This window comes from Vanacampus margaritifer, chromosome 5 (assembly GCF_051991255.1).
Source record: "Vanacampus margaritifer isolate UIUO_Vmar chromosome 5, RoL_Vmar_1.0, whole genome shotgun sequence".
Lineage (NCBI taxonomy): Eukaryota > Metazoa > Chordata > Actinopteri > Syngnathiformes > Syngnathidae > Vanacampus > Vanacampus margaritifer.
The window spans coordinates 13,546,735-13,690,913 of record NC_135436.1 but is presented as its reverse complement, the minus strand read 5'-3'; the positions used below and the strand labels follow the sequence as shown (position 1 = coordinate 13,690,913).

At 39.6% G+C, this 144,179-nt stretch overlaps 6 protein-coding genes across 14 annotated transcripts; 1 reads left to right on the top strand and 5 right to left on the bottom strand.

Moving 5' to 3' along the window:
* Positions 1-14,901: 14,901 nt before the first annotated feature.
* fzd9b (frizzled class receptor 9b) lies at positions 14,902-18,332 on the bottom strand. Its single transcript, XM_077566740.1, has one exon. It carries the CDS (start codon positions 18,062-18,064, stop codon positions 16,277-16,279), a length of 1,788 nt encoding a protein of 595 aa, XP_077422866.1. The 5' UTR covers positions 18,065-18,332; the 3' UTR covers positions 14,902-16,276.
* A 35,108-nt stretch (positions 18,333-53,440) lies between these two features.
* On the bottom strand, positions 53,441-59,173 carry grk7b (G protein-coupled receptor kinase 7b). 2 transcript variants are annotated; one of them, XM_077566492.1, is made up of 4 exons: positions 58,442-59,173; positions 57,359-57,796; positions 55,814-56,085; positions 53,441-55,426 (listed from the first exon to the last, which is right to left on the bottom strand). In XM_077566492.1, exons 1-4 carry the CDS (start codon positions 59,036-59,038, stop codon positions 55,096-55,098), a joined length of 1,638 nt encoding a protein of 545 aa, XP_077422618.1. In that variant the 5' UTR covers positions 59,039-59,173; the 3' UTR covers positions 53,441-55,095. The 2 variants fall into 2 exon arrangements, with proteins under 2 accessions (XP_077422618.1, XP_077422619.1); XM_077566493.1 differs by having other exon boundaries at positions 53,441-55,365.
* Positions 59,174-60,512: 1,339 nt separating this feature from the next.
* rnf7 (ring finger protein 7) lies at positions 60,513-61,957 on the bottom strand. Of its 2 annotated transcripts, none has more exons than XM_077566495.1 (3): positions 61,606-61,957; positions 61,457-61,504; positions 60,513-61,013 (listed from the first exon to the last, which is right to left on the bottom strand). In XM_077566495.1, exons 1-3 carry the CDS (start codon positions 61,762-61,764, stop codon positions 60,957-60,959), a joined length of 264 nt encoding a protein of 87 aa, XP_077422621.1. In that variant the 5' UTR covers positions 61,765-61,957; the 3' UTR covers positions 60,513-60,956. The 2 variants fall into 2 exon arrangements, with proteins under 2 accessions (XP_077422621.1, XP_077422620.1); XM_077566494.1 differs by having other exon boundaries at positions 61,599-61,856.
* Positions 61,958-64,574: 2,617 nt separating this feature from the next.
* rasa2 (RAS p21 protein activator 2) lies at positions 64,575-91,090 on the bottom strand. Its single transcript, XM_077566227.1, has 24 exons — positions 90,920-91,090; positions 87,742-87,865; positions 85,355-85,464; positions 85,185-85,279; positions 83,738-83,814; positions 79,673-79,756; positions 78,903-78,975; positions 78,721-78,797; positions 78,189-78,290; positions 75,801-75,954; positions 75,513-75,661; positions 73,664-73,778; positions 73,436-73,510; positions 72,663-72,786; positions 72,250-72,356; positions 72,071-72,154; positions 71,762-71,839; positions 71,600-71,673; positions 71,362-71,468; positions 69,716-69,798; positions 69,390-69,598; positions 69,038-69,141; positions 66,826-67,006; positions 64,575-66,750 (listed from the first exon to the last, which is right to left on the bottom strand). Exons 1-24 carry the CDS (start codon positions 90,975-90,977, stop codon positions 66,720-66,722), a joined length of 2,475 nt encoding a protein of 824 aa, XP_077422353.1. The 5' UTR covers positions 90,978-91,090; the 3' UTR covers positions 64,575-66,719.
* Positions 91,091-92,615: 1,525 nt separating this feature from the next.
* zbtb38 (zinc finger and BTB domain containing 38) lies at positions 92,616-105,583 on the bottom strand. Of its 4 annotated transcripts, XM_077566665.1 has the most exons (5): positions 105,429-105,476; positions 104,434-104,648; positions 103,745-103,903; positions 103,636-103,679; positions 92,616-98,209 (listed from the first exon to the last, which is right to left on the bottom strand). In XM_077566665.1, exon 5 carries the CDS (start codon positions 98,174-98,176, stop codon positions 94,583-94,585), a length of 3,594 nt encoding a protein of 1,197 aa, XP_077422791.1. In that variant the 5' UTR covers positions 98,177-98,209; positions 103,636-103,679; positions 103,745-103,903; positions 104,434-104,648; positions 105,429-105,476; the 3' UTR covers positions 92,616-94,582. The 4 variants fall into 4 exon arrangements, with proteins under 4 accessions (XP_077422791.1, XP_077422790.1, XP_077422789.1 ...); XM_077566664.1 differs by having other exon boundaries at positions 103,636-103,903; positions 104,434-104,525; positions 105,429-105,583; XM_077566663.1 differs by having other exon boundaries at positions 103,636-103,903.
* trip12 (thyroid hormone receptor interactor 12) lies at positions 105,468-142,312 on the top strand. Of its 4 annotated transcripts, none has more exons than XM_077566662.1 (42): positions 105,468-105,619; positions 108,049-108,195; positions 109,564-109,689; positions 109,836-110,614; positions 114,056-114,161; positions 117,002-117,138; positions 117,246-117,329; positions 117,432-117,527; positions 117,618-117,769; positions 117,886-117,921; positions 117,998-118,093; positions 119,163-119,255; positions 119,336-119,497; positions 120,429-120,497; positions 120,599-120,764; positions 122,945-123,062; positions 123,595-123,751; positions 124,009-124,081; positions 126,303-126,531; positions 126,672-126,790; positions 128,949-129,156; positions 130,975-131,075; positions 131,284-131,458; positions 131,560-131,701; positions 131,777-131,968; positions 132,096-132,247; positions 132,342-132,499; positions 132,625-132,698; positions 132,942-133,141; positions 133,422-133,549; positions 133,717-133,868; positions 136,047-136,189; positions 136,272-136,428; positions 136,582-136,680; positions 137,129-137,243; positions 137,381-137,535; positions 138,755-138,919; positions 139,146-139,310; positions 140,279-140,392; positions 140,501-140,595; positions 140,664-140,767; positions 140,878-142,312. In XM_077566662.1, exons 2-42 carry the CDS (start codon positions 108,098-108,100, stop codon positions 141,072-141,074), a joined length of 6,087 nt encoding a protein of 2,028 aa, XP_077422788.1. In that variant the 5' UTR covers positions 105,468-105,619; positions 108,049-108,097; the 3' UTR covers positions 141,075-142,312. The 4 variants fall into 4 exon arrangements, with proteins under 4 accessions (XP_077422788.1, XP_077422785.1, XP_077422787.1 ...); XM_077566659.1 differs by having other exon boundaries at positions 123,928-124,081; XM_077566661.1 differs by lacking the exon at positions 105,468-105,619 and adding an exon at positions 106,137-106,155 and having other exon boundaries at positions 123,928-124,081.
* Positions 142,313-144,179: the final 1,867 nt, after the last annotated feature.

The following is a 144,179-nucleotide window of genomic DNA, read 5'->3' as shown; positions in this document are numbered from 1 at the left end:
CACTTTTTATCTTGGTGTGTCAAAGAACTTGATACAAAATATCTTCTGTTTTTGATTAAAGACAGGGAAGAATGGCAAGAAAAGTGTTTCATCTATGGGGTGTGAACTGTCAACACATTACAATTTTCTTGAATTTATTTGTTACATTTTGTCAAAATCATATTATTATTGCTTTGCAAAAATATAATTTGGCATATTCTGATCACCGCAATCTTAAAGGGGAAGACAACTACAAAAATGTCACGATGATAATATGCTCTATGTGCCCCCACTAGTATAAAATTGACATTAATATTGTGCTTGTGGACTGTCAACTGAAAATGACATCACAATTTTGTTCAGGGCTCAGGTAACGACCAATCACAGCTCACCTCGCAAACATCACATGACCAAACTCAGAAAACGAATGAAGCACACGGGTCGTTACTTGAACGCTGAGCAACTATGATGTCATTTTCAGTTGACAGCAAGTGGCAAAATGGCCGCCCCCTGAGATGGATAAAAACGGGTGGATTTTGCTGCTTAATTTATGTTATGCAAATTAATTATCAGAATGCCATGTTAAGACTAGTGGGGGTGCATGCAACACAATGTCAAGAAACTTTCTGGGTCGTTGTCCACTTAAATTATAGTCAATCTATACATCAACAAAATGGCTGAGACGGCAAAAATATTTTCTTTTCTTTTTTGTTGTTGTTGTTACCAAAACGGTTGTTCCTTCAATGGTTGTTTGCTGTTGGGGTCAGTTCAGTGCGTTTGTGTTGATAACACTTCTCCAGCAAAGTGCACTTTGTATTTACTTGTGACCAGCTGAGACACATTTTTCCAGATTTCAAATTATGTAAGACCCAAGAGGACAAGCAGTTTGTACAAGAGCGTGACGAGTGGCTGGCATGCATGTTTTTGTTTGAAGAGGGATCATTTCGACAACATCATCTGTATGTTAATTTGATATCCAAAAGCGTGAAGGGAAAACCTTTTATCCGCTTGACAAATGTCGTGTAACCGACACGATGTAGAAAGGAAGCATACTGAGCACCTAAAGGTACTTCCCGTATCTTATCTTCTGAATTCCTTTACTGTTTTTTATTTTATATTTTTTCTTATCTGACTCATTTTTCTCTCATAACACTTTCGTTCTGCAGTCCATGCTCAGACGGAGCTCAGAGGAGAGACGAATCTGGAGGAGGTTGCCTGGCGGGCATCACTTTTCCCCTTTTAATTAAAACCGCACACCCAAATAAATGTAACACAGTCTCACGCCCACTCAAATTCATCCTATGAAAAGAGCCCGCCAGGGTCTGAAGTTTGCCTTAGCGAGGATAAATATCTAAGTGGCAGCTTTCACTGTAAGCGAATCTACTCCTCTGTCGTTTTGTCGGATTAGCCGGGGTAAGGAAAACATGAGGATCGCGTTCCGTGCGTTTCCCACTCGCTGGCTGTTCAGCATAAACACCCAAAGCTCTTGGCTGTCCTCACATCCGCCTCCTCTGCTCCAGCGCCACTCTCCTCCGGGCTCGGGGTTCCAGCGTGGGGTTTGTTTTAGTAGCGCAGCCCCACAAGAGTGTTTGGTTGTGTTGCGTGTCACGCCGTGTGAGTGTTTGATTATGTTGAGTGTTACATGGCACATGCGTGCGTGTTAGCAGGGCGGTGAAGGTCGCTAAATCCTTCCTTGCTATGTCCTCTGCTGCACTGTTTTGCTTTTTGCTTAAAGAACACTACAGTATAGAATTTTGTTGCTACACTGGCCCCTTTTTCACTGCCGCCTCATTACAAAAACATTCTGTTGCGTGAATGTGAATTGTTGTTTGTCTATGTGTCCTGCTACTAGCTAGCAACCAGTTCAGGGTACACCCCACCTCTCACCCAAAGTCAGCTGGGAGGTGCTCGGGCACCCTAATGATGACAAGCGCAGTAGAAAATGGAAGGACTTGCGTCATTATAACTTTTGAGGATACACAGCTAGGAAGGACAAAAATAAACACACATATTAATGTCAACATACGCTGTTGCTGTACTGTAGTCCAAAGTCTCCAATTTGCTACAGCGGTTTGTTTTTGTGCTCTCCAATACACATCTACGTACATTTAAAATTTGCTTAGTTTAATACATGATGCCATATTTGTACATAATTGCCAAATTTGTTTTGGACATAGACTGTTTTACACTCTAAAAAGAGAATTGTTGAACCAACTCAAGTTTAAAAAGAGAATTGTTAACCAACTAAAAAAAAAATCACTAGAATTGGTAACACACGATTGAATTAAGTTAATCCAAAGTGAATATATTAAGATTAATGGATATTAAACTTAATATACTCACTTTGGATTAACATTAAACTTAATATATTCACTATGGATTATTTCAATTCAATAGTGTGTTAGTGTTACCAATTAAAGCAATTTCATTAAGTTGGTCAGCAATTCTCTTTTTAAACTTACGTTGGTTCAACAATTCACTTTTTGTATAATAGAATAGAATCGAACTTTGTCTGGTTCAAGATAAACATAAATTCATCTTTAAACATAGCTTTCAGATCAACATCCAATACTCTCTCACTCACATACCACAATTAGAAAGCTGAATAAATAAATAAATAATAATAATAATATTTGATGCTTAATAGTAGCTTAGTCAGGAGATACTCCTCGCAGGTCCTAGTCAGAAAATGCCTTCAGTGGAAATGACATGCTCATGTTGTGTCTCGTGTTTTCGCAGGTTAATAATAATTATTTACAAAAAGGCTTCGTGTAAATGTATTTTTGTACTTTGTAGTCGTCCCTTCTCTAATGTGTGTGGTTATGTTGTGTCTCATGTGTTTTTGCAGTGCATAAAGACAACAAAATTTCACTCGCTCAAGTGTCTTCATCCAGCCTAAGTGCTACATAAAGAGAAGTAACTAACCTTTTTTTCCTCCTCTATTGTTTTTGTATTTTAGTGCATCTAGTTTTAGCTGATTTGTTGCGAGTTTCACAGGGAAGCAACGTCATATAATGTACCCTACTACCCAAAACTTATTACGTAGGGTAAATTCTCGCTCTAAGGAAAAAGTTTCCTCATAATAAGGATGAATGGACTCCAATTGCTAAGTCATATTTGCAATGTGAAGCATGAGCCATCAATTCTATTGGGTTTGACTTCATCTTCAATAAACCACCTGTAAATATTCAGTGGGGAACCATATTTAGTAACCTGTGGCTAAATATAGCCCCCAACAAATGTATTATTCACTGCTTTGTAACAAAAAACTGCTATGTCCTGCTGTTTCAGGAAATAATTTAAATTTTAAAACAGAAACTATACAGTTGGGACTGTCACAGTCTGTCAGTAATGTTCAGCCTGTTCTGCTTGGTTTGGAAATATGACATAAAGAGGAGTGAGCGCTATAGTAAAGTATCCAGGAGACTTGTATTGGTTTTGGTTCATTCATAAGGTTTATTGAATATATTAAAAAGGAGCACAGGGCTTGAAAGAAAAAAACAACTTCATATTCATTGTATGGGCCTGATTGAGCGTGTTTTGAAAACCAGTTGTAGCATTACAGCACCCGGCCCAGTTGGGTTCTGGTTTGTAGCTGCAAGCCAGTGCAGGCTTGGAGCCCCCAACATCCGCCTAGGCGCACTTAATGAGCCTGTACCCTGGCTAGTAAACAAGGCCAGATGCAAACCCTTAACACAACCACAGGAAGTGTCCCGTGCCGTAATGACACAAGGCTGCTCCGGCGTGATGGGGTGCGAACAGGAAGGCGGATCCCTGCAGGTCGGCTCCCTCCGCTTGACTAGCGCTTCTTATCCTGAGGGAAAGGGCCGCATGTGGTGCTGCCGTTCCAGGTCCTGCGTTGCGTGCCAATTCTTTCCTGGCCGCCAAGATCATCACAGACTGCTGCCTGTGCTCCTTTTCCACAGCCTACGGTTACACAATGTACACAAACCACATTTTATTCAGCACTGTGTTGGACTTGGTGTGTCAGCTTTGACACACCACAATAGGAACAATATCTGCCTCCGCACCGAGTATCTCTCGTGCAACAAGGTTTATATTTGACTTGCGAGGGGGCTGACTTTTTGACAAAAGGTCCAGTGTTTGAGTGTGAGTGGCCCCAGCTGGTTCCTTTTACCACACTGACTGGCTAATGTACAGTGATCAGCCTGAGTCAACAGTCCTGGCCGGGAAAAGAACTTAATTGATGATGGGAAATTTATGCGCCAAATGTGTTTGAACTGCCCCAAAGTGTCCTATTGAATTTTCTGTCTCATTTGCTCCACAAAAGACAAACAACACTGGACAACCTCACTGGTTGATCACAAAATGTCCAGAAGTAAGCTCATTAACATTTTCATTTGCAGCAACCAAGTTGCCCCCGGCTGTACAATGAAGACCCCCGTTCTTAACCACCGCCACCGCCGCCTAATTAGCTCTCAACATCCTTCATGAGAAAGCTGGTGCTCATTCACAAAGGACTTTTATATGGCTCAGACGGTGTGTTTGACTCAAATGTATCAATTGTATAAAATGTCTGACTATTTGAACTTGCAAAGGCAAATGTTTTGCTCACTGGCAAAAGATAACATTAGATTTGCTAGCTGACTGGACTGTTAGCACTGCAATCTCTAGATTAGAACATGAAATGGGTTAATTTGTTCTCCAATATAGCCTATATTATTATTATTATTAATAATTTATTTTTTAGGACAAAATGATGTGATTTTTTTTCATATATATTTTTTAATATAATAATTATGGGCTTTATGTGAGAATAAAAATGGTGACAAGCACAACATGGCATCTAAAAAATATATCTTATACTGTAAAATATTCACTGCAATGGATTTTTCTGTCTAATGTTATTTTCATGTTCATCACCTTTAAATGTAAGCTTGCGCACCATCCCCCTTTGGGAATGCATTTATTTGAACTTTTAATCATACCCAATCAAAGTGCATGTTGTCTTTTTTCATCTGAATTTATATGCGCAATAAATCAGCATCTATCAAAGAGTGAAATCACCAAAGCCTGCCGCACACAGCTATCATTTTAACAAAAAGTCATTTGAGACATTTGCTCAGTAGAATACTTGCTGTATGCATCTCAAGATGGTTGACATTTTTTAATCTCACTGTGAAAATCTTGTGATTTCAAGATTGCAAGCCCACAGCGAAATTGTGAGCAACTACATCCTAAAGAGGAAGCCAAAAATCGTCTTTTCAATATGTGTCCCCACTACATTCTGATTAATATTGAGTTTTTGAAATATGAATTAATCAATAAAATTCACCAATTTTTTACCCCCATCTTGGGGGCGGCCAATTTGTCACTTGCTGTCGACTGAAAATGACATCACTGTTGCCGAGAGATCAGATAACAACCAAGCCAGGAATTGATTGGCAGCAGCCATGTCTTCAGATTTGGATGTTCTTAGCTCGCCATTGATGCATGGGTACAAAAGGAAATATAGAGCACTGGCAATAAAGTGGACGTGCATTTCTTATGTGAATTACGTTCTACGTCCTCCCAAATAAAAGACAAGAATCATCTGAAACTCAAGACGCAAAATATGAAACTATTCCTTATTAAAAGCTCCGTTTACTGTCAGTGTTAACAAGACAAAAGTTGATGATTAAAAGAAGTCAAGTGATTTCAAGCGACATGGCAGCCAACAGTGCGGCAGCACCAAGTTGGAGCGTCGTCTCCAAACTTCAGGAAGAAAGCCACTCAAAATGAAACGCAACCAAGTCAAAAAGTGGGAGAAAAGGCAGACAAGAAGAAAAAGTTGAAAACTCCAAATCAAAGACTATGCAAGGGAGAATATCAGATCTATGCAGTGTGCAGGATTGTGTCTCTTCCGTCAGAACACAGAGCCCACGGGTGAGCCTTTGATGACAGCGTGTGACAAGAGCACATTTTCAGGATGGGTCTACTATGCCAGCAGACACATTTCACAGACAAGCCAAATCGGAGTTCTTCTGATCCATTTTATTTCCTGCTTACCAACCACTTAAACTGTCATTCTTCATGGGAATCATTTCCATGTATTGTATGCACAAAAGTCGTAGGGGCTGTCTTTGCTGTCAACAAATGTTTAAAGCTAATGTGGCAGTTAATTTAGTGTGACCACCTCTTATATTACACTTTTATTTGTCAAATTCTTAGACATATCAATGAATTTGAATATCGTGGAGAGCTCAATTTATTTCAAGTGTTCATTTCAAAATGTAAAACTCATTTGCACATTTAGATGGCTATACTGTAGCTAAGTCATGAAAACACACAATTTGCAATGTGAAGAAATTAGAACTAAAAAGCAATCAAAACGTTTTTTTAATAGGGATGGGCGAGTACCGATACCAGGTATCGGTATCGGGTCGATACCCGGCCTTATTTCAAGGTATCAGTACTCACGATAATGGTCACTAGTGGTATCTTCACTAGTGGTAGCGTCATTCAATTTATTTATTTGTTAAAAGTCATTTAATTGTGTGTTCTATACAAACGATGTATTTTATGAACAAATAGAAAAAAGGATAATGGAAAATTACCATTAATTTCATACAATTTTACGTGAAAATACTAGATTGGGATATAGGTCTTTCTTCTTATTAAATTTTTTATTTAATGTATCAAAAGTACTTGTGGTATCAGTACTTGGCATCGACTTGACCACTCAAGAGTTGAGTACTCGTACCGATATAGGTCTGAGTAAAAGTGGTATCGAATATCCCATAGAAATTTGGTTGGAATTATTAAAAATATTTTTCAAAGTGTTTAAAGCTGCACTTTGCAACAATTTCCCCAAAATATCTTTACAATAGACTTTTTATTAGACTGTCTTAAAGAACGGGGGAAAAAAGGGCAGTTTCATTTTTCGGCCACTGGTGGAAATTCAATTTTCTGCGTACAGTTGCTTTAATGAATCTGAAAAGTTTTTTAATTGAACTACTAAACTTTTCATTGATATTCGAATTTATTGAGTCACCTGCAGTACTATAGGATGGTCGGAAAAATTATAAGAAATGTCAAAATTCAGGCATACACCTCTCCAAAACTGAAATGAAATGGGACTTTAATTCATGTCATCATTGATGCCTGTATCGGTCCCAACATTAAAAACGAAATAAGTGGCGTGACCTTAAACTTTTGCACAGCACCGTATTATGTATCAGAATGTTTTTCTTTTATTAAGGAAGGGGATACTTTTTTTTTAAATGATGACCGTTGTGGCGATGCTATTAGTTGTTTAGTCAGTCGATGGCACTGAGAAAACAAAAAGTGTTTTAATGCGGCCCATGGAACTCCCACATCCTGTCCTCTTTTGAGAGTCCCTAAAAGCGGTCCTTGCATTTGGGTTTGTGTTCTTTGTTGATGCTGTTTTCACATTTTTTCGTCCTTTTTAACTCCCGCTCCATCGTCTTTTTTTCTCTGGGGAGACACTCTTTGGAACAAGAGATTAGAGCTGGTGCTGCCTAGCAACTGAATAAAAATGGCAGTAACAAAAGGGGCGCTCTCACTCTCAAATGTCTGACCTACATAATCCCAAAGCTCTGATCATACAACACAACAACATGATGAAAGGGCTGCTGTGATTTAACCCTCAAACAAACACTCGCCATCGCTGACCTCCCCCCCCTTCCCACCTCGACTGCTTCTCCACACCAAAGCGTGACTTGTGAAATCTTGACGGTGCCTCATTAGAAAGGAAGAAGAGGCGGAGAAGACTTTTTGGAAATGAGATGAATGCATTTGGGGAGATGGCAGCAGAGTGGCAAAGGAGATTAACAGTGATCACAGTAATGCTGTGGGCTTCACAGAGCAGGCTCTTGCGCTTCAGCCACAGGCAAACAGCACAGGGGCGAGAAGAGAGGGATGTTCTCTGTTTTCTGCTTACAGATCAAAGGGCATGAAAGAAAAGAAACGCACACAAAAAAAACTATACAGTGAATCGCTAAAAACACGTTTTATCTCATAACTTTTCTTTAGAACACATTGAGTAACTTTTCAAAAACAAAATGTCAAATGAAATTACCCAAATACATTTACTACCATTTATTTGGGGTCGGGTCATATTCTATATTCTCCCCACCACGTCCCAAATCGAAGTCAGCAGCACTTTATCTCCACTATGTGTATAATACTGTCTGTCACATTGATGAGCTCTTCTTGAGGTGTTGCGTAAATTAGTGGCCCTGTTGAAGTTAATTGCCTCCAATTAACTGGCTTGTCTCGTTCTCACGCAGGTGAACGACCCTGGGATTACACCGCATGCGTGTGCGTAATCCCGGGGTGAGACACATGCATTGGTTTTACTAACTGTGGTCTGTTCTAAAAATAGCTGACCAGTGACTTGACACTAACTTGCTAAAATGATTTAAAAGAAAAATGTCAGTTTTTAAAGGGACAGTAACGTGTAAAAAACAACAACTTTTTGGAGCTTTTAGCCATGTTAAAATGCTAATTCCTGACCAAAAACGACACCAAAGTGGTGTTTTCTTCCATTCGCCCCGAGAAATTCTAGTTCATTCTGCCCCTCCCAATCCGAGAAAACGAACTCTGTGACGTCATCAGGTGCGGACCCACCCCCGCACGCCCACTTTTTCTGCAACCTCCATGTTTGCAGAATAGTGATAAAAGTAGCCTTTATCAGTAAACATTCTGTCTAAATGTTACACATTTCTTAATTGACCAAATATTCTATATTTTGTTTAAAAATGTAATTAGATTATTTTGAATGAAAGAAAGACCTGTTTTTATTTACTTAAATATTACAAAAAAAAGGGACAAAAATAACTAAATCCGTGACAGAGTGAATCCGCAATAAGTGAACGGCAAAGTAGTGAAAAACTCATTATCATACTTATTTCACAAATTTACACCTTTAACAAAAAAAAGTCACTTAATAGGGTAACCAAAATATTAGAAAAGCCTCTATATGTTATAGTGGAGTTTTTTTTTTCTATTACTGCAACCGCAAAAATAAACATTATACTTGTGTGTTTGTGTAAATCATTAATATCTTGCAGTATTTTTAAGATCGCCGTTGTATTGGATTCTATAAGATTTAGTTTGTAAGTTGAACTTGCGAGATGTTTCATGTGTTTAATATTCAGCAAGAAGTGGATTCCACATTCAACTAACTCTCTTGCAGTCGTCATCACGACTTCTTCAGATCAAGATGAAAGGATTGAGTCCGATGCGCAAAAACTTCAAATCAGCTCAAGTGCAGTTACATAAATCTGAATATTTGCACAGAAAAAATGTTTGGAGTATGTTTATTCTTTCAAAACAAATAATGATAGTGAATAATGATAGTGATGGGGTCGTTGTTTGCACGTTTGATCCAAAGCTGGCAACACCGCTTCAAACCTTACGAGGTTTTTAGACAGCATATAAAATGAGAAGAGTTCAACCAACAACACGGTTTTATGCATCAACCTCAACTGATAGAAATGCCACTGCCAATTACGACATAAGCTTTTCAACAGATTAAAAGCCTTTCATCTAATTCCATGATACTCAACAAACTTTCCATGTTTGTGTGTACACGGATGTGACAAGCTCTCAAACACACAATTTGATCTTCTCTTGATATTTTATCCTTATTTCAGAAAATCAATGTCAAGCCAAATTCTTGTCAGGATACTTTCACCCTGGATTCACCTCTAAGATGACTGCGTCAGGGTTTGCGTGTGCTACATCATGAGAGTCAGACTGCGTGACAGTGTGTGTGTGTGTGAGCGTGTGTTTGGGGCGGCTGTTATGTCTGGATGTAGCAGCAATGGCCGACCGGGTGTCTAATTAGAGTCCAGTTGCGTGGAGTGGCGAGCTGTGTGAACTCGGGTGTTCTCCGACTGGCACATTTTCATGGTAAGCATCTCTTTGGGGGCCTGCAGGTTTTCAATGCGCTCATTTGCACATCAAAACAGGCCAGGAAAGGGATAGTGCTCAAGGGTGGGGGTGGGGGCTGCAGAGGGAGGGAGGGCAGCCCAATGAAGGATGCTTTATTTTCTCGTCCCCCCCCCCCCCCCCCCCCTCGGGGGGCAAGGGGATGAAGTCTACGAGAGGGGGCACATTGATGCCATAATGATCGACTTTAATCGGACCCATGACCAGATGGACGGATTTCTCCTGTCCAGACAATAACATGGCGTCAGCAGATAAACTGCTGAGGTGTTTTAAGGCTTTTCATAAAAACAAATGTTCCTAATCTTATGCAAATACTCTCATTCTGCATTTCTACCATATCAATAAATACACTTTTAAGACCCTTGTAGACAGAATGTAACATTCCCTGACAGACCTACAGTATGAGTGAGAGTGCCCCCGTTTTTGTGGGAGCAGTTCAACTTTTGGCCCAGACAAATGAGCTGCCCGGTGCGACTGCCGCTGACACTATTAAGCCTCCTGCGTGAGCCAGCGGAGGAAAAGAAAAACAGCGCGGGGCCTCAGCCAAAATAAATTTTCGATCGAGACTGGGCTTACTTACTCCTGACTGAAAGTGGACATTGCTGGAGAATGGGGTGGGGTCTTCTCTACAATGGGCTGAGTGATGATTGGATGGCTGCATTCCCAAACTGCAGACCTCAGGTGTGTGTGCACGTGCGTGTGTGTGAGTTGTGAAGGTGTTCCCGGCAGACACGTCTCCGGCGCCAAAGTAGCCACAGCTCAAACAAACTCTGTTTTTGGACTGAACCTTCCCTTTTTGCTTCCATCTGAAATGCTGTGCTGTGTGTGATTTCTCTTCCTTCGGTAAAATAATAAGCCAAATTTAGCTGCTAATGAGCTGGAACTGCAGTATGTGCTGTTAGAGAACATATTTGTAGAAAAAGAAACAATAACATCCTGCTCATTTAATGTTGTTACGGAAATTAACTCATTCACTGCCATTGACGGCTATAGACGTCAAAAATTCATTTGATCTATTTCTATTAGTTTAACATTTTTTCCCACTTTTGTTAACAAGAACCTAGAATTTTCTTTATTGTACATTTAGAACAGATATAAAATTTGTGATTAATCGTGAGTTAACTAATGAAGTCATGCAATTAATTACGATTAAAAATTTTAATCACCCGACGCCCCTAATTTTTAATACTATTTTTTTTTATCGTGTCAGGCGGTTAATTTTTTAAAATTGTAATTAATCGCATGACTTCAATAGTTAACTCCCGATTAATCAGAAATGTTATATCTGTTTAAAACGCACAATAAAAAAAATCTAGGTTTTCATACTCTTATTAACAAAAGCGTGAAAAAAAAAGTAAACTACTAGAAATAGTTTAAATTAACTTTTGACGTCTATAGCCGTCAATGGCAGTGAATGAGTTAAAGAAAGGGGATGAAGTATATGGACCAGTTTTGGGATAGATATGTGCTTTTGCTAATGAACGGATAGGTTATGCACAAATGTAAGTCTGTTTGGCCAAATAAGCTTGCAGTTTTGAAAATGTAATTTCAGTTTCAAGAAATGTGCCAAACCTATGGAGAAAAACTCTAAATAGACAAGTGTATCAATCCTCGATTTACCAATTCATTGTGCGTTTCCAGGGACATTATCCGCTGTTCATGCCTAATAACTTGGATATTGTCCAACTTGGTTTCCAGATGTTCAGTTGATGCTCTGAATTCTGCTGAGAACGATGTTCTGTGCTCTCCTAGCGTAGCATTTAGCATAGCCAAATAGGCTCGTTAGCAGCGTCAATTTCCAATTTCCTTTTCCTGATTCTTCATAGTTCAGCTGGTCATTTTGATAGGTCTATTAAAGTTCAAGCAAAGATTGGACAATTTCTAACCCCACGATGGTTATAGATAGTTAGTAAATAGCAAAGTAGAAGTTATAAAGTCAGGAGTGCCAAGAAGAGCGACAAGTGCTGTCAGACAGAAAGTACCTTAGTAATTTTGACTAACTTTCAAAGAAAGTACCACAAAACGGTACAACAATGCCAAAACAACAAATTACAAATGACAATAATTTGAATAGGCCTATTTTTCTGGACACAATCAAAATAATTATTTTTGGGTTTAGCAAAAGCTAGTTGCAAAACAGCACATATCAACATGTCAAACAGTCACAATCAGCCCTCCTGATAGCGAATGTGTTGACCTGGCCTACTTCTAGAAGATGGCGTTCTGGACCAATAATATTAATTCTTCTATCTATTGTTTTGCCCGAAAAGAAAACAAACAAAATACAAAATACAAATAATACCAATTTAACATATGTATGTGTGTGGATGTATGTGCATAGTAATCAACATTGGGGGAGAACGGTCAACAATTCAGACAAGAGCAACAGTAACCATTTGAACAATGTGAATTACTATCCTATACCAATAATAACAATTGTTATTGATCTGGCTCAGTTAGCTTAGACTGTTGAAATGCCACGATAATTTGTGATATGTTCTTTTATTTTCTCTTTTTCTTTCCTTTCTTTTTTGTCAACATATCGCTGCTAGCCAGAAGCTGATATAAACTGTGATTGTTTACAGATTGAACATGTAGCTAGAGCACAAGGCATGTATATTTTATTATCACTCACTAGCTAATGTCTATGTGGCAGCCCTATCATAGCCACTTCATGTTACATAGATTTGGTTATTAGCATTTTTATGGCTGCTTTTCAGAAATTGTAGCAAGTTTTTGCAAGGCAGGTAAAATTATGTGTAGAGCCAGATGTGGGCAATGGGCCTCAAGTTTGACACCTCTTATGTACACACACTGCTGTGTTTGACGACTGTATTTTTATATAAAAATGACACTTGTTATAATACTAAGGATGTTTACCAATAAGAGGTTTAAAAGGTTAAAGTGGAAGTCAACCTTAAACATTACAATAATATGTTAAGTGAACTCACTCGTCTAAACAGGACATTCTGATTAATACTATATTTGTGGAATAAGAGTTAAGCAGCAAAATCCAGCAGATTTTATCCATTTCAGGGGGCGGCCATTTTGCCACTTGCTGTCGACTGAAGATGACATCACAGTTGCTCAGGGCTCAGGCAATGGCCAATCACAGCTCACCTGTTTTCTGAAGCTAAGCTGTGATTGGTTGTTACCTGAAACCTGAGCAACAAGTGGTAAAATGGCCGCCCACCTGAGATGAATACAAACGGCTGGACTTTGCTGCTTAAATTATATTCCACTAACGCAATATTAACCAAAATGACATATTTAGACCAGTGGGGCTGCATAGAACATATTATTCTCGAAAAAATTCGGGGCGGGGGGGGGGGGGGGGTGACTGAATAGTGAAAGCAAAAAAGTAATGTTAAGAAGGTAAAATAAGTTCATGTGGGACATTTGTAATTTGTGTCTTCAGCTGTGAAAAAAACTGAGGAAGTGAATACAAACCAACACGTGTTAAGCGACTGCAGTCTTATCTGAAGTGCTGGTTGCAGGTGGAACAAGCTGCTTTGTGTCTCACACAGCAAGTGCTTGGCCTCTCCGGGTCATGTCAGTGGAGTGTAATCTTGGGACGAAGCACGCGCCCCCGTTCAGGCATCCATGAAGTGGAACATGCGGCTTAAACACCACCAGTCGAGTCTCTGGCTGTGAACTCCCTCCAAGCAAAACACCTCTTTTTTATAGTTAAATGTGATCTGCACAGTACCAGAGTCCAAACCGTGGACCGCCGTCTGCAATGGCCCGGTAATAAAAACACAATGGGGTGGGTGATAGTCCCCCCCCCCAACCCCCTCCCATCTTGTTCTGGAGAAAGTAATTGAGGCTAACTCAGGCATGGCACACATCCACAAAACACTGCACCTAGTCGACATGTTTGATTTATAACTAAGAACTTAGAATTCATTAACACATGAACTCAAATGTGCACGGAACAATCCGTCATACAAGACTGATATTTTAACTTTGGAATGAAAATGCTCCACTCCCGCTTCCAACTTGGAGGCTGTGTTCTTAGAATGGCGCTGCACATCAAAATAATGTCCTGGTTATCATGTTTTTCCATGCTATCACTCTAATGCGCTTCACACACATTAAACAATCAGGCCCACTGCCGTCAACGACGGTTAGTCTCCGCAGTTTTACAATGACTTCCAGTGTGTGGCTGCAATTCACATTGGTTGTTAAATTGTTCAAATCCCGTGATGTAAAAGCAATTTACTTTCTCTATTTTACGGCGTGTGTGCGAACACGGAGGTGCTCATGTGTAATAAAATTGGCTTCATTACCCAGATGTAATTTCTACGACCCAAATTGGGCTATTTATGTAATGAAAACAACGCTATGCGTGGCTTTTCTTAGATTCAGCCGTTGATTATTTCAATGTGAGAATAAAAGGTGCTTTGTTTTGTTTAGTTTGGTCAAATAAAGATAATACCTTCCAGTTTATGTGGCAATTCAGTCGCTGCTCAGTAGCTTCAGCACAATCAACATGACCGATTGACCACAAACCACATATAAATGTGAATCTTACATCTGCTTGCTGAAATCACACAAATATGAGAGCTGGTGCCAAATTGTGCCAGGCAACGAGGGTGAAATGTGCCTGTGATGCGTCCTGCTAGATCAAAGTGCTTTGACGGGCTCAAGCAGAGCAGCAAAGAGCAACAGCAGTGATTAAACCGGCTATTAATTAAACATATTCTTACGTGCGCTGCTGCAGCATTTTAAAGACGCGTGATGCAAACGTTCATTCTTGCCACAGTCTGTCCCTCTTTTCATCAGCGAGTCTCTTTGAGGATTATCTTTGGAGACGCCTCTGGGACGCATTTGGAGAGGAGACCCGCTGCAGAGACATTCCCAGAGAGAGAAATCAGGAAAACAAGACATGAGCAGCCGCTTGTGACATATTAATTCTTTCATTCAACTCTTTAAAGGCTAAAATATTCATCACAGGAGGCGGTGAAATTGTTTCCAAAATGACAACAAGCCAAGCGCTCCGAGTTGAACTTAAGTTCTACAAATTTATTGTCATCCAAAAATAAAAAGTCAAGAGCCAGTGTTCTTACAAAAGGCACTTCATCTCTTTTGAATAAATGCATCCAAAACACAACATCTGGTGAGAGCAAAGATGAACTTAAATTAAATATATTTACAATAAATAAACATTTATACAGATTTTATACATCAAATTGTGCTGCTTTGTAGAAGAAAAATCCCACAATTGCTTCCAACATCAGTCCACTGCACAGAACAATATGGCTAATAACAATACTGAACATTACTGAACATTACGTGGAACTAAACATTCTTCACTGGCAAATACGTTAAAATATATATTTATGTTTATATTTATATAAGTATGTATGAACGTATTTAATTACAAATTTTCCAGTACGTTCAAACGTACTTGTATGCTAAATGGTAAAAACTTTAAAAACAAGAAAAAAAAAACGTAAAAAAAAGAAAGAAAAAACATTTGGCCTACATTATTCCAATACATTCAAATTCGAATTTAACCCCCCCAAAAATACGGTATTCTGCTTAACATTGTGTTAGTGGAATATGAGTTAAGCAGAAAAAAAATCCAGCAATTTTTATCAATATCAGAAGGCGGCCATTTTGCCACTTGCTGTTGAGTGAAAAATGGCATCACAGTTGCTCAAGTCTCAGGTAACAACCAATCAGAGCTCAACTTCATAAAACAGGTGAGCTGTGATTGGTCATTGCCTGAGCCCTGAGCAACTGTGATGTCATCTTCAGTCGACAGCAAGTGGCAAAATGGCTGCCCCCAGAAATGGATATAAATGGCTGGATTTTGCTGCATAACTCGTATTTTACAAATGTACGATCAATCAAAATGTCATGTTTACACTAGTGAGGTCACATATAACATATTATTGCCAAGAAATGTTTAAGGTTGACTTGATCTTTAAGTAATAAACATTGTTCATTAACAATTTTTCTTATTATGTCTGCAGTGCATTTTTGTTCAGCATTCCATTGAGAAAAAAATAAAAATTACAGAAAAACAATGTTTACTTAATTTTCAAACATATTGATATAATGTAGATCTTTTTTACTTGCACGTCAATACCCTGTGGCATTATGTGGAAAAAGTTTTTAGCATTTTAGCCAACAAGTACTTTCAACCATATTTGTAAATCCATTCGAACGTACTTGCAAATATGTCTCAACATACTCATGAATAAGTTTGAACGTATTTGCCAGTCAAAAATGTTTACTCCACATTGGCAGTTCCACGCTTTTGGAGAACATGTCCCTTTTTGCGCTGAATCCCGTTATTGGGCCATCTTGACCTTGAACCCCCCTAGGGTGTCTTTTTAGCAGCTCCTTTTGTGACACATGTATGTTTGCGTCAAACATGAGTGGGACTATCTGCGTGCAGGTCCGTCTTGGCCATGTGCAGAACCACGGCGGGAGATTTGTAATGGCAGTGGGTGCTGCTGCAGCTGACGCCGCTGCACGGCTTCCTGCCGCTAGTCCGCTCCGTCAACTTCCTGCTGCACAAGCCCTGCCACGTCTGCAAGGTCTTGGAGCTCCACACCCACACGCCGCTGGTGATGCCCACCACCAGAGACATGAAGATCTTCAGCATGAAGACGGCCACGGTGGGCACGGAGGCCTGCAGGGAGCAGTCGCCGCCGTTGCCGTTGAAGGAGCCGCACGTGGCCTGCAGGCCTCTCAGCTTCCAGTAGTCCATGTTGAGCCTCTCGTAGAAGTAGCAGACGATGACGCACGTGGCGGGCACCGTGTAGAGGATGGAGTAGATGCCGATTTTCACCATGAGCTTCTCCAACTTCTCCGTGTTGGTGCCCTCGGTTTTCATCACCTTGCGGATGTGGAAGAGCGCCACGAAGCCGGTGAGGATGAAGGACGTGCCGATGACCAGGTAACAAGAGAGGGGGATGAGGACGAACCCGGTGAGCGCCCCCGAGTCCATGCTGCCGACGTAGCACAGGCCCGTCAGCTCGTCTCCGGCCACCTTCCTCATGGTGAGGATGACGATGGTCTTCAGCGCCGGGATGCCCCATGCTGCCATGTGAAAGTAGTTGCTGTGCGCCTCGATGGCCTCGTGACCCCATTTCTTCCCCGCCGCCAGAAACCAGGTGAGGGTGAGGATGACCCACCAGATGGAGGAGGCCATGCCGAAGTAGTAGAGGATGAGGAAGACGATGGTGCAGCCTGTGGATTCCAACCCTTCTTGGATGATGTACAGCTCGCCGTGCTCTCGGTCACAGGCGATATTCTCGGCGCCCGCCACCGAGCGGATGATGAACGCCACCGAGTAGACGTTGTAGCACATGGAGAGGAAGATGATGGGCCTTTCCGGGTACTGGAAGCGGTGCGGCTCCAGGAGGAAGGTGAGCACGGTGAAAGCGGTGGACACAAAGCACAGGATGGACCACACTGTCATCCAAATGAAGGCAAAGTCTTTGTCTCGCCTGGACCAGAACACGTCCACGGCGGGGGAGCAGCGCGGCGCACACGACTGACTCTTCTCCACGAACTGGAACTTATCAGGGTTCTCGCATGAGCCGCTGCCCCCCGAGGAGCGCCCGCCGCTGGCGCCAGCCTGCCGGGGGCGAGGGGGCACGGGGAGCATGCCCTCACCTTTCTTGCCCTCCGTTCTGGTCTCGTTCTCGGGGGCTTCCATGCAAAGGGCGTTGGGGTCGTTCCTGGTGGGCAGCTTGGAGCAGTCGAGCGAGTCGGGCCAAGTGTAGCTGAACTTCTTCATGATGGGGGCGCATCTCTCCCGCGCCTGCTCGCACATGGGTCTGCAGGCAGGGATGGAGGTGGACACTTTGTCAGTGCACATGGGTGCGTAAAGGGAGCACAGGAAGAAGCGGAGGTGCACGTCGCAGCCGTAAGCCACCAGAGGGGCGAACTCATTCAGCTTGATGGCAGCCTCTTTCTGGTCGTCGTGGTCCATGAAGTTGGGCATGCGCGTCAGGTTGTAGCCGATGCCCTCGCACATGGGGATGGTGATGGGCTCGCACTTGGCCGGTCTTCCTCGCTCCAGCTCGTACGAGCCGATCTCGAAGCTGGAGCCAGAAATCACCAGCAAGCACCACAGGAAAATCACCACCTTCAGCGGACAACCATCCATGCTCATCGCGGAGGTCAAAAATAGAGTTCGGGTCATTTATACATGAAGATACGAATGTGGCTGGATCCCCGTTATTCCAACTCCCCCATGCCGGAAGCTGGTGTCAGTCCGTTCAAGAAACACTTTAAATCACACAAACTCTTTCAAACGTAAAGTCCCTTTAAAACAAAACCAGGCAAAACAATTCAAAATAAGTGATCAAAAAGCGGAAGGGGAGTCCTTCACATCACCGTCAGCTCCGCAGCGCGAGGGGACAAGAAATTAGAAGCGGTCCGGGCTTCGGTAGCTTGTGCTGCCGCTTCCAGGCTCCCGCACACTGAAAGCCGGAGAGCCGCGGTGGAGTGCTTGTGTCTGGGGGAGGGTGGGGAAGGAGAGGAGGGGAGGGGGCGTGAGTCGCTGCGTGCCTCTCACGTTTCAGCCGAGGCACCCCACGCGGGGGAAGACTGCACAGATGGCGGAGGGCGCTCAAATACTTCTGCTGTGACAATAGTGTACCATTCTCTATCAATCTATCAATCTATCTATCAATCTATCTATCTATCTGTCTATCTATCTATCTATCTATCTATCTATCTATCTATCTATCTATCTATCTATCTATCGATCTAAAGTTATGTTTTTTTTTAACCAGATGATAATGATGTCTTAAAAAAACAGTAGGAAACCACATATGTAATAAAAAAAAAATCTCTCCACAAAATACACTTGAAAGCCAAGAGAAACGAGATGGTGAAGAGCAGAGGGCCATTGTTTCCATCTAGTGGTTGAATATGCAGAGCATGCATATGTCACAGCTGTTCCAAGGAGCATTTGATCTTTCCTCAAACAGAGCAGGAACTCAAGGATTTTGGCCTCTTGCCCCGGAACACTGAATTGACTGTCAAGTTCAGACTGTCTCTATTAGAACTCGGACTGTTTGCGGCAGTTTGACATGATGACACTGACTTATTGGTAGCCTTTCATCAGCTGTGTTTTATAATAACTTTGAGGCTTAAAGGCCCCTCTTTACTGTAAGTGCAAGACCTCCCTTCACAAATCTTTCTAACTTGTTGAGTTTATAGTTTAGGGGACAACAACAAATTCCTCTTGTAAGAATGTCCTTAACATACACCATTTGACTCCCAGAAATCAATAAAGTATTCTGATTAATATGAGTAATAAATGACTGTGAAAAAGAGCAAACATTAAATCTACATTAATTTGTGTATGTTTAACTTAAAATGGAGCAATAAAAAACAAACAAAAAAACACGTATTTACAATAGACAGTAATATATTCTAGTCTAAACACCACAGTCTGCTTAATATTGAATTTGTGAATTATCCATCTCAGGGGGCGGCCATTTTGCCACAGTTGCTCAAGGCTCAGGTTAAAAAACAATCACGGCTCAGCTTGTGAATGCCACATGACCAAACCCAGGAAAATGGTCAGCTTTTAGACTTGTGAAGAAGCATAGAACATAATATTGTAAAGCATATTTTTGGGTTGACTTAACTAACTAACCTCACACTCATCTCAACTCAACTTATATATATATATATATATATATATGTATATCTATATATATATATATATATATATATATATATATATATATATATATATATATATAATACCTTTCTAAATGCTAATGTTTCATTAGTTGCATGATGACTAGAATATATTTAAGATGCTGAGAGAGTGAATCAGTGAGTCTTATGAAGTGCAAACCGTTCTCGAGTTTTCTAGATAACAATTTGAGGGTGCTAATCAGCTATGGCATCAGGAAAAGGGGGAAATGTTTTTGATTCAAGTCTGATGCAGTCAAATCCGAAGTGTGTTCCCAACTTTGAGATGATATCTTTTTGTATGCTGGTGCAGAGACATTTTGAAAATCAATTGAAACGGCTTTGGCTGAATTTCCACAACAGCTCTGCAACTTTTTAAGAGTGCCTGTCACAGATAAGAAGACATTGGTGAGTGCCAGGAGACACCTGAGAGTATCCTTAAAAGGTCTCAGATCGTTATCAGGGCGTAATCACACGCATGCTGTGCGACACATATCATGATTCACTAACATCCTAGCATTATTTGACTTCTTAATCAGTGTCTTGTTTGACTGCTGGAGCTGTTTTCGTTACTGAACTTTAGTTACAATCAGTCAAGAATGGACTGAGACAGGTTGAAATGTCTGCAAAAGTTAGAGCCCTATTTTTTGTGCCCAGCGCAAAACTACTGCAATAATCTAACTTTGCACATGGGTGGAGTTTTCTTTCTTTTGAGATTTTATACTGTTTGACTTTGATTGGTCACAAAGTAACATGTTTCATCCTTGAAGATTAGCAATAAATCAAATTAAAACGGCAGCCAGTATTAACGCATTACGGGCATCACTGCTACAACAGTTTTGTCCTTTTTTTTCAGTCATCGGTGTAAACAGCTCAAAAGTCAGCTGGGATGGGCTCCAACCCCACGTTACCCTGCTCAGGAATGTAAAAAAAAAAAACTGCTATAAGAAATGGATTGATGCATGGATGTGCTGGACCATTTTTGCGCATGCATCAAATTCCAACAGTCCTGTCATCAGTATGATGTCGTCCAGCTGAGCGAACCTCTACAAATTCCACTTTCTGTTTCCCTTTGTTTCCAGGCTTGTAACTGCAGTGCCAAACTAAGCTAACCGTTGTAAGGTCATCCGACCACAAAAGTGAGAGTGGCATTCATTTTGTGCGTTTGAGCACGTTTCCCCAAACAAAAATAATCTTTGAATATGTAGTGATGGCCAAATGAACAACCGAGTTATTCTCTGTGTTCCAGAGGTAACAACCATAAAAAAATCACTGACACCAAGCGGCTGATTAGTTAGAGAGACACGAGGTCTGACCGCACGACATTCGGATCTTGGAGGTCCATTGTGATTTTTTCCCCACTTAATTGTATTATTTCTTATTGACCTTAACAGTAAATGGGTAAAAGGAAATGAATAGCAACTAAATGTTTTGAATTAGGCCTTCTTTCTGGCTCTATTTTCTTTTTTTCAAGGTCAATTCTATTTATCTTGCTCTCCAGCAGAGGTAATAGTATAGTATGATGGCTGAATTTGCACTACTTAGTTTTCCACCGACTCTTTCACTCTATTATAATACGGCTGCATGTAAAGTCTTTGTATGTTTTGTAATAACCACCTTCCACACAGAATAGATCGTCTTTAATTTCACACATTCATCAAACGAGCCGATGAAGCGTGGGCCTTGTAATTACTACCTCTTACTTATTGCTTATCATATATCAAGGAACAAAGCTATAAACATCCAATGGAAAACAATGCATGAGAATCTGATCTGTGTCTGAGACTGTTTTGGATGTAATGAGAGAGCAATTCATCACAACCGGCGCAGTGCATGCGGTGAACTGCCGAGGCTTGGATCACACATTTGGGTCTTTGCTCATGTTGTGTTGTGATAATCTGTAAATTATGCGGTGCCACGGGAGCGTGTAAATCAGCAGCTGTTTATTCAAATTATGACTGGGCCCGTAGAGTTTAGTCAAGTCATTCGACTTTATTTGAATTTGCAAGCAGCAAACAAAGGTTCTTGTCTGAATTTCGTTCATATCATTTTGTTGCACTATTAGGAAAATGGCAGCAATTCATTCCCTTCGCCCATCTGTGTTTGTCTTCCAGGAAATAACACAATTTAGAGCTTGTGTTGGGTCATTTAAACATGACGAAGTTAGTGAAATAATGTCCACATTGATACTTGACTCAAAATGACACTGGTGCCAGAAATGTTAGAGCCTGTTAAACTGGGGGGAAAAAAATTAAATATGAGTAATTGTGATGGCTTCAACATCTGGAAAAGCGGAATAAAATCAAAACGGCATTGTAATACAAATTGACAAGTGACTACTGGGTGAGTGTGACAATATAAAATAAGCATGAAATTGTGAACACTGTAATTTAAAAAAAAAAAAACACTACGCTGCAAGCTCATTGAGTAGCATCATATTTAAACAACCAACATATTTTTAAAGCCACAGTTACTCCCACATGGGAAGTGTGAAATTCATAAACATTGTACAACAAATTGCTGAAAATAGATATTAAAATATGGACATTAAAATAGACAAATGTTGACCTTTCCTAAAGTTCTATCCATTTGTTATACAGCGCACACATAGAACTACACCGCACCGCACTGCTGCTTGCTAGAGCTAATATTTAGAATCTCTATGTAGCTAAATGAGGAAACTAAAATATTAGAAACAGTTGGCAGGGCATGGCAAGTTTATTTGTATAGCACATCATCGCAACACACAACTCAAAGTGCTTAGAATACAATGTCAAAGGGAAGAAGAAACATAATCAAAACATTTTTAAGGGAATTAAAGAAAAGAAAGTAGTAGAACCAACAGGAGCTATAATTTAAGGAATAAAAGTAGTAAAAGTGAAAGTGCAGAGTTGGAGTGAAAATTGTGTTCTAGTCAAAGGCAGCAGTGAACCGGTGCGTCTTCATCATTGATTTAAAAGTGCTTAGACTCTCAGTTAGTTCATGGTTCAAAGTATTTTGGGCTTAACCCTTCTGGGCATTTATAAACTACCTGAAGTATCTCAATTGTCTGAGAGACAAGGAGCCACTGCAAAGGGAACTGGATGGATGTGGTCCGCTTTTTTGAACTTAGTGAGGACTCGACCAGTAGAATTCTAAAGCAGCTACTTACTTAGTTGTTTGACTGACTTTATAGAAAGAGCAGTAAAAATACTGTTTCAGTAGTCAGCTTAACTGAGGGGAAATTCAAGTCTTGGTGCACTATTAGTCCTTAAATCCTAGAAATCTTCAGAAGATGAAAATGAGGTGGCTTTATTATTCTTTTAATGTGTTTTTTAAAATTCAGGTCTGAATCCAACTCCCAGATCTCTGTCCTGATTTGAGGTTATCACATTTAATGACCGGAGCTGCATGCTTTGTTTTAGATTCCTCAGTTGGGTCCAAAAACAACTACTGCAACTCTTTTTCAAAGACAATTAAGGCACATCCACTCAGTAATTTGTTCTTAACATTCACCCACTGCTTGTGTGGGGGTTCTTGGTCAGTCACTTGGGTTTCAATTGAAATGTGTCTTTTGTAGAGTAATTCATTTGGTTATCTGAGCATGTGGATGTTAAAGAGAAAAGGGGCCCAGGATAGAGCCTTGAGGTATTCCTCATATAATTTTGACCTGCTCAGACTTAAAGCTACCTATTTTCAGTACAGTGCAATTACTGCAAACGAGAACCAAAATAATTAACATGCTATTTAATCAATTCATCTGACCGTTTCACTCACAATTAAGCATTATCATTTTGTAGTGTAACTTGGGATGCTGCCTCTGTAATGCATTGAACATGTTTCTGTAATGTATACAACTCTATAATTTTGATGAAACTCAGTGATAGTTCGTTCAAAGTTGTTATAAATTCATACATTGGCCTCATTCCAGTGAAATAGCAGTTTACCTTTTCGCCAACCTGATAGTCAAAGTTATCCGGCAAACAAAATGTTTGGCTTCTTTATGCCCCCCCGTACTTCTAACAGACCGTATTTAATTCAACTGTAGCCAGAGCGGTGCCATGTTTCAACTGCAGGATGTTTATTCATACTTGGGAATATGAAAACTGAATGTCAACACTTTCTCTAGTTCAGCTGAACCTCACAAGTATTCACAGTAAATTAGTCCTGGAGGTTCGGTGCCGATGAGAGCAACACATTCCTCTGACTTTGCCCCAAAATAAATGAACTCTGCTCCTGCATTTCCTACAATTTTCTTTATAGGATGTGTTTGGTCAAAGGTCACAAGGCTAATTCAATCAAGACATGATACTATATACTGTATATGATGTAAAAATTTTCTCGTGTGTGTCTGCAGCAGTTATCGTCTCTCCTTTGTTTTTAAATGTCTCTGAGGAAAATGTAGTCGTCTCTCGCGTGTCCTTTGGGAGCAATACTGTTGAAAGCAATACGGCTGCATGGTCATGTATCCATACTGGAGAGGGGCGGGGCTGTTTTGAATGGCTGAAGATTTTTGCTGAGGGGAAAAAAGGTCAGATAATGTGGAAAGATTTAAAGAGTTTTATTGAAAGAGAGCCGAGGTGATGAGAGCTTAAATTGTTGCATGACAGAAAAAAAAGTTTCGTATAACGTAGAACTAAGAAAATGTTCTTTTCCGCTCTTTCAGAATGTAAATCCTCTGCAGGTGTCGTGTAAACTTAAATTATGGGAATGGTTGTATTTCACTGTATGTTGGAGCAAAGCTAGTGAATGATTCTGAGCCAGGGCGGGAATGACGACAGTTGGAATGAGGTAGGACGTTGCGAGCGACGCTGACATGTTTAAAGGATTGGACACAGCAGTTGTTGTTGTCATTGTGCCTTTCCAAGACATTTCAATCAGTTCATGCGGGCTGCACTATGTCAAAACATTGTAACTGGAGTTCCACCCAAATTTTGAAATGTTTCAATGGTGAGCTATTCCCCCCAAATCTAAATTGTGCTCCAAATCAGACGGGATTAGGCACCAAAACCCTTGCAAGCCGGTCTCAACAGGATTAGCGGTATAAAAAAAATGATTTATTTGTTTTGTGTTGATTTCAGTCGTATGAAAGTATAACTCCTAAAAACTCCATTCAGTTAATATTCAAAACGAGTTTCATCTTGAATCAGTATAACATTTTCTGTATCTCTAACTACCCAGTAAATACCTAAACTGTATGATTTGGAACTTTTATAAATACATTTGGGAAATGTTCTGCCACATGAGGGGATTGATATCACTCGTATACCTCAATGGTGACTTTCTGTGAAGTTGGAGCCAACATGTATGAGGTTTATCACTGAGTGACAGTTGATGTGTGCGGCCTCTTTGCCAGCTGGCACTTTTGCACCCTGTCATCCTTCATTTGAGAGGGAATATGTTCATGGATATAGATTTTACACAACCAGGATTTGGGGGGCTATCGTCCATCAGCAAGTTTAAAAACACTCATCACTGATCACCGATCCAATCATAAAATGAAGCAATATGTCTATTTGCTACATATGCTTGTGCACTGTTTAGTATCAAGTATTCAAAAGATTTTTTGCCTATGTTTAACAATCATTGGCATGCTCCAAGGAAGGAAAGGGGGACAAAAAACAAGCATTGTGGTTTGAATATGAAACATTTAATACAACACAAAACAACAAAACAGCACTCGAGAGACTTGTGACGAGATATTAGCTACACCTGCTGGAGTGCCGCGGGGGGATTGATAACGTTTGATAGAGGTTGCAAATCCAAGTCTAGAAGGTAAAAGCCCTTCCACAGTTTGGCTTTAGCCCCAAGTGCTAGCTAGCTAGGCCTGCTATAATTATTGCACAATCATACATATAAATATTGCATAATTGCAATTTTACATGATTGCAATTCCTTTTGTTTCAAGCAGGACAATTTCTTGTTATTTGAGGGACGCTGAATCCAATGAACTTGAGACTCCTTAAAAATCTATGAAATACTCTTTTCTTTAAAATCTTTTCTTTCGAGCAAACGTATTTCTGAATGTTTGAAGGACACTGAATCCATTAAACTTGGTCCTCTGTATCTACGACACTTCTAAGTTGTGATCTTTCCGAGAGAGACATAATTTTTAATGGCTCTCTGTCTGTCTGTTTGTCTGTCTCTCTCTCTCTCTCTCTCTCTCTCTATACATATATATATATAACATGTATTTTATTATTATTTATTATTATTTATTATTATTTATATTTTATATTTTTATTTTATTTATATAGTTTTTTTTAAGACACTTTTTCCCCCAAAATTAGGTTTGCCTTGAACATGCTGGTGTTCATCCTGTTGTATGAAACTTAACTTCTTAGCCATTTCCAGGGCTCTAACTAAAAAATGATACACCGTTAAGCAAAGTTCTCACTCTTTAGACTAACCCTAATTCATACGTCATATGCTTAATAACTCAAAACATGTGGGGAGTTAAGGACACATAATACATTTTATATAAGTAGGCTATTCAATTAAATTTTTCCTAAAAACCCAAACCAAGGGTTTGACCCAATCTGTCATATGCCACCTAGTATCACCTGTTAATAATTTGAGAATTGTATATTTAAAGTTAAGTTAATGATTTCTTTTTGAGAACAGATCTTTAGTATTATCCCAAAGGAGGACACATATTGGTGATCATTTTGATGTGCACAAATCTTTATTTGTAATTAAGTTGTTTCTTTTTTTTTTAAAGTTATATATTTTGTTTTTCAAATAGTTCCAGAGAGACCACAGTATAAATACAATTTCAAAGTTTAATAAATCAGACGATGGCCCTCTGTGTTTTAAATCTTTTTTTTTTCTAACCCAAAATTATTTGCACTGATTAGTGGGTACTTGGCTGGAAAAAAAAATTCACATGGGGTACATCACCAAAAAAAGTGGAGAACCACTGGTCTAATATTCCTAGAAATCCAAATTTCAGTAATAACAGTTTTTCTCATATACACACAACAGACTTTTGTTTTCTAAAAGTGCAAAACACACACCCAAAAGCAACATTTGCATGTGGATGGAAAAATGCGCGTTTAGGAAAATATCTACATTTGTGTGGATATAGTCTTTGCGTATAAAATATACTATGGGAACAGCTTGCTTGCTGATGCTCCACAAGCCAGGCAAGACAGCTGTGCAATCTTGAGTCCATATCTGAGGAGCCGCCTTGAAAGAGGTCAGCTCTTTCAATCTCACACTGGCTGCTAAATCAATCACATGTCATGCCCATGAATAGCAGGCCAATAAGATCAATTAACACTGAAATAGTCCAAATCTGTGCCCTTCTACTGCTCGTCACCACCTCCTGGGACGTGCCCCTCACTTGTGTGAGACATGAGACGACACCGTCAGCCACATAGAACCCCTATCAATCTATAGCTGCATAACTTCAGCCTGCACTCGCGCACACAAACAGCTTAGTGCCTATTTATACATCACATCCTGGCAACGCACATGAGAAAACAAGCCCCCTGCACTATCAGCGTATCCAGTGTTGTCTGGCCCTCACCGCTCTGTCCCTGTCTGATGTCGGAGAGGGCAGGAACATAAGATAGCTGCTTAGGATAGCTGAAAGATGGCTGCTTTAGATAGCTGGAGATACCAAAACAACTTGATTATGCGTTTGGCGGCAGGGAGCAGTTGTTCATATTCCAGACGTTGCGTTCCCTGAAGACATTCCACTGCGTGCAATTCTGCCTGTTAGTGTCTTGTTATCAAATCATTATCTATACAAGATAAGGACAATGGAGTCGAATGACAGTTTGTTTCCACTGCCTTGAATGGTTGATGCTTCATTGTAAAATAAAAAAAACATTTTTTTGGGGGTGGGAGGTACTGTGATTCTCACTGTGTCACCCACTAAATAACAGTTTTTCCATATGAAAGGCAATTATTCAAAATATGACATTTTAATAAGTGTAATATTTAATAATAAAAAACATAGTAGAGTTTTTTTCAAATGAGTACACTAGTCAAGTTTATTTATTTATTTTTAATTACTCAAGTGATGCAGAATGAACTCATAACCTTCAGCTTTGGAGACAGCCACTCTACTACCTGAGCCATGCCATCCTTGCTGTTTGCCACTATACTGAATTGCTGGTGTGTTCAAAGTGAGATCAAAAAATTTGACTTGAGGTACAAGGATTCCACCTGATACCATCAATATACTAACACACAGCAGGAGCCGAATAGCTCAGGTGGTAGAGTGGCTGTCACCCAACCTTGATGTTGTGGGTTCATTCTTTTGATTTGTGTGCTTTTGATTATTATTTTTAAATAAAATGCTGAAATGTACTCAAAACTATCCTTGAAGAATTTACTTAGAATTTATGAGTGAAAAACTTTACTAGTTTTTTTTCAAGTTAATATATATATATATATATATTTTTTTTTTTACAGTACTACAATGAAGGTTAATCTAATTTTCCCATTCAAAATTTCCGCGGGAATTTTTCTAGTTTTAAATCTAATACATTTTAAAAAGTGCTTTTGAAAAAAAGAACAAACTAATAGCTAAACATGAGAGTGGTGTTCATGTGTGTGATCTCGCTGTACAGTTTGGTTTAGCTAACTCTATCATAGCACTGTTGGAATGATGATAATAATAATAATGATTTAAAAAATCACATTTGTATAGCGCTTTCAACACCTAGACACTTGACATTGGTGCCCAAAAACAAAGAGACGAGTAATAGTGGGGGCAGCGAGCCGAAGAAGTCGGAGGTGAAGCTGCTAGCTAGCAGTCGCTAGCCCACTGGTGTTTACAGCACAGAGAGAGGTGAGTTTCAACTTCGGCCAGGGTACGAGAGCTTGCTGGTGATAGTGTTAGTGAGGCTTTGTGGTCTAATATTTCCCCTGTAAACACCCATGATCCCTTCCTTGCATTTATTTTACCTTGCTGTCTTTCACCATGCGTGACTACACATCCTTGTTGACATTCACTTTGGATATAACATCATCAAAGCATGCAATACTATTTGTGAAATGCTAAGACGATTCACAGCTATTTGCCAGCCAAGTTTTATTAAGTTTTATGTCTTAATAGCCTAAAGTGTGTTTTCACTTACAGTATTGTACTGAATTAAATCACACATCAAAACAAAAACAAAGTAAAGATAACTTTGATCTGGAACAGAATAATTGCATTTCCATTCCAATGTTTGTGAACCTTGTCATGAATGAATTAAATTTATGAACCGATGTTCCACTGTAGTACCAAAGCCAAGCAAGTCCTTGATTGAGCCAGTACCATCATGTGCTCAGAGGCTAACATTTTAATAAAAGAAAATAAATCATATCTAAAAAGGAAACAAAAAGGAGTCAAATGACAAAATCATTAGGACAAAGAAAAGACTGACTCTGTTTTAAAGCATTGCCTCAACAAGTTGGCACCGCCAATTTTAGCCCCCTTGGTTCAAGGAGGGAGCCCCCACCAACATGGGGTCATGTTACAACAAGACATCTGTGAAGTTCACTCGCTCTCGCCTGTCTTGTTAGCACTGTTACTTGTTGCTTTATACTTGTGCGTAGCACTGTACTGCGCCATCATATTTAGAATATTTTGGTTACCTAGATTATATGAGAGTCAAAATTATTATGAGTAGATCTCAGTATGATGCAATAAAAGACAGCCACTGTCAAACGAATGCCCCGGAGAGTGTCAAAACGGAACAATTATCTTTGTTCAGGCAGAATGTTTGATAGAGCTAACATACAGTATGAAAAAAACATACATAAATTCTAATCTGGTGTGGATGAGGAGTCGAGAACCCAATAGCAGTGAATGAAACAGGGAGAAATGCAGTCAAAAATAAAAAGTAATTTAATGTAACAAAAATAAAAAAGCAAACAAGGTACTTGAGTAATCTCAAAAAACACAAAAACAACAAGGTCCAACACAACATTCAAAGTAACAATTAAGTACTCAAGACAGCAATACGACATGGAATGGACAAAGAATTGTCAAGGATTAAATGAAAGCAGAGAACCAAATACTAAATACACACAAGATGAAGAGACAACAAGAGACACCGAGACAAGACACGCGAGCTGATTAGATGACACATGGGACTGGGATGACCAGCACGGGTTGACATGATAAAAGTTGACGAGACGGACAATGACAACAGAGACACAAGAAACACGTGACTAATGCTGCATTCGAGGAAAGTGGGAACTTTTTCTACTTCATACCAGGAAGTGAGCACGTAACGCCCCTTTGAACTCGTACATGCAAGTTGCAAAGTCGGGAAAAAAAAGGACCCCGACTTCACTGACCGTCTTAAATTTGACGCCCACGGAGAGACAGACCGTGAATGGCAAAACAGAATTTACAACACTTTAAACAGATATTTATGTGTTGTTACTTTAATGAGTTATTTGAAATAGGCTAGCGTAACACATCGTGATTTGGAATAACTGCATTAACCAGAACAACAAACAATTTATCACATTCAGCCATCTTTGTTGTTTACATTTGCCTTGACGCTTTGAGGTCGGAACTGGGAGAATCCAAATGCGATATATCCGACTTTCCACTTTCCTTGAATGCAGCATATAAGATAACCAAAACCAAAAGCAACGAACAGGGACCATAACACAACACATCATCACCGCCATCAACATAAAATACAGATGTTCACTATTTTTGGAAAGCAAAGACTTTTAGCATTTTTGCTTAGATGTTTTGTTTCTTGTTTGACATTTTTATTGTTTATTGATATTATTGGTTATTATTTTGGCTATTAATTTCCAAATGCAATACTCATGACATTGAACTGGGTTGAATTAGCAGAGGTTTTTAAAGCACCATCTGTTAGTTTGTTATGTGGACTGGTCATTGGTATGGATAGAGAAGAGTATATATGGGACAATTTATCATTGACAAAAAAATATTTGCCAAATTTATCAAAACATGCAGGAGAACTTAAAACCTTGAAACCATCTCTGAAGGTATTTTAAGTCAACTCAACACACAAAATTTTGGATGTGTTTACAATACTGTAAATTTAACAAGGCTTCTTTCTAATTCTAATCTGTACAACACGATATGGAAGCGGTCTCATGTTGTCACAGTTGACACTGTTGAGTGTTGATCAGTTGCAGATCCTTGCCCGGCATGTTACCTTCCTCCTTATCTTGATTCCTGTGTTATCTCTTGTTTTATTAAGACCGCCGGCCTCCAGCATGGCAACAGGAAGTTGTAGCCTGCAGGCGTGTTTAGACCAGAGAGCTATCTTACACACACACGCACACACACTGAGCCAAAAATGACAGTGTTCAACTCTTGTTGGGCTTCAAATCAATTTGTTGCTCTCTTCTCACTTAAGCGTCTGCATTTTATCTAATGATTGTCCTTTAATCCCGCTAATCTGCATATCCACTTTCTCTGGGACTCTGTTGGGAAATGGAACATGTGCAGGCCAAGCAGTCATTATTCTCTTTTTTTTTTTTACACGTTGACTCATTTTGCAAGCCAGCCAAGTATGTAGATCTTTCCAGGAGGAGTGCGAGTCTATCGCAGTCAGCCTGATGATGAAGCGCAAATATCTCCAAGCATTTGCCACGTGTCTGATTACAGACTGGCAGCCCAACTCCATCGCAACCCCCCCGTCCATTTGTCATGTTTTCATGTGTTTTACAATTTCGATTACATACTGCCAGCTGTAGAGAAGTTGAGATAGGGAGTGTGTGAGCGAATGGCGCAGAGAGTGACACATGTTACGCAGGGTTGAGTGAAGGAGAACACATGCTGTTGTCCTTAGAGAGATCTTGCAATGAAGTGCATGTGAAACAAAGCTGGGAAGGCCCAAGCACACAATGAGAGGAGATATATTCAGAGTGGGTAGTTAGAGGACAAGTGGAGGAATATCAACTATCTTTGACCCTGCATTGCCCTCTGACAAACACAACCCCCCCCGATCTGCCCTCCCCGTAAGCACCCACACTGTAAGTCCGACAAGTCCTATTTATAAGCTGTGGATGGATGAGCAAATCAGGTGGAAAGAGTCCCCATTGGAAGGGTGAGCGCATGTGTTAATGTGTGTTTACTTCATACTTTGTGGAGACCGTTTTGACTTGTCAGTCCCACAAAAAGCCAGCTCATTGTGGTTGTAAATATCCATCCATACAAATGGCCAGTCCGGATAGCAAAGCAACAGATGGTGCTATAATATCCAAAGTCCGAAACTCTAAAGTGAGAAAATAAACCTATTTTTTAAATTATAAAGGGACTTCTGACGAGAGCGCTAAAACTATGTTAAACTTGTTTTAGTACGTATTGTTTTATTTTGAAAATACTCAACAGGAAGTGTGAGTGTCCCTGTGATTTATTTTTTTACAAAAGTCAGACATTACTTAATGCAACTGAAAATGGTGTAACACATTTCACACTTCCCTCATTTTTAACATTATTCAGTGTCACACAAGTTGCGTTAATAGCTAGATTTAAAGACACAAGTCTACCAGTGTGGTTAATGGAAACAAAACAGAGGAAAATTGTGCCGTTTTAATTATTCATTTCTACTGACAATCTTCATCTTCTTTTCCTTTCAGCTTTTCCCTTCTGCGAATCAGTTGCCTCCAGCTAACCCTGTCCTCTGCATTCTCTGCTTTCACAACAACTACTTTCAAGTCCTTTTTAACTACATCCATAAACCTCCTCTTTAGGCTTCCTCTCGACCTCCTGCCTGGCATTTGGAAACTCAGCATCCTTCTGCCAATATACTCACTATCTCTCCTCTCGACATGGCCAAACCATCTCAGTCTGGCATTTCGATTCACAGCTATTTGCCAGCCAAGTTTCATGAAGTTTTATGTCTTAATAGCCTAACGTTTTAAAACTAATGAAAATACCAAAACTAAAATTCAAAAAACAATTTCATTAACGAAATAAAATAAAATGCTTTTTAAAAAACAAAAACTAACTGAAACTACATTTCGTGTTTACAAAACAAACTATAATTATCTTTGGTAATCAATTTAATGCATGAGCCTTTGGAGATGAGTTATTTTTATATTAACCAGAATAAGGACATTTGATTGTGTGTCACACAAAAGTGACGTCATCTAGCAGCAGCCAATAGAAAAGCACCTTCAGATGACATTGCTCCCATGGTGTTTTTTAAATATTGCGCACAAGTAATACACAAATATTGCTATTAAGTAAAACACTTTTTTAAAACTAAAACTAATACTGAAAATAACCAAAACTAAACTAAAATTAAGCATCTATGAAATAACTAAAACTACAGAACCACCCTGAAAACTAATTTAAACTAACTTAATTTAAATAACAAAACGAAATAGAAACTAAGTAAAATGAAAAATTCCAAAACTATAATAATCCTGGTCCCAATTCAGTTTTTTTTTCCTTTTGGGGGTGGTGGTGCGGGGGTGATACATAGGTCTGATCCTGTACATAAATTGACACTGGTAGAGGCAGTTAGTGCATTTTGAATGTAAAAAAATATATATATTCTCAAGGTTAGTGCAGTGAAAACGACCAAGCCAAACCCATCAATGGTTGCTCTCTCATGTCAGAGAGGGTGGGGAGGATGTTTGTACTAGTGTGTGTACCCCCAAGAATGTTCCCCAAGAATGACTGCCCCTCTGTGTAAATGTTTTTGCTACCACATACTCGGCTTGCAAACGTCACACTTCATCTTCCTACGCCATACAGTATATTGGAAGCATTGTGTCGGATTAACATGCAGGATGCGACCCCTAAAACTTCAGTCTTGAATAGAAAATGTGATTTTTGTGTCTGAGTTTGTATTCATGTATAACTTGCTGACTACAGATTTTTTTGGTAAGTAGGTAAAAGTTATACTTCCAAGGACATTCCTCATAATTGTTTGAGGAATCAACACACACTCATGATGATGTAAGACCAGACTTGGGAGGGTTACGTTTAAAATGTATTTCGATACAGTTACTAGTTTGCAAAAAAAAAATCATCTTGTCTTCAAATCTATATCGTCGTGTTTTTTCTTTCTCTGGAGATCATCGAGCGACGGAGGGCGTAGTCGGCGTGGAGCGTCACATGACAGCTCCACCACGCCGGCTACCCCCAACATCAGCTGATGAGGAAGGCGGCAGTCGTCGCCGAAACTAGTCAAGGTAAAGCACAACCTTTTTTTGTCTTAAAAAAGAAAAACCACAGGACGATATAGTTACCTGTCAAAAATAGTACCATAATTTTAACGTAAAATAACTTGATTACTTTTAAATACTTTTGCATTACTCCAATACCAAATATGCTAATGAAGACAAAATAAATATTGATAAAATATACAGTATATTGTAGATAGATAGATAGATAGATAGATAGATAGATAGATAGATAGATAGATAGATAGATAGATAGATAGATAGATAGATAGATAGATAGATAGATAGATAGATAGATAGATGGATGGATGGATGGATGGATGGATGTTTTATTCATCCCGCCACGGAAAACACAAGACAACAAAGCTAAACTAAGCTAAGCTAACATTAGACAGCTAACAGGTTTATCCATCATGACACAGAATTGTCTTTCGGCCCAGGCAAACTCACACTTTCAGGCTTTTCTCTCTTTATTATTCTAAGTGAGCAAGCGAGCCCTTCATAAGTTATCCAGTGTCTCGTTTCGGAATAAAAAAAAGACCACAAACAAAGCAAAAAGAGCACGAAGGTCATTGTGGTTTGTAAACCTCACGCCTTGCGAAGAGGCCCGAATGTGCAACCAAGGCCAACGGGTCATGACGAGGCCCATTTCAGTCCTGGCTCGCTTTTTGACACTGCAAAAACAGAGATCCGCCAGAGGGCCCATTTACAAATGCCTGCATTCCTACACTTTGTTCCTCTTTTAGTCATTTTCTGGCTTACATTTGCAGAATATTTTGCTGTAATGGCTATGAAATCCTATAACACCATAAACTTCTGGATGCTTTGGGGTGGGGGTGGGGGAGATGTCAGACTGGGTAGGCTTTTAGTGGGCCTGATTTACGAAGGTCCTAAATAGTGGGTACTAAATTTTCGCACTCACATATTACTACTACATACCTGTACATACATACTGTAAATATATAGTTTCTGATAAGACTTATTGCTCAGTTAATTTTCGGGATGCCAGCAACCACACAAAAGCCATTATTTTCTTGATTTAATGCATGGTACTGGTAACAAGGGTTACTGATCTTTTCCCTCTGGCTGTCCTCACCATTATTTGAAATATTTGCCAGCCTGTGTCTCCATCACATTTTCTATAATTATGCAACATCCGGAAAATTGCTCCGGAAGCCATCACTCATGTCACTGTGCACCTAAATGAGGAAAATGCAGGAGTTGAAAGTCGTTGTGTCGTATGTGGCCTATGGCATGACTCCTGATTGCTTCCAAGTCTGCCAAAATATCGATCAGAAGCACCAAAATTGCATTGGTGAAGAGACGATATGACGAGACAATCGTAAAATGTGCATGCTGAATTCATCTCTTTGCATAAAGCCCTCCCACAATGCACAAAAGAAAGGCTGACACAATGGTGGATGTTCCCAGTTAGTCGATCAGCTTCCTGATTTGAGGTCATGCTTGAACTCTGAAGTTCTGTGGGACGTTGATCTTCCCCAAATTCCGAAACAAAGTTTAAGACTTCAGTGGTTTTAAAATTGTGCCATTGTAATATTATTGCTGTTTTTCTCTCAGACTCACAGTCAACTTTATGATAAAAGACATATTTGTCCTGGTCCTAAAGGAACCCAGAAGTCTGTGTGTTTTCCTAAAAATATAAAAATCATAAAAAGCCAGGTTCATAAATTGGTGTGGCTCAAAGACTCTTTCTTTTTCTCTCCTGCTCTCCGTTCACCTCTCGTCCCGCCAGCCTCACAGTCTCCAACCTTTTCCTGCCCGGGCCAGCAGCAATGGGGGCTTTCTCTTGTTTCCTGGTGCTGGTACTGCTGGATAAACACACAAGCTGCCCCTCATATAAAGGCTCAATTCTTCTCCATCATGTTTAAATATGGATACAAAGAGAAACTTGTATGATAATTTCTGGCATATGGTGGCAGGGGTTGCCTTTTGAGGGGGGAAGCAGTGTGTGCATAAGGGGTTGGGGGCACTGGACAGACAGACGTGGGCCTTGTTCTGATTCTTTTCTGAGATTTGGAGGTTTTGTTTTATAAAAGCAGCGGCCAATTTCATCTGACAGCGTGACTGAGTGAAAATGTGAGATGTGACAAACGATTGGCTGCCCGAAGTTGCGTGCTGGCATTTGAAGCGTTGGCATTGGCAAGGCCTGTTGCAGCATAAAGTGCCGCTGTCATGGAACTTGGTGGCATGTGGAAACACACTGAGCAGCCTGGGATTAAAGCAAAAATACTGACTTGAAGGAGATCACTTGTCTGCAACCGAGGGCATGCCATTAACGTTCACCTTTGATTTGAAGAGGCAGTCCTGGAAAAGGAGACGGAATCTGGACTCTGGCTCGGAACATGCCAGCGGTGTCACGGATAGCCCGGATGATACCGATGGCCTGCAGATAGCACGAAGATCACCTTACTGTCCTGCTGCCATCCGCAATACAAGTGCACACAGTACATGATGTCACCCTCCGTGGAGACTTCAAAGGCCGCAACGGGCTCCAGTAACAAAGGGTGTTGAAAAACACTTTGAAGTTCCTGGTAGATTCAGATTACGATGTACTATAAGTGCATTGGGTTAATTATAATGTATTCATTAGAACTACACAGTAAATTATGTAGTACATTTTACTATAAACAGAGTCAATTTGGTCCTACTCTAAACAGAATAACATTTACACTTGGAAGAGAGTAACATACGCTTGGGGAGTAACGGAATACATGTAGGCCGTTACGTAATCAGATTACAATTTTTTTTTTAACTGTATTCTGTTACAGATACAGGAAAAAAACATGTAATCAGATTACAGGTACATTTATTAAAAATGGGGATTACTTTGAGGGATTACAATTTGAGAGAGTGCGAAAGAGAGAGAGAGAGAGACAGAGCGACAGAGCGCGCATGCACGCCCGCGCGAGTGGGACCCTTGCTACATGTCGGGGAGGTGGGGACGAACGAACCGACTATTCGGGTCCTCCACACGCGGGCAGTTTGGAAAAGCTTCACGGACGGAAGGAGGAAATGGCAACCGGTATTCACTGGAATTTACTCGGAGCGAAAGTTTGAGCTAAGAGTCCAGCGGCATGCTACGCGCTGTAGCTTCTTGCTAGCTAGCCCGCTAGCCTACAACCATAATATGAGTTACACCTTCCAAACAAATCTTCCTCCCACCAATTCACTATTTAAACATCATACACAACATATACACGACTAAACTTGTGACTGGGATAAAAGTTAATTTTGCAGTTGATGTCACGCATCGTCATCCTCATTGGATGACTCTATCCATCTATCTATCTATCTATCTATCTATCTATCTATCTATCTATCTATCTATCTATCTATCTATCTATCTATCTATCTTGAGCATACTCAATATTGGAGTAATCCAAAAGTAGTCCAGTTACATTACTTTAATATTATGGTACTTGGATTACATTACTAACTACATTTTTAGCAGGTAACTCTGGTAACTCCCAACCCTGCATATTACTCTAGTTAATTTATTGTAGTAAATTTTACTCAAAGTATTTTTAGTGTGTGCCTAGCAATGAAAAACCTATCAAAGATTTTTCACTCAGAAATTCTAATTTTGTAAGGAGAGATTTTGACTAAATTTTACCAGTTTATGTATTAATCTTTTTTTTATATATATTTTTTTAGTTACACAAGGGTTGAGGAGCGAACTCACAACCTTCATCTTGGGAGACTGCCACTCTACCTCCTGAACTATTCCACTCCTACTGTTTGATGTTTTTGGTCTCTTGGAGGTACGGAGATTCCAGCTAACACAAGCAATATACTAACACAGTAGGAGTGACATAGCTCAGGTGGTCTCCCAAGCTCAAGGTTGTGAGTTTTTTCCTCAAACCTTATGAACCTTTAAAAAATAAATAAATACAAACAAACTAGTAAAAAAATTGTCTAAATCTTTACTTGCAAAATTTACTGAGAATTTCTGAGTGACAAATATTCAATAGTTTTTTCATGGGAATGGCAAATTTTCTTGTACACACTAAAAATAACTTAGTAAAATTCACTCAGAATATTTTACTCTCTCCCAAGTGTAAATTTTACTCTGTTCAGAGTGGGACCAAATAAACTCTGTTTAGAGTAAATTTACTCTACAGAACTGACTGTTTAGGGACATTTTAATTGACTGTTGACCGTAGTGCGTAAGTGGTTAGTAACATCGGCCTCACAGTTGAGAGGTTTTGGGTTCTTGGCTCAGGGCCCATCTGTGTTTGCCAAATGTTATTGACAAATTTCACGTTAATGTGCATGTAAACGTACGTCAACAGAAGGAAAAAAGAGTTACAAAGAAGACCCGAAGTTATTAGCAAGAGAAGAATGTATTCATTCACTTCTATGTTTGGATCAGAAAAATATCTGATGTCAGTTTAAATTCCCAGGTGAGGTGAAAAATGTCAACTTTAGATGTAAACTTTACACGCTAACTAAACTTTCTGTGCATTGTAGTCAAACCAAGACTGGTCCTATCGGGCCAACAATGAATTTCTATTCACTAGGAACGATATAAAACCTAATACATTAGTCTGCTCCTTTTTGCCTAAGGGATAGCTGTGATGACTGGCAGCCCACAGCAGAAGCAATAAAGCAGCTCATTCTTCTGTCTGACAGCGCATAGAGCGCACATTCACCGGCCGCCAGCAGACACAGCCTGCTTCACTTTTCTGGGGTGAAGACGTATAACATGATGTTTCTTTTGTACTTTACACAGCTTACCTTACCTTCAAGGATGTGGAAAAACAGCACATTACATTGAAATCAGGCACTGTTTTCTACTTTGACTCACGCCAGTGGAAATGCATTCATTTTTGTGGAAGGACTCTAGCGTTCACTAGCCTATGTATCTTTTTACCTATGCAAACCCTAAAAGGAGCTAATGCCAACTTGAATGTTTGGTGTCTTCTTTATCAGATCAGAAAACTGGTGAATGGCACAAAAGGGGCGTGGCCATTTTCCATTGGCAGTGAGCGAATGAGACTTACTGTCTGTGGTGACCTTGAATCGCTCATTCGTGCACGTGAAACCAATACGCTCTTGAAAAACACTCGCCTTGCAAGGCAAACAAACAAACTGAACATGCTCTGACATGGAGTGGTTACATTAACTATCGAGCTGGCGGTAAAGTTCAACACCACAATTATGCCCTTTGTTATGTGGGTGTGGGTGCATGTGTCTTCATCTCGCATGGAATGGGAGATTAGAAGCCTGTAGGGATGTTGATGTGAGATAGCGAACCCCTACGCCAAAGTGAACCAAGAAACTGATTTGAAAGATAATAAAGATGCAAATCTGATGTTGATGTTTCCGGCCTGTAATTGTGCCTCCTAACAACCTCCTCAGTACAACCTTGAATGAATTCCACACACGAGCCAGTCAGCATATCCTCGTATATTTTTTTTTTTTAGTGCGGTGATGCTGTGTCAACATTGTTTGGAAAAGTTCAAGTCTACATTTGCCAACCAACACGTTTCTCTCTGAAAAATAAAGAAAAATGTAAATCTGGCATTTCCAAGTTACACAATCAGTATCATTTGTCATACTGTGATCATTTTGGACAGTTAGGGTTTTGAATCAGGAAAGCAGTGCGTGTTGAGAAATAATAAGAACTAAATTATGGGCCACTCACTGAAATACTTGTACTATAATACAATCCTTTTTTTTTTTTAATGAAATCTTAGAATTATGTTTATGCCTTGACATGTCTTGATAAAGTAAGGTGTGGAATGTACAGATATCTATTTTCTCATGTAGGGAATACAAGTAAAAAGTTGAAGTAGCTACCTGAAAAATCTATTGAAGTATAGTAACTAAGTACTAACTAACTCACTACTTCACAGTTCACTTATTGCAGATTTACTCTATTGTGGATTTTTATTTGGGTCTATTTATTTAGCTATTTTTGTCCTTTTTTGTAATATTTAAGTAAATAAAAGCAGCCCTTTCTTTCATTTAACACAATCTAATTACATCTTTAAACAAAATACTGTATAGAATATTTGGTAAATTAAGAAACGTGTACTTTTTTTCTTTTTTTTTTACATTTCACTTCTTTTCTTTTCAGCAAGTCAGTGTCCCATCACTGGTGAGCTATTTTTTGAACAGACCACAGTTACTTTTTCATCTACTGGCCCCGTCCACACGAAAGCCAGTTTCAATGTATCCTCACAAGTTTCTTACCATTTAAGCCGTTCGTGCACACGATGGCGCGCGGTTTTGGAGCTTGAAATGTGGACAATGGCGGCTAGCCGTGTCGTAGTGGTTTTGCGCAGCCTCCTTAGCTTGCTTATGCTTTTGAATCAAAATATTTTGCTTCTTTATTCCCACATTCAACAAGCGGTGTCGTACTTGAATCACCCGCCATTGTCACTTTTCCTGTCTTTTTCATGTTGTTTTGACACATGCAAAGCCATGTTTGTTCTGTAGATTGCAATAAAGTAAAAAAAAAAAAAGTGTCCGTCTTCTTCACTAATTCTTCTTCTACGCTTTCCGTTCAACTCCATGTTGCTGCGCTACAGCGCCACTCCAGACTTGGCATATACAATACAGCCGTTAAACGTCCTCAGCGTCTTCTTTTGGACACACGCAAGTCTTGAAATGCTTCTGCGTGTACCAGATGTGTTTGAGGAACGAAGCCGGCTTTGCTTCCGTCTGGACGGGCCTTAAGTGTCTCAGTTAATTGAAGGCAATTAACTTCAATGACACCATCCACTTGTTTACGCTGCAAGAAGTGCTCATTAAGGTGACAGATAGTATAAGGGAGAAAACAAACATCTTTTTTTAATGACCTCTACTTTACTGAAATTCAACTATCCCGGGGGTGAAACATATCACCCGTGAAAAGTGAGAGAACACTGTATTGTACTTCATTACTCCCCACTACTGGAGGGTGACGTCACTCTTTTATCGAGACAGTCCCGCTTTTGAGCCTTGTGTCCTAAGTCCTGGCAGATTTTGCCATCCCCATCGTTTTGTCCCAGGTTTATGCAGGTCCTGTCCCGTTACGAACAAACATTTTACAATTTATGTGACGCACCAAAATCAGACCAGCATATTTATTCAAGTTGCAGGGCAGCGGATACACATTTTTGGGACTAACTATGTCCCCACAACAACCAGTACCGAGTATAAAATGTTGGATAATGTTGAATGCATTGCCTTGTTTAGCGCTGTTGAACTGCCATTTAAAATAGCATTTAGCATGATCAAAATAACACAACCAGTCACCAGTGAATACATTTGTCATAATTACTTACTGGTGGGAATTTATTTATTTATTTATTTTTCAGCAAAATTGGAGTGTTGCCGTTTTAATTTTGAAAATCTGGTCAGCCTACATTACTGCCGTTTTGACTTCCTATTGCATGCAAGGATGCTTCCTCTTTGAACTAATTTTGCACAAGGTTGAATATGTTTCAGCCTGAATGGAAAACAATAGTATGGAGCGTAGCTAGTCATGCAGAAAAATAACTCTATTCATAGAAGGTCATTTCACTTGGCAGTTTGACTTATACTCGCTGAACACTCACTCTTTTTAAGATCTATGTGTGCAGATGCACTTCAAGTAGACGTGAATTATGATAAGATGTCATTGTTCTGGCCGCTGGATTTACACGATTTACATTTGTGAACTGTTTTCGCCTGCCACAAGAGAGTCCGACTGAGGCGCTCTTGGGCCAATCGGGGCCAGCCTGCTCCAAGTTTGCGATTCACAGAGGCCCGTAACTCAGTGTGTGTCACGTCACATCATTGAAGACTTAAAGTAACATGATGGCTGCTGCAAACATACACCCACATTTTTTAAATGATCATATATTTGGAAACTTAAGATTTATTGTTTTGGACAGTAGGACGATTTACTTTTCATTTTGGAAGGGAAAAAACATCAGGCATTCTCTCTGTCATGAGTCAACTCACCAGACACTTCATTAGGTACACATGCACAATTGAATATAATAAGTCCCTGCCTTTATGATAGCAATACCACGTTTTCTTAACTCATTCGCTGCCATTGACGGCTATAGACGTCAAACATTTATTTGCACTATTACTAGTAGTTTAATATTTCTTTCCACTTTTGTTAACAAGAGTATGAAAACCTAGAAAAAATGTATTGTAAATTTAGAACAGATATAAAAAATTGTGATTAATCTTGAGTTAACTAGTGAAGTCATGTGATTAATTACAATTTTAAAAAAAATAATCGCCTGATGCCCCTAATAAAAAGAAAAGGAAAGGAAAGATTATTAAAAATTAGGGGCGTCAGACAATTAAATTTTTTAATTGTAATTAATCGCATGACTTCAATAGTTAACTCGCGATTAATCACAAATGTTATATCCATTCTAAATGTACAATAAAACAAATTCTAGGTTATCACACATGGCAACAAAAGTGGAAAAAATGTGAAACTAATAGAAATAGTTTTAAAAAAAAATTGACGTCAATAGCTGTCAATGGCAGTGAATGAGTTAACACTGTCAGGTGCAGTTAGTATACTAAGAAAGTGTGAGTTTTTATGATTAGTAATTGGTTGTAGAATGTAAACAGAAATGTTAAGTAAACTCTACCCAATATATTTAATTTTTTCATAATTACTGATTTTATGTGATATTTAATCACACTGTATAATGTATAGTTTTTTTCCCCCGACAGACAATGTTTGTGAGCTTCTATCATTTCTTCCGTCCAAATGTAAACGCCAATGTGTATTCAGGTGAGGCTCTAGTTGAAGCTTAGACAGATAGGACCCCTGCTGTCCTTACACATTTTGGAAAGTTGGACGAATTTAACGTTCCCAGAGCCTCAAAGCCATGAGCCATGCTTCATTAATAGGAACTGGAACACTTGGCTGATGTAGTTTCATGTATTTAGTCATCGCAAAGTCACATCCCAATCCACTACAGCGTTTTTCAATGCCAGCTGTGTCATCCGCAAATGTGCTGTGACAGAAGCGGACAGTGGAATCACGGAGGGTGTCTGAGGCTGTCACTACAGTTGCCTGCGCAGCCAGCTGAAAAAGACGTTTTGCCAGCTTCACTGACATCCGCAGAACACGCTTCACACTGCATTTTATGATGTCAGTCCATACGTGTAACTGTGAAGGGGATCGCAGCAGGAGCTGACAGGTAACTGTTTGTGCTCCAGCTCCTCTCCGTCGCCAATTCAATCCACGTCACTGAACTACAGTCACACAGCTGCCAAAGGAAACAAGAAGACAGTTAGTAGAGGGAGGATTCCAATCCACTAAAGCTGGATTTCTATATCTGATCTTTCAGAAGCATATTTTGAAATGATTCATAAACGTTTTTGTGTTTCATGTAAGAACTCATGGGACCATCCATCCAACCATCCAACCATCCATCCATCCATCCACCCATCCATCCAACCATCCATCCATCCTTTCATGAGCTGAAGCCAATCCCAACTGAATATGGTGAAAATTTGAGTTTTTTCAATTTTGTGGTTATTCCAGATTTTACCCATGTCTTTATGGCACTAAAAAAAAGGTACAAGTAGTTTCTATCTGGTAGACTTGGAGGGGAAAAATAAGAGTAGTGCTTGGTACAGTACTAACCAACAATTTTTACTATACAGCAATAATCCAACACTGTAAAGTGTCTGTAGAATCAACAGTGAATTTCTATAAAATTATGACAAAAAAAACTTTCAATAGAAAAACAATGAAACTTTGTGTAATTTACATTAATATGTTGTAAAACTCTGAACAAAACACAACTGTTGATTTGATAGTAAAAAAGAAAACTTCACAAATTACTGTAATTTAAACACAGATAAACTGTAAAACAAAACAAAAATACTGGGATACAGTTAAAATTACACTTTAAATAAAATAACACTTTTTGTCAGTAGGCTCTTTGGTACACTGTAAAAAAATTGTATTAAAACAAATCTGGCAGGAATAATTCTGCAAAGAAAATACAATAAAAATGTAAAGTTTACAGGCAAAACTGTAAGTTCAATACACTTTAAAAAAAAATATGTTTTTACAACATCACTGTTAAAAATGATTTTTTTGCCCTTGTAAATTTTAACTTAGGTTCTTAATTATATTTACTTATTTTTTCAGTTATTCACATTTACTTAAAAATATTAGGTATATTTCAATGTGCAATGTGTTTTTTCATGTAATATTTTTTTTACAGCAAATGTTGAGTTAATAGTAATAATTAAGATTTACTCAGTTCATGTGCTTAATTCTATTTTTCATTTCAATTTGTTATGTCATTTTTTATGCACTTTGGTTAATTTATTATAAATTAATCCTTAATTCGGGGTAAATTATATTTTATTTTGTAATTTGAGTCTATTGCAGAGTGACTGTTTTGCTTTACAGAACTAAACAAAAGTGCTTTCTTTAAAATTATCTGTCATTGGCTTATTAGAGGTGGCATGGTGGGTTGATTGGTTGTCACGTCCACCTCCCAGTGTCGGTTTCCTCGAACATTCCGAAAAACATGCATGGTAGGTTAATTGAAGTGTCTAAATTGTCCTTAGGTGAGATTTTGAGTGTGTATGGCTGTTCGTATTCATTCCAACAAATTTAGTAACAGTACTAAGATGTATAAGGTTAAGAGTTAATGTTGTAATTGTAATGAAGTAAAGTCAAATAGTAGAAGTTAATACAATTGCTATTTGTTTCATATTGGCATGTTATAAAAATTTACTAAACACTAAACTCAGAAAAAAAAACTAAATAGGCAATGGCTATGACCTAATTACAATAACTAAATCTTACTACATTACCGTAAGAAACTTTATAATTACATTTAGTCAGAGTTACTCAATATTTTCCTACATGTAATCTTTAGGTGCATCGTGTAAATGTTACTTAATTCTGGTGAGTGTGATTTACTTGATATTGAGTAGTAGAATTTACTTAATTAGAGTGAGTGCAAATACTTGCGAGAATTTAAAGTAAATCTTACAAGTTGTTTTTTACAGTGCAGAATAATTCGGTAAAAAAAAAAAGAGGCATATAAACAACTTTACAGAACAACTTGTCCTTCACTGATAATTTAGCAATAGTAGGGTCGGGTGGCTCAGTGGTGGAATGGTTGACTTAGAACCATGAGGTTGTTGGTTTGATTCCAGCGCAGTGTGACTGTGTTGAAGATCCATGCACAAGAAAGTGAAAATGCGTGTAATCAGTAGAAGAGTAAGTTTTTTTTTAACTTACATTATAGTATCCATGTCACTTAAGAAGGGAAATTATGCAGATAGAGTGATCTTACACAATGAGCATATAAAATCTACCCATCAATTTTCTAGCCTGTTGAGGGTCGTGGGCAGCTGGAACCTTTTCCAATGACAACTTTTACAACTCACTTTGACCGAAAATTTTTGACGCTCAAAGGTTTCCATTCTTCTTGCTCATACTTGGCAAAATCCAAATAAGTCTGACTCGATTCATGAAGCAACAGAATAAAGCTGTATTGAGTCATCGACGCTGATGACGTCATCGGTTCCCCTGGAAATGGAAAGCTGCCCACTTCTCCGCTGCATGCGCTGTGAGGGCAGGTTGCAAATTGCAAATATAAAAATATGTTTATGCTAAACAGGGTGACTCTTCTTGACACAATCTTGACACAAACCTTACGATTTAAACTTTCATTGATGAGAGCGCCAGGAGCGACACCACAAAACACATTGTGATAATATGCTCAACTGTTTTCCACATGCTGCTGTCATCGCCACAAAGGCGCAAAAAAGGCAAGAAAGCCCAGCAAGGGAATGTGCCAGATGGACACAAATAGAGACGTAGCGAGACACGGAGGAAGCGAAATACAGAAAGCGGTGGCAGAAGTGACAGACTGAAAGATGTCGGAGAGTTGGAGCGAAGCAAGGAGGGCAACAAAGAACATATTGTCGGGACTGGGCGCTAATCGTCTCCTCTTAGGCTGCCAGAGACAACAGGTGAGAGCAGTTTGGCTCCCTTCCAGGCTCCATGAAGTACTGTACATGTGTGTGCGCGTGTGCCAGCAGAGCCAGGGGACCATAGGAGAAATCTGCCAATGCCAACTCAAACGGCAAATGAGGAGTGAGGGCTGCTCCGCCATAGAGTTCTTTGCAGAGATGCCAAGGTCCGGTCATGTGAATGTGTGCGCGTGTGCTCAGTGTAGGAGATAATATTTGCGGATCTTCAGAGAAATGTTCCATCTCCTCACACCAAGCAGCAGTAATGGTGAATGCACTGAACGCAAAAAAAAAAAAAAGATACACTTTGATGTTAACAAGCGTGTGTGCTTATTATGTGTTAACAATCTGATAAAGCATGTGACCCACAGCAGCTGCGAGAACTCTCACCTATTGGAGTGACCGAGAGATAAAGGTAAAAATGTGCCAAGAGCATGTTCAAAAAAATACTGTGGGTTTCAATCCGTTCAGTGAGTTGTTTGGTTTTTCTCATTTCAAAACAAATGTTTCCCATAGGTAGTAATAAAGTGAGTTTTTTTTTTTTCAAGCTCAAAGTGATACGCTCATAAAATCTGCATGAACTGTATGGCAATGTTTGAAACAACATTGCTCAATCTTGCACAAGAAGCCATCACTAGTCTTAAGTCTAAACATTGAATTCTGACTGATATTATCATAGCGTTTGTGAAATTTAAGTTAAGCAGCAAATTCCACCCAAATTTATCCCTCTCACGCCAATCACCAATCACAACTCTGCTTCAGAAAAGAGGTGAGCCGTGATTGCATGTTACCTGAGCAACTGTGATGTGATTTTCAGTCGACCGCAAGTGGCAAAATGGCCGCTTCCTGAGATTGACAACAACTGATGGATTTCGCTGCTTAACTCAATCGCTGCCATTGACGGCTATAGACGTCAAAAATTCATTTGAACTATTTCTATTTAACATTTTTACCACTTTTGTTAACAAAAGTATGCAAACCTAAAATGCAAACCTATAATTTTTTTATTGTACATTTAGAACAGATGTAAAATTTGCAATTAATCGTGAGTTAACTATTGAAGCCATGCGATTAATTATAATTAAAAACATTTAATCGCCTGACACGATAAAAAAAAAGATTATAAAAAATTAGGGGCGTCAGGCGATTACATTTTCTTTTCGTAATTAATTGCATGACTTCACTAGTTAACTCACGATTAATCGCAAATTTTATATGTTCTAAATGAACAATAAAAAAAAATTCTAGGTTTTCATACACTTGTTAACAAAAGTGGGGGGGGGGGTGTTAAACTAATAGAAATAGTTCAAATGAATTTTTGACGTCTATAGCCATCAATGGCAGTAAATTAGTTAATTCCTATTCCACAAATGCAACATTATTCAGTGTTTAGACTAGTGAGGCTGCATAGAACATATTATTGTCAAGAACATTGGGGTTAACTTACACTTAAGTAAAACTACACACACTTTGAAGATGCCTGACAGAAATAAAATACAGTCCTGTCACCAAGGAGAATTATGTAGGTAAGGCAGGAATTAATAAATGTTTCACTATACAGTGCTTAACAAAATTATTAGACCACCTGTCAGAAAAATGAGAAGAGAGCAAATATCCCTCGACTCCCGCTCCCCCCCACACTTACCCCAAACATTTAAGTTATAATTGCAACACGGCATAACCATGAAACCGCATCATTTTTGCTCAAGGTTACCATACCGCCAAAATCCGTTACACGCTCATGCCTAATCAAGACTAAGAAGACATTAACACCATAGATGGACTATGAATGCTATTACTGAAAACAATGCTAACAACAAAGCTAGGTGTTGTATATTACTGTTGAGACCAGATAGAATTTTTTTTCTTCCTTGCGGCATCATTTGCGGACATCCACTCTCCTCTCCCCACTCTTTCATTAGACAAAAGTGTTGTTATCGGAATTAGAGCACCGATAAATGATTTGTGCTGCCTGAGTGCCGAAATAGACAAGTGTGTTTAAAAGCATAATTTTCCATGAAGAGCAAAGACTCACAAGACTGTCAACGATGGAGCTATGTGTGCCGTGGTATCCCCGGCAATCACTTATAACGTTTGTAAGTAACCTTTCTAAATATAGGTCAGGTGACCCAACAGATGATCATCAGTCGGAAGATCATACGAGCAAATTTAGCAAGATTAACTGCCTCTTTTTTGGAAGTGGGACTGTAACCCAACACCCCCATACTGCCATAAATAACCCCCAGAGCAAGAGTGTACAACTACTGTCAATTGGATACACACAAAGAGACATTTTATGTTCATCAAAGAACATTTGTATTCCGTTTGTGGGCTTCTAAGATGGTTCCCAAGAAATTAAACAAAAAAGTTGAAAAGTTGAAAATGTGAGGGTGTTGAAGGGCAAAAAGGTCAACAACAGAGCATAACAAACGATGGCAGAGTCACACAAGGCAATGCTGAGAAACATCTGGGGACTGTGTGTGTGTGTGTGTGTGCGTGGGTGTGTGCGTGTGTGTGTGTGTGTGTGTGTGTGTGTGTGTGTGTGTGTGTATTTATCCTGGCATTCAAGTGAGCGGGAACTCATGGGCCTCATCCTCATGATGGTCACAAGATAGAGCTTAGCCCTTTAATCCTCCGTATTTATATTTAGCTATCATATTTATTTAGTCACATCAGACCAAAACAAAGACTATAAGGTTACAGAGTTTTTAGATTTAAGGTGTGTTCCTCGTGAAAACATTCTACAGTATGTGATACGGCATCTGCTACTCAACCAGAAACTTCAGCAATGTTGGATTTGAATTGCTGAGCGATGTGAGCCCGTTTGGACTCCCTGAATTAGCTTGTTTGTCAAGACATGATGAAGTACTTCTGAGGACACTCCATCAAACAAACACTCGGGTTTGCCAACTCACTCATTTTTCTATCTCTCATAAACACATCATATGTTTGGCTATGGACAAAAATATATTTAGTGTGACCTGATACAGTCACACAGCAAAGCTATTGACAGCTGCTTTACTGTAAACTTCAGGTGACCAGATTTTCAAAATGTAAAACCAGGATGCTACAGTTCCGCTGAATACGCAAAGAATTCTCACCAGGAACTATTTGTAATAAATGCACTAGTTGGGTAAAAAATAACCCGAATTGAATCAAAAAGGGGCCGACCCAAATTTTGGGGTTGCTCAATTAACCCAAAATTGTGTAAAATAAATAACCCACAAACAACCTATAAAAACTGGGTCACTTTGTGAGTTCTTAATATAATTTGACCCAATTTTTAGGGTTCTCAAAAACTTGGGTCGGCTCATTTTTTAAGCACCCCAAAAAATTGGGTCAAATTAATGACCCAACTTTTTATTATTATTATTATAAAATTAATAAGTCATTTACAACTCATTCCACCCAACCTTTTTGGTTAAGAACTCAAAACCTTGAGTCGGTCCATTCTTGACCCAATTTGGGCTATTTTTGACCCAACTGTTTTTAGAATGTGTCCCTAGTCGATCTGGTGACCAGTGGTTGTGCTATTGCTTCAGCTAATGCTAAATGCTATCTTGGTTAACAGTTCAACAGGGCTAAACAAGTCAATGAACACACCATTTTCCAACCTTTTTTGCTCGGTGTTGGGAGTTATTGGAAGCTGGCTGTGCCGTTTATCTCGCACCAGTCCCTGATTGTAACCTTAGAAATATGCCGCCAGAAAAGCTCGGCTGGCTTTGAGTCTGACTGGCTTCCGCAGCATTGCACTTGTAGGACTAAATTTCCTATAATTTTTAAACAAGGAAGCATGAAATAGTTCTAGTCTGGTATGGTGAAAACGCACCTGTTAGCATTGTCCCGTTTAAAGCGTGACTTCTGGTCACCGTATAGCTATTAACTGTAAGCTTTGGACTTTAGCTTAGCTTAGCTTCAGCTTAATGTTTTTCTTTTGATTATTTTATATTTATGTTCTGGAAGTGTTTTTCAAACAAACATTGACTGTAATGATGGTGTTAAGACTGCAATAGCGTAAGTCATGTTCACCCATGTACAAATATGGGTAACATCACCATCGTAGGAACAGAACTCGTAAAAAATTTGTTCATGGTTTCTCAAGCGGGGCCTTTTGCAGATTTTGAGATTCATATCTACAGTTTTAGCAGACACCAGTCAGATAAAGTGTTAAAAGCGATGACCTCCTGAGCATTACTTAAACTCAATAATGCACCTGCAAATTGATGGCTCCCACAATATTTAGAAAACCTCCCCTCCCCTCGCTGCTTGCATGACATCACCTGACTGCTGCCAGCTGTCAAAAAGTGGACACGTTGCAGACCTGCTGCGCTATCTGATTGTCTCCATAGTGAATGAGGACTCGGAGGGATGACCAAGGTTGGCATGAAGAGTACGTGAGGAGAAATTCCGCATCATTAGATCACAGTGGGAGAGAGGAATCTCGCTTGTTTAGTGCTGAATGCTGCTGTCGGTATGGCACATGCATATTGGCCTGTACTTTAATCTGCCGGTATCTCAATATGCACTGCCTCTCGCTCAAAGCCAGCTGGGAAAGCCTCCAGTTCACCTCTGACCCTAATGAGGACTAGTGTTAGAGAAAAAGATGGAGATAAGTGAATAAAATGTCATATTGACAGATTGGAAGTGGCTAACTAACAGGGCAACTCCAGATTGTCAATCGCATTACATCACTAACAAAGAATGCGATAAGTACCAGCTAATTAAATCAAAGTTGATACAGTCTAAGAAACTAATACCAGCCTGCAGCTTAAATTTCAGTTTTTGCCTCACTGTCATCCAGTGAATCAAATGCTTTTAGAGCACTTCTCCGCTGACACACACACACACACACATTTGTACTGTAATCAAAGTAGATGAACATATGCACCACCGCCGTTTTTTTTTTTTTTTTTTTAAAGGAAGAGGAGTTGTAAAGTGCTTGCCTGCTGCATTAGTCCGTATCCCTATACCCTCCACTCCCCTCGTTTGAAGTGCCGATCTCCAATCAGCCTCCAGCAGAGGGGGGAAAGGAACATCAGGCAGCTTTAAACGACTCAAGCTGACTCAGGTTTCAGGATACTGTGACTTCTTGAACTTGGAGCTGTTTCCTTGGGGTTTTGCTATTTGTAGGGGGAACATTTTATTTCGCGTGACAGGTGAGCAGAAAGCAGAGTTTAGAGGGAACTGTGCGATTTTCTTTTTAATGAATATGTATTATCATTTTTTATTATATCAACTATATACATATGGAGGGGGAAAATGACTTTTTCCTGGAAGTTGCACATTCCTAATTCTAAAAGCACAATGTCCTTTACGAGATTTATGAGTAACAAGAGGGAGTACTTTACACCACAAGCAGCATTTTCCTTCAATAATATAGCTGCAAATGACATAGACAGATTTCTGCAGTGAAGCAATTGAGCTTGGTGGAGAGATGAGCCATGGCTTTTGGACTGTTTACAAGCTGTGTCCTCGTTTGGCCAAAAGCTAACGTTGCTCTGAGTAAGCGGTACGGAAAGTCTCCCGGAAATGACGGCAAGTCTGAGAAATAGCCCCAAAGTGATACAAGTGTGTGAAAGAGAGGACCTTATGTGTCGATATCCATTCTCAAGCTGTGAGGCCACCATGGAAAGAATCACACACAGATTCTGTTGGATTGCACGGCAGGAATTCACTTATTTGTAGAAACGTGAGGAATTCAAGCAATGAAGCGCAGCAAATTGAACGTTAACCAAAAAATAAACACTTCCTGTGCAGAGGTGGGAGTGACCCTGCTACCACAACAATACTCATATGACTTCCTCCAAAGTCTTAATTTGAGTCTTCATTCTTGTAGGTTAACCTTGACCTCCGCTGGCGAGCCGCCCTACTGTCTCCATTGTTGTTAAAATAGAAACATTCCCCTCAAGTGCCCCGACCTGAACGTCCCTCCTGCATGACTGGCTCTCACTTTCCCTGCACAGTCAATAACCTCTCTGTTTTTGACCGATAGATGTTTTCTCACCTCCTTTTCTCACAGACCTGCCGTCATACACGGGATAATAGGCCACTTTCCATATTTACTTTTTTTGAACATACACAAGCTGCGATGATATGTTATTGTACCAGCTCAAGTCTAGTAGAACATACAATATTTATATCCTAATCCTGCTTTAACTTCTCCACAACTTTATACCAAAACTACCTGGTGTGTTCCTTGGACTTCATGATGCTGTTTTCTCCTCAATATTATTTTAACAGACTTCTGCGACCATCACAGAGCAGGTGCATTTATACTGAGATTATATTACTCACAGGCGGACTCTGTTCATCATCATCATCAGTCATTTAGATCAACGTTGGATCATTCAGAAATCATCAGGGAACTTTGGAGTCAGTTGGCTGCACTGACAGAAAAGGGGGCGAATAATTTCGCATGCCCTGCTTTTCTACGTTATTTGTTTTTAACTCATTTGCTCCCAAAAACCTATAAATGCGTTATATTTTAAATATTACCAAAGACGTATTTATATGTTTTATTTTTTAATGCATACAGAAGGCTTTGATGCATCCTCTGAACTGAAGAGAACTGTTGAAGCAATGGTAGTTATTACAAAAACGGCCAGTAGGTGGCAGCAGAGTATAACAGATCAAAGCAAATTGCTGCAAAATGGAAACAGATAGAAATATACTTTTTTTTTCCTGATAAAAGAAGAGACTCTAATCTTTCTTTTGGTAGGTTCCATGTTATCTGGTCTTTTATTCTGTGGGCCTTGCAAAATCAGTCAAAATCAAGTAAAACAGACGGGAGCGAAGGGGGTTGCTTCAGTGAAAATGGCTGGGAGTGAATGAGTTAATTTAAAAGACTAAAATAAAATATTGTATAAATGTTGTTCCTTTTTACAATTGTGTCACATTTGGTGTTGATTTTTCACAATTTTTAAAATATCTTTGTTTGAAGCCTGAAATGTGGAAAAATGGCAAAATGTTCAAGGGGGGCTAATACTTTTGCAAATCACTGTACATCTTTGTAAAACATCCTCCAGCGCACCGAGCAGCAATTTAAGAGAAGGGCTTAAAGATGCAAGTCTCCACTTACATCCACGGACATGAAGGAATGAAAGTCAATATTTGTTGTGGTTCTGTTCGCTATATGCTAAAATCAGCATGTAGTTATGTTAGTATGAGTATTTCTAGTTATTTAAGCAGAACGTATCTCGAATTAGGTCATATGTGTAGTCTTTCACATTGTTGTGAAAATATTTTGTCCCACTCTTCCTGACTGAAATGCTTTAGCTAAGCCCAATCAAATGTTGAACTTCTATGTTCTTTTTGATCAGTTGTGATTTTGCACTGGAACTCTGCTTGTGATTTTTGCCCAGTCTCTTCCTCATTGTTGAGTCAAGAACACTGACCTTAACTGAGGTGAGGGAGGCCTGTAATTCTTTAGATGTGGTCCTGAGTTCCTTTGTGACCTCAGAGGTGAGTTGTAGCTGTGCTCTTCTTGGGTATTATTAGTTTTTTTGTTTTTTTTTGTATTTTGGCTGTACACCACTGTTCCATGCTTTGTCCATTTGTGGATTATGGTTCTCATCGTCGTTTGCCAGAGTCCTAGTAGCACTTTTGCAACACTTTCCTCAGAGATGTCAATTAATTACAGTAGTTTATTTTACTTTACTTTGTGTTCTTGATTTGTTTTTGTTTTTTTAATAATATGATCTTACACCTACGATGAAAAATATTTCACTGCACTGTATATATTACATATCAGAAAGTACAGAAGGAGGAAATGACACCCTGGTAACATGAACATTTAATTACATTAAATAGGCAAACATTATTTAAGACATGTTTTCATACCAGAGGACTGCCTCAAAAAAAAAAAGCAATGTATGTTTTTTGACCATACATACCGGTACATTACTACATACATAGTATTTATATTAAAAAAAAACAAGGCACTGACATGGTATTAAACAAATGGAAAGGAACACAAATTGGGGATTTAAAGCAGCAACGCAATGCTGACTTTGTTGTTGTTCTCATCTGAGTGCAGTTGGATAACAAAAACGATATTGAAACCTTTGGCATGCCTCCGTCAGTCAGGTGTGGAAATGCTTCACGGGTATGTGGCGACATCTGGTGGTCTAATTTGTGTTACTACAGTGGGTCTGTGGTGGAGTGGTCGTCTCCCAACTCTGAGCTGCGTCTTCAGTCAGGTGAATGAGTAGTTCAAATGTAAACTGCTTGGAAAAACATTATTAGCTTTTTTGAGTCAATGAACAAAAAATTGTCAACTTTGGTTAACTTGTATGTTTTATTGGGAAAATTCTGTAACCATAAATGTATTTTTTTTTTTTATTATTGAAACCTTTATTCAAATTGTTTCAGATTGAAATGGAAAAATACTTTAAGTCTCTTAAATTTGTAACAAATAAGAAATGTCATTTGAAAATTAATATTCATGCAGAATTATTTAAAAATGCCTCTTGGTGATACTTAAAGGTTTTTCTTTTTGTTTTTTAAAATTTTAATTTTATTATTATTTTTAATGTGATTCATGTACATTGGATTGACTGATGTTTGTATTCTTTTTGCATCTTCAATAAATGGTTAAAAAAATGTAAAGTGCTCGGCCTTGTAAGGTGGAAAAGCGCTATCTATATACAGTAAATGAAGAACCATTTATCATAAAGAAATCTTTCACCAATATTAGACTGCCAAAGGAAGCCATTATGTAGCTTGTCAAGCAACACACTAAGCCAAATTAATAAAAGTGATGTTTTGGGAAATTATATAGAATCCTCGGTTTATGGCGATGTGGACATAACGGTATTTTGAGGTTATGAAAGCTGTGTGCAATAATAAATACATTTCGCAATACCTTCTCATGCTGCACAAGAAGGCACACTCAGTTACTGTTTTTCATTTGATTGTTTCTTATTTAAGGCTTATGAGTGGGTTTATATACAAATCCATCCATCCAGTTTCTTAACAGCTTGTCCTCACAAAGGTCGCGGGGGATGCTGGCTCCAAGCCAATCGCAAGTTTTCATACAAATATGTATCATAACTGAGACTTTTATACTGCATTAGCAAAGATTGGTGCTGCAGAAGATTACACAAAGCACATATCCAACAAAGTTTTCATCTGAAAACAAACAAACAAACACATTTACCAGTAGTGATAATTATAATATTAACCTTCTGGCACAATAATAACTTAAGAGAAAAACAACATTGACGTTGTTATCAAACTGTCAATCAAATGAGAATGGATTGTAATCTTTGTTATTAAAGGTAGACAGACTTATTGTATAAGTGTTCGATTGAAAACCAGCACCATCATTTCAAGTATTGCAGACTTATCTGTGGGGATTTTTGGGGGGCCCCAAGCATTTTAGGGCCCCCTGATTTTCATCCCTACTGAAGATTAGATGGGATCCATCGCTTACAAAATGATACACGTCTTTGATTTCCACGCCATTGCTCGATGATGGCCATTCCTTTCTGGCCTGTTGAGCTCCTCAAACAAGCCACTGTCAATCATCTCCTTCTGCCAAGAGACTGCTACTGCACCTGTGCTGAATTCCTTGTAGAAATTCTCATCCTTGACATCCAGTTCAATGTCTCCGACTTCCGATGTGTCGTTGAAGCAGACAGTGTCTTTGGCGTACACCACGTTGGAATTGGGCACCCAGGGGGGATCCAAACGCCGCGCCTCCAGAAAGTGGAAATTAATGCTCTTGAAAAATGCGTGTTTACGTGGGTCATCACCTCCGCTATGAAAAATAAGAGGTATGAGAGCAGGCGAGCAACAGTAAGTCAGCATGCACAATACGTTTTGTCTAGAGATTGTTCTCAATCACACCCGTCCCCTGCCATCATCGACGATGACGCTTACTGGACGCTTTATTAGGAGATTCGAGCGCTGAGGCAGACGTGCTAACCGCTACTAGCATACTATGCTGCCACCTAATCTTACGCTGCACTACAAAATAATGTTAACATCACTGTTACACCAAACTGGGCAATCCTAAACAGGTTGGAGTACTAAGTTTTTAACATTTCAGCAACCTTGAGAACATCAACATTGTTTTTTGTACTTCAACGCTAGATTCATGTCAAAACCACAACTATGTTGATAAAAACTCATGTGTTGTACTTACTGGCACCCGAGTCGATGCGCTACTTTTTTCTTAAGGAGGCAACAGATGACATCTTTGGTAGCGGGGTCAAATCCCTTGTGATGAAACTTGCACAGGTCTTCAAGCGTGCGGCGGGTCACCTCGCTCTTCTGCACCTTTTCGCGGAAGTCTCGAAAAGGCAAGCGAGCGGCCACCATTTCGTAGATGCTGCAGCCCAGCGCCCACCAGTCCACGGATGTGCCGTAGTACTGCTGCGTCAGGATCTCGGGCGCCATGTAACCAGTTGTACCGGCCTGAACAAACAAACACACAAAGAAGATTTCAGGAGGAAATTATGATGTGGAGATACTGTATATATCGCAAGCAAAGCTAAGATTTCACTAAGCTAACAACCATTATACTGTATCTATTTCTGGTAACTTTAAGTAGCTTTTCAGTAAGGTGGTATCCTGATAGGTGTTTCTTTTGAACCCTTAACATCCAATTATTAGCACTACAACAAATGAACGCCTTGAGGTAAATTGGGAATGAAACGCAATATACATGTGATATTCAACAACTTTGCTGAAGAGTTCAAAACAAGAACAGTAGGTGACTATAAGTCAGGGGTCTGCAACCTGCGGATCTGGAGCCACATGTGGCTCTTTAGTCCCTCTTCTGTGGCTCCCTGTGGAGCGCTAAAAAAAAATTGTAGAAATGAATATTGTTTGTTTAAAAATATATCTATATTTTACATTTTTAGATAACATATTATTTAAATGAATTGATTAGTTATATTAAAATAATAATATTTTTTCCAAATTTGTAAGTTTCAGAAAAAAAGAGATGAAAGGTAGATGAAAAAGTTTGTTTGTTTTTTCAAAAAATACTTAAACATATCTCAAAAGAAAACTTTTAAAAGTATCTATAAATTGGCCAAAACCAAAAGAAGAAATCCTCAAAATTACCATAAAATGCCCACAAAATTGCCAAAAATGTCAGGAAATTGACTGCAAAAAGGTAGAAAGAAATCTAAAAAAAAAATTGCCGTCAAGTGTCCAAAAAAAGGGAGAGGCAGAAAACTACCATAAAATGCCCACAAAATTTCCAAAAATGTCAGAAATTTGACAGAAAGGCAGAACCGTCTTAAAATGTATGAAAAACAAAGTCTGAAAAGTGACCAAAATAAATACATAAATAAATAATAAAAATCTAAAAAAAAGAAGACAAAAGGTAGAAGAAAATGAATCTTTACGTATTGGACACTGCACTCATATTTCCTTATCCGCATCTAGTTGCTAGTAGTAGTGCATGGCCTCGCTATTGAACTGTCAACCATGATAGCATTTAGCATTAGCTAAAGCAGTAACACAACCACCGGTCACCAGATTGACTAGCGATTAAATTTGTTATAAATAGTTCCTGATGAAATTGTAGTGTCCTGGTTTTTAATTTGGAAAATCTGGTCACCGTAACAAAACCAACACTAACAATTTCACCGAAATTAGATTGTACTCTTTCGGCTTTGGTGATTGTAGTGCAAAGAGTTTCAAAGTACAGGTCAAGCAAGTAGGCCACCGGACTGACCATTTGGCAGATGGTTTTCCCATTTGTCAGCTCGACAGCCAATCCGAGGTCCGAGAGTCTGCAATGGCCGTAAGCGTCCAGCAGCACGTTCTCTGGCTTCAGATCACGATAAACGATGTTCATGGAGTGCAGGTGAAGGAGACCCATGGTCATCTGGGCCGCGTAGAAAACCACACGGTCCATGCGAATTCCGCGCTCTCCGAGTTCGTAAATGTGGAACCTGAGGTCTCCTCCGTTCATCAGGTCCATGACCAGGCACAAGTGGGTGTTGTTATCGTAGGCGTAAGCCAAGTTCACAATGAAAAGACTGTTCACCTTCTCCAGGATCTTCTTCTCCTGAAGGGCCAACCTCTGGCCTCTTTTCTTCTTCAAGCGTCTCTTATCCAGCTTCTTGCAGGCGTACATCTGGCCTGTCGTCTTCACCTGCACTGCACACACCTGCAATCAAGCACACACTCAATGAAACCACAATCTGATGTTCTTCTTTTTTCTTTTTTTTCTCGGTGATAGCTAGGTTAAACAGTACAATGTTGCTATATACTGTGTGTGTATATATATATATATACACACACACACATCTCTCTCTCTGGTGGTGTGTGATGTCGTTTTTTTTTTTTAAATCAAACATTCGTAGGTCAGATATTGATAGTGTCAGTTGTGAAATTATACTTGATCTTTCAGACGAAATACAGTTTGATAGAGTTTGCTATAGGCCCTAATACTGATTTATTTATTTGTTTTAAACACAGCAGTAATAAGGAATCTTACTGTGGAATGTCATGGGTATGTCAGGTTCATCAGTATCATCAGTTTTTGTGACTAAAATGTTGGACTCTAACCTTGTTTATAGGCCATATTTTTACTGGTCTACCCCTTAATTTGATTTCAACCTGCGCTCTCATTCTTCTTTCATTTTATTGCCTTGATTTCTTTTATTGAGTTAGTGTGCAATTCCAAACTTGGTGTGTATCCCTGAACTGTACAATAAAAGTCATGTTATTTCCTGGAATCTTACTTTTTTTTTCAATCTGATGTTCTATCGCTAGTGTGTATCAGGCAACCACGTTGCTTTTTGAAACCTACCTCACCAAAACCGCCTTTCCCCAATGTCCGAAACTCATGAAAGTATTTATCACTAATCTTCTGTCTCTCATACTCCTTCCACTGCAGAAACCTGAAAAAGAACGGACTCCTCAGGTACTCCGAGAACGCTTTGCCTCGCAGGAAGTCTCTTGTGTCTTCTCTCACCCGGCTCACTGTGGACTCGTCAAAAGTGTTGTTTGTTACGTGTTTGCGCGTCTCCGCAGCGTCTCCTTTGAGAAAGGACAAAAAACTCCTGGACTCGGGGTTACAGAACTTAGTGAGGAGGTTCCGCCTGGCCGTCGCTTGGGCGTCCTCTTTGACAAAGCTCCATCCTGCCAGCTCCTCCAGGAACTCAATAGCAGCGGCATACTGGGGGTCGCAGCTGAGGAGAAACTGCCGGAATAACTCCCTGCCGATGGGCTGCTGCTCACAAAGTGACTCGTACCCTTTCCCTTCTGCTTCCTGTAGAGTTGAGGAGCTTTTTGGAAGGGGTAGAGTCAGGGAGAGTCTCTCCTTTTGCTGCTGGCTGCGGTCCAGCTGCTGAGCCCTGAGGTAGGCTGTGTTGGCCACCAGTTCCTTCACCAGCAGGTCACTCATATCGGTGGCCCCACCTGTAAACTGTGGGGCCCTACTACAGTCCTCTACATGGTCCGAGCAGCCAGAGAGCAGCCACTAGCACCTGTAAGCATCCCTCCAGTCCTGCAACACCTCCTGGCATTAAAAGTGCCACTATCCTCGGGGATTTGATGGCCCTCGGCGAAAGCAACTTATGTAGTTTGAACTTAAGAGGCTTTAGTGGGGCCTATTTTTAGGAGCCGCAAAGTGCTTGTGTGCAGTAAGTGGGCTGCCACCTCACGTCACAGGTGGCTGATCTCAACCGCAAGATAAAATTGATAAGTCCTTTGATACATTTCAAGGAGTTAAGTCTAGGGCAGTGGTCAGCAAGCTTTCCTGTCAAAAGAGCCATTTTAGGCCAAATAGATTTTAAAAAAACAACTGTCTGGAGCTGCAAAATATTTAAAGATTGTGATGAAGGAAACTGTGTTAATTAGAGCTGCATGTGCATGTGCACCATAATACAAATTATGTAACATACAATACTTTGGCATTCATTTTCTTCTCTTCTTTTTTTGGTAATTCTTCATACATTTTCATATTTTTCTGTCAAATTTCTGCCATTTTTGGACATATCACTTTCTGCCTCTCCTTCCTTTTTTCGCTAGCAATTTTCTGACATGGTGGGTGGGGGGTCGAACCCAAGCCACCACCATGTCTGTTTTGTGAGTGCAGAGCGCTACCAGTGAGCTAAAATTCTGGGCCGCCTACACAACTTTGGACCTAATTTAAATGCTCTGGTAGTGAGGTATGTAAAAAGCTGCCCTATTTTTTTCTTGGAACCTCCCAACTTTTTTATTACAATATTAACACACACACACAAAACCAACTTTTTTTCTCCCCTACACCCCTTACAACTTGGGAACGTGTTCTACCAGTCGCGGTAACACGGTGCAAACTGCGTCCAATTTGTTCCGCAATTAAATCCAGACATTTTCATGATTTTAAAAAAAAAAAACGAACACCTAGACATGATGTAATAAAATGGACATGTTCGGGCAAAAGACCATATGTATACCGATCGGCCACATATGACCACTTGTTTTATTAAATAAGTTTTTTTTCTGCAAGTGGAAAAAGGTTGGCCATCGATGCTCGGGTGCTTTTGCAATGAAAACGCAGCACATGACTTGAAAAGCACTCTTCATAAAGTAAGGAAGGATGACCCTGACCAACTAAGTGGATGTTGCGTGTAGGCCAATTAAGTCAATGCAGTGAGAGTGTATCTGGGGCAGGAAAAAAAACGCAATTATATTGGAAGATAGAATACCAACATTGCAGCGTGCTTTTTTTTCTAAATTGTACATTTTCTGTCATTATTCCAGTTGTCAGTTTTTACTTAGTGGTGTATTTATAAATAAAAATACTGTACTACAACATGATAAAAAATGTCTAATAATACAACTTGAACATTTTCACAATGGCTCTAAAATGCATGAAAATGAAGCAAACTTCATCAATTCACAAGCATACGCTAACTTTTATTCCTGAATAATTACAGTCACATATTTTGACGTGGCAAACACCCCCATAAAGAAAAACTGAAAAACGCTAACAAGTGACCACACACACTGCAAAGTGTCATCCTCTTTCTCCTCGTGACTCTCCGTCCTTTGCGCATCAATCGTGAGCCACGAGTCAGATTGTGTGTGACATCCACCTGCTTGGTTCATTGCCCACCTCTGGCGCTGGGAGTACTGGAACATGCAATCAAATGGCCGAGGTGAGTTGTAGACAGCAGCTCTGCACGGGGCGTCGCAATGATCACGGCCAGATCTGTGTCCACCCTCAGGTGCGTACAGGTGAAGTCTGTGAATCACGTCGCCAAGGTGCTGGCCTTATTTGCCGATTCTCTGAACCACCCAGTCCTGCTGGCAGAGGGGGCACCGATTGTTCTGCTTCACCCAAAGGGACATGCAGCAGTTATGGAAGGAATGGTTACACTCTCCCCAAACAACTGCAAAACAGGGGGAAAAGGTAGAAGAGTGAGCTAAACAGGAAAGTAAGAGACATACCCAACACTTCCTGCACCAAAATAAAAGCATGGTTTTCAAAATGAGAGGCGGAACAAATGTACCAAAGATCAGTTGTTGTTTTAAATGTAGCCTATGATGCCTAGTACATATTCATTAACATATGTCTCTCATTCACAACCACTGACAAATGAACAAAAGATTCACAGCACTGACGTCATCTGCTAACCCATTCATAGCTCAGGTGTGAGACATCCAGATAGTCAAGTGAGGTGAAGTCAAACCCCCACCGTTGTTCGTTAACCAAAGAATGTCGTATGTCATGTTCGTAAATGGAGGACCACCTCTACCTCACCCACTGGGCTTAGCGTTAGCTGCGAAGCAGCTAAACATTAGCGTGTGTGTTTTACGGCTGACATCATCTTACCAACGCAGTCCTCTTGCTTGTTTTCCGCCTGACATCGGAGACAAGCATCTGTAATCGGAGAAACGTTGTTACATTAGCAGTAAACGACCGGCATTTTGCTGAAGAGCAGATGTGCTAAGCTAGCTAGCGCCGACACACTCACCCATTACTTGCACCCGGCAAATGGCGCAAGTATCACATTCAACATCCCAACTCCACATAGCAACGGCATTCCATTTTTTTAGTGAAAACATCTTGTCCCCGCCCGACTTGGAGCCAGAGGAGGTGTTGTGGGAGAGAACTATTCCGAGCTCGTCGCCGTCATCCATGTCCACAGTAGTTAGCTTAGCATTAGCTTACCAAAATGGACGGAAAAGGCGAAGGTCCAACTGCCTGTGAACGTTGACACCGTTAGGGGGCGCCACGGTGTAAGACTAGTGGGTCAGCGCGTCCGCTATATTTGATGTGTCAGACCTGCCAATATACTAATCAATAGCGTGAAACTTAATAAAGTCGCTTTGACTACAAAATACACAAAATTAATGCTTCTCATTCACCCATTCAGACACATAATAGTATTTTGGGAAACAAAGTAGCGTTTTTTTCCCTTCGGGATTTAACTTCTCTGTTATATGTATATAGATAAGAAATTTACACATTCCACACAGATACTGATGAATTCACATGGAAAGGTTCCCAACATTTTCCCCAAATGTAAGTCAAAATGATAGGGCTCATTTTGTTTGTTCCAGTCCAGCACTGTAAATATTGTGCAAATTGTCATAATATTGAGGCTGGTCATTGTACATACTGTGTACGTCGTATAAGCAGGTGTCGTGCTGGAATATGAAGGAGTCTTGCAACATGACAGTACGAAGTGGGACCTGCTACTGCTGCGACCTGTACGACTGCGCTAAGTAATGCCATCACTGTACTGTTATTGTGTTATCACAAATTCCAAAACTGATTTTGTCTGTTCTCAACCTCACCGCATTCACGGTCAGCTCCTCATCTTGTTTTGCAGTGGCGATTACCTCAATAACTACTACGAGTTTGTTGGCGTAAGCAGCTGTGACCAAGTTGTCACTGTGTACGTTTTCATCTGGATTCTCACAGGAATTAATTTTGTGGCCCTTTTCACGGGAATACTGACCACAGCTGTACTAGGCAGCATCAAAGACTTGGTAAGATGCACTTAAAAATAAATAAATAAATAAATAAAAATAGGTCGACCACAATTTCAATTTGTCCAACTCTGCTGAGACACCTTCCACTAGCTAACATGCTAAAATACCTGTAATACATAATTGCTTGATTGGTTTAGTGTGTTTAATGAAGTTGAACAATGTCAAAATGACCTGAGCATCTTTCACTTTTCTGGCAGCCCTAGAACGAAAAAATTTGGACACCCCAAGACTACAGCCCACAACCTCAATGAGGACAAGCAGTAGAGAAAATAGCGAGATGGATTATTTTTTATATTATTATTTCTTTAAGTGGTGTAATCACATAATAACATTGTTTTGGTTTCTTTTAGCACACATTTTAAGAAGCACTTTTTCTTATTACATGATGCAGATGTAAAACAAAACGGTAATATAGCTCTAGGGCTACAGTGCATGTTTTCCTCTGTAATGATAACCATATCAAATGATCCGTGATCCTACTTTTTAGGTTTGAATTAAAACAGAGGAGAGTTAGAGACACATGGTGAGAATTACACTCTAAAAAGAGAATTGTTGACCAACTTAATTTAATCGCTTCAAGTGGTAACACACAATTTAATTAAGTTAATCAAAGTTTAACTAAGTATAGAGTAAGGTCATTAAGTTTAATCACTTGAGTTCATTAAACTTAATATATTGACTTGGATTCATTTAATTCAATCGTGAGTTACCACATGAGACAATTCAATGAAGTTGGTCAACAACTCTCTTTTTAAATGGTAAAGTGGACAGCTTTTTATATAGCGCTTTATCTACACCATATAGTGCCCAAAGCATCTTACAAAGTCTCGCATTCACACACCAGTGCTGCCATGTCTACTGGGAGCAAAGCTTAAGGACACTTTGACATGGTCACCAGGGGAGAGGATCAAACCCACAACCACTCGACCATCGAGCCACACCACACACAGACTTAAGTCGGTTAACAATTCTCAAAGAGCGAGTAAGTTCAACTGCGAACTCAGCTAAAGCAAATATGGCTCTGCACGTTAAAAATAATTAATTCGGTTAAATATGAAAATTGGAATATATGTCTGAATATGTTTTGTTTGAGGTTGGACTAAATCGTCATAAGTAATATGTTATACCTGGAAGTGAATGATTATGTCTTCGTGTGAAGAGAGACAAAATAGTGTAAGCAAGGCCACACAATTTAAATTGTCCCCTTGTGAGTCAGATGTCTAATGTTCGGGATAGAATTGGCTGTAGAGATTTGCTCATTTCTAAACGGCTTCCCAGAAATAAAACAGATTTTGTTCCCATTAATCTTAGATTGTATAAAATGATCCAGAATAAATTAAACTATTGTTTAAAAATCTTCAAAAAAACAACAACTTGACATCATCTTACTGATTCTTGTTGAGGAATATCTGATCATGACACCATAAACACAATCACACTGTTATTCTCTATTAGACAGATTAATGTTGTCAGTGGCAGTCCCAAAAAAGCATGCTTAAAAAAAAAAAAAGTTTCACATCAAAGTGTGTTGACTTGATTAATTTAATAAGCAGTGCATACCAACTATGAACCACAATGTACAAAACAACTTGCAAGTCAAACAGTGTCAAAGAAGCGATTGTGTTTGACTTCTGGGCTTTACTGTTGTTCAAAGTGCTGACGGAACTCTTACGCATTTCAGACATTTTGAAGAGTGTGAAACAAAAGGCGAAGGGAGTTAATGTCACCAAAACACAAAAATAAAAACAAATGACTTTTAAATTAATTGGTGATTAATAGTGGCATGATTTATTTCTAAATTGTCTCAGTCTTCAGGATGGATTCATTACTTCGACACAATAGGCTGAGCTGATAACTATGAATTACTTGTTCCAAAATGTATTTTTAATTCAAATGAAATGAACCCCTGAAATATTGTAGACGTGTGTCTGGTGAAGTTCCACAAGTAGGAGAAGCTTTGGCAGAATGTTTATTGTACATTTGTTTAAACTGACACAAAAAGACCAAGTAAAGAAAATAAAACATTTGTGTATAAAAAAAGGGACATTTATGGAGACATTCAGAAGCAATGAGCTGTGCCTTGACAAGTGAACTACATCCAACAAACAACAATTGGCACAGAGGAATTCAACATATTTAATAGCAGTATTCTCTCAAATCCCATCAATAGTGCTTTAAAATGATTTGTTTTGTTTTGTTCTGTCGCAAATGCAACTGGACCTTGTTTTGACTCTCTGAAACACAAGACTCATAGCAGATGTGGACGTTAACTCACATTTGGATTTATTTGGCCAGTTCATATTTTTTTTCATTTGAATTTGTCAATATTGCTATGAATATGGCAAAAATGACAGTTGCTGTATTTTATCCACACACTGACCTCAACATGAAAGTGACAGACATGTTCTTTTAAAACCAGACGGTACCTCATATGGACTTATAGGAACAGAATAGAAACACACAATTTTAGGGTGTTTTACTAAAGCGCACATGTAGAGGACACTAGCCACTAGACTATGGTCCCTTCTTAAAACTACAGAAGCGTTCATGTGCAATAATACAGTGACTGAGTTTGAAATGTTATGTCTCAATAGTTAGGTTTTCCCTTGTAGTCTGCAAAAGAACGCAGCCCGTAAAAAGAGTCAGCAAGGTGTTCTACCAGCAGAGAAACACATGACATCAATAGTATAAAAATAAAAATAAAAAAAAGACAGGAGGGCAGGGGGCATACAAAATAAGCTTTTTGCATTAAATATAAAAGAAAGAAAAAAAATGACGGACCACAACCAAAGTTTACAATAAACCTACAAAAAAAAAAAAGTTTATCCCATATTCACACGTTCAATAACAAATTCAAGTTTCATCTTTTCAACAATGCTTCATGTGGGGGAGCTGATGAACAAGTGCCAGACCATAAAAGAATAAGATGGACTGCACCACTGATGCTGCTAACAACTGGGTTAGGAGAATGCTGTATACAAAGTTGAGCCTTATTTCACTGACACCAATTTGTTTTGAAAAATGATGTGCTTTCAAATATCAGGATTTGGTTGTTTGACATTGTTGTTTCCCTTTCTGGATTTTTGTCTGTTGTGGCAGTGAAGCTGCGGCAGAAACGTCAACAGATCCTTCCATTGGTGCTCGAAAGAAATGTGTTCATTACAGAGATTGTCTGCGGTCATGTTCAAAAGTGTTTGGATTTCCTTCATCAAGCGTTGAGATACTTGTGCTCTCGTACCAATAAGAGCTACAAACAGGTAAAAAAAAAAAAAAAAAAAAAAATCACATCCATGCTATCTGCCTGCCACAGGTCATGAAAAAGTAAAGGATATGTTATTAAAAACGTACATATCACACAAATATATAGATATTACATTTATTTCCACTTTTAAAATAGTTGTATTCAAAATACATTAATTTTGTTTTTCAAGTCAAAGGTATGAAATTATCTTTGGTCAAGAAAAATATAAAAATCAACCAGCTATAAATGTTACTATACACAGGGTTGAAAACACAAAATCAGGATCATGGAACTGATCAAAATGGGGAACGCTGATACACCAAGTATCGAGTAATCAGTTTCTCATTTGGAGAAATATTATTAAAGTGCTTTTGCATTATTGATTCCCTCAGCATGTCCGGATGCCAAAGAACATCCAAAGAAAGGCAGATTGGCTTTTCCCCTCCGTACCTTGGGAAATGTACACATTTGTTCAGAGGTGGAAGGATGCTCAAACATCATAGTGTTTTTAGAAAGACCCATCCTCACAGCCGCTCTTCTAAAACTGAGTGAATACATTTAAAATAGCAGCCTACTCACACAGCTGTGGACAGGAACTATGAAGGGGGCTCTTTATAAAAGAACTACAAGGCGAAGGGGCGACGACATAAAAGACGCGGATACCAAAAAGGGGGTCGAGGACAAGGTAACTTGCTGTTTTTAGGGGGCGTCCAAGCTGCAACGCGGACTGGGAGTCAAAGCTCCTCCTCCTCCTTCTTCGGGACACGAGTTGGGCTTCCTTCACTGGGACTCCTGAAGAACTTCCACCCGACCCGTGTCACTGGTGCCTTCTTGCTGGTGTACAGGCCCGGCCAGCCTAGGACGTTTTTCCCACTATTGGGTTGTCTCTGAAAAATAAACAGCAGACTTTAAAAAGAATTCGATTTCCTTGAAGCGGAGCAAGCCGAGCGGCAATCACTCACAAACTGCCATACAGCGCCGCGGCGTCACTTCGGATCTCGTGCTGCCGCTGAAGCTCGACCATAACGTTTCGGAGCTGTTTGAGCGTCTGAAAGGTCTCTTTGGGTTCCTGAATGGTAAACTTGGAGTATTCCTCCTGCTCTCGCTGGGGGCCTTGGTACACTGCCAAACTGGCACACGCATCTAAGTCGAGCAGACACAAGGTTGCGGGATGCACTTTTAAAGGGCCGTAACAACAGAAACGTAACAATGACGTACGTGCGACGTATATAGCGAGCGACCGGAACTGTAGACCATACAACAACAAGAGCGTCCCTAGCAAAGAAATGGCAGCAGCAAAGGGCTCCCGTTGGTCTGATGATGAAGTGCAGTCAACGTGATGACATATATTTCGGAGGCAACTGGGCCCCGGGCACCGTTTGGTTAGAGTAATGTGAGTGCGGGCCGGAGGGGGAGATGAAGGGGGGGTTAATCAGGCTTTAGTACGGTACGGAAGAAATGGCCCAAGTGTGAGTGCACCCTTAGAAACTCATCTTCTGATTCTGTTGTGGCTTTGGATCTGCCAGACCTGTTCTTGTCAGTTTGCATCAATTTCTGAGTGCCTTTAAAGATGAAGGAGCCACAAAATTCATTATTGCGCCCACCTCAGGGCATTTCACCAATTGTCTTTGTATCATTTAAAACTATTCATTGAACTTCAACTCATTCAGTTTCATTTAAAAAACACATCAAAAGCTTTACAACACCCCTATTTCTCCTTGTTGTTTTTTTTTTAAATTGAAAGTGTCAAGCAATTCAATTATATACAATAACCGGTACAATTACTGTTGAATAGCTTCAACAATATTGTACTGCAAAAAGTAAACTAATGTGATAAAAATGTCAAGAAAAAGGCAATTAAAAATGAAAGAGACATACCATCGTAACACCTATAATGAGCTTCAACGCATCTAAATAGTGGAGGAGTAAGCAAGAAACACTATGATATACAGCGGCGGTTCACTTTAAACCAGCCAAGAAAGATTATGCAGCATTGAGATAGGCGATGAGTGAGTGTGTACTTGAGATATAAAGGTTGAAGCTTGCTGTCAACATTAAATGCTAATGCTACCTAGCTGTTTAATCCCAGCAACTTCTGCGTCCAACTGACGTTTGTTTCACTGCATTTTTACAGAGAACAGTGACCCTGGTGCCGTCTCAGTACCTTGGCTCACTAACTTAATTGGTTCCCACAGAGAGTATGTGAGCCGAAAAGTTCGTCTTCCAAACAAGTATTTCCCATAGGAAACTATTGAAATGAGAATAATCCGTTCCCAGGTCCCCATAAAACACAATTTTCTACTAAAAAAGACTTAAAACTACACAAAATATACCTTATTTTATGTATAATAAATGTGCTTTTGTATTGTAATTAATGAAATACACTGTACTGTATAATAAAGTGTTTTTATTTGCAAAACTTGCAACTTGCCTTTGTGATGGTACAGTAGTTGAAGGCTTGATGGAATGGAGTGGGGGGAGGAGGGAGGGAGGGAGTTACTGTTTGGAAGGAGAGTCCTCCGGTGTGGCTTCTCTTCTTTGCTTCTTAGGAGACTCTTTATCTTTGCTGCTGACTAAAAACCTCTTAATTGACACCTGTTGCTTTCTGAGTTGTAAGGTCTTACGAAACTGAAGCATCACATTATCATTCATCATGTTGATGATTCTCATAGCCACAGTCTTTTCTGAATGGTACTGTTTGACAAAATCCTGCACGTCACTCCACTTTGCTAACATGGTCTTGATGCTCTCACTTGATGCTGACAAACGCGCACCTCGTTCGTGTTTGTCGATGATCTCCTTCTTCTGCTCGGCCGTAATTTTCTTCAATGTCTTCTTAGGCTTAACACTAGCCTTTTGTGGGGTCTTTTTCGGTCCCATGGTAGCAAAAGTACACTCCAAAAGTACTCCAAAATGATCCAAAATGTCTACCGAACACAAACCACGTCCGCACTCCAACAAAGGGGGCGACGAACCGGGACGCCGTGAGCGTGCGTCAGCTTCTCGTGATTTCTCGTGTCGCGAGATTTGGTTCGTCCGCCGAAAACTAGTTCGTCAGCCGAGACAAAATGCTCGCGAATTTAATGTTCGTGAGGCGAAAAGTTCGTGAGCTGAAGCGTTCGTGAGCCGAGGTTTCAGGAAGACTGATTTGATTCAATAAGCTTTGACACTAACCCTCCATGTTTTGCAGCTTGGTGTCATTTGCAGAGAGCAGAGAGAAAATCCTTTCCGTTTCCCGATCACAGTCGATGTCCAGCTGCAGGTTGGCCTGCAAAGTGCTGAAACAGTAGAGGTCAAATTGAGAGACTTGAGGAGATGTGAAACAACAGTAGGTACACAATCCGATGCCTTTTGTGGGCGTTTTTCAACAAAAACCTAACTAACCTTTTCTATAATCATGTACTGCTTTCCAACCAAATAATAGACATTCATATAGTCATGAACATTTTTTCCTTAGTGTTTTGGATCTAAATGGCGTAAACAACAAAACATAGGCAAGCGTGTGGAGAAGTGGCGAAAGACTCACATGGTGCAGGGCTTACAGCCTGGCGAGCTGCTACTTGGGCTTTTGCAGCACTGCCAGGAGCCGCCACTGTAGTTGGATGGATGAAAAGTGGCCAAGCGGCCTTCGTTACAGCGACTGACTTGGCCGAGAACATCCAGCCACTCACAGGCTTCCACACAATTGCCTGCCTGCACGTACAGCTGCTTCTCTGCATGAACTACCTGAAACATCTGACACAGCAGAAACGTTTTCATTCTGTAGTCACACTGGTAAAAAATAAATAAAATAAAAATCTCATTCTTCTTTTTAAGGATCAAGCAAATATGGGTCAGAAGGGAACTGCTTACATTTTTACGGTTAAAGGCACTTTCGTCAAGTTTCTCCACTGCCTGGATATTTTTCACATTGATGATACAGACGGCCTCTTTTCCTAAGAAGCAGAATTTATTGTCAGGGAAATAACGGTCAGCAGTACATTCAAAAACTCACATTTGTATCTTTCTCTGTGTATCTGTTTGCACAATTAAAATTAAAAAAGAAAAAGATTTTAAGCCTCAAATTGTATTTTTACCAAAAAGCTTTACAAGTTATTGTTGTTGTTATTTTTCTATATATATATTTTTTTACATTTAAAGCAATCCCATTTTCATACAACTTCCATAATGACTGAATACAAACACAATTGACCAAACCTGTACAGTGTAATCAAAATAATTTCAAGCCACCCCACTAGCTGATATTGAAGCCTGGTATGATGCCATCTACTGGTAACACTAAGAATAACCCTCTGACAAAGTGCTACTCAAATATGTGGAGATGATCCTCTAGTCGTTTTTGTCACTGGCCTGATAGTGTGAAGGCTGTGTCCTTCACACATATGTTATTCCTATACTTCAAATTTCCCACTTTTTCGGCATCTATCTACTTCCACATAATTCATCTGATTCTCGTCATTCCAATTATAACATTCCAAAAATGCATGCCATGGGTGCTTGCATTTTTTATATTCCAAATAGTCACGCCTTACCCACAATTCCCGATTTTGTACCCGATTTTTCCCATTCATTCTTAATGGGAGATTCTACATTTCACATTTATAGCATTTCAAAGTGACATTCAAAACGTTTAACTCATTCTTTTAACTTTAAGGATGATCATTAGTCCATTCACAATTTGATTCTTCAAACCTTACTCAATTTCCTACCTGATTCTTCAAACCTCACCCCATTTTCTAATTGATTCTTCATCACTTACACCATTCACATAATTCATCTGATTTTAGTGATTCCAATTTGAACATATTCCAAATATTTACGTTATGATTGGATCCATTAATTTTATTCCAAATATTCACGCCTTACCCACAATTTTGTACCCTAACATTTCCATTTCTTTTCCAATGGCAGATTCAACAAGACACATCTACATCATTTCAACGTGACATTCAAAACTTTTAACTCTTTCATTTCACTTTAGGAATGATTATTCAGTCCATTCCCTACTTGATTCTTCACACCCTACCCCCTTTTATTTCCTGCTGTAATTTCTATTTTTATTCACCGATTCTAACCGTCCCAACTTTCAATTGTTTAGCTCTTTCCAGGTCATTGTGCATCATTCCAAATCATTCCGCTGTTTTCATTCAGCCTTACAGCCTTCACATGCAATTTATCCAGAAATTGCATTTTCTAGTTGCAATTGTATTTGTTTCAGAGGGCCATTATGATTGTGAAACTATATGGTCAACTTTTATTTGATATACACAACAAATAATGGATGACTGGTTTTGAAATTACAAGTCAAGGAAATAGTTTATTCAAGTACTGTTTATTTTTTAATTTTATTTTTTAAGGGGTTTGGTAACATGAAAAGTTACTAAAAGTGAAGCCATTTAGCAATTTGGGATTTTAGCAATAAACAAAGTAGACAATTTGCTATAAAAAGCCACATAAAATGCTGTGTTGTGTCGACATGAAGAATATACATCTCTTACCTTTATGTTTGTGGTAAGAAAGTTCTCTGTTTGTCACTCGAAGCCATCGCTTTTTGAAGCTTTTCTTGCCAAGACGTTTTCTCCCCTGGGCCCGTTTTTGTACTTCCCTAAAGAGTCACCAGAATGACCTTTCACTTTCAATTCACCTACTTATGCTGCTTCCTTTTACTGTGAATACAACTACACTTCCAAATACAGTATACAGGATATGTCAATTAATTTGCAAAGTCAAACTCACCCCTCCTTTAGAACCACTGCATCTTCCAAGCCACTTGACTCTTTGCTGATATTTGAAGATATTTCATCAAGAAACTACAAGCAGAGAAGAACAAAATGCCGTTCTTAGACTATTAATAAGAAACATATGAGGACCAAATGGATATATATGAGAGACAAATACCTTTTTTACTTTTTCAATGCACTTATCTTCTTGGAATGATTTGAAGAAGTCATACATGTATGATTCTTTGAAACTAGACTGAAAGAGCGGGAGGGATAAGAACATTGTGTGAAAAAAAATACTGTGAACTAAAAAAATGTTTATTCTCATTCCCATTTTTGCCATTTTAATTTCAACACTATTCAGTCTTTCCAAAAACATTGATTCCAAGCCCAGGTCAGTGGAACAACAGCCCTCTTCATCCTTTACTTTGAAGACCTTCAATGTTTTTATCAGCATTTCTAAATACAATAGAACAATGGCGCTTACCAATTTTTTGGACAAACTGCCCCAGCTGCCCAGAGTCTGGATGGTTTTTGAGATGAGAGTGAGCGTGCGAGTGATCTCAGGATCCTAGAATTCAGCAACATTTATTGGGAAAGTATCTTAGTATTTTTTAGCCCACCCATTAGATGGCCATTTTTACATTACTGGTGCTGTGAACTTACAGGATGATGCGAGCGGAGCTGGAAAGTGTGTGGTGAAAAAACCGCGACAGCAAAGAAGCGCAAGAACACAAAGCTGCTCACAGCCGAGTACTGGACATGAGGGTCAGCTGATGAGAGACAACACCAGTTTCCAAAACAAGTTAATGAAATCATCTTAATTGCATTATTAATATTTCTTGAGCTAAATTTGAGGCTTTGGAGTCTTGTCTGAGGTAAACTTGCAAATAAACATTACAATTAGAAGTTATTTTTGCTTGTCGGTAATTGCAACCAGTATCATCAAACTACCATGTTGGGCAATTTAAAAGACACAGCATGGGAAACTCAACATGTAATTTGTAAGATGCATTTTCTGCAATTACATTCTGATTTGCTAAAGATAAGACATGCACGAAGGGTTTGGATTTATTTACCTGGAAAACGCTTGCAGGCTAAGTGTCTCAATGACCTGAAGACAGCACACATTGATGGAGGGCAGTTGGCATTAGACTGAGTGATTGAGGAGAAGACTTTCTGGACATAAACCTGTAGGTTCTCCTACAGAAAGAAGAACACGTGTGTGATTTTGTAAACTTGTGATAACGAGTGGTACAGTTGTGCTTGAAATTTGACATACCCTTTTGGTAACTTATGAGCACAACTGTAAATGTACAAAAGTTAGATGTCCCTTAACGATGCTTTGAATTGTCACCAATATTCACATGCACATCGCTACACATCAACTTCAACCTCTGAAAATGGAAAAATAATAGCATAATAATAGCTTTGACCGCCACCTAGGTCACATTGCACCCGACCCTTATGGCCCCTCTTCACAGGTGGCGTGCACATGATAAGGGAGACCCACATTGTCCTTTCGGGTTGAGCCCAACCGGGTGCCCCATGGGTGCAGGTCTGACTCCCGGGCGCTTGCCTTCGAGCCACACCTCCATTAGGTGGCCTGGTGTACCAGATATGGGCATGGGAAAACATTTCCCTATTAGTTGTAATCATTATAGGGGCCTTTTGAGGACTCAGAAAAACCTAGCTTCTAATTAATTGGGACACACAAACACCTCCACTCCGTGAGGGGTACCGTATTTCTTCATTATTTTATTGTTTGTCTTTTTTGTAGTCTGGAATTACATCTTGGTGGCAAATAAATACCATGAAAGTCACAAAGTTTGTTAGATAAGTTAATATTTACCTTGTTTACCTCCACATTGTCTCCTTCTTTTAGTTTATTGGGGTCAATCTCACAGCTTTTATTGGACTCACAGATCTACGACAGGAAAGAGAACTATTTGAGACATTTTCACAAAGATGGTGAAATAAAATGTATTGATTTAAACATCGCAGATGTTTTGAACTGAAGTTTAAAAACGACTGCTCAGTGACAAACTCCAACGTTGTGTGTGTGTGTATTTTCTTGTACCTCGTCTATTACAGGCTTCAGCGTAACAGCAAGGTAATTCTTTCCCACAATCTTCATCATGTCATCAATGCAGCGCGTTGCCAGTGAGTTGCCACGGAAGATCGTGTTTGCCTCCCTGTATAGACAAGAGTTATTGTAGTTTTGACTGCTTCGCATCGTTTTTTACATAGTATACACGTAGAAAAAGTTACAGATTTTTTTTAATGTTTTTTTATGAATTAATCTGGACAAATTAAAACATTGAAAAACTCAACCCAGAATTTCCCTTGAAGCTCTAAAGCCTATAGAAAGGTGCTAAAAGATACTATATACGATACGATACGATACGATATACTTTTATTTTCCCCGTGGGGAACTTTTTCCTGGACCCTGTCCAGCTGCAGTTTACAGTAAGGAAAAAACAACAGAATAGAAAGAGATAAAATCAAAATTAAATAAGAAGTGCAGCAGTAGTTTACAGTAAGAAAAACAACAGAATAGAGAGATAATTAAAATAAATAAATAATAAATAAAATAAATATATAAAAAATAAATAATACACACGCACTCCTATATATACTGTATATATATATATATATATTGCACCACTTAGTTAATGTTCGGTTATTAAGTAATTTGATGGATGTCGGCAGGAATGAGTTCTTGTAGCGGTTCAGCCTGGTTCTGGGGGCCCTGAATCTCCTGCCGGAAGGCAGTAGCTGGAACTCATGATGCAGAATGTGAGTCGGGTCAGTAATAATTTTCTGTGCCAGTCTGGTGACGGACCGCTCATAAAGCATCTGTAGGGAAGGATGATTCCTGACCCCCATGATCTTCATGGCAGTCCGCACCAGACCGGCAATCTGTGACCTTGACTGCACAGTCAGGTTGCCGTACCAGGCCGCAATGCCGTATCTGATGATACTTTCCAATGCAGCCTGGTAGAACAACAGCATGATCCTCTGCTCCACTCCATAGACCCGAAGTCTGCGTAGGAAATAGAGACACTGTTGGAGTTTGGAGCAGAGACTTCCAACGTGTACCCTCCAGCTGAGTGTGTTGTCAATGTGGACCCCCAGATACCTGTATGAACCCACCTGGCTGATGTGATTGCCTTTAATGACGACTGGCCTGTGGTCACCCACAGTTTTTGGATCAAATATCACCTCCTCTGTCTTCCCCACATTGAGCACAAGATGATTCCGGTCACACCACTGGACAAATTTCTCTATTTCTGAGAAATAGTCCAGTGGGCTACCGCCGGCCTGCAGCAAGCTGACGATAGCTGTGTCATCAAAGAACTTAATGATAAAGTTCTCAGAGTGCGATGTCACACAATCATTTGTGTACAATGTGAAGAGGACCGGGGAGCTGACGCAGCCCTGTGGGGCGCCTGTGCTTATCATTCTGGGTTCCGAGAGGGAGCTGTTGACCCTGACTTGCTGTGTGCGCTGTGTCAGGAAGGAGTGATACCACCTCGAGATGTACGGGTTCACATTCATCTCCTTCAGTTTACCCAAAAGCAGGTGCGGCTGCATTGTGTTGAACGCTGAGCTAAAGTCAACGAACAACACACGTGCATAAGCTTTAGGGACGTCCAGATGTTTGCTGACCAGATGTGTGATGCTGTTGATAGCATCGTCAGTGCCGCGACCCCACTTGTAGGCAAACTGAAGGGAGTCTAAGTGTGCATCCACCTCCCCCCTGAGCCGAGTCACCATCAGCCTCTCGAAACACTTCATAACAATGGAAGTTAGAGCCACAGGCCTGAAGTCATATCAAAACAATGTTTTTTAAATAGTACAAAAAATATATATATTAGGCAGTACAAATGTAACACAACATTTATCATGGATGCTGAAGTTCTTACTGAGTGTTGTCCAACTCCAATGTTGCCACAGCAGAGACAAAAGGCACAAATCGATTATGATGCAGCAGCAGTCGAACCATGGGCAAAACAGCCTCGTATCGCTCTCTGCAAATGTCCCCCAGGATGTGTGCCGCTGATGCCGAGATGGGCTGAAAGGATGGAAGAGGAAGAGGAGAATGTGACGGGGTGAATAAAAACTGACGTGACTGTATGGGGGAAAAAAAAGGTTCAAGTTGCAGCATAAAAACATTTCCCCCCCAAAAATTCTAAGGCTTTACATGATCCTACCTTCACATCTGGAGATTTGAGCAGCAAGTTGCAGAGTGGTATGTAGCAGGCAGATGGCAGCACTGTGTCTTCTACGTAGGCCAGCTTTAACCGCAAGGATCCCAAATCATCAAATTTAGACTTGTTTCCGTTCCCTTTAGGTTGAAGAAGATACCTAATAAAACCAGAGATACTTTGTTTGTTGTGATATGAGTACAAACCAGTTTATTACCAGTCAGTCATCAAATCACATTTCCTATGTGGTGAGAGTTCAAAGTCTTAACGTGTTGACACATAACATCAGAGTCCTAGGTAAGAAAAAGAAACAAGGAATACTGCAGTCTAGAAAAACAGTACGCCTGGGGCAAAAAAAAAAAAAAAAGTCAGCTAACAGATTAAGTCAACCACAAAAACTGGTAAACACAAAAATTTCTGCCTCAAAACTTTAATTATTTAAAAAAACTGATTTGTCAAATCGGTAAAATTACCGAATGAACAATACTGAGCTCTCTAGAAAAAATAAAATAAAATAAAAAAATAAAAATAAAAAAACATATTTGCGATGCTGCGAACCATTTATCCTGTTCCGTGTTTACTGCAAGGACAAGTCAGTGGTGATTTCCTAGTAGGAATATTAATGATGGATGGAGTTAGGGGTGGTATTTGTAGTTTTTCTTCTCTATTGCGTTTTTGCATAATTATATCTTTAACATGTGCAGCACTTTGGGAAGCGTTTAGTGCATTTTAAACGTGCTATATAAATAAACCTTGACCTTCATTTTACAAATGACGCTTGTGTGAGTGCCCATTTAATGCCTCACAAAGTGCAGCTCACGAGGGTGCTTTTTAAGTAAATTTGCACTAAAACAGGCTAAAGTCTTACGTCAGTCGTCATGACTTTACACGTTAACAGGGAGCAAAGGATGAGATTTGCTTTTCAGAGATTACCCGAATAATGAAAAGAATAATCAATCGGATAATCGATTCTAAAAAGGTTTGCTTAAGACACACCTGAAAGAACAGGTACAAAACTGAGAACGCATGATTAACTGGATTCATCACACTTGAACATGTGTAGATTGTATGATATTAGATGTCCAATAAATGATACAGGAACCCTGTTGTAAGAAGTGCCACGCCTGCAGTCAACTTTCATGCTTGAGCTGTCCAAGACTGTGCTAGATAAGTTAAAATGAATGAATATTACAGTAAAATCTCATTTGCAGGAGAATAAATTTGCGATGTGATTAATAAAGTGATTCATATCCTGTCTGTGGGCTGCAAATTACTCATTTGTAGGGGTGTGAATTGCCTAGTAGCTTGCGATTCGATCTGTATCGCGATTCATAGGTCACGATTCGATTCAATACCGATTAATCCCGATACAAATCTATAAGTCAATTATTGCAATTTATTTTTATTAATCAAATTTAGAAAATACTAAACAATAAAATTGTACACTGTAAGATTTGTATGAAAATGTACTTCAGGCTAATAAACTGTGGTCCACCGTATTTAACAAACAAACAAATAAAATTTTAAGGCTTAATGTTCCATTAATATAACATTCTTCCATGCTAAAAGTGTGAACCCGAACTCTAATTAAGACATTTTGTTGAATATTTCCATCAAAAATGTATCTTTAAAAATCGATTTGGCTGCATATTGAATCAATACGAGAATTGTGCGCTGTAATATCGCGATATATTGCCGAATTGATTTTTTTTTTTAACACCCCTACTCATTTGGCTGTCATTTGTTAAAACAGGCAGTCATTCCAGTTTTATTTATTTTTATTCCATTAACTATATTTTTGTGTTTCTATATTATTGCCATTTGAAACACTTTGTGAGCACTCTGTAAGTACTATACGAATAAAATTTACTGACTCTTGTGCTGAATGAATGACAAATTCCTCTGGAGAAAATGTAGTTAGGCTTCTCTTTTCTTTGTCTTATATTTCAGCTGCAGCCCTTTCTGTGCGATATGTCAGCACGTCTGCCATATTGGATGTGGCCATTGTATTAGCCATATCATCTGCAATTTATATTCACAAAATGGCGTTGGAATGAAATAATACAATCAGAAGTCATAGTTTAGTCTTAATCTCATGAGTTCTTGCTTGATGATGCTCTCCAAGGATCAAATGAATGAGGCATCTTCACACACCTCTCTTCCACTTTTGGTTACAGCTGTGTTTGTATTAATTACTAAAACTACTGTTCACCTCATTATAAAAAGGCTCGGGTGTGAGCACCAGACGACACTGGGACATTGATTCTGTTTAAATAGCTACAGACAAGCTGGTACTCAAATTGGTATATACTGTAGTATGTTGACAACAGCGGAATCTAAAAATAACACCGGAATTTGAACGTGTAGAATACTTTTGTTCTGCGGTGTCCTTACCACGCTTTATGGATGTGATTATTTCTCAGGATCTTGACAGGCACCCGAGTTTCCCCCAGAAATACATCTTGAGCCAGATTCTCATTATTCCACAAATCAACTCTGCAAAGGTGTGAGGTGCAAGTTAGAGTAAGGAAGATACTGTACGTGCATCCTAGACACAACCAATGAGTCCAAAAATCAAAAGCCTCCAAAATATTAAATGGTGGTTTCAAGACATCTTTATGTCTTGATGTAGAAAGCCAATCAAATAACCATGCGACAGTACCACTTCAAATCCAAACCTCAAAACCATGCATGACGTTTTACCTTTGAAATAGTCTAGTCTTACCCCGTGTGTTACGTACGGGTCCATTGGGATTGAAGGCCCACATACCCTTAACCAGAAACCAAGGCTCTCTATCAGCACAGTATATGCGCCATACAAATTCTTTTTCACTACTTCAGCACTTTTTTGCAAATTACTTAAAAGGAAAACTTTTATTTTGGGAGGATATACAAATGTAAAGATAGGATCAAAAAATGAACTAACTTGATCTCTAGCTTTTCGATGTCTTCTTCCTCCACTTGGAAATGTGATTTTTTGTTGTAACTGCTGGATCGTGTAACCTGAAGATTCAAATGCCGTTTATTAAACTTACTCATTCAACAAATTAAACACTTTAAGTGGGACATCGCATGTCTGTAAGGGGTTCTAAAATTTTCCAGATTTACCTCAAAGAAGAAAGTCTCTTCAAAAAGAGGGTTGCTGGTTTTCTTCTTGACCTTTGTTTTCTTTTGGTCAGACCTGAAGGGAGAGTAAATTTTTTTTTTTTTATTAAAAACAAATTCTGGTGTGGGGAAATCAATGACTTTCAAATATCTACATTTTATTTTCCTTGTTATTTTTTTGGTCTCTTAATTGCTACATTTAAGTGGTGTCAAAGTCCGGTCATGGAGGGCCTGAGTCCTGCATGTTTTAGAGGTTTGCCCACGTTGTACACAGCTGATTCATATTTAAGCTCGACAGCAAGCTCTGCAGGAGCCTGATAATGATCCTGAGCATTGAATCAGGTGTGTTGGAGTAGAGAAACCTCAAAAACATGCAGGACTTTATAAATTTCATAATTTTCATCCAAAGTTTAATTAAGGCCTGGTATACACATACGGATTATTATTTTCTTCCTGTTTTATTCTATTTATTTATTTATTAATCTGTGACAGAACCCACACATAGAGATAGAAATTCAGACATTCTGCAGTTTTGGTCGCATTGTCTGCTACCCATCAAGTGTGATATTAGCAGTGGCTCATTTGCATGAGACCGGCAACATTCCCAAAACGGTCCGATTTCAACAAGGCTCTAAAAAGAGAACGAAAGGTGTGCTGTAATTCTGGATCCTTGGAATATTTTTGGACAAAAACATGTCATGTTATTAAGACTGTTTGAAAATTGTGAACAAAAACATCTTCCTTAAGAAACATTATTTTTTTACAAAAGTTACCTGGCAGGTCCAACTAGTGACACGGTGGCATACGGGTCGCAGATCTGCCCACTAATTAGCGGCAGTCCCTGGCACTCTATTATTCTGCAGATGTCAGAAAGAAAACGAAGGGACAATCGTAAACAACTATTATACAAAAAAAAACATGTTGGCTATTGACTAAATTATTAAAGTTAGTGTTAAAAATCTGTTATGTGGCACAAGATGAAAACAGCAATAGAAACCTCCTTTTTGCAGACTACTGAGCCCAAATTTGGCTCTACGGCCTTGCCCACTTTTGTTTGTCATAAATGGTAGTTCTTCAGTAATATTTAATTACAATTAAGTTCCCCCCTCCTTTTTTTGTATTTCGAAATGGTAGTAATTTTTAGATTTAGAATCTTTGTCACTGCATAGTATTTAAATAACGATTAAAAATGACCCCCCCCCCCCCCATTGAAATGAGTAACATATTTAGGAAAGTCCTTATAACGGCACCATTAACTCTTTGACTGCCAGACGTTTTCAGAAACGGGTTGTCGCCAGTGCCAGCCGATTTAAGCATTTTGACTGATCTTTCAAGGTCGATGTTATTTCATGCACTCTAGTGAATTGTACACTTCTTTTTGTCCGTGAATGATGCCACAAACACCTAAATAGTGCTTTACTTCTGTAAAACGCTTTCACCAACAATGAAAAAGTGTTTTTAGTTTGCAAATACGTTTATTTCCATTCAACAGTGTAACAATTTGACAAAACAATTTCGCAAACTATTTACAAATGTGTGCAACTGTGGTACTAACAATTATGTGGATGTTTCAAATACAGTTTTTCTTTTTGTAACGCTCTCCTGCGTGCAAGGAGAAGCCGCTGGACTCGCACAACAGTTTACTTTCACTTTCACATTTGTCCATTTCGCGTGCAAACGTTACACTTTCTTGACCGCCTTTTTTTCCGGAGAATAAATAGCAAGTAGCAGACTGTACACACTCCTCCGATGAATATGCATTGGACTCGGGGCACTCTTCGTCGTCCGATTGAACGTCCGCCTGAGCGTTGTGCTCCGTGTTTTTCGGTGTCAGCATCGCTCGCCCGTGAACCTTTATAACGTTGTCATAGCCGCCGCGTCAGCGCCTCCAACTTCGGCGTCAACCTCGGAGTCACCATCATCATCATCATCGATGATGATCATCGTCGTCATCAATGTGCTCTTTAGCGTTGGTCGATGTCTTTGAAAAAAACGGCTCGACCGTGAGCTGCTTGCAAGCGGCCGCCATTCTGGCTTCTTCAGCCAATGTCCCCTCAACACTCTAGCCCCGCCTCATGTCTTCTACTGACGCCCACCCAATCTTGTCAAAAGAGAGTCATCGCTGCCCTCTAGGGGGCAAAAATAGTCATTAGGCACAACAGACTTGTTGGAAACTTTCACCACAGATGCGGAAGGGTTCCCTCTACCAGTTTCCAAAAAAAAAAAAAAATAAAAATAATGGGTGGACGTCTTTTAACGTCTTTGGCGCTCCTCCGTAGGTTTTTGCAGAACGTCATTTAACGTCTTTGGCAGTAAAAGAGTTAAGAATGTGAATAACATAAAAAAAAAAAAAAAAGAATACATTGAAAAAGTGGGCAGTGTGTTCGCCAATTAGTGTCACTTTGCCCTTATGTATGACTTTTGTTGCTCAGGGGCCGTGACTTCTTTCAAAGGTGTTGCAGGTGAAAACAGACACCGTCGGAACCCTAAACAGGATGTGGCTGCTAAGCAGGGGGTCACGGGGGAGTAAGAATGAATTCAGCCCTTCACAAACTAAGTGAGGGCAAAAGGGAGAAGACATTTTGCCAGGTTGTTTGTGCGCAATGTTCCTTGGTGCCATGACAATATTCCCCCCCCCCCCAAGTCTCCATTGTCTATTTCTTCATCCGCCACACTACTGTCTGCTGTGATCATCTCGAGCGATTAGTCACACAGTGACAGCATGACTTGCAGATCCGTGCGGGTTTATGAGCTCAAACGTATTTATTTGTCACCTGTAGTCATCGACGCATGTGCATTGGAGAGGTGACAGTGAGCAGGTGACAGTTTAAGCAAATAAACTGAGGGAGTGAGACAGAATGACAGCTACGAAGAAAATAAAAATAAAAAATCACAGCGCTCGCAGGCTTCCTGCCCAGGCACCATCACTTCCTCCTCATTACCCTGCTATCCGATTATGAAAGGGGGAGTGCAAACAACATGTAAGAACTGAACATGGTCTGACCATTACTCACTCGGATGTAAGTTTTATTCATCCTTTAGTGAGTGCTTGCCTCCGAACAGATCAACGTAACATGCCATTAAATATTTTTTTAAGGTGTATTGTATTATATTATATTCAAGATGAAAATATCAGCAAAAGGAGAATTTGTGGATTTAGCCGTTGTTTTGAATAAATAAAAATACAACTCCTTAAAATTTTTTTTTGTTTTGTTTAGGAGATGAACACAACAACTTAAACCACAATTACTGAATAAAAAAAAGGCACTTACTTTCTGTTATGATTTTAACTCACAATATTATGACCACGTGCAAAATATGATGACCAAAATCAGATCTGAATCTAATACTACAATAATGTTAGTTGTGACACTGTCATAGAAGCATATTTATTAAACAATACTTTTATTGCAGACAGTAGTACTATAGTGGTAAATGGTACGTCATTTATAATATATAGCACTTTTCAAGGCCCTCAAAGCGCTTTATATTAAACTACTTATTCACAGCATCAGGAGCAACTGGGGGTTCAGTATCTTGGTCAAAGATACTCGACGAAGGGCTGGGCGATATGGCCAAAAAATAAAATCTCGATTTTTGCAGTCATTTAGGACAATTACGATTTTAATCTAATAAACCCAGTAAACATTTAATTTAAAGGTTTCCTTTATTCAAAAATAATTCCTGTGCAAAATGTTCAGACAACAATAATGTATACTGATTCTAGATCAGTATTAACATAAAGATAGCATTCATAGTTTGTGCTTCAATGCCACAATTAAGTAGTTGGTAGCTATTGTACTATAAACATGTCTTGTACCACCCATCCAGCATTCTGCCACTTGTGCAAAATTACAACTCACAAAAACAGCTGGATGTAACAGAACATAAGAACAACAGCTTTAAATAATCTAGAAGACAAAATTCGATTTCACGATTTAGCAAATTTTCAACGAATCGATTTTTAAAATGGCGATGTATCGAATAAATTTGATTTATTGCCCAGCCCTACTTCGATGTGGCCACAATGGCATAGCATTGAAACCCACAACCTCTGGGTTAGGAGACAACCCCTCTACTATGGCGTGTTAGAAAAAATCAATTTGGCAATATATCGCGATATTACAGTGCACAATTCTCGAATCGATTCGATATGCGACCGAAATCGATTTTTAAACTTTTTACTTTTTTTTAAATAGGAATATTCAACAAAACGTCTTACTTAGGGTTAGGATTCACACATTAAGCATGAAAGAATGGAATATTAATGGAACATTAAGCCTTAATATTTTATTTCAGTGCTGTTCAAACATGAAACAGACTGCAACCTGTTTGTTAAATACAGTGGCTTATAAATCTGAATTTTCAGATAAATAAATACATTTTCATACAAATATTACAGTGCACATGTACAAGTTTACTGATTAGTATTCTCTAAATTTGAGTAAAAAATAAATCGCAATAAGCAATTTATATTCGTTTCGGGATTGATCGGTATCGAATCATGACCTATGAATCGTAATACGAATTGAATTGCCAGGTACTAGGCAATTCACACCCCTACACTCTACCACTGAGCCACGCCACCCCCAGTGTACAACTCTGCAGTATATCGCAATATAGTTGTACACTACAATAGACTAATTACATTGTGAAATAAATACCTCTCTGGCAGTATAAATCAAAACTGAACGCTCAATTTTCAAAGGGTGAATATATTCAACCCTTATACAGTGTATATGGATATTAATATTTTGTGAAATGATAAAAAAAAAAAAGCTGAAACACAATTACGACATAAGGTTGAAAGTTTGAGTGTATTGAGTGTAAATACTCACTGCACAAGTAAATGCTGACCCACTGAGCCGTTCTCTGTGATCACTTCATTCAGTCTCATCTCTAGATGAACCTTGCCCTGTTAGACAGGAGGACAAGGTGTGGCCGGTGAAAAGGTAAATCAGCGAGTTATGATTCAGTGTACAGTATTCATTGTTCTTTTATTTGAGTCTAGGAAATAAAATGGATACCATTCTTCAAATGTCACCCTGTAACCACTGAGCAGACCCGATACACCGTAGATTGTTTAAGAAGTTTATCAGTAGTCTAACTGGTGAAGACCATTCTTCCAGCCTTCCTATGTTTGTAACAATTGTTGTTACTCTTTAACTAAGAGTTTGGCCTGTAACATAGCACTACCTCCGTCGCAAAATATAAGGTTCAAGAAGTTACAGTGTGTGTGATAAAAGCCACCACAGCTGTGGATTTTGTCATCACTCACAAACATCGGATGTGGTGAAGGCTTTCGGAAGTGCCAGAGTGCAAAAGAACAAGTTAAAAAAAAAAAGAGAGCGAGAGACAAGGATAAGTGTGAGAGATAGAGACAAACAAGACGCCCACACACGTGCACCGTCTCTGCAGTTCCGCAACTTTACCTTTGTGAAGCCATTTTACTGCATGATTGAACTTAAAGCCTGTATATGTTCAGCGCTCTTTAAGTATTCAACAAACAATTAAATGACAAGCAAATTAAGTCAGTCACTTATAACTGCTTTTAGTGAATGTGACAGAAAGATGGTTTGTCTCAAACTGTTCCTCACATTATTTTCCATTATCAGACGCATTTGAATTTGAGCCAACAGGTTCGAATTCGAGCCAAACCAGAGGAGGCATTAAAATAACACCTCGATCCCTTTCCGATGTACCTTTGCAGTCGAGCGTGTCTGCGAGTGAATCAGTGAAGCGGCACAAACCCAGAATAGTCCGGCGTGGGCTAACGGCAGTTGAAGTCAACACGAAAGCAACAGCAGTACAGTAGTGGTGCCGTTGCACAGACCACAATAACCGCTTTGATCAAAAGATATACAATATACCGTAAAACAGAGACTCGCATGCATGGCCTATATACAGCATTCAAACCAGAACAATGGCAATTTCAATTAGAAGAAGAAGAAAAAAAAAAGAAAAAAAAGACTCAACCTTAATGGAAATGTTTGCAAATGTTACAAACAAGTAACTTCCTGCTTGTATTGTTGCGGTGCAGAGAGAACTTCTTTTTTTTTTTTTTAATCACTAAGATATGACATGGCATGCTTTTATTGTCAATTTGCAATATGTGTGATTGGAATTTAATTCTCAAGGCCCCCCAGTTTCAAAACATAACATACAACAAGAAAAAGAATGCAATTATAACCAATAGCTTTAGAGTTTTTACAATTATGCTCAAATGAGAGCGGTTACACATTCATGAGGAAATGCTACATTCAATACATCCTGAGAGACATTTACCTGAACCTCCGAGTTTGGGTCCACAGGCTGAAGGCTAAACCAGTGCTCCTTCCCTTTGTATTTACACAAGTCATCCTTTCGAATTGACACTTTACCTGAAAAGACAAATAAGAACGCATTGAACTATAACTCCACCAAACTAAGCTAGCATAATATATTTATTGACTTACCAACTGGTAAATCCCTTTGGAACACACTCTTGGCATAAACATAAACATAAAATGATAAACACTGAAATGGCCGTGGGATCTCAAAGTAGAAGTCTTCGCCGTAGAAAGGGCTGGAAGTAAAAGGCAGAGAATCCATTTACAATCCATCCATTCTAGTTTTAGTGTACAAATATGCTCGGTAAAAGGTGTAGCCAATTCATTGAAGAGCAATATAAATAGGGATTGTAATGCATTATTAGTATTTTTTACATTTTCAAGAGAAAGTTCATCATTCAACTGGCCAAATGCCTTTCAGTAAAAAAAAACAACATACCATTAGGGACGGGCATATTAATTAAATAATTGATCTGATCAAAATGGAAGCTAGTGTGTGGCTATAATCGGCAGAGTTACAGTTTATATTAGTCTCAACTAGTTTGTGGTCTACTCTAAACAATGTAACATCTGCTAAAAGTAACAACAATTACGAGAGTTGCCAAAAAAACGACAGTCTAGCAAAATGTGGAGTCTTCAACCCGAGTACGAAACACATCAAAAATTGTGAAGATTGGACGATGGTTCTGGAGAAATTGACTTCTTCAGTCAATAGTTTTCCGTGAATGTATTTGTTATGGAGGATTTTAGAGTTTAAAAAAAAAAAAAACATTTTTATTAAAAAAGTAAATTCCACAAAGATGGCGGTCAATTGTAACATTGATACTATAAAAAGTTGAGCTAAAGTCACGCTATGGCAGCTGCTCCAGGCAGCATTCTTCTGTGTGATATGACACACAAAGAGAAATTCTAAGATTTAGTGACAGATGCTCCCCTCATGCTAAACATAATATAGATTATTTATAAAAGAACTATTACTTGTCATTTCCCCGCCATAATCCATAGTATTCAGGTGACTCCCCATTTAAAATACATCTTAATTATTCATGCCAGCTGATCCAAAAACATCTTATTTGAGAGACAAACACAGCTAATTATGACCTCATGTTTACAAGGAATCCCGTTTCAATGCCATTGTAATCTTACAGTACGATCTTACTGTATTATCGTCTATGAACTGAACAGAAGGTGGGCTACAGGGGGATTATTAATGACTCATTATAGGAAGGATTGTTATTTCTGTACTTGGAGCTGGACTGAAAACCATAGTGATACATACAACACACCATTGACAAGCAGGTCACAACTAGCTTCATATAATCATTATAGCAACCATTTTGAAGTCGCTTAACTTAAACCTGTGAATAAGGCCTGTAAAAACCTGATGCGCCAAAGCCCGGTGATAATCTAAAATCCAATGTGAACACAACTCATTGTTGCAACTTATGCTTACAAGAATATTCATGACTTATTTCTACTGTGCAAACCTTGCTCAGTCCATCAATGATTCTTGTACAGTTTAGCACATCTTGGAGGACGAACTATCAGATAAGCATGACTCACTAGCCGTCATCAAAAACAAATGTGCCTATGTTGTCCCCCATTCCGTCCACGCATTAACCGTACTGCCACTACGCCATCTCTTATGTTGTCATACAGGCTTCTAAGTAATTAGGGAAATAAAAGATAGTGTACGACTATTGCCAGACGTAGTTTCCCTACAAACTTAAGAGCATCAGAAGTAGCAGCCAAATACAATAGGGAACAGTAAGGGAACAACAACTAAAATACACAGAGGGATGCTGAAGAGTGAATATTAACTGCTTTAACAGAGGCAGATGTAGTGGAGAGAGAAATACAGGGGTGAGCGTGGGAGGACACACTTCCTCTGAGAGTGTAAAATTCTTTCAACCGGCACAGAAATCAGAAGAGAAAAAACAGGTGATGTAAAAATAAAATACATAGAGAAGACCTATGTTACAAGAGGCGTACCATACTTTTCAGAAAATAATTTCTGTATGTACTGTATGTGCAATGTAACAGACATGGAACACATCTTTCTTATTTTCACATGCATTGCACATTTTGCAAGTAAAGTGGAGTACAATTACAGTGCAGTATTTCTGCTTTAAAGGCAAGTTGCTAATATTCTGTTTAAGTGACAAAAAACAATGGTATTTAGTAGTTAAGAAGCATTGATAAAAAGGTGACTAAACTGAATCAAATATACAAATACCACACTGCAATATTGCATTTTTGACCTGTTAAAACTAATAATTTATATTTAATGCTGAATAGACACACTAAACAAGAGTAGGCACCAGGTTCCAGAAGAACATAATACAAAGAAGTGAAAGGTAATGAACACAAGTTTACAAATCACCAAAACCCTCACAATATATGGACGGCAACAAATTAAGGCTAAATGACAAGAATCATGAAACACTTAGCCATTATGGAAAACTGTAGCCCAGTTTTAATGTTTGAATTCCCATTATACAGAATTTGCTTACCTGACACTTTTGTCAAACACCTTGGTTCGGAACACCTCCTCCTGATCCAGGCTGATGGTGCAAAAGGTACAAATATCCCTTTGTCGGTTTGGTCCCGAGACTGGACCCAGGTTTTTAGCTTCACCTGCATCACAATAAGCAACACATCTTATTATATTATTTATTACTGCATCCCTTCTTGTTGAACAAAATTGAACGTAGTACTAGGCGGTAAACAACAGAGGCGCTGTTGAGTCAGGCTTCACAAAACAGGGTACACACACACACACAAGAACAACCTGGCCAAATATTAAGATAATTCCCACTAATTGGCAAAACTCTGATTAGCTGATGGATAGAGAAGCTGACACGAACAAATTATCTTGTGGTGTTAAGTGCTTTATGAGTGTTCGGACCCCCCCCCCCAATCAAATCAGAAAATGGCCATGGTCAACAATCATAAAGGTTAAGCATGTTCAATGTCTTATTGCGTGGTGTCATTAACAAGCACATCCAAGCTTTGGAACTCAGTATTGTTGTTATGAGGAACGGAATGAAAGCTAATCAGGTAGCAAGACACCGAAGAAGTCAAGTTTATTTTTTGGTGGAAGCATAATAAACAGCGTACAGCATAGCCTAGCTGTTCCAGTAGTCTGTTGGCTCGTTTGCCGCATCAAGTGGGTATTAGTAGTAGTGTTCTAGAGAGGTTTAGATCCTATTTTGCAGACTGAACTTTCAGTGTTAGCCCTTGGCTGCACTGAATCGCACTCTGCCCCACTGTCGTATGGTGTTCCACAGGGTTCAATTTTAGGGCCCCTGCTGTTTTCATTGTAGTTGCTGTTCCAGGCAAGGGAAGTCCATAATCATCTCTTTTGTTTTCTGGATGTTGTGGTTGGCCCCAACTCCATCTGAGATAAGCCCAATGAGGGTGGTGGTGTTCACAAAAGTGAGAAATACACAGCCACGGAAGGGCTTCTGTGCTAATGGTCCTTGTGTCCATGACAGTCTTTTCCAGCCGCAAGTTGTTGCTTCCAGTCCGCCAGTAAGTCTGTGACCCACTGGCCGAGGGAGTCGGGCATGTTGGGATGGGAGAGCTTGTCCTGGAGTGGAGCTGGGAGGATGGAGTTTAAATCAGAGCTGAAGTCTACTAAAATGACCCTGGCGCAGTTTCCCATGGAGTCTAGAAGTTGCAAGATGATTTTGTTGAGACTTGTGTGGTTAACAACATAAAACACAGACTTCCTCAGCAAAACTATTTGTGTTGGTAACAATGCTTTGCAACATACACACTTTCTGCACACCTACCTGCTGCATGTAGACAGACCCAGATTACAGGACATGTTTTTTTGTTTGTTTCTTTGCAATACACTCATGAATGGAAAAGAGAATGAAAAAAAAAAACTAAATAGAAAGTGGTCAAAGATAAAAACTAAAAGATACAACGCTGTCAATACCTTCACAGCAAGTCAGATATGGACTAAAGGGATTAGAGGCCTAGAGGCACAAAAACGGATGTCTAAATTGGTCCTGCACTAATCTTAAGAACTGGTGCAGACCAATTTAGGAAAAGTTACAGTTGCTGGTTGGTTTAGGAATAATTGGTAACAAGTCAATTAATTCCAATTTGGATTATCATGTGTTTTTATTGACATCTGAACTCATTAGCACGTCACCCCGTAATAACCTGCAGCCAAGGGAGCTATTCCTTAAGTCATTCATTATTTTGCACAGCGTCAGGTTTAATGGATGATCTGAAATATACTATCACAGATGATTAACCGCTAAAGAATTGTGTATGAAAAAGGAAAATGAACATCGGTTCAATGTGGAAGAATGCTGTTTCATAAGATGGCAAAGTGAGTTACATGATACATTATAGTTCCTCTATTTTTGTTCTGCTTAGCTGATTAATTCATAGTAGTGAAACTGACACACATAAAAATATTAAGGCTTAATGTTCCATTAATATAACATTCTTCCATGCTTAAATTGTGAACCCTTACTCCAAGTAAGACGTTTTGTTGAATCTTTCCATCAAAAATTGATGTTTAAACATCGATTCGGCCGCATATTGAATCAATACGAGAATTGCACGCTGTAATATAGCGATATCTTGCCGAATCGATTTTTTTTTTACACCCCTAGTAATGTTGTTCTAACTTTTAGCAGAGTAGGCCTACTGACAAAAATGGCTTGACGACACAGTTGTTGTGAACAAAAAGGGTGGAAAAACGGATCTTCTACTATTGTCAAATGTTTAATTGACATAAGGTTTATACTTCCTGTATCTACCCTTTTCATTAGGATATATATTTTTTTAAATATAACATTTGTTGGAGTTACTAAACGTGTTTATAGTTTCAAAAACTGCCATGCAATTTTGTTTTTAGTTTTGTGAGGGGTCATTTTAGTTTTGTGCCATGTTACTTAATTTTTATAATTTTGTTTATACTTCTCAGCCACCATAAATTAACGCTAAGGCTTATTTACAGGTTAGTCTTTCCCATCTCTACATCACTCTTAGAGTGTCTAGACGTTGAAGGATGTTTTTTTTTTTTTTTTTAACAAGCGGCCGGGGCATACAAAAGAGTAATAAATTACGGAGTGTGTCGAAAAAAATAGTTATCAGGTTAGTGCTTTCATACCAACTCAAATAAGGCTGTATGTGAACTAGTCAAGACAACATTGAATGGGGGAACAGTGGGAACTCATAAATAATCGGTTCACTCGCCGCCTGTCAGAGTCGTTTGTTTTCAACGCGATGGCTCTAAATACTGTCAATTATGACTGCTAACGCTAGCTGCTGAAATGGTAACTTAAAAAGAGGCTAGCCTGATTTGCCTCCAAATGTGATTTGCCCAACGAAGCACCTGAAGTCAAAACCAGAGGCCAAATAAGCAATCGGAGTTCCGTTTTATAAATAATGCGCTATTTGAACAGCTGCCGTGGCTCCGACATCTCAATGGGAACGCGCTTCATGAATGAAATGATCCGCAGCTAGTAGCCGCAGCTAGCACGCCACCGCTAACTTGACGTTAACTAGCAACCGGCAGAAGGAGCCGATGAACAGGCTGTCTCTGCCCCCGACGGAAGATAGCACGCCGCGCCCCTCCGGCTTTGCCTCTCGCTACTGCTAGCTTGTTACCCGCGGTCACTCGGTCCGAGAGAGAAAATATATCAGCTCTGAGACCAGACTTACATATTTTACCACGCAGGCTTTGTAGAATCCGAATCCTCACGTCGTCCTCTTCCGCCATGGTGAGAGCTGACCGTTGTCGCTACTCCGGTGTATTCAGCGCCGCTTTATCATATCCGTTTATGAATGCAGGCAGGCAGAGTGGGAGAGAACCAGCCCTACTGCCGCGTTACGTCAGGCTCCCTACAGAATGCACACTGTTGCTTTTTGCTTCCCAATGAGCGCAGCCAGTACAATGTTAAATTAATGACCCATTTCTTTTCTTTTGATGCTTTTAAAACTGCCCCGATTGACTGTCATTATATTTGAAGGCAAGATGCGACCAAGGATGGGAAAAGCTGCAAGTTGCAACATGGTAGCTAACACTTGACACTTTGTGATTTCCTAGGGCATGTTATAAGAGTATAAAAATGTTTAAAAATATTAACAGTTGCACAGATATATAAAATTGGTGCCCATTGTGCTCTCGGCCGTTTTGCTTTACTAGAGTTAAAGTGTTGCATATTGATATTTCTTCCCTACTTTTTTGCTGTTTATTTCAAACACTTATAAGTAGGCCTACAGCACACTTGTGAGAGAAAAGACAATTCACACTAACATACAAAGAAAACAAAACATCAAATGAAAGCAAGAAAAGAGAACATAAAACAGGTCAACCCAATCGATATATGTAATATTTACCCACTTAGACATACAGTAGTATATGTTTAAAAAGGAGTAGAAATTAGTACAAATCTTTCTATTCCTAACTCTTCTATCTCCATTGGGTCATCAATAAACAAAAGTTCTTTATCATTTTCTTATACCATAATATACGGCATATAGCCTACAATGTTCAATATATTGCAGGCAGTACAATTTTCTATCCACTAAAATATGTTGGTAAGCGTAGTGCACTATTCATGTGTATAGAACAGTATAGTATTATTAGACTTAACTGCAGGATAGTTAATGCTAATTATCAATAATGATGAATGCACTCGTTAATAAACAACATACCTTTATACATGGGCTTAACAGGTTAAAACTGACAGAACATGATCAGTGTTCTTAAGGGATACTTGACTCATTGAGCCACTTTCAACAGTAAGATGATAATATCTTGTATATAATTAATGTCCATCCGTCCATCCATTATCTATCGCTTAATCCGGGGTCGGGTCGCGGGGGCAGCAGCTTTAGCAAGGAAGCCCACACTTCCAGGCCAGCCGAGAGATAGTCTCTTCGCCCCACTTCAATCATAGTGCCTCATGACAATGCTATTTAATTTTTTTGGGTACCGTTGTCCCTGGAGCCAGCAGGAACAGGAAGGTAGACAGCAGACTTAGAAAATTACATCAAAAGCAGAACTTTAATTATACATAACAATAATAATTTCAATGGAATCCCTTCTCTATATTAAGTATAAAATACATATTGAAAAGACAGAAAAATAGTGGCATCTGGTGGATGAGTTATATACAAGCAAACCACACACACAGGTATACCGGTATGTGTGCGTGTGTGTATATATATATAATAAGACAAGCTCTCTCTAAAAAAAAATGTTTAAGACACATCATGCAGAATTATAGTTGCTGCATACTTCTCTAGCTTAAAGTTGTGTATTGGAACTGTCAAAATTACCAATTTCCCCTTTCATGATGTCTAGATCTTAAAAATGTTCCCTATAGAAAATAACGTGAATGCAAACAATCTCTGCCATCATAAAAAGCTTTATTTTCTGTTAACCAGTTTTATAGGAAATTCTTACAAAAAAGAAAAATATATAATCAATACCTTTTGAATCTGCATGTCAGGACACAGTGACTAACATGCAGAGGGAAAATGTTTCCTTCTGTGACTCCACGACTACATACACATCTTGTATTAGTTGTTGTAGTCTTTTATTTTTGTACATTTAGCCAAATTGTAGTAAGTAGTCAGGACAGAGACGTATGCACAGATTACAGAACTGCATTTGCTGCTTTGCTGCTGCTACATCGCATCAAGTTCAATTTCCTGTTGTATCGTTATTAACATATACTCTTCCTCCTCTGCAGAAAAAGAAGAAAAAAAGTTACAATTCTGTCGACCCATCCCCCATAAATGTCAAACATCTTGCAGGACAGGCATGATGTTGGACCTCCAGGTTTTTGTGTGACTTCTAAAGCTGTTCCACAATAATTCACTACTGTAAATGATCTAAAAAAAAAAAAAATCATAACGTGTACAGCAAACCTTCATAAGGACAAGAACATGATAATAGTCTATTACATCAAATCCCACCAAAAAAAAGGAAAGCAAGCATCAAATTTTATTAAACTAATATAAGCATGAAAAGAACAAGGTCAACTTTAATGAATAATATAGGAAGCTACAACTACATTTTAAATTAGTCTGCTTACAAAAAGGGAGGCCGGATATAAGACCTAAAGTGCAACAAACTTAACAAGGAGATTGTAATACTGTATTAAAGATCGACACCACTACTTGAGTGCACCAAGTTAGTATGGTATACAAAAACGCCCACTGTAACTTATTGCAAGTAAACACCAGTGTTTTGTTCTTGTGAGGTGCAAGGCTGAAGTGGAGGCAATGTGGCAGCAGTGTTTCAAACACCATTACTGTTGACTGGCATGTCTTTTTTTTTTTTTTTTTAAAGATCTGTCAACAAATTCAGTGGGATCCGCTTTGGCTTGTGCCCCAATCTCATATCAAAGTTGCTATTATTCCATATTAAACAAACAAGTATGTATACCAGTAATTTACCTGTTGTGTCACAAGCAAATGTGGAATGGAAGTCATGACATATGGAGATTTTTTTTTCCAAGGCAGAAGGGATGAGGGGAATTAACCTTTCGGATTTTGCTTACCAAAAGGAGTTGGTAACCACCTTTATATTTGGGAGGTTACTTACAATACTTTTGTAAAGATTTCTTCTTTCAATTAATATATGACATTGGTCAGTGATTACTAAACAATGAGAAATCATTTGATTTCTGTAACTCAGCAAACAGACAACAGGATGTACATGAATATTTTTATTAAAATGTTATATTGTTTATATAATTATTATAACAAACAACAAATTTAGTAATTTAACGGTGCTGTGTCTTCAAAACCAAAAGGATTACTGCATATTCCATTGGTTTGTAATTAAATTATTGTAAGTTGTAACAGAGTATGAGAGTATAAAGTGCAACCCACTATGTTCATTTATAATGGCATGAGAGTCCAACAAATTTGACAATGGGTTTCCCCACATACACTTAAACATTGCCGTCAAATTTTAAATGGATCCAATTCGTCTCCACAAATAGAAAACCTTTTCAAAAACACCATTTCAACCTACTTTCGGGAAAAAGCTCATTTTTGGGAGTCTTCCAGCTAGCTCGCATTATCTCCTTTAAAAGTGACACATAAACAATAGAATAAAGTCTGTCAAAAGGTCTTCACAACCTATATAAATTACTTTGTACATTATAAAGTCACTCTTTTTTGACTACAGGATACAATTCCAGCAGAAGTTAGACCTTAATATTCAGTGCGTTCTTTAGAAGCATTTTGTTAAGCTCTGCTGCAGACGTTACAACTTACGGTAGTTTATTACATTTACTTTTCACAGCAGTGTCTAAAACTGAATTCCTTTTCTCACCGTCTGTAGATGTCCATGGTTAAAGGGCTTTAGAAAAATGTTTCGTCTTTACACACCCTTTTCTCTGGCTTTTGTGCAGAAATGTGGTTGTCTTTTAAGTCCAATGCATTCTTTGTAGACAGTTTACTGGACTTGTCGTGATCATTTACGCTGCAGATTTCCAAACTGTCCTTGTGCCTATTAGCATCTCTATTTTGAGCGTGTGATTTTAAAGCTAGATCTAAAGAATGTGGTGGTTTGATTTTTTTATTTATTTTATGCTTCATTTTATGTTTTTTTGAGGGTGATGTCAAAGTGAGCGGTGCCTCAGTCTGGGGAGATGAAGAACTTTTAATGTTTGTGTATGTAATGTCCTGATGTGGAGTCAAAGTCATTAACTCTGGGGTATCCTCAGTTTTAGGCTTCTTAATAGGGAAATGACCTCCTTCCTCACATTGCACATCAGAACTTTCTTGATTGTCATCCTCCTCTGTTTTGATGCAGTCTTTTTTGTTTTCCGCACTGAAGTTATCCAAGTATTCCAAACATGGTTGGATGCTGTAACTACTTCCAGCTGTCTCCTGGTGCTTTTTCTCATGGCTCCTTTTGGTGGCAAGGTAGAGAAACCGCTGGGGACAGAAGGAACAGCGGAACTTCTTCTCTGGGTTGGAGCTCCAGCTTGAATTATCAAAGCATGAGCCACTTTCCATACAACTGTTGCAAATGTAATCGTTGCCATTAGGTGTCTCCCCTGGGGGGCCCTGTTTACCACAAGTGCGACAGAAATATGGGTGACAACCAATAATGTGTGCTTTTAAACCCGTCTCAGTGATAAAAGTGCTGTCACAAATGTCACAGTTGTAGGTTGTCCTTGGGCTACAGCTCCTGTGAAGACTACGTTTCACATCCCCCCCACCTGAGATACTGTCTCCTGTTTGCAAACTGTCCAATTGAGCCTCACTGGCACCGGTGTCAGTTCTAACCGTCTCGTTGTACTCTTGAAACAAAGCTCGCCTGTGCTTGAATCTCAGCTTCTTTCTCTTCTTTTTAGCTTTGTAAGAATAGTAGGGACGCCAAAGCTCATCAGCCTTGTCACAATCATTGGGATCCTCACGAGTTTCAGATATTAAAGCTGAAAGGTCTGGTCTGAAGCGGAGCCTGTGGCTTTCCAACTTGTCATCCAGATGGAGTCGACTTTGGCTCTCCTCCTCCCCCAGTTTTCGCATTTCTCTCTTTTTCCTTCTTGGGAAGAGCTTGGACCCTTTGATTCTGCGGCGGATGATGGCTTCATCACCTATTTTTACAGTTATCTGGCATAATGGTATTGCATTACCATCTGCAGATGGACCCGGGCACACAGGTTTAGCAAAATAGGTTTGTGTCTTTGACCCCGCAGTTTTATCCAGACTCACTTTCTCAGTATTCGACTCAAGCATTTCCTTTGTCATTTTCTCAACTCTTTTTGCAGAAGCAGATAACTCACTGAGCTTTTCAACAGTTGTCAGTGAGTTTAGGAATGTCACATTTTGACTCATGTGATGTGAGTTAATTACATTAAGAGGGCTACCTTTATTATCAACATGGCAATTCTCTGGGTTAGATTTAGGGAGCGCACAGTCAAAGTCAATTAAATTTGAACTATGCTCAGCATCTTTCCCCGTTGCTCTCTGCTGATAGCTATGGTGCAAACTTTGGTCGATATCTTTTTGACAGCGCTTGTCAAAGTTGATGCGGGGCATGACAGGAGCCACCATCGTTGTTGTTGCCATGAAAGTCAAAGGCAATGAACCGCCGTCGGGGCAGCTGCTCAGACTATTTCCCTCAAACTGAGAGCAGGGAGGATTGCTGTCAAGTGGGCCTTGATAGTCTGTTTCATCACCTTCCGAATATGTCTGACTGTATGTCTTATATCGTCGTTTCCTAAATTTCATAGGCAGAAGCCTGTACAGCTTAATTGGATAAACACTAGCTTTCAGACCACCATTGGCAGATTTCCGCTTAATGGCTAGTGTGGGATCAATCCCGTGAAAAGACTTCTGATGGTTTTTTAAGATATAATATGTCATAAATGTTTCCAGGCAGAAAATACACTGGTAACGGCGTTCGCCTGTATGCCAGATTTCATGCTTGGTACGGTACTCTGCTAATGCAAACACTTTATTACAGTAATGACAGGGATAAGCCCTCTGCCAGGAATGTACATTTTCGTGCCGCTTCAGACTGGAAAGTGTTATATACACTCGTTTACATACACTGCAGTGGTATCTTCTCTGACTGCCACCTGACCTTTTTTTATTTTCATCTTTTGGGGTCTCTAATTGATTTACAAGAAGGGGGTCAGTCACGGGATGGTTATCAGGAGAATACTCCATTTTGATGGTCTCCTCGCTCAAAATGCTAACTGAATCGACATCCCCTTCTTTGACAGTCACGTCACTGGAATCTTGTTCAGGCTTTCCCCTCACAGCCTTAGGACAGTTTTGCTCATGGTTGCGCAGCCGTTTCAGATGGATAAATTTTTTGTCACAAAACTTGCAAAACAAATGACCACCAAAACACTTTTTATGTACCTTGGAGTGAATTGCCAGGAGAGATTCACTTCTAAATATCTCTGGACAGCGTTTACATCCATAGATTGAGAGGTTGTCCTCTGATTGAGGAGGAAGTGTCAAAGGACTTGAAGCTAACTGGATATGGCTGTTGGAAAAAGGAGCATGTGCATCAATGGGGTCGTCTTGCTCATTCTGTGGAAAGGGTGGATGTGCTGAAGTCGCTCCCTCGGCTACTATTGGAGTTAACGTATTATTTTTTTCTGTGTGTGGTTCAGTATGTGTTGGAAATGCATCTTGAAAGAAATCACCTCTAAGCCCGTGGCGCTTTTTGAGTGGGCCTGAATTCCGGTAAGTACTTTGCTTTGGTTGTAATGCTGCTGACTTAGACACCTTCTTGCTGTCCCATTGAGTCATATGACCTTTTTCTTCTGGTACTTGGTTCACAGCATATGAGTGGTCTAAGAATGTGTGGGTTGTTTCATTGATCCCATCAAGGCAGGAGGATATTGGGCAACTTGCTGGGAGATAGCCCTCATCTGGTGACTGCCTACCCTCTTCCAGTGGGGTGAATGGATTGTTCCCAGGACACACCTGAGTGATAGAGAAGGCATTGGTGATTCGTGGTCCTCTAGTACCATCAGTCTCCTCAGGTCTGGTGGCCTCCTTCTTGGTTTTTTTCAGCACACTAGCTGTGCTCCAGTCTGTGGACTTGACACAGTCCGGGTGGTTTAGATTCTTGTCATGTTTCTCTTTCCCTGCAAGCTTCTCTAAAAAGGGAATACCAAGACTTTTCCCTGCTGCTATTAGCTCCTTCTGTTCCTCGGCACAAGACAATGTCACCTTTGAGGAGTAGATAAAGTTGAGGACGCAGGCAAAAACTTCAGACTTAAGGTCCATCAGTTCCAGCACGCGGCTAGAACTCCATGTGTCGTTTGTCAGAGCATTCTTGAAGTAGCCACTGCAAGCTGCCAGGATGTTCTTGTGGGCACGGAACTTTACATCCTCCACTACAATAGTAACATCACAGAAAAGACCTTGTGAGCGTTGCTCATTGAGCTTGCTGAGCACGGCGTGAGGGTGGAAACTATCCATCGGGTTCTAACTGAGGCAACAAATCCCAGCCATCTAAAAAAAAGAAGAACAATTTACATTAGTGCTACAAATTAAATATGAAAACATAAATTCACAACAATATAAAGACCCTTGACAACATTTTGCTCATATCACAACACTTAGATGGCAGTAACAACCGGACAGATCTGTGCCAGCATGTCAACATTCTTATGTAAATCATTGACTCTTTCTAATGGCCATACACTATTCCTATTTAGCACAAGTGACATTTGGTCTCCTTTATTTGTTTTCATATATAAATCTTGATACAGCTTGTGTTGGATAGATTTAGAATTTTTATGTAATTTAAATAATTTAAAAACTCCAGCGATAAATCAACAAATCAAAGCATGGTTGTGACCTAGTTTTAAAAATAATGGTTGTGCTCTATAACCACTTTTCACCGTGTAAATTTGTGGAACTGATTGCAAAGCAGAATTTGTATGAAGACAAAGGAAGTTGCAGTTGCTTCACTGTGGCTTTAAAAGAGGATTCATCACAGCATGAAGCTGTTACTATGTGGCCAACCCATGTCAGTGACACTGGTCTGAGTCCTACTGCCTCATTTGGCATATCTCACTTGGATTGCTTTCTTTTAGGCAACCAACTTGATCATCACAGTCACGTGTACCTACTGTATTACATTTTGTTTTAACTTGAAGACTTTGATAAGTAAAATATTGCGACATTATATTGTTAATATAAAAATTCTAACAGCGCAAGAAATACAATATGGCCACCATTTTTAAACACCCATATTGCTGAAAATACAACCAGCCAGCTTCCTTGTCCACTTTCTCCAAAAGGCCTTTGTTGTTATGGCAACCTACTATTGCACGGTATTGGGATGATGCTGGATTGCAAGCAACACTGTGATTTATTGTTGTCAATTTTGCCCACAAATATGTTGTTTTGAGGACCCTCAACTCAGAGTTCAATACAATCTTCGTCTCTGCCTGAAGTTTGGATTTCTTATTTTATCTGCAACAGACATTCTACTAAACGGCGTCACAGCGTGTGATGCACCATGTGTGATATAGCATGTGTCTGCTCTTGACAATTTTCACCTTGACATTTTAAGGTTGCCATACCTTGCTTAATGAAAAAAAAAAGGTTGTATACAAATCTTTGTTCACACAGGTTGAGCTCATAAGTTCACAACACCTAACTACATTTGAATGCTCAAGGGAAATATAAAATCCACTCCACCTCAAACTAAGAAGTGTCTACAGTATATACTGTCTTCTCAAACAAAACAGCTAAAAACACTAACTAAACAAATGCCATACACCTCGAAAGTGTGCCTCAATAACAAATGTAAACTAAGATCAATCATGCAAAACATACCTTAGCAAGTCAGAGAAAATGATGGAGGGCAACGCGTTGTCAGTTTTCTATGCATTTCAAGCCTACTTTACAAGAAGAAACGGTCTAGCGAAAATAAGACTGAAGTCTTATTTTTCTAGTTGGTGAACAGCGGTGCTGTAAAAAGCAGAGTCTTTTCAAACATCTTTGCTCCTTTCCTTTTCTGTGTGATGATGACTCCTCCAGCTTTCTTGTCCTTCGCCTCTATCTGTGCAGCCTAAGTCCAAAAGTGGCTCTGCCCTGCTTTTCTCTTCTCGGGCTGTCCCTCTTCTGTCCTTCCGCAGTGTGTAGCTATACTGGAGGATGGGCTCGCCTTTGTGCTAGCTGGGCAACCGGCATGCAGGAAACGGCAACTTTTATCAAGCATAGCACAAGGTTGTCGAGAACTGAGTGTTGCTGGGCGCTACATCACACGAGCTCGGTGCCCAAAACAAGAGCACGAGTCCTCTGCTATACATAAACGCTTCTTTAATCCCCCACAAATACCACACCAGCTATTCGGTTGCAAGCCAATGCTGGGAAAAAATAATATTGCGCATTATTTCATGCACTGTCTCACCCAGTGTAACAATATATTACACACAAGCCCTCCCTTTGCCTGTGCTTATACAGAGGCAGTGGTTGCCAATGCAGAACCGGAGAGAAGATGGCGGCAACAGTATTCCTAATTTCTGTTACTACAAGCAAAGAACAGACTGCTCCAAATGTTTTTGCTGACAATTTCGATGAGCATGACAACTGAATGCTTCAGGTAAAACAGTTCTGATACTGGCGTGATATTTGCCGACATAGAGACTGTTGATTGATGCACAAGCAGCAGATGCGTCAGCACTGCAGACGAGGGGGGAGGGGCTGAAGCTGAACCTACTATGGCTCTCTGAGCCTCTGAGGATGAAAACAGGAATTTTATTTCCACAACTCGGTGTGGGAGGGGGTGTCACATGACATTGTATTTCATCTAATCAAGATGACTAAGAGCAACTCTGACCTTTTCAGATCTACTGGACATAAAATGAAACCAGCATGTGTCAAACAGAGACTGATCACCCAAACTCATACATTCAGAAATTACTGATGTATCATACAAGTAAATACAGCCAACCAAACTCTAACCAAACAGAGGAGCAGACGGTACACGAGTTTGTGCTTTTCACCGCATGGCATTGGTAGCTAGCTACTCACTTCACCACGGCTCTACTTGCTAGTGGTGCTTTTACAGTGGCATAACCTGGTGTTACAAAGTAGTATTCCAAATCTAGCCGAGGTTCCAAATGTGCCGACACCATACTGTTAACCACTGCTACTTGCTAATTGGTCTAACAGATTTGTCATTGCCTGGTCATTTTAACATTTGTGAATCCACTGCTAGAAATGACAACAATAAACACATGCGAATGTTAACTTAACCTGGCGTAGCTTTTGAAACAGCTGTATTATATTTTACAGTTTACACTTTGCTGCAGTGGTCCGTTTTCTAGTGAAATTTGTCTTTTTAAAGTAGCCAGTCACATACCATGAAGTAAATAAACAAGACTCTTGTTCTCCTCTATTGTTATTGTTAGTGTGTATCATATGGACTGATTTGCTCGATGAAATGTAGGTTTTGTTGTTTCCTGTCATATAAGTGGGAAAAATTAACCTTAAACCGAGGAAAGTAGAGCTATATATGGACAATTCAGAACATTTCTGGTATGTCAGCAATGCTACGCTTCCTTTACATGGTGAAAACAAACGACGTATTGTATTGCTTTTGCCTGTGACTATCATACAAAACAGGGAGATTGTTGTAGTAGTCAAACAACATGTCATCACATTTTGAAGTCAAAATAATACTCACAAATCACATTACTACCATCCAAAGTCCAATGCTTTTCAATGAGCAGAGAGCGTCATTTCACCAGATAAGGCCGCTATTTTGACTTGTGACATAAGCTCAGAATTGTCCATAGCCAAAATGGTATTGTGCAATGAAGACCTCACTGGAATCTGCATCAAGTTACAAACTTAAGTAGAATTTACATGAGGCAAGTGGCAGGATGAATGGATGCAAACCTGTTTTTCAGGTGTGTAAATTAAGTCAAATAAGTAACTGTCCTCAGAATACTATATTTGACCTTTAAACACCACTAGTTAGTAGGGGTTGCACGTGTGCCTGTTAGAGAACCTTGTTGTCATGGTGTAGAACAGTGATGTGTGGTGAGGTTTATGACTGGTGAGGCTTTGACTCCCCTGGAGTCGGATATAAAAATATGAATCCAAAATAAAAGATTAGCCTTTATTTCAATTTTGACTTTTAATGAAACACCTTTTTTCAAAGCTTGTAGCCCTTTAAGCCCGAGAGCCCCCCAATTGGGTCCTCTCAGACTTTGAAGAAGAAATTGTGTGAAACAATGCCCTAATCATGAAACAATATAATGATGTCACACATCAAATTAAACTGCAGAACCGGGGCCTACAAGAATATAGAAGCCATTTTACATGCCCCAAACACAGCTCAAACGCCAACTAATTTAATTATCAAATATAGAAATCGGTACTGCACCCGCCACACAATTAAATAACTCAGCTCTCCCGCTGTGCTACTTTATGCAAAATACAAATGTTTTTGTGTGTTTTTTTCCAAATGTGTGCAGTGTGCCATCTTCATTTACTTTTAACCAGGAACATATACATCTGAACAAATCTCACAAGTGTTCCCTTTATTATAACACAAGAATTATTCAAATAGACCTTGTGGTTGCAGAGATATCCTCTTTTTATTTTGGGTATGTAATTTTCAAGCAAAAGCCTGAAAAATAGCTTAGGGCTTAGTGGGTTAATTATACTTCAATCATTTCAACACTTCAACAATGTGCTACAAGAAAAGCAAAAGAATCTAAAAAGGTCAAGTTTGTTGTTGTTGCTTGCAATGGCAATTTACTTTCTTAACTCCAACGCCCACTCACTTTTCTGTCCTACAGAAAGACTAAATATTTCACACGTTATATTATCCAGACTATTGAATATCAGCGTGTGCAGTACATGTGTGATAAAACACATAATATAAATGCAAACAATGTCTCTTGCGCGTAGGCATCCGCTAACTAACAGGAGGCACTCTAAGTGCAATGCCTCTGTTCTCTTCTTGCACCATGTATGTTAACCGCAAATGCGCAATTTCAGCTATTTATTTTTTGTTTTGGTTTTAGCCTTTAATTGATAGGACAGCTGAGTATTGACAGGAAATGGGGGAGAGAGAGTGAATGACCTGCAGGAAAGGACTAAAAAAAATGGACCCCCCAGAAAAATATATGTTAAGCACGGACCAGATAACTAAAATTGGTAACAATGTAATCTTCTATTATTATTATTATCATTATATTAATAATAATAATTATTATTACTCTTCACATGGAGGGGTGGGGACAGGGAGGATCTGCCTGCCCTGACCGCTTGTCCCTGGTGTAGAAAAGCCTGCGACAACCCAGTGGGGTATATTCCAGCCATTCGAGGCTTTAAGCATGTATATTTTCTAGACTCAAACATGTAGTTATGTGTAGGCTGAAGAAAGATGCTAAACAAAGTAGCATTTGTGTTCCCAGGTCATAGTACTGGCATTTGGTTGACAGTTGAGAGGGGTGTGGTATCAGAAAATAAAGCATACATACATGCCTACAGCATTTATTCAAGAGCATCAAGAATAGCTTGATTTTCCAATCCTCATTTTAAACACTGGGTGATTTCTTCTTTTTTTAATTATTCAAATTAGGCAGGGCTGTTTACAGCACTCTTCTCAGTGGTGTGTCAAATTTAGAAGACGTTTATTTTCACTTAACTGTTTTTTTTTTTTTTACAGCATTTATTTGAGAAAGGCTGCTCAACAGGGTTTCTTAAATTAATAATTAATTTACTCCAACACCAATAATGTGTGGTCTGTATTTTTTTTTATGATACTAGAAGTCTACTCTATTTGAGCCAGGGAGCAGGATATGTTTGAAAAAGCATTTAGGGTTGGGCGGCTGGGCCTTCATCTTCACACGCATCCCTGGGATCTTCCATGCCACCAAAACATGCACACTGCACGAACTGCTTACCCAAAGGTGCAGAGAAATTCTTGAATGTGCTGCCTTGGAAATCCCTGTGGAGTTTCAGACCACTAAATTCTTGTTCTGGCTTTGCTCTGGATCAAGCGTTCACAATCACCTTTCCTTCCCTGTTGTCTAGTAGCTGTCTGTGGGACAAACTGCTGGCACACGATCCATGATTCTTGCATTGCCATGTATAGTTAGTAGCCTTGTGAAAGCTGCAGCCACTGCTGCGTCACTCTGGTTGCATCACTGACCCACAAAGACAAGCTTGACGCTGTGGATGAGGAGGAGAAAAAAACCAAGCAGTACTTTACGATGCCATTCCAGCAAATACATAGACGAGGCCACCATTATGCCTCAGATTGAGGCCTAGTTACTTCTGTGGTATTCAGGAAGTGCTGTGGCACACAGATCTTTATTGTTATGTAATGAACATATTTTTTTGTCATCGGCAGGGCAGCTGAGAAGACAGTATCCGGTGTTTAGAGTCTAATCATAGACCAATACCTTCCAGTCAAATTCTGTGTGGTCATGTCAGAGCAATCATTCCAACATAGCAGGCTATAGCTAGCATAACTTGACACTTGATGTGCTTGCTATATTTAGACATACTGTACTCTACACTGTAAAATGACATCATCTTGCTCATTAGGTATAACACTACACAATGGAAGTTATAAAACAAGTACATGCCTTACCTAATCATAAGGATGTTTAGATTGACAGGCGTTTTTTGTACCATCTGTTAAACTGGCGATAAGAGTATCTTGTAGAAACAAAGAAAAAAATATTGCACAGGCTTACCTCTGTCTTCCGGTACCGTTGCTTGCCCGCGCAGGTTTCGGGTGATGTATATTTTTGTCTGATGTGTCTGAAATGTGTAGTAGTCTTTAGGCCTGAAATGAGAAACAAAATGACAGCACTTGTTTTGCACACGTTACATACTTGAACACCCGCCTCCTCGCGGCATCTGACGGGCGGGTAGTTTTCTTTGCCGTGTTGCGTCCTCTGCTGGCTGCCTGGGAGAATGAGACCGCAGTGCCGATTACTTCCAGCAGAGATCGCAAGAGCTGTTTACTGACGAACGTAAACTGGGAAGCAAGTGCGCCAATTTTATTTAAAATGTTTGATAAAAAAAAATGTTTAGAATCATTTCAGCATTTGTAACGGATTGAATAATGTCTCTCGATTATTTGTTTTTTTTAAATCAAATATTTAAATAATTCACCATCTATGATAAGTGGCAGAATCACCTCCCCATTAGCACATTCGAGTCTTGTCTTAAAAGTCAATTCTAATAATGAATGCTGCGCTTGACAAAATGTCATGAATACTGTGTGTGAAGTTTTTATATAGATTAAAACTAATGCCATTATTTGTAGAAATATATTAAAATGACGAGGGTTATGTGACGTGCATCCTTTGTTGTTGTTGTTTTTTGTTATCTAAAATAAAAATTAACGATTAGAAAAAGAAGAGGTCCAATTCACGAACACTGATCACGGACTGGGTGAAGCCAGAGGGCAGCCATTTTACGTTGCCACTTGCCATACTGAAAAGTTGTGACAACGTCAATGCGGTTTTCATTGAAAACACTTATCAGTGTGTGATTTACGCTGGCATCGCTGGGAGCATATAAAAAGAACGAACTTCACTATTTCAATCAGCTATTCAGAGTTTATTACGTAACGCAGAGGTTACATTTACATTATATTTGCAGATTACAAAGTCAAAACATACAAGGAACACGGGCCAGAGGATGATTGATAATGTAAATCATATGTAAGTATATATCCTACCTGCGGCTAAAAGCGGAAGCTAACGTCAGAAGAATCTAGTCCCTGCGCGGATGAATCACGCGGATGTATATCACAGTTGTTGGTCTCTCAGCTGATGTGGAACAAGCAGCAAGGGCTAGAGAGGGACCGAGAGAGAGAAAATACAGGAGCTGGTGCACTGTCTGTTACAACTGCAACACTGGAAGAAATAGGTAACACCATTAAGAGAAATGCATCGGTTTTCAGTGACACTGGGGTCACTTAAGAACTGTCGAAAATATCCACAATCGAAATTGATAGGAGGAAATAATGTTCTACGCTTTGTCTAAGGTCTCGAATCCCGTCTGTGTTGTCCTGTTTTTGTGTCTAAAAGATATCAGAGGCCATTTCGTTTTGCTAGCTTACGTGGACGTGTTGGGGGATACCACCTTAAAACGAGCCTGTACACTTAGTTCAGTACGACTCAGTTACTGTCTAGTGTACATCATTTGATTGGTGCAGTGAATCCGCAGTTAAGAGAATCACATCTCGTCCAGCTGACACAAAAAAAGCAAGCTAGCGACAACAGGGCATGCTAATATAAATTAGCTTATGTGCCAGTGATAGCTGGTAGCTGTAACCCTCTTGTTTGGTTTGTCAACGTTCAGCCTTAACCACCGCACGCGACTTTTCTGTTGTACTTCATTCGATGTTAAGTTCGGTATTTTATTTTGAACTGAGCAGCTATATTAGTTATTAGAAAACGATGGTAAGCCATCTATGTCAGCCTACTGGTTGCAAGTAAACAAATTGGAAGCGTTTGCCATCGTATTTGGCTAAGCTAGCGTTAGCTTTCGAATAATGCGTTCACAAGTCTGGACGTTAGTGCTAAAGGGCTTAAATTTTGTGTTGACACTGGACAGCGGTCTTAAATATTAGCCGCATAAGTTACAATACTAACACGTCGCGTGATAGGTCGACTTATGTCTGCTCTGAAACATTAAAGGCAAACGCGAGTTGGCGTCACTGAGAGTAGGACATTGGCCTTCTGTCAGCTCGGAAAACATTAGTGGTCCTTAGCTTGCTAACCTTAGTTAGCTATACTTGGGAGTTCTACGTTCGGATCGACACTGGCGGAAGAGATGCTGGAATGCCTGGTAACAGACTTCTTAGTACTGTAATTAGACTGTTTTTTTTGTGGTTGATTTGATCATCACATACAATAGCACGCCATGTAAGCTAAAGTTGCGCGGTGACTGTTATAGCTGTTAGCCGGAGCATAGAGACCAGAATTGTCACGACAGTCGATAGAACAAGTTAGCTGGCGCTTGTTTGATTGTAGCTCGCTCGCTAGCTGTGTGTCATTAATCGCCTTCGATGCTGCCGTGTTCGATATGTGAAGCTAACCAGATTGTTTGGCGATCGAATGCATGTCCCGTCGAGAGGGCCTAAGTCTTGACAATACTTGAAATGTACATTTAATGGCACGGACGACGTAGTTTATACGAAAAAAATAATAATAAAGAACCTGATAAGTGAGTTTATCCGAGAGGTTGAGCGTGAAAGGTTGACACACCGGTACGCCAACTACGCATTTAATCAACCCATTGCTCCATTAGCTGCTATACTTTAGCCGATTGAGTGTCGATATGCGTTTTTTTGTAACAACGTGCCCCAATAATCGCCAGTCCAATCGTTAACCAGTTTCAGTTTGGGGTTAACGTGATTCCTCACATTGTACGAAAGGAACGAATTGCGTGGTAAATTTAAGGTGCTAGCTTAACATGCTAGTCGGTGACTGTAGAGCACTACGTCAGTAAGTCAGACATCTATTATCAGGGCTTCAACAAATAGGCTCCGTTGTGTTTTGTTACTGGCGTATCAGAGTTAACTCCGGTTTGATTCGTGTTGCCGACAACGTTACAACTTTGCAGAAAAGATGAGCGTGGTCCATCCGAATCGACGAATAAACAAAGACCAGGATGCACTGTCAGTGAGGGCCTAAAAACGGCCCTGTGAGCTTACTAACTATGGCGTATTTTTATGACCACTTATTTCATGATTCTTTCCTTTGAAAAATGGTGTTTATTGTCTAAAAGGGTTGTTAAAGTTTAGAGATGTGTTTTTTGTATCAGTTGATACCGTGTGCGTGTTCAAAACATGAAACACGTGAAACCTATACCTTTGATTGAATCTCTTACAATACTGATCACATCAATTTTAGCATTACTTTGAAGAGGCAGATGTCATTGTTGGCTCTGATATAATTTAGGTTTTTATATATAAGACAATCAAGTTTATTAATGAGTTATTCTCTGTAAATGTAAATCTGCATCTATTTATTCATGAATATAAGCCATTTATGTAAATTCTTACCAAATGGGCCCAACTATTAAGATTAAAAATAAAAGAACCATAGAATTATCTTGAGTGCTAAAACAGTAACCCATTTGATTAATTAACATAATTTAATTAACATAATACCATAATGGTTGCACTGCCCTGAATAAAATGAAACCTACTAGTAATTACTAATCATAGTCAAGTGGTAATTGATTTCCCCAGTACTTGTCGAATGCCAGTTCATAATCTACAGTTGTAGTATTACAGTAACATAAATATTCTAATGCAGATTATTTTCTCTAATTCTCTTTAATTTCAGTGAATGGTAGTATCTAGAAAGGGTATGTCCCTTCAGGAGAGAGGTGCCAATGTCCAACCGGCCTAATTCCAATCCAGGGGGGTCACTGCGCCGTTCACAGAGGAACACTGCTGCGGCCCAGCCACAAGACCACACTGTCGCAGGAAGGTCAGTTTTGTTGTGAACAGATCATTATACTTTTTGTTAACTCGTGTCTCATTTAATGAATATGTAACTTGAATTGATGTTTCTTTTTCTAAGTACCTGAAATGGAACCTCAAAGTTGAATGTCATGATCTTTAGTTCTACCACAATTTTCTGAAAAAGTAAACCACTCAAGTCACCCAAAAACATGGAGTTTGAACAGGATATCTTAAGCTAAGGATCTCATTACGCATCTAAAGTAGTGGTTCTTAACCGTGTTGGATGTTCAAAACCCATAGTTTAATACGTGCATTCACCAAACCCTTCGTAATTGGAAGAATAATTATTTTTTATCGTTTTTATTACACGCTTCGGTTGTTCGTCTGCAGGTACATTCGATTAAGTATTGTTGTAAAACACTGTGTAGGTAGACGTCTTTGTCTTTTCGCCTGTGTGAAAGCTGTGCATTTTGACGGGCTATAATTCGCGACTTCACCACATTGTGCAACTGCAATTCAAATTTGGAATCACTGCAAAAGCAGTGGCTGAGAGGAGACCAGTCCACTGAGGAAAGCTTGCGGCAGATCCCTGCACACTGTGCTAGTGTTCAGCAGAGTTCACGGCAGTCATTACAGACAAGTTCAAATTCGCTTCTGCAATGCCCACCTGGCTAGTGCCAATCTCATATAATTTTAGCTACAGAGTTTTACATTTCTTTACTTTTGTCTACCACCGACAAAAAGGATGGATGGCTCACAAATACACAGAGTTGCAAAATGTTCTGACGGTATGCAGCCAATGATGGTCAAGGGGAGTGTTATGTTACTTAACACTTTTTAATTTGACATCAGGGGTCACCAATATGCGTAGTTTGTGTTCCTATTCTGATAATAGAAGTGTTGTAGAATTGTTTTTTTGAAAATGCGAGATTTATAGAAATACTGTTGAATATGATGTTTACCTGGTTCCTTATTAATTAAGACATAATTATAGTTTGAGCAAATGTACTATTTCAAAAGTCTGTGTCAAACTGCTAGCCCTTTGCATTAATCAGGATCCAAAAAGTAGCTTTCAGTTTTATAAAGGTTGGTGGCCGCATTTTGACTCTACAATTGTTTTTTGTTTTCATTGTTTCCTTTGTTTTAAAAAATTAACATATGAAAAAAGAGGTTGAGCAGCTTGCCAGAAAATATAAGTGTTCAACATTAGAGGTTCCACTCTACTTGTATAATTTCCAGAATTGGACTGATACAGTTTGTTTTGTTTGCAACGCATGTCAGAGCTAATGCTTGAAGGCAGTTGGCAAAAATGATTTGTTTTTATTAAATGTGATCTTCAATGTGGCTTAACACCTGCACTCTTCCTTGAACTTGAATTTTCAACCTCTTCCAGGTTGCAGTCAGAGCAGGTCAAACCAAAAGCAAATTCTCCACCTGAAAGTAGAAAGCCTATATCTAAGGCTTCCAAAGCCACAAGCAGTTCAGCCACTGGCCAGACCAGAGGGCACAGCTCAAAAAGGTACCCGTCCTCTACTTGCTTGGTACTACATTGCTTGAGTTTGTTTGAACATATAGTGTATGTTTTATTCTAAGAGTGTCATACGGCATTTGTGAGCACCTGGGTTCTTAGATCACATTTTGTTGTTTTCGCTTATAACTTTGCAGAGGCGGACTTGCTTTGTCTGTGGCATCCTTTGTATTGCAAGACGACCCAGAAGCTGCAGGGACATCTGAACAAGAGAGACAGAGCCACCAGTCTAAGAGCGAAGGCACCCGAGGACTTAAGCGAAGTGAAGCTCCAGACCAAATTAGCACCTTAGGACCGACACCATCAAAAAAGCCCAAATCCCTATCCTTACCCAGAGATAGCACCTCAGAGACCAGGAAAGGCCCTGCTAAGAAGAGGCCACTTGCTCCAGAAGCACCTGCATCATCAGGTAGAGGACAAAGTAAAAAAAGTGGGGCCGCTGGGGCCTCACCGGTCCAGAAACGGAAGAAAGCGGATTCTCACCCTGGTCTAAGTAGCACCACCGTGTCCCTCCCCAATCGTACCGAGGGCAGAACTGTTAAACCCACCAAGCTGGCGTCTAAATCGGCCGCCTCAGCCAAAGCTGGGTGCAGCAACGTGACAGACTCCTCCTCTTCTGCCTCAACTTCTTCCTCCTCTTCCACTACAGGCACAAACAGTGCTACGACGCCAGGTGCCCGAGTTAAACAAGGCAAAGACCAGTCTAAGGCACGTCGCTCTCGTTCCGCCTCAAGCCCCTCTCCTCGCCGTAGTACCCGTGACAAGGAGCAGGCCAAGTCCAGCTCTTCAAAGTTTGAGTGGGCGACACGCTTCAACCCAAAAGTCAACCTGCCAAAACCCAAACTGTCTCTAACTGGATCGTCCAAAACTGAGACATCCAAACCAGGACCGTCTGGATTACAAGCTAAACTAGCACGTGAGTGACTATTCTTGAAATGCTAATGATGATACAGAACTCGAAGTTCTTTGCAAGGGTATGTCTAATGTTAAGGACCGGTCCAACTCGATGTCCACCGTAATGCCTTGATATATTTCCTAAGTGCATGTATAAAGTAACAAAACCTGGCTGTCTTTCTTTGCAGCACTGTCATGGAAGTAAGAGTTTTGACTAGGGCTGAACGATTTATTGTTTTGGGACCGAAATACCAATCTCAGACAACACGATTTTAAGATCAATCAAAGTTGTTTTTTTTTTAAGGGGTTCTTACCCCCTAAGCTCATCAATCAGCTGCATGCCGCAGTGTGTGTGTATACACACACACACACACACGCACACGCACACACACACACGCACACACACTAGCCTTCTTTAAAATGGTTAAAAAAAATAGTCTACATCATGTCACTAATTCACCTTGAAGTCTTTTCTATCGCAGCTTCTTGAGAAAGCGAGGCTCCGCGGCAGCACGGATGGTTATAATGTAAATTTGTACATATTAGCAGCAATGAGCTTGCATGGTGCGGATACTCTGTCTCCTCTGTGGTGACAAACTTGTCCCACTAACAAGTAGCCCTTTCACCAAAAGTTGCTAAGCATGCTAATGGCTAATCGCTAATGTGAAATGCAGAGACCCAAAATAAGTGCTTAGGTGTACAGTAGACAGAAGTCCTGTTAAAAAACGTGTTAAGGCGGAGAGCCAGCAGCTACCAACAGAAAATTTGTATTGCAATTAATCTGTATGGAGACATAAAATAAGATGAGGGATAGCATTTTAGCACACGCAGGAACAACAGAACATGCTAACAGCTGACAAGCTTGAGGTCAAAATTTAAATTAAAAAGTTCTAATATCAGCAATGTTATTTGCACCCTTTTTCACCTCTGAAATCTCCACAATAGGTCTCCATTGTGGGACTGTTTTTTTGTTGTTAAATTGATTTCATTACATAAAGTACACTAGGTAGCATAAAGTACACTTGGTCTTGCCTTAACTTGAACCATTTTCAAAACCTTGAAAAGGGACACAACCTCTTTAGTGTCTTTGCATTAGAGTTATAACTTAATGTTTTCATGGTATAATGTTATTTTCTGTCATGTTTGTAAATGATAGTGTACATTGTGACTATTGCGCTTGTAGCTTGATTTGAAGAAAATGCAAATTGAATCAAAATCGCATTAGCTGTCAGAAAAATCGCTATTATCCCCCCCGAAAAAAAAAAAATCTGCCCTAGCTTTGAGCCTCACCATAACATAAGGCAACAGAGATGGCAAATTTGCTTCTTCTTTTCTTAATACAGTATGTCGCAACAAGTTTATGTTGGGCTTCCACATTCCATCCGTTTTCAATGTCCTTGTCCTGTGTAGAGTGACAGGGACGCTTTTGCATAAACTTTGTGTAAACCTAAACAATTCACAAATAGGATTTTTGATACCTTTGAGTAAGTAGTGTTTTGAAGGCTCTGCTTGTCCATACTACTGCATGTGGATGTAATAAATGTTTTGTTCTCTGTAGAGAGAATAGTTTATCTTGGGGAGTAATCATCACACTTCAGTCTCCTGTGTATGTTCATGTTGCAGAAAGCTGAGGTCCCTCGCTCTGCGAGATGACCTCACTGATGTCAGTTGGCCACCTCCCACAAAGTCACAGACGGACCAAACTTGAGAGAGAGGTTTTCATAGTTTTTAACTTGACTGGTCTGGGGTTTTCCTCACAGGGATGTGGTTGGCATGTTGAAGTTGAACTATATAATATTTTTAATCGAACTTTTCACACACATTATAATGCCTCAAGAGGAAATTCAATGTGTACACTGTGCATCATTTGTGTTGGACAGCACCACCAAATCACACACAAGCAAGCATTTAAGGAGAGAGGTCAGACTGAAACAGGCACACAGAGTGCTGCACCTATTTTAACAGTGCCTTGCTCAAGGCCACCTTGAGAGTAGCCAGGAAACATACCAGTACTAGCGTCTCTCCCAACAGCTAGTAGCCATTTCTACATTTATCGTCATCTGGACTTGAACAATGGCCTTCTGGCTCCAAAGCGCAAATGCATTATTTTTTTTGGCATTGGGAGATAAGAGGAGGAGCTTTGTGCACCTCTTGGGATATAGAGTAGCTTAAGTAATAATGCCATTGCCAACGCAGTGTTGTTGGCTGCAGTTCTGGAGGCCAAATAATGTGTCGGAGAGAGAGGTGATGTATGACTAGAAACAGATGGAAAGGAAGCAACGGTAGTTGAGCCAATAGTTGATTTGCTTTTGAGGCTTGTTGTAGTGGCTTGACAATAAATATATATATCAGCATGTTGGAATTAACTTTTTTTGTGAGGAGAGGAGGGGCTGGAGACCTTGCCACCAAGTTGACTCTTCTGTGCTCTCATGTCTGTCCTCAGGTCCGCCTTTCTTGTATTTAAGCAATGTGTCGCGGGAAGTCCTCCCACACAGTCAGATTTTGGACCTTGGTCAACACACAAGGCGCACCTCACTATTAGGCGCACCGTCGATTTTTGAGAAAATTTAAGACTTTGTAAAGTGCGCCTTATAGTCGTGAAAATACGGTACTTGACTGTTACCCTTTAATTGCCTCGAATGCTAACATTTGACCTTGTACTTGCAAACAAACTTCTGATTTATTACCTAAAGGAATAGGCTACTGTATGGAAGGTTTTGCTATATTTGAAAGTTATTTTCAAAGTTCTAAGCAGTCTGTATCAAGGGCAATCAGACAACAGTTTTCTCATGAAATATAGTACTAGTACCTGTGAAAATGATTGTTGGGTCTCACACACACTGTCCTTACCAAGGGGCCTCAGTGTCTTGGGCTTTGGGCCCAATAAGGTAGACTCCTCCTAAGTTGGCTTGGTTATCAGCCTATCAGTTGACTCAGTTATGTTTGTAGGCAGGCAGAGACACATCACTCTGTTTAGAACTGTAATTCTCACAGTTTGTTCATCTCTCATCATCCGTTACGTTTAAGTGTAGCCTATTGACAAGATTAATGGTAAGTAAACCAATGCAAATCCCTATTTGCCTAGTTCTGGGAGGCATTTTGTTTTGAGTAATGTCATGTTCATGCGATATTTTCGATTTGTCATTTGCAAAGTAAAGGACACAAAGGAGAAATGGTCTGATTCCTTACAATTTGGTATCATAATGTAATGTTTAATCTTCTTTTTGAAGAAGTGAAGTATGACTCTAAGGTCAAGCAATGAAGGGTGCTCTGTCATAGTGCCATGGGTTCTATTAATACCGCTAGCCTGTCAAGCCAATGGTACAGGCATTGATAGAGACTTTTACCCACTGTAAATACATTTTCATTTGTGGTACTATCGCTATAATCTTGATATAAGTCTTTAAATCCCTGCGTGTATAGTGTGTGACTAGTTTTTAAATGTCCCCATTGTTCACCTAAGGTTTGAGAGAATCCACTAAAAAGCGCAGCGAGTCTCCTCCAGCAGAGCTCCCCAGCTTTCGGCGGAGCACACGTCAGAAGACCACGGGCTCCTGTGCCAGCACCAGGTATATATATTTCCCTCCATCTTGAATTAGACTGGAGAAAAATAGTTTGAATTAATGTCATCACTTTTATATTCAGAGGATATGACCTAACAGCTTTTATACGTCCTGTTATGTGATTTTCTATTAATTCATTTGATTTGGTGCCCCCCCCCCCCTTTTTTTTTCTTCTTCTTCGTCTTCTTTTTTCGCCACCAAGGCCATGTTTACATAATATTCTAGCTCAGGGGTATCAAACTCGATTGCACATAGGGCCAAAACTTAAAGCAAACTTTAACAGCAGTTTAACAGAATAAAACTATTTTAACATGAATGTGAATCTAAACACAGAAGATATTATTCCAAAATAAGTTAAACATAAAATGTTGCTCTTTAAAAAAGTTATCAAAGGCTATATCAATTTCAAATATAGTTATGCTGCAAAACAAGTGCAGATGTAAAAAAATGTGCCTTGCAGTAAAAAAGTTGTAATAGTTATTATGTTTATAACAGAATGACCTCGAGTAGCATATTGTTTGGTAAGACACTTAACATAAATAGTGTGTCAGAAAATCAAGGAGAAGCCATTGAACAGCAAGCTTTGCTGTGGTCACAATTATCACCTATGGCTGTTATCATAACCAATATCATGTTTTTTATTTTTGCTTGGAGTTGAACACATATGGTCTAGCTAAGAAAGATCAAATAAACTGTATAAAGAGAGTTTGCTGGTTTGTAATAAAAGTTCCTGGTAGTGGTGAAACACACACATTTCGAAAACTAACAAACTGTCCATACAAGTTTTGCCGTCAAAGTCCCCTGGAGTCAAATGCACTCTCCTTACCTTCTTTGCGTCACGTTCATGCACTAATGGAAGGATTCTTCCAGGATCCTCTGCACATTTGACGGCAAGGCCATCTTGATATCATCATCCGTTCTTAAAAACGGTTCCCTTGGGCTTGGTAAAGAGTAGGGTTGGGCAGTTTTAATAAATTTTGACACTGTTTTACCATCTCCACATTTTACCAGGGTATACGGTAATACAGTGGCTAATTTTAGACTTTTTTATTTATTTATTTTATTTAATTTTTTTAAAGGCGTATCTTGCTGACAACAGCCAATCTGTCTAGAAGTTTATGGCCACAAATCTGTTCACTGTGTGCTCCGGTTGCATTTGTATTGTAATAATCTTGTGTGACGGAGTGCATTTGATTGTCTGTCACTCCATGACACCACGTCTTTAGCTGAAGTGTATCTTTTAGGGTTTGTAAAATAATGGAGGTTTTTATTTATTTATTTGTATTTATTTTTTGTTATCTTAGCCAATAGACATCTTTGTTTTAAGAATCTAACTAAATGTTTTTTTAGATTTCCCAGGGGCAGTAGCATGTTTTCAAAAGTTAAATAAAAACTTAAATAATTGTTTTCTACAGTAAATAAAGTATTTAAAAATATCTGAAGTATTAAATTTTTACTTATCTTAGTTTTAATTTCAAACAAAAACAGAAGGTTCAGAGAGTTCCCAGGGTCAGTAGCATCTCTAAAAATAAAAAAATAATAAAAAACAGTTACCTGAAGTTAACACTTTTTTTTCGGCCATGATTCTTCAAAATGGCCGATGCCGATATTCGTCAAAATGCTGAATATCGGTACAGAGAACAGACGGCGCTGTTGGCCTAACCGGGTCTGGGAAGAGGTGTGTGGTGTGAGTAGTTTGGTGAGATAGGTGGGGGCCGCACCGTGCAGACAGTGATGGGTATTTAGAAGAATCTTGTATTCTATACGGGCGTGAATGGGGAGCCAGTGCAGAGTGCGAAGGATGGTAGTGATGTGCTCTAGTGATGACTCTGCTTTGCAAATATGGTCATGTTGGTTTCATCTCATCACCCCCCTCTGCTCATTGCTTGCGGACCTCACTGCATATGACTGGAGTCGGAGTGTAATCCTGGCACCAGTGGCACCTCCAAAACATCCCTTTTTTTCGGTTAACCATAAAAACGGCTCCATTAACATTGCATCGTCAAAGATGGCAAGCCCGTTTCAACACTTAACATTGGTCAGTATTTTGTTAAAATATATAAATAAATAGCAACGAGAGGACTGATAAAAAATAAAATGTGAAATTGACCCAATTTGGGTATAGGTTTTGGCCCGACAGTAACTATATATAAAAGCATGTGGTGAAAAAGTTAAATGGCTGCAGTGCGCTGAGCTCAGTTACTGTATATACTTCAGGTTAATTACATTGAAGAGGAAAACTCAGAATTGCTCAATATTAGAGCTAGAAGAGAAAATTAGCTTGAAAATGCGCTTAAATCTGTCTTCTTAGGGTAGGACAAACTGTCAAAGTGTAAAATGCGATGAGATTGTGAAATCACCCCAGGAATGAATAAAAATGTTTAGATGCACCTAGGGGTGGGCAATATGACGATATTAGATCGTGTGACGAAATGCAGGGCTCATGATGTCATTTCTGTGGAATCGTCTGATCGTAAACATAAAGCATTTCAGCAAAATTTGACCGTCAGCTCATTTTCTGCAACTGACTGAAAAAGACAGCCAAGCAGCCTGCCCCTATTTGACAGCCAATCAGTGTGGTCAAGTAATTGAAATTGTGATTTTATATTTAAAAAAAATTGTGATATTCAATTTTTGAGATTGCCCACCCTCGTCTTTTACTTGCATGCTGTACTGTTTACCTTACAAGTAAGCCACAATGTAAACTGCAACCATAAATTCACAACCCTGAGCAAGAACTGCATCAAATTTCCTCATTAAAAAGTGATCCTGTATCTATTTTGACTTTGACAATAAAAGACGTGTAATCATTTTATGGTGGCTCATATTTATTCTGCTTATTACAGTCGGCGGGGCTCAGGCCTGGGCAAGCGTGGGGCAGCTGACGCTCGCCGACAGGAGAAAATGGCTGACTCTGACAACAACCAGGATGGGGCAAACTCGTCGGCCGCTCGCACTGATGAGGCATCACAGGGCGCCTCAGGTACTTATTTAACCATTTCATTTACAGTAATTTCGTTGAGAAACTTAACTTGGAAATAAAGTAAGTATATTTCTCACAAATTAATTAAACCTGATCTACCTTTCCAGCTTCGAGTTCAGTTACTGGAGCAGTAGGCATGACCACCTCTGGAGAGAGTGAATCGGATGACTCAGAAATGGGAAGACTTCAAGGTAACTCAGCTCTACATATACACTCTTATTTGTTGACCACATATTTTCAAATAGTTGTCATGCCTATGCATGCTTATTGTTTTTAAACCTGTCACTTTATAGCTTTACTGGAGGCAAGAGGTCTCCCTCCACATCTATTTGGTCCCTTGGGACCCCGGATGTCACAGCTGTTTCACAGGACCATAGGCAGTGGCGCCAGTAAGTAGTACCTTCTAATCTTTGCATCCATGTCATTTAAGTAAGCGCTTAATTATTTTTATTTTTTTTATGTGACCATTCTTTGTCCAGGCTCCAAGGCTCAGCAGTTACTGCAAGGCCTGCAGGCCACAGGCGATGAATCTCAGCAGCTCCAAGCTGCCATTGAGATGTGCCAGCTGTTGGTAATGGGCAATGAAGAAACACTTGGTGGATTCCCAGTCAAGAGTGTTGTGCCCGCTTTGGTGAGTTTTGTTCAGTTTATTCTGTGAAGCTTCTGCACAGCTCAAATCAGTCTTTTTACATAACATTATGACAGTATTTACCAGATCCTTCCATTTGTTCAACCTTCTTTTCACAGATAACACTCTTGCAAATGGAGCATAACTTTGACATTGTGAGTATGCTGAAATTTGATCCCTGTTTTTCCCCCCCAGAGTTTTTGTTTTAATGTAATTTATTTATGCCCCCAGATGAATCATGCCTCCCGTGCACTCACTTATATGATGGAGGCCCTGCCCCGGTCCTCAGCTGTGGTGGTTGATGCTATTCCTGTCTTCCTGGAGAAGGTAAGGCACAACTATTCCCATCTTACAATAGGTAAAGATCGACTTTTTATATGGGTGGTTCTCAGGAAACCAGACGCTCAAACGCTGACCTACTTGGAGAGCCAATATTTTTTCCCCTTAATAATCAATCAATGTGATTTTTTGCTGTTTGTGTGAATGTATTTAGAGCAGTGAAAAATAGCCATTGCAGCCACTCCTTGTTCATGACATGCAAACACAACCATGTATTTAAGAGCCCTTTATACCCTTAAAATTCATCACTACCGTTGTTACCAATAAACTGGTAGAATGTTAATGCAACACAATACAGTTTGAGTCCCCTGCTTTCTGTAATATGACAATATGTGGGCAGGCCAAAATTCCCTTAAGCTCCTTCCCTTCTGTGTCCACAAGGTACATTCGACAATTAACAGCTGTACTTAATGTATATTTCCTCCGGAACGACTTTGGTTAAGTTGAACCGGAAGTTCAATGGTTTCACTTGGAAATACAAAGTGCTCCAATATGAAACAACGGAGTAGACAATGGCATTAAACAATCTCTAGCGTATAAAGGGCTGGGTGAACTATACTTATTCATAGCACACTGCAGGGAGGTTTGATTTAAAGCATTTACAGTAATTTCTGGACTACATGCCGCTACTTTTTTATCTTGCATTCGACCCTGAAGCTAATACAAATCAGATCACAATGGGGCACACTCTAAGGGAAGCGCAAAAGCGTCAGGCAGAGCAAAACAAACCAAGTGAGCCCAAATACAGTAGGAGACACAGAACAAGAGCGAGACAATTTGCGCTCTCATTATGGTAAAAAAAGTAGCGGGAACCCGGTGCGGTAACATTAAAACACGTGCGGCTTACAGTCAGGTGGGGCTTATATGTGTAACAAACTCAAGTATTCCCCAAATTTAGCTAGCGTGGCTTAGCCTTATAGTCAGGTGCGCCTTGTAGTCCAGAAATGTCTACCTGGTTTTGAACAAGTTCATTTTGGGCTCTTATGTCAAACTCCTGGACCATGTTTTCTGATGACAACTCTGAAATACTTATAAATATGCAATGTCATGTATACAGCTTCAGGTGATCCAGTTTATTGACGTAGCTGAGCAGGCCCTGACTGCCTTGGAGATGCTGTCGAGGCGACACAGCAAAGCAATTTTGCAGGCTGTGAGTGTATAAAGGCAAATTGTGTCTATTCACCACTACCTCCAAATTACTCTACATTAATATCATGTCATTCCTCACAGGGTGGGCTTGCCGACTGCCTACTATACCTAGAATTCTTTAGCATCAATGCACAGAGGAATGCCTTGGCCATAGCAGCCAATTGCTGTCAGAGCATTACACCTGATGAGTTCCACTTTGTTGCTGATTCTCTGCCTCTGTTGACTCAGAGACTTGCACATCAGGTACTTAATTTCCCATGGCTTCAAATGTGTGTCAAACAGGTTTCACATTAATGTAGGTATCAAAGGAATAGAAAAAAATCTAATAGTCGCACCAATTCACTTTGTTCTACTTTTACTGTGTTTTCAAATATATCACAAAATAGAGGTGGTAAAGGACAAACTAATCCATCTTTTATAGCCTCTACCACATTTTATATTTCAATGGAAATTTATAATAGAGTTATTTGGCTATTGAAAAGCAACACTAGTAATTGCATCACCTATTATCTTAGAGGGATACTTAACTCATTTAGCTATTTCAAGCATTAAAGAGTGAATTTTGTCTAGAATTGATTTGTTAACTTTATTTTTTATGTACAATTCACACCTTGTACCTTTAACACATTTTTCCTTTTGCCGTCAATTGAAAATTACACCTGTGTGCTTAAGGCTCAGATAAGGACCAATCATGGCTCTGTTTGCAAATGTTACATGACCAAACTGAGAAAAAAAGGTAAGCCATGATTGGTCATTACCTGAGCTCTGAGCACACAGGATGTTATTTCAGTTGACATTAAGTGGCAAAATATGTTTTTAAAGGTATTTAAAAATAATAATAATAATGAAATTAATTATAGACAAAATATTAACTTCTTACAGATGAAAAATGGCTTGAATCAAGTGTATCCCTTTATGTAGGGCAAATGTTAGCTGCTTTCTAGTGTGATTTGACCAGTTACTCCGGTTATATGCATGCACTGTATATATACTGTATGAGTACAGCTTCACAAAGTGACTTAAAAAAAATGACAAAGCTAACTTCATGCCACATAGTTTTTAATCATGAGGATTTTTCATTTATTTGAAAATATGACCCAAAAAATTGGTTTTGTACACATTGCTGTAAAATGTTTCAGCTTTTCTAAGTTGCCATTTTTTAATCCCCCTGTAGGACAAAAAGTCTGTTGAGAGCACTTGCCTCTGTTTTGCTAGACTGGTGGACAATTTTCAACATGAGGAGGTTTGTTTGTTTTTGTGGTTTATTTTACGAGACTTATTTTTGACTGCCATATTTCTCTTACTGGTTTTCTACAAGTCCAATTTTTATTTTTTAATCAACAGAACCTGCTGCAAGAAGTGGCATCACGAGACCTTTTGACCAACATTCAGCAGCTGCTGGTAGTGACACCACCTATACTTAGCTCTGGGATGTTCATCATGGTTGTGCGCATGTTTTCCCTCATGTGTTCCAACTGCCCATGCTTGGCAGTTCAGCTCATGAAACAAAGTGAGTAACAGTTCCATTAACCCTCTAACTAACCCCAATGGTTCACACTTAAATTTCATCTGTGATACACATTTGAACCTATAAATCGGTGGCAGCTTTGCTCAGCATTCTGTCCGTTCACGGAACTCAACAGATCAAGCGTTCCTACAGGTTGTGCAGAATTATTAGGCAAGTTGTATTTTTGAAGATTAATTTTATTATTGAACAACTACTATGTTGTCAATGAACACAAATAACTCATAAATATCAAAGCTGAATATTTTGGGTGTTGGAGTAGGGCTTTTTTAGTTTTAGTATCTTAGGCAGATATCCGTGTCCGCAGGAGACTAATAACTATGCATAATTATTAGGCAACTTAATAAAAAAAAAACATCTACCCATTTCACTTATTGATTTTCACCAGGGAAACCAATATAACAACTCAAAATTTACAAATATACATTTCTGGCATTCAAAAACAGAACAAAAACAAATCAGTGACCAATATAGCCACCTTTCTTTGCGAGGACACCCAAAAGCCTGCCATCCATAGATTGTCAGTGTCTTGATCTGTTCACGATCAACATTGCGTGCAGCAGCAACCACAGCCTCCCAGACATTGTTCAGAGAGGTGTACTGTTTTCCTTCCCTGTAGATCTCACATTTGATGAGGGACCACATATTCTCTATGGGGTTCAGATCAGTTGAACAATGAGGCAATGTCATTATTTTTTCTTCTTTTAGACCTTTTCAGGCCATCCATGCAGTGAAGTACTTGGATGCGTCTGATGGAGCATTGTCCTGCATGAAAATCATGTTTTTCTTGAACGGTGCTGACTTCTTCCTGTAGTACTGCTTGAAGAAGGTGTCTTCCAGAAACTGGCAGTAGGACTGGGAGTTGAGCTTAACTCCATCCTCAATCCGAAAAGGTCCCACAAGCTCATCTTAGATACCAGCCCATACCAGTACCCCACCTCCACCTTGCTGGCGGAGTGGAGCTTTCTGCCCTTTACTTATCCAGCCACGGGCCCATCAAGACTCACTCTCATTTCATCAGTCCATAAAACCTTAGAAAAATCAGTCTTATGATATTTCTTGGCCCAGTCTTGAAATTTTTATCTTGTGTGTCTTGTTCAGTGGTGGTCGTGTTTCAGCCTTCCTTACCTTGGCCATGTCCCTGAGTATTGCACACTTTGTGCTTTTTGGCACTCCAGTGATGTTGCAGCTTTGAAATATATGGCAAAACTGGTGGCAAGTGCCATCTTGGCAGCTTCACGCTTGATTTTCCTCAGTTCACGGGCAGTTATTTTGCGCCTTGTTTTTTAACACGCTTCTTGCGACCCTGTTGACTATTTTCAATGAAACGCTTGATTGTTCGATGATTACGCCTCAAAAGCTTGGCAATTTTAAGAGTGCTGCATCCCGCTGCAAGACATCTTACTATTTTTGACAATTTGGAGTCCGTCAAATCTCTTTTCTGACCCATTTTGCCAACAAAGGAAAGGAAGTTGCCTAATAATTACGCACACTTGATATAGGGTGTTTATGTCATTAGACCACACCCCTTCTCATTACAGAGATGCACATCACTGATATGCTTAATTTGTAGTAGGCTATCAAGCCTATACCGCTTGGAGTAGGACAACAGGCATAAAGAGGATAATGTGGTCAAAATACTAATTTGCCTAATAATTCTGCGCTCCTTGTATACTGTACTTTTTTGCACACAAATTATCAACACAGTCCAGTTTTCTGTAAAAGCGCATATTTCACACATTATGTGCACACATCATCAACATGTTTGCCGTGTTTTTCTTCCATCAGTATTTTCAGGTATCGGTATTCAGATTTTGCTCATCAGTTATAAAGCCGGCTCATCAGTTATAAAGTCTTTATTGAAGCTAATTGTTTGCCTTCCCCAAACACACACGCACACACTCTTTATACTATTTTTTAAAGGAAATTGTTACTGGCTTTTACAGTATACTTAAATATGATAATGCCCCTGCAAATGGAAACTGAAAGCCAATGCCCATGCATTTTTCAGTCAGTTAACGAATGAAGGCAGAATGGTAAAACACAAACATACTGAGCATGTTGTGAAGAAGTCGCATAATTTTGTTAAGAAGTATCGCCTTTATAAGAGTTGGCTGCTAAACCCAGATGTCTTTATTTATTTTTTTTTACCCTCTTTTCTTCAGACATAGCAGAAACGCTGCGCTTCCTCTTGTGTGGAGCATCAAATGGCAGCTGCCAGGAACAGATTGAACTTGTACCACGGAGCCCTCAAGAACTCTACGAACTGACCTCCCTAATATGGTAACACAGATACTGTAACATATTATCTCTGTTTTTTCCATATCAACGCTTTTATTTACCGGTATCATTATGCTTCAGTTTCTGAACAACGTTCGGTAAGCTCACAAAGTTATGAATACTGAAATAATGACCACCGCTCAATTTTCTTAGTGTGAAATCTAGGCCTGTGTAGTTGTGTACAAAGATGGTATACTTTGGCGGTAGGTGGATGCACAAGTTTATTAAAATGTAATGTAAGAGCTTTTCATTATTCTACCTGTCACTATGTTGCTGCCATATTAGATAGACTGATACATATATATATATTTTTTTTATATTAATAATGACTTTGTGACAAGTGAAATTGTGTAATTTCACGAATCACTTCTATACACTGGTTTGTAATCACTGCCTTTAGACAAACACGCAAAACTGAGATAAACGCGCATACATATACCCGCTATTTTCAATATTCTAAATTACACTGATCTATACATAATGCCTCAGAAAAAACTTAAATTGTGCTGCAATCTGAAACTTGTTCTCCCCCTAGTGAGCTGATGCCCTGCCTTCCCCGAGAGGGCATCTTTGCAGTCGATGTAATGCTGAAGAAGGGCAGCGCCCAGACGACGGAAGGAGTGATCTGGCAATGGAGAGATGATAGAGGGCTATGGCACCCTTACAATCGCATTGACAGCCGCATTATTGAGGTATTGATCCACTCTCAGCATACTGTGAAGTGGTGAAAGTTTTATATTGTCATCGTCGAATCCTGGTGCACTTGCATTTTGAAGTATTGATAATGTATTTTATAATGATGAAATCCCACATTCATTTTAATAAACTTCTAATTATAGCTGTCTATGGCGATTATCTTGTCCTACAGACAGCCCACCAGAATGGGGAAGATGAAATCAGCTTGTCAACGCTGGGTCGTGTGTATACAATTGATTTTAACTCTATGCAGCAGATCAATGAAGACACCGGAACAGCGCGTGGTATCCAGAGGAAGCCAAATCCACTTGCAAATTCCAACTCTGGTAATCATCTTGACTACGTTTTTAAATCAAAAAGGACAGTGTGATGTTTATTATGCAAATTAAACACTTAGAGCTAGGCCTGTCATGACAATTACTATATTGACTTATCGCTCGATAAGAAAAACATGACACGTTTTTTCGAACTCCATAAATGTAATTTACATGTGTTTACACATACGTCATGAACATTCACTCGCAGTGCTTTGTTGCCTCATCTGTCAGTCAGTCTGCTTCCTGGTGTGTGAAATGACATTCACTCACACACACGGAGGATTGAATGGCAGTGAAACCTGTTTAACAGTTTGGTTTGCATGTGTCCCATTGGGTCATCATAGGCACACACAACTATCTTTTTCATATGTGACCTGCAGCTGTAGCAATAATAGCAAAGTAGGATTAATGCTAGCTAGGGATGGGTACTAGTGATGCACCACCGGCCACCGAAAGTATTCGGCCGAAAATGGCAAATTAGGCATTTTCGGCACTCGGTCGAAATAAAATTAAAGCCGAAAGAATATGGACGAAATAGGATGTTGTGGTCACGCAACCCCAAAAAACACTGAAAGTAAGCATCTGTTTGAGTATCCTGCTCGCTGGCGTTTCACCATGTAACACCGCACACCAGAGAAGAAGGGTGTCGCTTGGTAAACCATTGTACATGTCAGCGTGTCAAAAAGAGCGCTGCCGAATACTGCGCTATACAGGTGACCCACTCTTTCTGCTGCAGCGCCTTCGTTTTTTTCTTTGAATCAAGCCCTTCGAGCGTTTCTACTTTTTCACTGGCATTCCGGTGGCCGTGCTAAATACTTTAGCTAATGCTAGCACTATTGCTATCAACAGTTTTAAACAAGCAAACTATCTCCGGGTGACTACAGATCTGTACATGACGCTGTGTGTGACTTTGCAGTCCGTTCCCCTCTCTCTCTCTAGCCTGCTGCGCGATGAGTTCAAAGTTTGAACCCATGTTGGACTCAAATATAGCACACACACAAAATAAGACAGTTGGAAGAGAACATGATGTGAACAAAAAGAATAATTGGGTTCAAATAATTAATCATTTGGATTTACCCAACACGGTCTGTAATGCTCGCTACATTTCGGCCACAAGCTTTCGCTATTTTAAATATGGTCACCAGTAGTATATCCAAATTATAATGTCTATATACCTTAACGATGGTGAAGCCATGTACCTTCCATCACGATTTGACTTGGTGGGGGAAGACGGACCTTTCAGTTTTGGTGCGGGCCACTTGCGCGGGTACAGCAAGGGAGGGCGCCGCCAACACCTCCCCCTCAACCGTGCACTGATTGCGGGGAACATTGCCAGCCTGCGCCCGGCATGGAGGCTGTCATACTTCATAAATTGTATTTGTTTTGTTTGGCGCCTCAAAAATCTTGCTGGTTTGCAAACCGGAAATGTATTCTTAGCGTGTGAAATCCTGCGCGTGTGGGTGACGTCAGTACGCTGGTGTACGTATAATGTTGCGTTCAAGTGCGCCATGGAAAATTGTCAACTCTACGACTCCCGCACAGTCACAACTTAGAAAGCCGTGCTTCAGAACCAAAACATGGCACCGTTTAATTTTACGTGAATTGGTGCTCGGAAGTAGTGACCCAAATCGGTCCATACCACAAAAAGTACCGTCTTCGGTACCCATCCCTAATGCTAACTTCACATCGACTGACCGGTATTGTCTATGGTGCTCTTTGTACTATTTCATTGCTTGTTTATGCACAATTATGTGTGCAAACATTTGTAGGCCCACCAGGAACTTAGTGGTGATCGGCCTGTTGTGGTCTGTTTCGAGTGCCAAAATTGACATCGAGACCAGCCTTCTGATACACTCTACCCCTCCAACTCTTAGAGGGCATTATATAAGATTTATTAATTTGGCTTTTATTTAGTCAAATATTGATCTGATCAGTTGGAAAACCTTTCTTGATGCCAAGCTGCCTATTTTTCATTACAAAAATCTCCCGTGTAACCAGCAAACAAAAATATAACCCAAAAAAATATGAATACTGCACTAAAATAATGATCAATTTAGTCACGAATATTCTTAAATTTACCTTGAAAACGGAGTCTGGAAAAATTAGATATTGTGACAGGCCTACTTGTTGCATTTATTTCAGTTATGTAGTCCACTTGAGCTGTAACAGCATCAGACACAAATGTTTTTTCCAAGCATATTAATAAAATAGCATTGCCCTTTTCCTCCAGGGAGCCACCAGGAAGTTAGAAGAGAAGATGCACGAGCCCAGCTGATGAAGGACGATCCCGAACTGGCAAAATGTTTTATCAAAACTCTATTTGGGGTCTTGTATGAAGTGTACAGCTCCTCTGCTGGACCTGCAGTTAGACACAAGTGCCTTAGAGCCATCCTCAGGATCATTTACTTTGCTGATGCAGAGTTGCTGAAGGATGTGTTGAGGAACCATGCAGTGTCCAGGTAATTATCTAGGCTGTTGATTTCATTTATGAATAAACTGAATTTAGAAGGTGCCATAAAAATGAGCACACTTATTAATGTGACCATTTTTTTCCTTTGCAAGACAACTGACTTGTGTTTTTGTGTTTTTCCTTCCCCAGTCACATTGCCTCCATGCTATCCAGCCAGGACCTGAAGATTGTAGTGGGTTCTCTGCAGATGGCTGAGATCCTGATGCAGAAACTGCCTGATGTCTTTAGTGTCTATTTCAGGAGAGAAGGTAACTGTCTCTTATTTCTCTGTGATATGTTAGTCTGCTCAACGTTTAAATATAGCTAATCTGATTTTTGTTTGTGTTTTGTGAATTCCATGGCTATAAACCTTTAAAATTCAAGTCACTCCTAGTTTAGTATGTAATTACATGGAGAAAAAATAAATACTTTTGCAGTCCCTCACAAAGTCATCGCTTTATCTGACAATTTTTTTTCTATGCAGGGCTCCACATTTTGCCCTTTAAAATTCAAGACTGTGCAAGTAACTTTTTCATCTGCGTATCTTGCACCTGTTAATTTGCCATTTTTAAAATGAATAAATATTTTTGGTTGTTGACAAGCTGGTTTGTCACTGAAAACACTGATGACATGGTAGTGAACAGAGATGATTTAGTTTAATAGGCGTTTTGTCAGGCATTTGGAATTGGTTCACTTATATAGCGCTGTCAAACAACCAGAGCTGTAACAAAGCACTTATCAAACACATAACATAAAACATTTAACAATAATTCAATCATAACAAACCAATGAAACTATTCCATTCCTACATATGTCTTGAAATTTGAAGCAGCTATAGAAGAAAGAGGAGAGATTCAGGGTCTCTTCGTATTCTCGTTTTTGTCTAGGAAATTACCTTTCCTGTCCGAGTGAAATGACTTTTACTTGGAGGATAGGAGCATCTGAATTGTACAAATGTTTAGGAAAGGTATGCCACCGTTAAGTCAACTTTAGCTAAGGTTACTTTTGACCAACCTTTACGAAAGGATATTACCCAAAATTCTTTAGAACAGCAAGATTTAAAGCAACAGGCATTGACATAGTTGACTAGACTATGCAAAGATGCTTGAGTTTCACTCTCAAGACTTTCAAAATCACATAAAAAAAAAAATTGGATAAAAGTAGTTTATAAAAAAACAACTTTTGTCACAAGTGTATAAAGAATGTAACCAGCAATACATGTTAAAAGCAAAAGGGACAGAAATAAAATTATGAACATGTTTCCATTATTTGAGAGAAATTCCAAAATCAATGAAAAACATCATAGGTCCTTAAAAAAAAAAATCATTTAATTACCTGTAATTTTTCATTATTTTTTGCAGGTTAAGTGAGAGACTTTACGTTGGCTATACTCAGTCGCACGATCACATCAGTTAGGAACAGTGGAGTCAAATTTGTGTGAAAGCATGTTGTCCTTTCCTGTGTTTGAAAGAAAGCACCTTTTCGTTTCTCCTTGACCCGATGATGTAATCCAACCAAGGTTTAGGAAAAGGTAACGCAAAGGGTTAGACTGGACTTTCTGAAGAGGCCCTCAGTCTACTTTCAGCAGTTGATCCTTCTCTGATCACAGCATGCATGTCTGCTACATGCTAAGTTTAAAAGTAAAAAAAGTAGCTTAGCGTCCGTTGTGCAACATACATGCAGAAGGAACGGTTCAATTCTCCGGTCCCATTTAGATCCGCTTCACTTCTAAGCACTGAACTCTCATTTCTCTCCAGATCTCAAGTCAGGCACAAGTAATTATTTTCCACATTGTTAACTCATGACAACAGACCCAGTAATATAAGAGTCTATTTGCCCGTTTATACATTGCACAAGCAGTTATGTAGCTGATTCTATACTGACTCTGATTTACTTCAGTGGTGGTTTCAACCATTATACGCATCATTCTGAATGACACATTCACTGACATTTTTGTGAGAACGCAATGTTTGCAAGGGAATGCAAAATGTCACCTTAGGTGTTCCATATTTAATGGCTCACAGCTCAGTGCCCCTTAGTGTGGATGTGGGGCTGTAAGATTGACATTGGACTAATCCAGTGTAATAGTTTATTTTGGACAGTCAACTAGTATTGACTGCAGCATTCCGGAACCATGCGCAGGTAAGTGGTAGAAAAAGGCTGGATGGAGCACTCTTTAAAAAATTTGTCTCAAAGTGAAGACACCCTAAACAATAGACTTAAGCTTCATATTTCATCATATAATCTCAGTTGCTAAATGCAAGCCCATGAAGAAGGACCTTGATTTATCTTTTAGAGATGGTAACAGTTTTCTTAGAACCTTCTACTCTCAAAGTGACATTTTATACATAATGTGCTTAGGTTGTTTCTGTTGCACTATAAGGGTATATGGATAGTCGAGGCCTGATCTTGTACATTCCTCTACAGGTGTAATGCATCAGGTTAAAAACTTGGCAGAGTCTGAGAGCTTTCTAGTTACTAGTCCCCCCAAGGCTTGCTCCAGTAGTAGTACCAGTCTGTGTACTACCACCATCAGCACTACATCCTCCACGAGCGCCAATAATGCAGCTCCTGACTTGGGTTCTCCCAGCTTCCAGCACAGCATGGATGACTCACTGGACCTAAGTCCACAAGGGTGAGTAAACTTTGATGTTCTTTGCAAATTGCAGGTTGTTCTTTTAAATGATCAGTGGACTGATTTTATTCTAATAAAACACTTGAGGTTTATTTTTAGATCGATATATTTTCTAGAACAGCTTTTAATTGAGGCATTGTCCAATCAGCTGGTCCCCTATCCAATGTCAAGGCGGCATCGGCCGCATCTGATTGAACAATAACGTCATGCGTCTGTCATGAATGCGTATGGAGATACAGATACACATCAGCGCTGGCTCTACGAGAACACGCCTCGGTTCTTTATATCCGAGAAGAGGTGCAAAAGTGTGCACGTGCGCGGCTCGCTTTTTTTTTCCCCCCCAAGCAGTGATTGAGAAGAGTACATCCGTGCACTCGTAACTGATGATTCATGTCCGACTGTCCGTGTGGTTGAGGAAAAAACGTTTGATAAAGTTTAACCCCCAAAGCTGTCAAAAGTATTTTGCAACACTCATGCATACATATCCTGTTCTACGAGTGTGTGGAACTTGTGCACCGGTTTTGGCGGTGATTGAGGTGCGGAATAAAGCAGTGTGTCATAACTGCAGATTCGAGAGCTCGTGTTTGGTGATTTGTATTCGTGCACTTAGAAAATATTCCCACGATATGCTTGTTTTGTTTTGTTTATTTTTAAGACTATGAATCTTCAAATACGCATATGCACCTTGTGGTTTACGGATACAAATATGCAGCTATGTGAATGTGCATTTCATTTTATGGGCACATGCCTCATGTTACTGATATTTGTCACTTTTGCACCCGTTTTACCTCCATATTTCATTTTCATTTTTCAACTAAGATAATGAAAATGGTATGATATTGCAATCACACCCTTTCAAAGATTTTTTTTCTTGAGAGATTTTAAAATTAGAATTATATAATGGAAAAAAATAAATATCCAAAGTAATCAAAAACGACAAAAATAAATAAAATTGACTATTGGTCTATTTAACAAAAAATGCACTTGAATAAAAAACAGAACTGAAAAAATAAAGTATATCAAGTCTGTAACCAAAATTGCACTTCAATGTAAATATATACTTATTTACTCTAAAAAACTAAATGTTTTAAGTGTCACAAAGACTTATTTATATGTTGTTGTTTTTTTTTATGCTAGATCATACATAAGGCTTTGATGCAGCCTCTGAATTGCAGAAAACGGGTGAGGCAATGGTGGTAATCACAAAAACGGCCAGCAGGTGGCAGCCGAATATAAGATCAACCAGGGCCATGTTGGAAAAAAAACTTTTACTCACATTTCTAAATAGATTTGTAAATGATGATGAAACTTAGCTATATTCTAATGCCAATTACTGCAAAATGGAAACTGATAGAAATATACTTTTTTCTGATGAAAAAAAATACTCTAATCTTTCTTTTTGTAGGTTCCATGTTATAGCATTATAACACAATATTCAGTGGGCCTTGCAAAATCAGTCAAAATCCAGTAAAACAGCCGGGAGCGAAAGGGGGTTGCTTCAATGAAAATGGCTGGGAGTGAATGAATTAAATATTAAGCTCAGAACATTACATTTAACAGGCAAAACCATGTTCGGAAAATCTTACATATAGTTGTCAGGGTCTTCTGAGTTTGGGATTATGCTGCGAAATACATTTATGGGAAGCGAACCGACCATGAGCACGGTGCAATTTTCCATATCACCACAAATAGCTACCTTTTAGAAACATTTTATCTTTTCTTCGGAAGTGTCAACGGGCCTTGTAGAGCAAGTGTTTTGAGTTTTCTTTTACATCTGTCACAACTCCTTACTCACTTTGCTCCTATGTCTATTCTCAGGAGGCTAAGCGATGTCCTGAAGAGAAAGCGATTACCGAAAAGGGGGCCCAGAAGGCCCAAATACTCGCCACCAAGGGATGACGATAAAGTAGACAATCAGGGTAAGTTGCTCTAACGTTTGCTCACACTTATTACTCTGACTGCCTTCTGTGAATCTTGTCAAGTTGTTAGTATTGGAGCGCACACACCACACAAGCTGAAGCATTTGTTAGAAATAATAGAATATTTGTGATGTCGTCAAACTCTGTGCTTTTTTTTTTTTTTTGCATGTTCTTAACCGGATGTGCTGTACATATGTGTTCTCAACAGCTAAAAGCCCTACAAGTACTCAGTCACCCAAATCATCCTTCTTGGCCAGTCTCAATCCCAAGACCTGGGGCAAACTGGGTGCCCAAACCAATAATGCCAACTCTGAGCCCTCACGCACAGCGGGGGTCAGTGGCCTGGCAAGGGCACCTCCCAAGGACTCAATTTCAAATAACAGGTATGATCAAATACATATTTGATGTAATGAGCAACCATCAGTTTGCATCTATGTGCTAATGTTTTTATTTGATCATTGAACTGATTTCCCTGTTTTGCCAGAGATAAAATCAAGGCCTGGATCAAAGAACAGGCCAACAAGTTTGTAGAGCGGTACTTCAACTCTGAAAATGTGGATGGCAGCAATCCTGCACTGAATGTACTTCAGAGACTTTGCACAGCTACCGAGCAGCTCAACCTGCAGGTATAGCATACACCTTTCCACTTACATTATCGAGCAACAGTTAATGTGTCTGATATTTTACGTTCTGTTTCATAGGTGGATGGTGGTTTGGAGTGTCTTTCGGAGATCTCCGGTATTGTGTCCGAATCTGATGTGTCCTCTTTTGAGATCCAACACAGCGGGCTGGTGAAGCAGCTCCTGCTTTACCTCACCTCCCACACAGACAGGGACTTGCTTAGTCGAGACTTGCGACTCAAACGGTTTCTCCATGTCTTTATTGGCAGCCCGGTTAGTTATCTTATTTTATGAACGCTTAGAGCATGCAACAAGATTTTGTTGTTGTTGTATGCGTAATTGTACAGAATCTAAATTGAAGGACCCCTAATTTTGTGTCGTCCTTTCATATGGTGAACAGGTTCCAGGAACAGAGCCTGTAAGTAGTCTGGACCCAACAGAAAATGGGCCTTTCCTGGCACTGGTTCATAAAATGAACAGCTGTCTGAGTCAAATGGAGCAGTTCCCTGTCAAAGTGCATGATTTTCCCAGTGGGAATGGCAATGGGAGCAGGTCAGTTGGTTGATCTTTTGATTATCTTGATTTCATTTAACCCTTAATTGTCATATCTATACATGAGTTTAATCAAATGAGTATGCTTCTCTAGAGGCTCACAGGCACTGAAGTTCTTCAACACGCACCAGCTCAAGTGTCAGTTGCAGAGGCATCCAGACTGCACTAATGTTAAACAGTGGAAAGGGGGTCCTGTGAAGATAGACCCTCTAGCCCTGGTGCAAGCCATCGAGAGATACCTTGTTGTCAGAGGTGAGTGACAAGCTTTGCCTCCACACTTGCTGATGAGGAGACCAGCAGCTGATTTATACATTCTCTTCGTGGTCCTTTGCTGTGTAATTGAGCTGTAACCAGTTTTTGTTCACTCTTGCGTACAGGATACGGCCGAATCAGAGAAGAGGATGAAGACAGTGATGATGATGGTTCAGATGATGAAATAGATGAGTCACTGGTATGTGAACAACTCAATGCAAAATGTGCATGCATTTTTTTTCTTAAGCTCTTTACTATTGATGGGGTAGGCAACTATATGCTCTTGCTTCAGCCTACTCCTTTTGGGCTTTAACACAATGTACTAACTACTGTGTGTATATATATATATATTTTTTTTTTTAATGTATTGTGCCCAAATAAACTAAGCTAAACACAAAATTGTTTTGGTGTTGACCCTAATGTAATCTTACTGGTTATGCAGGCTGCACAGTTCCTCAATTCGGGCAGTGTACGTCACAGACTACAGTTCTACATTGGTGACCACTTGCTGCCATACAACATGACAGTTTACCAAGCTGTGCGACAGTACAGCCTTCAGGCAGAAGAAGAAAGGGAGTCCACAGATGATGAAGCAAACCCACTCGGACGAGCAGGCATCTGGACCAAAACTCACACAATATGGTAAGTTTTTCGAATGGATGGGTGTCGAACTCATTTTAGCTTGGGCGCCACATGAAGGAAAATCTGTTCTACCCTCAGACTTACAATTGATATTTAATGAAAATTCAATGAATATTCAACTCAATTAGTGATGTAATGTATACTTATTCTATTGTTATACTCCTTATTTCTGTTTTGCTTAGCATCTTTGAAACTTGAAAATTGTCAACAGCGGTCCCAGTGAGTTGAGCATTAATCATCCCTTGCTCAAGCTAAACATCTGATTTGATCCCATTTTCAGGTATAAGCCCGTCAGAGAAGATGAGGACGGCAGCAAAGACACTGTGGGGGGGAAGAGGGGCAGAGCTCAGACTGCTCCAACGAAAACCTCGCCTCGCAATGCCAAGAAGCAGGATGAGCTGTGGCATGGTGAGTTTCTCCAATACTTAACAATGCAGTGCATTTGCCTTAGTCCGTTCAAGATTAATTTGCACTTGAGCAATGGCTTAAAAGTGACTACAAGGTTTACAAGGGCAAACGTTATGCTATTTAACATGTAAATACAGTATAACAAAGCCATTATCTATTATTTCCAGATGGTGTGTGTCCCAGCGTCATCAATCCCCTAGAGACATACCTCATTTCAGAGCCTCCAGAGAGCATAACCTTTGATGACCCCTCTTTAGATGTCAACCTGCTGCTGAGGGTCCTGCACTCAATCAGTAGATACTGGTTCTACTTGTATGACGTAAGTCCCCAGGAATTATGAGGAGCTCTCTTTCTGTTTTTTTCCTGGTTAAAAAACAAACAAAAACAAAACTGGTGGCTCTTTACGGTTGTGTTAAAAAATAGCAGTTCCAACATGATTAACCAGAGCAATCACTGTTTTTGATAGAAATTCTATTACAAGATGGCAAAGAATTTACCAGTATGCATAGTAGTCATACAAAAACCCAACATTTTTTATGTATGCTCCTGTGCAATTGAATAGTTGATTGAAAGGAGCGTGTTAAAAAAATAGTGTTACCTCGGAGTTTGAACACAATTCATTCCTGTGAAGTGTTCAATGTCCGAATTATCTCAACCTCCATAGATTTTTTTCCCCCGTTGGATATAATGTAAATGCAATTAATCCGTTCCATATATATGTGTATGTATATGTGTGTATGTGCATGTGTATATGTATATGTGTGTATACGTATGTGTATGCGTGTGTGTGTGTACGCGCGCGTGTGTGTGTGTACGCGCGCGTGTGTGTGTGTACGCGCGTGTGTGTGTGTACGCGCGTGTGTGTGTACGCGCGCGCGCGTGTGTGTGCGCGCGCGTGTGTGTGTGTGCGCGCGCGCGCGTATACGTATGTCTATGTATGTGTGTATATATATGTACAGTATTTAAAAGTACCTTACCTGTTTTTGTTGTGGTGTGATGGCATAAGTGGATGAAAAATGCTGTGTTAATGCACTCTTTAGTTCAGTGCTGAGTTAGTGTTTTTTACATTGGGCATATTATTAGACTGGTAAGGGGGGGTCCTTGTGCCAATATTTACGGAATCTTCGAAAATAATCCCATACAAAAATTATGGGGTGACATAAAAAGTTCTGTTTCTGCAACAAAACCAAGAAATGTAGAGGAATAATGGACTGTTGTCAAATCACCCTGGGCTGGAGTATCTGTTGACGGGTGCAAGAAGTTGGTTGACTCCTTCCAACACAGTTGTGAAGCTGTTGTCAGAAACCGTAGCTATACAACTAAATAGTAGTCTAAAGATGCTGTCCGACGTTTTTCCATTGCGGTTTGTAAACACAACATTCAAAACTGACGCACGAAGAAGCCGAGGACAGCAGCCAACCATAAACGCGCGTGAAACCACCCCACCAATCAGGAGTGGGGGTTCGCACAAATTTGCATATGCAGACAAGACACAAACTCCTAACACGTCTGTGGAAACAGTCCACCAATCAAGAAGTGGATGTTCGCACAGCAAAATTTGCATATGCCACTGATAGTAGTTTGCCTCCGCGGCTTGGCTGGAAAGAAAAACGTTGAGTATCCGCCCAGAAACGTCCCAGATAGGCTAAAACAAATCCTTCGCACTATACCTTTGAGTCACAGGGATCCTAAATCCTAGAAAAGTTGAGTTTAGGGAGTAAATATTAGGAAAGAAAAATACAGATGTTTCTATATATTTTTTTAACAGCACAATTTTCATTTTTCTTCATTTTCTCTAAAGCAATCCAAAAATTTTAACACATTTATTCATGTTTCGATTTGGTATATGACGTGCATTGCACATTGTGCAGTGCTCCCAGTGCATGAAAATCAAAACTATTGGACTACTACTATATGATTTTGAGCTTTTTAAACACAGTATTATTTTGAACCAAACTGTAGGTACAGAGAGTGTCCCAAAAATGCTATTGTTTAAAGGACACCTATTTTTCACAGTTTGAAACCGTTACGGTTACTCTTAATGATTATGGCATGATTTTGGCAAAATATACCAATGCTGAAGAATCATAGTCTATTACAGTTATTGCTGTGGTGAAATTGGCTTGTTTTGAAGGGTGGATCTCGCAAACTTAAAAATGCTGGCCAATGGCGAGCCAATCTTTTGTTAGTGAACTGGTGAGATGCCGTTTCTGCCTTGCCCGATGGTGTATGCTTGCGGCAGCGCCCCGCTTGAGTCTACTCGTGGAAACAAAGCCCAGAGTGTGAGGGGGCAACAGACACATCTCCAAACATAAACACAATTCCACTTCTTCACAAAGCACTCAAGACGCGTTTCTAATGCTAATCCCACTGACACCTAAGGGAATGTATCCAAATGTTAAAAAAATTATTTTCCATATGACCCCTTCAAAATGGCATCTTAGTGCTCGCTAACAAAATATTTTGTCATGCTTTAATAAAATTGTTGTTTTTGCAGAATGCTGTGTGTAAGGAAATCATTCCCACCAGTGAGTTAATTAACAGTAAGCTGACTGCCAAAGCCAACCGTCAGCTCCAAGACCCCCTTGTGATTATGACAGGGAACATCCCGACTTGGCTCATCGAGCTCGGAAAGACTTGGTAAAAGTTTCTCCCTTTCTCTCTGTTGTAGTAGTTGCAAATTGGTATTGGACCATGTTCTCATGTTGTGTTCTCTGTGCAGCCCTTTCTTCTTCCCCTTTGATACACGGCAGATGTTGTTCTACGTAACTGCGTTTGATCGCGACAGAGCCATGCAGCGTTTACTAGACACAAACCCTGAGATTAATCAGTCAGATTCTCAGGACAGCAGAGTTGCACCACGTCTTGACAGGAAAAAGGTGTTCTTTTCTTTAATCTTGTAACGTGTTATAATACCTTGTAACTATTGTCATATTTAGTCTTCAAGAAGAACTTAAATTGTGTACTTTTATCTTCAGTTGTTTGTTCCTTGTCTCTTCTTAAAAATGCCATTTCATGTCCCACTCTTTCAGAGGACGATAAATCGAGATGAGCTGCTCAAACAGGCTGAGTCTGTAATGCAGGACCTGGGTAGTTCGCGTGCAATGTTGGAGATTCAGTACGAGAATGAGGTACTTGAACTTTTTGATGCTGCAGTGGACTTTAAAGACCTCTTGGCCTAAAAGTCTTTCTGTGTACTTGATATACATGAGGATGGCGGTTTACGAGTGTTCTCTGTTAAATTAAGGATGTGATGTAATCCAATTTATAGGTCAAAATACTCTGTCACTAACTTGCGTATATATTAGAGAGTTAGTAAATATTTCAATTAAAATTATATTAGAACACATTTGAAATGATCTAATGAAAAACAAAGTAAAACATTTCAATTCAAATAACTTGTAGGACATAAATGTAAAACAACCAAATGAAAAACATCAAGTACAGCAACAGCTGAACACGTGTTCTTATGCTGCGTTTTGAAATATTTTTACGGTGCGCAGAAGATCCCCCTGCACTTTGATCCCCACACAACTGCTTTTGCATTGCATTATTAAATTGACTGTTTTCATTCTCCAGGTGGGCACAGGTCTTGGTCCCACTCTGGAGTTCTATGCTCTAGTTTCTCAAGAGCTCCAGCGGGCTGACCTTGGTTTGTGGAGGGGTGAAGAGGTGACTCTGACAAATCCTAAAGGTACCAGCCTATACTTTTCTGCAATGCATTATTTGTTTTAAGAACACATGATCACCTATTAGTGAAATCACTGCTAGGTATGCAAAATGTTCTGTCACTTTTACCTCACACATTTTCCATGTTTTTTGTTGGAATAGGAAGCCAAGAAGGAACGAAGTACATGTTCAGTACCAGAGGACTCTTTGCGGTTCCGTTTGGCAGAACAACCAAACCAGCACACATAGCCAAAATCAAAATGAAGTTCCGCTTCTTGGGGAAACTTATGGCCAAAGCCATCATGGACTTCAGACTGGTAAAAAATATTAGTTACTCTGTTTTCTCGGACACCTGTACCCATTAACATACGGTTCGGGTTGAATTTAAACCAGGTTTCATGTTCTAGTAGTAAAAATACCCTCTGAAATGTGATGTTTTCAAAATTTACTTAAAATACATAAACATTAAAATATTTCAACGTTTCAATCTTTAGTAACCATATTTGCGCTGTCCAGAACGTTTGGCCATGGTCCATGTTTACTGCATAGACATTTGTTGCCGATGGATTCACTCACTCAATAGAGACTTCATTGCTATAGCGGAATACCCCAAAAAATAAAGGAGGCCATGGATTGGGGTCGCTTTAAACTAAAAAATGACAAGATTTTGTGTAGTTACTCCAAAGCAGAGCTGTAGTAACATGGAGACGGCAACACAGGATTGTGTACACATGATTTTTTTTATTTTGTAGCTCATTAGCTAATAAATCGCCGCTGTTATGCGAAAACCACTTATGTCCATTTTTTTTCTTTTTTATGTTTTTGGGATGTCTGCATTCAGTTCCATCCCATAGCGACGATATATTACCATTGCTAGTTAGTACACACTCTATGACGCTCGTAGACTACATGCTTCAGTATATTCATTTTGTGAATGACCCTTTTGTGAGTGCCCGTTTCATACCTTTCCACAAAGTACAGCTACAGTTTGGTACATTTTCAATAATGTCCCGTCGTCACAGTACCATCTCATGACTACTTCACTGGAGCAAAGCATCTTCCACTAAATCATGCCCGGTTAAACTTATCTCAGTACAAGTTGAAGGTTCTCCAGCTAACCTTAACACAGTTTTGCACAGCTTACTGCCTGTATCTCTTACCAATAAATCTCGAAGCAATGGTCAAGTGTGTGTGTAAAGTGACGTGATTATTTTGGGAAATGCGTATGAAACATAAAGCCCGTGCGAGCGTGACCAGTACGGCTGGATTTTTTCTCACAGCCACGGAGAGCCACTTGAACTGGCAAGAAAGCGCAAAGTCAGACCCTGGCTCATATGAAAGATAACTTTTTTGAAAAGATCTCTAACTCAGTTATTGATGTGGACAATTAGGAGGACAATTCTTGGCATATGTCAAAATTGACGCAGAACATGTCTGCATGAAAGATGTAAGCTATTATAAGGGTTAAAACATGGCATTCTTGGTAGTACCTAAATTGTTCCCCAAATAAACTAATCCTTGTATTGTTGTTACCAGCTTGACCTGCCGCTCGGGCTGCCATTTTATAAGTGGATGTTGCGGCATGAGACGTCTATAAACTCCCATGACTTGGTCAACATTGATCCTGATGTTGCAAAATCCATCCTGCACTTGGAGGATATTATTCGCCAGAAGAAAAGGCTTGAACAGGATCGCTCACAGGTAGACTTATTTTTATTTTTTAAAGAACGAATCAGGTCAAAGTAATTTTCAACTTGTTGAATCTTCCATGACAAAGCTTTGGCACTTGAGATCAAGTCTTGATTTCTGTTTGTTACACTCCTAATGTGGACCTTTCGTTGTGTATGACTTGGTAGCTTTTTGATTAGCCTTTCTAAAATACTCCACATTGACAAACAGTGTAACCGTTTCATGTATTTGTGTGTAGACGAGGGAGGCATTACAGCAGGCGCTGGAGAGCTTGAATATGAACGGCTGCTCAGTCGAGGACCTGGGGTTGGACTTCACACTCCCAGGATTCCCCAACATTGAGCTGAAAAAGGGTGGAAAAGACGTGCCTGTCACGATCTACAACCTTGAGGAGTATCTCAGGGTATGGCATCACTTCACTTGTTTTATTTTTTGGGTGGTCTTTTTCATAGGGTAAAATCACCACCACACATAAACAAAAGCCCGGAGGCGTTGATTGAGAAGGATTTCATGAGTATACATCCAGTGTTTATGAATCGTTTATTTCTGAGTGAAAACTTAAGACCACACCTTTATAAAAAAAAATAAATAAATAAAATAATAATAATAATAATAAAAAATCTTTAAATACTATGTCCAGAGGCATTAAGATTTTAAGTACAATTGTTGTAGAAACATTGTTGTTCATGCTTTATTTTACATAAATTGTGCAAAGAAGTCACTATAACACAATTTAGCAATAATAAATGTGATATTAAAAAAACTTGTATTTTTTTCAGACTGGTGACTAGTTATAATTAACAAAATGGCCTGGAGTCCATGAGTTGCTTCAAGTTTCAAATACAAAATGTGCTGAAATTGAGAAGAAGAATGTACTGTCCTCTCACCGTCCAACATGAAACACTAATGTCACCTAGTGGCAGAAAATTAGCTCAATATATGTACAACTCAATGTTTCACAGTCCTTTTAACTGTTTCGTATATATGTTTAACTTTAAATAATTATGAATTACTTAGTATTGAAAGTGCTATATCAATGAACTAAGATCCCACCACATTTGTATTTGGTAACTATATTTGTCCACTTTTATGTTAAGAAAAGTATGAAAAACTTGTTGAAACAAATATTTTATTGCACATATAGAACAGACGTTTGATTAATTTGTGATTATCGCGACTTCACTTTCATGTGATTTATTACGATTGAAAATTGTAATCAACTGGCAACCCTAACAAACTGCGATCACGTGTTTATAGTACAACATGGGCATTAAATTAGTTTTAGGTTTACAAATGGCATTAAACATTAAATTCGATTTGCTGGTACCTGCAGAAACGAGAAAGTAATGACATTGTTTTTGTCTCTGCTAGTTGGTGGTGTACTGGACACTCAATGAGGGAGTGTCAAGACAGTTTGAGTCTTTTAGGGAAGGTTTTGAGTCTGTCTTCCCACTACATCACCTGCAGTATTTCTATCCAGAAGAGGTAAGCCCTAAGCCCACATTGCCATGTCAGTAAAACCCAAACTCTAAACTTAAAAGCAGTTGCTGACCTTGTCGTCTCCTCATTAACTGTGCTTGTCCATCCTTGTAGCTTGACCAGTTGCTGTGCGGCAGCAAATCTGAGACGTGGGACGTCAAGACGCTGATGGAGTGTTGTCGGCCGGATCACGGCTACACACATGACAGGTGAACTTGCGTCTATCCTGCTTGTTAATTTGCGCTGAGACTTAATATTTGACCTCATCACCCTGCAGCCGGGCAGTGCGGTTCCTGTTTGAAGTGTTGAGCAGCTTTGACGCCGAGCAACAGAGACTTTTTCTGCAGTTTGTCACGGGAAGCCCAAGACTGCCTGTTGGAGGTGAGTCGGCGCACACATGCATGTCCGCTGTTGGTTGATGGGTCCAAAAAAATGCAGAGCATGTCTGTACTTTGTCAGCGTCACTCACCAGATCGCCCTGTTTCGCTCAGGTTTCCGCAGCCTGAACCCCCCTCTGACGATTGTGAGGAAGACATTTGAGTCGACGGAGAACCCAGATGAGTTCCTCCCTTCAGTTATGACCTGCGTCAACTACCTGAAGCTGCCTGACTACTCCAGCATTGAGATCATGCGAGAGAAACTGTTGACGGCAGCCCGCGAGGGCCAACAGTCGTTCCACCTTTCCTGATCTCCCCACATCTCACATTCAGATGCCTTCTTCAGCGACTGAAATCACGACTTCACTTCTAAGTTTTTTTGTAATCACATACATTAAGGCTTCATGTACAGCCTTCTTGTTAGAGAAGCAGCTTGCAGAAAAACTTTAAATATATATTTGCTGCCCCGACTCTCAAAAAATATTTCAAAGAATAAAAAAAAAAAAAGACAGGTGTTCCATGACACAGATGTTAAAACATAAAAAGAGAGTTAAACCTATATCAGTAGTTGAGTAATGTTAAAAATGATGAGAACATCTGGGTGATATTTTAAATTGCATTGCTGTGTGATATTTAAAAAACGAAAAAGAAAAAAAAGGGATGTCTCCTCTCCAAAGTGGACAGCGAGGGGAGGGTGAGGAGGGTCCATCAAGCAAGCTAGGTTTACTTTAGCTCCAAAGATCATTTGTACAGACAAATTTGCAGACTTTGCTCATTCTATACATTTGATAGAATAGCTCTTTGTTCTATTCATCTTCCGCCATTTGTCTGTCTGCAGTCTCTTCCTTATTTTGTTGCCACCCAACCCCCCACTGTTTCCAACCCGTTGTCTGTGTGCGTGTGTTCACGCTTGGTTCGCGTTCCCCCATGTTCGTTCGCGCTTAAATTACAGTTGGCTGAATGTGGGTAGTGAAGAACGCATATTACCATTTTTTCCCCCCCTCCTTACCTAAGTTGGATTGTGTTCTGGCCTCCACCTTTATAGAGAGCTTCAGCTCAGACGGAAAGTTGTTACCAATGCGTTGATCTGGTTCAGGTGTTTTGCTCTTATTTTGCTAGAGTTAGCGTCTTTCTGTTGGGCCCGAACAGATTTGTAGGGTTATCTCGAGCAACCCTCAACACACAATGTAGCTGGGCACAAAATTTGGACTGGTCTCATTTTATTGTTTCATGGCCAGATAGCATTTCAAGTTCATTTATGGAGTTAAATTTATATGCAGTTTCACACCCTGTTTGAGGTGAGAATGTCTGCTTTTTTTCTTTCCCTTTTTTTTTTCTATATGGTCTTTATTTCTTGCTGTAGTTTTTTTTTTCTTGCACCGCTGGCTTGGAAAAAACTGGTGTGCACCTGCAGTCCGTGGCCAGGGGAGGGCGCCACTGTGCTTTCCTGGCCCAATCGTTCATGTGCTGGTTTCTAAGATCTGCAATAATTTACTGCATCAGGTTCATGTTTTTACCTGAACATAAATAAAGTTAACTGTTTGAGTCATGTTTGGTGATTGCTTATTGTTTTCTGGTGTTTCACTTGTTTGTCAGTGGATCCTTCAAAGTCGAATACCCATCAAGAGATGACATTGGTGGGTGAAAAAGTCATGGTGGGCACAGTCTCATAAATCATCACCAAACCTTTGGGAAATACTGCCAACAAACTTACTATCTTACCGTATGTGAAAAAAATAATTGCCTCCTGAACCTAATGGCAAGTGGCATTTTTTCATAATTGGTGATGAGTCTTTACACAGCTGTGGAGGAATATTGAACCACTCTAACATAAACTGCCCGTTTAAGATCAAACTACAGCATCTCAATTCCGGGCTTTAATTTGGCCACTCCAAAACCTTAATTTTGTTCTTTTTTGAGCCATTCTGAGGTGGACTTGCTGGTGTTTGGGATCGTTGTCCTGCTGCATGATCCAAGAGCACTTGAGTTTGAAGGCACAAACGGATGGCCGGATGTTCTCATTCAGGATCTTCTGTTTACCAGCAGAATTAATTTTCCTGCCACTCACAGTAAGTTGTCCTGGTCCTGAAGACTCAAAGCAGCTCCAGACCATCACGCTGCCACCCCCATGCTTTACTGTTGCCATCATCTTTTCATCAAATGCTGTCGGTTTTATGCCACATGTAACAGGCTGCACGCTTTCCGAAGTCAGTCCACATAATGTTTCTCCAAAAGGATCAAGATTCTTTTTGGCAAATGTGAGACGAGCCTTTGTGTTTTTTTGTAGCAGCAGTGGTTTTCGCCTGGGAATGCTTCTTCCATGGATGCCATATTTGGCCAGCGTCATCTTATGGTGCAGTTGTGAACACTGACCTTAACTGAGGCCAGCGAGGCCTGCAGTTCTTTGGGTGTTTTTTTTAGGTTCTTTTGTGACCCGATTGAGTCGTTGCCGCACTCTTGGAGTCATCTCCGTTGGTCGGCCACTCCTGGGAAGGTTTGCCACTGTCCCCAGTTTTCTCCATTCGATAATGGCTCTGACAGTGGTTCGCTGGAGCCCCACAGCCTTGGAACTGACCGTGTAACCTTTTCCAGATTGAAAGATTTTTTTTTTTTTTTTGTCATTTCTTCTGGAATTTATTTGGATCGTGGCATGATCGTTCTTGAGATTTTGTAGCCTACCTCACTTTGTCAGATTTCTATTTGTGATTTCTTGATTCTACAAAGATGATGGCCACCAGGTTTGGGTGTGGTCTGTGAAATTGAACTCTGCTTTCCCAAAACTGGTTACTCACAGTTGCTTTGTAATTTAAGAGGGGCGCGATTACTTTTCCACATAGGCTCATATAAACTGAACAATAATTAACTAATTTGCCCCCAAAAACGTATAAATACGTTCTATTTTAAATATTACCATGCTCTCAAAGATGTATTTATAAGTTTTTTTTTATGATAGAGCATACAGGAGGCTTTGATACACCCCCCCCCCCAACAGTGTTTTAAACAGATTTGTGAATAATGACTATATTATTATTATATTATATAATAACTATATTCTAATGCTAATGGAGTATATGCCACAGAGGAGGTCGGATTTCAGACTTCCTGGTTTTCACACATCAGCTTTGTTTCTGTTTCCTTTTTGCGACTTGTGTCCCATGTCCCAGTTCATGCGCTTCCGCCTTTGTGCCCCTCGGTTGCGTATACCCGTCGACGGGTGCGAGTGTGTAGTGTGTCAGTCTCAGTTGTCCGAAGCATTTCACAGAGTTGAGACGCCCTAATCGGCGGAGGCGCAGGGGTGGGGGTTTGAGTGTTGGAACCAGTGGCCGGAAACTACGCTGATGTTTGAAACCCGGAAGTCTGTAGCATCTACACCACTGCTGCAAAACGGAAACAGATAGAAATCTACTTTTTTTTCC

Excerpts from the sequence above, each read along its gene's own strand:
- fzd9b (XM_077566740.1), bottom strand. The coding sequence starts at position 18,064 with ATGACCCGAACTCTATTTTTGACCTCCGCGATGAGCATGGATGGTTGT.
- rasa2 (XM_077566227.1), bottom strand. The coding sequence starts at position 90,977 with ATGGCGGAAGAGGACGACGTGAGGATTCGGATTCTACAAAGCCTGCGT. Across the intron at positions 78,291-78,720 it reads ATCGAAAAGCTAGAGATCAA|AGTTGATTTGTGGAATAATG; the intron begins GTTAGTTCATTT and ends ACACCTTTGCAG. Across the intron at positions 69,142-69,389 it reads GGCTGTAAGCCCTGCACCAT|CACTTTGCAGGCCAACCTGC; the intron begins GTGAGTCTTTCG and ends CTACTGTTTCAG.
- trip12 (XM_077566659.1), top strand. The coding sequence starts at position 108,098 with ATGTCCAACCGGCCTAATTCCAATCCAGGGGGGTCACTGCGCCGTTCA. Across the intron at positions 131,702-131,776 it reads CCGAGCAGCTCAACCTGCAG|GTGGATGGTGGTTTGGAGTG; the intron begins GTATAGCATACA and ends TCTGTTTCATAG. Across the intron at positions 132,699-132,941 it reads ATGAAATAGATGAGTCACTG|GCTGCACAGTTCCTCAATTC; the intron begins GTATGTGAACAA and ends CTGGTTATGCAG.
- grk7b (XM_077566492.1), bottom strand. The coding sequence starts at position 59,038 with ATGAGTGACCTGCTGGTGAAGGAACTGGTGGCCAACACAGCCTACCTC. Across the intron at positions 57,797-58,441 it reads GGAAAGGCGGTTTTGGTGAG|GTGTGTGCAGTGCAGGTGAA; the intron begins GTAGGTTTCAAA and ends GCTTGATTGCAG. Across the intron at positions 56,086-57,358 it reads GGAAAACCATCTGCCAAATG|GCCGGTACAACTGGTTACAT; the intron begins GTCAGTCCGGTG and ends TTGTTTGTTCAG.
- zbtb38 (XM_077566664.1), bottom strand. The coding sequence starts at position 98,176 with ATGGATAGTTTCCACCCTCACGCCGTGCTCAGCAAGCTCAATGAGCAA.
- rnf7 (XM_077566494.1), bottom strand. The coding sequence starts at position 61,764 with ATGGATGACGGCGACGAGCTCGGAATAGTTCTCTCCCACAACACCTCC. Across the intron at positions 61,505-61,598 it reads TTGCCGGGTGCAAGTAATGG|ATGCTTGTCTCCGATGTCAG; the intron begins GTGAGTGTGTCG and ends CTCCGATTACAG. Across the intron at positions 61,014-61,456 it reads CAAGCAAGAGGACTGCGTTG|TTGTTTGGGGAGAGTGTAAC; the intron begins GTAAGATGATGT and ends CCTGTTTTGCAG.